The sequence below is a fragment of the Apium graveolens genome, chromosome 1 (genome assembly GCF_009905375.1).
Source record: "Apium graveolens cultivar Ventura chromosome 1, ASM990537v1, whole genome shotgun sequence".
Classification (NCBI taxonomy): Eukaryota; Viridiplantae; Streptophyta; class Magnoliopsida; order Apiales; family Apiaceae; genus Apium; species Apium graveolens.
This window is the reverse complement of record NC_133647.1, coordinates 164,327,932-164,440,621: the sequence shown is the minus strand read 5'-3', so window position 1 is coordinate 164,440,621 and position 112,690 is coordinate 164,327,932. Positions and strand designations below refer to the sequence as shown.

Below are 112,690 nucleotides of genomic sequence, written 5' to 3'. Positions count from 1 at the left end.
ATGATGATCTAACTCCTCCACAAAGTCTGACTCAACAAACTCCTGCATCGATACCGTCGACGGGAGAAAGCCACAGTTCAGGGGGAGCACCGAGAAAGATGTAGAGTCCGGATAATATCTATGAAGCAACAAGTCCGGTACAAATATCCTTTGATTATTCTCTATTTTGTTTAATTGATGAATGTGATCCAGTTACATTTGAAGAAGCTTCTGAGGAAAGGAAATGGAACAAAGCCATGGATGAAGAAATTGGCGCAATCAAGAAGAATGATACATAGTAGCTCACAGATCTTGCAGAAGGACATAAAGCAATTGGTGTCAAGTGGGTCTATAAAACTAAAGGCGAGGTTGGTAGCTAAAGGCTACAAGTAGAGATATGGCATTGACTATGACCAGATATTCGCTCCAGTTGCAAGAGTTGATACCATACAACTTCTAACAGCAATAGCATCTCAGAATGAGTGGAAGATATTTCACATGGATGTCATGAATATTTATCTTGAAGAAGAAGTCTCTATTGAGCAGCCTCCTGGATATATTTAGAAAGGCCGAGAAAAGAAAGTCTACCAGATGAAGAAAGCACTATACAGGGTGAAGCAAGCTCCGCGAGCATGGAACACAAGGGTTAATGAGTACTTTCAGAAAAATAGTTTCGTGAAGAGTTCCAACACTTAATCTAGAAAATATTAAACTATATAAGTTATCCACCTTATTTGATGAATGTGCACCGAAATAAGGTAAGTATGATTGTCAGAATTTACCTGCTTAGACAACTCATTTTGCGACTGATATTTGATGAATGTGCATCGAAATAAGGTAAGTCTGATTGTCAGAATTTACCTGCTTAGACAACTCTCCATTTAGGTGCCTATATGCGATGAATTCTAATTTACTAACATGCTTGCCTGCCTTGAGAAATCTTTGCACTTATTATTGGGGTCTATCAATATCATCTTTCTCTTTCAATTCTCCGGTTTAACCAGCCCCCCTCATCGGTACAAGTATAGATGGCTCAGTATAGCATGTAACTACTGGGCTTAAAAAATTTAACATCTGTTTAATGTAAGTCTTCGGAGTATATGAGAGGCTTATTCTCCGCACTTGTCAATTTAAATTATCTTTCAATTTATTTAACAATGTCGATCATTTTAATATCGTATTCACAAGTAAGGCACTTGAATATCAGAACCAGCCTCTCTCTGTTCATGGGAACATAAGAATATTGCAGGGTAATATTTTCGGAAGGTAGATTTTTTATTATCTATATCTGAAGTGATCTTGCTACCCCCGCAAAATCAGATACTTCATATATTAATATGGGAGAAATAGGCATGTTATTAATTTCTTTTTTTGCATTATGAAATGCACATCTAAATTAAATTTCATATGGCGGACTGATGTCTGGTGTGTTTTATGATTCTTGCATGTTTAGGGTGTAGGCGCTTTCTGCAATATCAAACTTTCTTATTTGGTTTGCTTATCGATTTACTAAATTGAATAGTGTGAAGCTTACTCAGGGATGCGAAGAATCAAGTAAATCTAGTGCCCTTTGGAACTACTTACTTGAACACTCTCCGAGAGCCACGCAGGGCACGGGCGGCCTTGAAGTTAATTGGGCCTTTGGAAAAATCATTTTTGGGGACTAAATTATACATACACAGAATATTTTATATTTATATAAAAAAGGACTATGAGAATTTAGGACCTTAATTGTTGGGAACCGAGGTGCAAGTCTTGTTCGTCATACTCAGGATTACCCTCAGAGCCACGATTCTCCAGAAATCATGTCAAGTAATTTTTTGAGTCCATTATTCTTTTCAAAAATTATTTTCCGTTTGGTAGATGTGAATGGAATGGGATGGATAAAATTAAAGGAAATTAACTGGAATTGAAGGAATGATTTAGAAAAAATGAGTTAGTGCAAAATTGACATGATAAGAATTCTAAAAAAATGGATGTAGTAAGGAATGCATCATACTTGAATAGAAACAAAGATCAGGCGAGAACTCGGAAATGCGAATTGACGTGATAATTAAGTTGTGTATCATACAATTTTTTAATGCGATACTTATTTGCTAAATGCGTATTTTGTCTATACAGTGATTTTTTGCCTCAATTAAAAATATGCAATTTTGTGAGATTATTATGAAATAGGGATAATACATAAAGGTTGGGAGTTGGGACATAGTTAGTAACTGCAAACTTGAGTGACCGCTTATTAAGGTTAGGGGAAATTTGAAACAGAGGCGGATTTGATTACTTAATGGGGTTCCCGGAGATGAAAAAAGTTGGGATTCTTGGAGGCGAACAAGACAGAATTAGCAGGTTACCACATAAACTAATTCACAAAATCATGTCACTTGTCGATGCGAAAGAAGTAGTTTAAACCGGCATTCTCTTGGAACGATGGAGGTATAGAGATAACTACATTTTCTCAGTTTTAATTGTTTTGGCAACGGCAATAATCATAAGTTCGTTCTCCATGTTTTGTCTAACCGAAACCATAAATCCGATATCTTGAAATTGAAGTTATATATATTGAGAAATAAACCTCCGCTACGGTTTTAATGCCCAGAAGTTATGTGATTTATGTTTAGCATGCTTACCTGTCTTGTAAACTCAGAGTATTTATGATTGGGATTTATTAATCTCTCCCTTCTCTTTTAGTTTTTCAAATTTAACAACTCTTCATTTATCTCGCTGTATTGCCCAAAATAAATTGGGATTTTCCAGCTCTATTATGTCTATATCTCCGTGATGTAATACTTCTCGATAATATGAGTGACATTACCCCACACTTCTCAATCTACAAAATCTCACATTAGAGTTTTTAAGATCATATCATTTCTTGTCCTCGGTTGGTGAACTTGAAAAGTTCAACCTACTGTTATATTCCCCGTAGTATTGTCGTTTTGGCACCAAAGCTTTACAATTTCAGTTATATTGGTATCTTTTCCATTACGTTTGGAGTTCCTGATAGAAAAATGTACACATAAAGTTACGTCATTATTTTGAAACCTTGTATAAATATAGGAAAAAAAGTTATCAGCAATTTACAAGTATGCTTCTAGGACTTGTTAATAGGACTTGTTAATGCCAAGGTACTTTATGTAATATGGCAAATATGGTACAACCTAGCATTCCAAAATTGACGTCCATAAATTACGAGAATTGGAGTATTCAAATGAAGGTGTTACTCGGTTCTTACGATAATTGGAAAATTGTCGAAAATGGGTTCAAAAACCCACTGATGCAGTCGCTGAAGCAGCACTTCCAAATGCCGAGAAGACGGTGTTAAAGGAGATCCGAAAAAAAGATAAAAAGTGTTGTACATAATTATTCAGGGCATTGATAAATCAACCTTTGAAAAAATATTTGAAGCAAAAATGACAAAGAAAGCGTGGGAGATTTCGCAAAAATCATTCCAGGGAGTTGAAAAAGTTAAAAAGGTGCGACTCCAGGTGCTACGCGGAGAGTTCGAAATTTTAAAATGAAGACTTATGAAAATATTGGTGAATTTGTTACGCGCTTGAAAGCCGTGACAAATGCGATGAAAAGAAATGGTGAAAGTCTCGACGATTATGTTGTTTCTTCTATCGAGGAGTCAAAGTACTTGTCCACAATTTTCATTGATGAGCTCGTAGGTTCACTTCAAGCTCACAAGCAGCGAATGAACCAGTATGATGATGCAAGCCATCTGGAGGAGACGTTGCAAAGTAAAGTATCCATTGGTGAGAAGTCTGGTAGTAGTAGTTCTGTACGTGGAAGAGGTGGCTTCAGAGCTGGCTACCGAGGTGGATGAGGCCGTGGAAGGCAATTTTTCAATAGAGACCGGAATTCTGAAGGTTATTAACCATCTGGTCGTGGTCAGAATTTTAGAGGCCGAGGAAGAGGCGGATTTCAACGAGGTGACAAATCTCAATTTCAATGTTATAACTGTAATAAAATTGGTCACTTCAGTTACGAGGGTAGAAAAACAAAAGTGGAAGAAAGATGTCATTTTGCATCAAAAAAAGAAGATAAAGACGTTGGCACTACTATGTTCCTCACTAATGAAGGAGACGAGGAGATCAAGAAGAATGTTTGGTATCTTGACACAGGAGCCAGCAATCATATGACTAGCCATAAAGATTTATTTACAGAGGTAGACGAGACTATCAGCGGAGAAGTTACTTTTGGTGACTCGTTAAAAATTCCGGTCAAAAGAAAATGTATAATTACGATTGTGTCAAAGAATGATGAGAAAAAGTATATAAATGATGTTTATTATTTACATGCTCTGAAAAATAATATCATCAGTTTTGGCCAACTTGTGGAGAAAGGGTATAATATTCAAATACAGGATAATTCTCTCATAATCAAAAATTAGGTTCGATAATTAATTGCAGATGTGGAGGTGTCAAAGAATCGCCTTTTCACACTTAATATATAGACGAAAGTGCAAAAGTGCTTGAAATAAGTCATTAAAAATGACTCGTGGTTATGACATTTAAGATTTGGTCATCTTGGATTTTGTGGCTTGAAATTATCATCAAAGACAAAGATGGTGGAAGGCTTTCCAGAGATCAATGAACCAGAAAATTTGTCTGAAGCATGTATCAAGGGGAAACAACATAGACAAAGTTTTCCCGTTGGAAAATTATGGAGAGCGAGGAGGCCGTTGGAGATTGTTCACACAAATATAGCTGGTTCATTTGATATCCCATCACTTGGACGTAATAGGTATTACCTAACATTTATTGATGATTTTAGCAGGAAAAGTTGAGTGTATATCATTAAAGAAATTTCGGAGGCTCTTAATAAATTCAAGGAGTTCAAAGCACTAGAAGAAAAATAAAGTGGCCTGCATTTGAAGACACTCAGATCAGACAGAGGAGGAGAGTATACTTTATACTTGCCAAGAACTTTTTGGGCTGAAGCCATTTTTGTGTGCAGTTTATTTGCTGAATCACTGTCCAACAAAAAGTGTCAGAAATAAAACTCCAAATGAAGCATGGAGTAAAAGCAAACCATTAGTTGGACATTTCAGAATTTTCGGGTGTATTGCTTATGCCCACGTTCCCGATAAGAAAAGGAAGAAACTGGATGATAAAGGTGAGAAATGCATCTTTACCGGATATGACAAAAGAAGCAAGGCATACAGACTCCATAATCCTCTAACGAAAAATTTAATCATTTCTCGAGATGTTGAGTTCGATGAATCAGATTACTGGAGATGGAGCCAGGAAGAAAGAAAATTTATGGGTTTATTCTTTAACGAAGATGATAATGACGGTGATGACTCCAATATTGAAGATGATGGAGATGATGATCTAACTCCTCCAAAAAGTCTGACTCAACAAACTCTTGCATCGATACCGTCGACGGGAGAAAGCCATAATTCAGGGGGAGCACCGAGAAAGATGTGGAGTCCGGATAATATCTATGAAGCAACAAGTCCGGTACAAATATCCTTTGATTATTCTCTATTTTGTTTAATTGATGAATGTGATCCAGTTACATTTGAAGAAGCTTCTGAGGAAAGGAAATGGAACAAAGCCATGGATGAAGAAATTGGCGCAATCAAGAAGAATGATACATAGGAGCTCACAGATCTTGCAGAAGGACATAAAGCAATTGGTGTCAAGTGGGTCTATAAAACTAAAGGCGAGGTTGGTAGCTAAAGGCTACAAGTAGAGATATGGCATTGACTATGACCAGATATTCGCTCCAGTTGCAAGAGTTGATACCATACGACTTCTAACAGCAATAGCATCTCAGAATGAGTGGAAGATATTTCACATAGATGTCATGAATATTTATATTGAAGAAGAAGTCTCTATTGAGCATCCTCCTGGATATATTTAGAAAGGCCGAGAAAACAAAGTCTACCAGATGAAGAAAGCACTATACAGGGTGAAGCAAGCTCCGCGAGCATGGAACACAAGGGTTAATGAGTACTTTCAGAAAAATAGTTTCGTGAAGAGTTCCAACACTTAATCTAGAAAATATTAAACTATATAAGTTATCCACCTTATTTGATGAATGTGCATCGAAATAAGGTAAGTATGATTGTCAGAATTTACCTGCTTAGACAACTCATTTTGCGACTGATATTTGATGAATGTGCATCGAAATAAGGTAAGTCTGATTGTCAGAATTTACCTGCTTAGACAACTCTCCATTTAGGTGCCTATATGCGATGAATTCTAATTTACTAACATGCTTGCCTGCCTTGAGAAATCTTTGCACTTATTATTGGGGTCTATCAATATCATCTTTCTCTTTCAATTCTCCGGTTTAACCAGCCCCCCTCATCGGTACAAGTATAGATGGCTCAGTATAGCATGTAACTACTGGGCTTAAAAAATTTAACATCTGTTTAATGTAAGTCTTCGGAGTATATGAGAGGCTTATTCTCCGCACTTGTCAATTTAAATTATCTTTCAATTTATTTAACAATGTCGATCATTTTAATATCGTATTCACAAGTAAGGCACTTGAATATCAGAACCAGCCTCTCTCTGTTCATGGGAACATAAGAACATTGCAGGGCAATATTTTCGGAAGGTAGATTTTTTATTATCTATATCTGAACTGATCTTGCTACCCCCGCAAAATCAGATACTTCATATATTAATATGGGAGAAATAGGCATGTTATTAATTTCTTTTTTTGCATTATGAAATGCACATCTAAATTAAATTTCATATGGCGGACTGATGTCTGGTGTGTTTTATGATTCTTGCATGTTTAGGGTGTAGGCGCTTTCTGCAATATCAAACTTTCTTATTTGGTTTGCTTATCGATTTACTAAATTGAATAGTGTGAAGCTTACTCAGGGATGCGAAGAATCAAGTAAATCTAGTGCCCTTTGGAACTACTTACTTGAACACTCTCCGAGAGCCACGCAGGGCACGGGCGGCCTTGAAGTTAATTGGGCCTTTGGAAAAATCATTTTTGGGGCCTAAATTATACATACACAGAATATTTTATATTTATATAAAAAAGGACTATGAGAATTTAGGACCTTAATTGTTGGGAACCGAGGTGCAAGTCTTGTTCGTCATACTCAGGATTACCCTCAGAGCCACGATTCTCCAGAAATCATGTCAAGTAATTTTTTGAGTCCATTATTCTTTTCAAAAATTATTTTCCGTTTGGTAGATGTGAATGGAATGGGATGGATAAAATTAAAGGAAATTAACTGGAATTGAAGGAATGATTTAGAAAAAATGAGTTAGTGCAAAATTGACATGATAAGAATTCTAAAAAAATGGATGTAGTAAGGAATGCATCATACTTGAATAGAAACAAAGATCAGGCGAGAACTTGGAAATGCGAATTGACGTGATAATTAAGTTGTGTATCATACAATTTTTTAATGCGATACTTAATTGCTAAATGCGTATTTTGTCTATACAGTGATTTTTTGCCTCAATTAAAAATATGCAATTTTGTGAGATTATTATGAAATAGGGATAATACATAAAGGTTGGGAGTTGGGACATAGTTAGTAACTGCAAACTTGAGTGACCGCTTATTAAGGTTAGGGGAAATTTGAAACAGAGGCGGATTTGATTACTTAATGGGGTTCCCGGAGATGAAAAAAGTTGGGATTCTTGGAGGCGAACAAGACAGAATTAGCAGGTTACCACATAAACTAATTCACAAAATCATGTCACTTGTCGATGCGAAAGAAGCAGTTTAAACCGGCATTCTCTTGGAACGATGGAGGTATAGAGATAACTACATTTTCTCAGTTTTAATTGTTTTGGCAACGGCAATAATCATAAGTTCGTTCTCCATGTTTTGTCTAACCGAAATCATAAATCCGATATCTTGAAATTGAAGTTATATATATTGAGAAATAAACCTCCGCTACGGTTTTAATGCCCAGAAGTTATGTGATTTATGTTTAGCATGCTTACCTGTCTTGTAAACTCAGAGTATTTATGATTGGGATTTATTAATCTCTCCCTTCTCTTTTAGTTTTTCAAATTTAACAACTCTTCATTTATCTCGCTGTATTGCCCAAAATAAATTGGGATTTTCCAGCTCTATTATGTCTATATCTCCGTGATGTAATACTTCTCGATAATATGAGTGACATTACCCCACACTTCTCAATCTACAAAATCTCACATTAGAGTTTTTAAGATCATATCATTTCTTGTCCTCGGTTGGTGAACTTGAAAAGTTCAACCTACTGTTATATTCCCCGTAGTATTGTCGTTTTGGCACCAAAGCTTTACAATTTCAGTTATATTGGTATCTTTTCCATTACGTTTGGAGTTCCTGATAGAAGAATGTACACATAAAGTTACGTCATTATTTTGAAACCTTTTATAAATATAGGAAAAAAAGTTATCAGCAATTTACAAGTATGCTTCTAGGACTTGTTAATAGGACTTGTTAATGCCAAGGTACTTTATGCAATATGAGTTCTTATTGGGGTTGCTTCTCCATTTACTAAATTTAATAGTGTGAACTACTTACTTGAACACTCTCCGAGAGGGCATCCTTGGCCCTGAAGTTTATTGGGCCTTTGGAAAAATGATTTTTTGGGGCCTTAAATTATGTATACACGGAATATTTTATATTCATATAAGAAAAAGAATATGAGAAGCCACGATTCTCAAGAAATCTTCCCATGTAATTTTTCAAGTACATTATTCTTTTCAAAAATTATTTTGTGTTTGCTAGATGTGAATGGAATGGAATGGGTGAAATTGGAGGAAATTAACAGCAATTGAAGGGAAGATTTAGAAAAAATGAGTTGGTGCAAACTTAATATGATAAGAATTGTGAAAAAATTGGATGTAGCAAGGAATGTAGCATTCCATCTCATACTTAAGTAGAAACAAAGATCAGGTGAGCACTTGGAAATGCGAATTGACGTGACACGGATAATTAAGTTGTGTATACAACTTTTTTTATGTGATACTTATTTGCTAAATGCGTATTTTGTTTAACTGGTCATTTTTTGCCTCAATTAAAATATGCAATTTTGGAAGATTATTATAAAATAGGGCTAATATATAATGGTTGCGAGTTGGGACATAGTCACAAAGAAAGTACTTGGGCCTTCAAAATAGGGGAAACTTGAGTGAGCGATAATTAGGGTTAGGGGAAATTGGAAACAGAGGTGGATTTGATTACTTAAGTGGGTTTCGGGCGATGAAAAATGTTAGGATTCTTGGAGGCGAACAAGACAAAATCAGCAGGTTACCAGATGAACTAATTCACGAAATCCTGTCACTTGTCGAAAGAAGCAGTTCAAACCGGCATCCTCTCGCAACGATGGAGGTATATAGATCACTCCCTTTTCTCAGTTTTAATTGGTTTGGCAACGGTAATAATCATAATTTTGTTCGCCATTTTTTTTCTAACCGAAACCATCAATCCCATATCTAGAAGTTGAAGTTATATATATTGAGAAATAAACCTCCTATGCGTTTATTTGAAAAGTTTCTTAAGTATGCTATCTCTCAGAATATTCAATGCTTACATTTATATCTCTTATGTGGTCATAATCCTTATAAGTTAACCACCTTCAGCGCTAAATTGTTCAAGAAATTAGTATTAGCAGTACAACTTGAATTATGTGCATGGAATCAGATATTTGGGTTTTACCTACCTAAAAAACTCTCCACTGAAAGTCCTACGGTTTTTAATGCCCAGAAGTTATCTGCTTTCTGTTTAGCATGCGTACCTGGATTGTAAACTCAGAGTATTTATGGTTGGGATTTATTAATCTCTCCATTTTCTTTTAGTTTTTCAAATTTATAACTCTTCATTTATATGACTGTAAACAGCCTAAAATAAATTGGGATTTCCCAGCTTGTAAAGTCTATATCTGCGTGACGTAATACTTCTCAATAATATGAGTGACATGGCCTCACACTTCACAATCTACAAAATCTCACATTAGAGTTTTTAAGATCATATCATTTCTTGTCCACGGTTGGTGAACTTGAAAATTTCAACCTACTGTTATATTCCCCATAGTATTGTGGTTTTGGCACCAAAGCTTTCCAATTTCAGTTATATTGGTATCTTTTCCATTACGCTTGGAGTTCCTGATAGAAGAATGTACGTATAAAGTTACTGCATTGTTTTGAAATCTTGTATAAAGATAGCAAAAAAATTGTTTTTTGTGGTTTTGGCACCAAAGCTTTCCAATTTCAGTTGTGTTGGTATCTTTTCCATTACATTTGGAGTTCCCGAGTAGAAGAATTTATGTATAGAGTTGCGGCATTGTGTTGAAATCTTATATAAAGATGGGAAAAAAAATTATCTGCAGTTTTCAAGTATGCTTCTTGGACTTGGTAATACCAAGATTCTTACATTCGACTCGGAGAGCATTCAGGTAATTTTTTTATCTAATTAGAATATGATAATAGTTTCAATTCCTTGGTTTGCTTCTATGACTGATGATAGTATTGACACTTGATTGTGTAACTTGTGGACTTGGTAAATTTAGTTACTAAGCAAGGGTTCTAAATCTTTATGCTAAACTAGTTATTCGCAGGTGTCAAGGATCAGACCCTTCAATACACGTTCAATCTCATCTGTCATAGTTCACTATTCCTTAAAATTGATATACAGAAGCCTCTTCAATCTTCAAAAGCAAAGACTTTTAAGTTACTGTTCCTGTTAATGAGCCTCTTGCATTTTCAAGCATCTGTTGCAGTTTTTACTGTTGGTGTTATGCTTTAGTATTCTAATTAAAGTCAACTACCAGAACTTGACTGACTTATGCTTCTCTATAACTCAATGCAAAATTTCCCTTGTTTTTGTAGGGGAGACTGTGCATATATCCACTATTTTTAATGGTGTATCTCCGCCAGATTATGGTTTTTTTGATGGGAATAGAGCATACAGTGTGGGAACTACTGAGTATTTATAATTAATTTCTTGAAAAGGATTTGTTGTTTAAGAGAATATTAGCAAGTAAGATGTAGTCTTGTAAATGATTACAGGACTTTCAACATCCAATTGCATGAGATGCATGTTTGAATTTAGTATAGGCAGAGGTGTATTAGAGAATCTTAAACAAAAGCATGTGCAACTGACACTTAATTTCGAAATTATGTTCTCAATAATTGGAGTTCTTACTGCTTTATACAATACCTTGCTCACTCTTGTTGGGTCCTCCCTCCACTAGGATATGAAGAATCAAGATACCTAAATTACCATTGTTGCTTTACACTGAACCCCCTCCCTCCAAGTTCTTGTAAGGTTCAAAAGAGGGTAATATGCGGCCTTTCTGAGCAATTGCTTCAGCAAGTGCAGAATCAATATTAGTATTTTCATAATTTACAACCGCATAAGTTGAGGGCATCAAGAGCCCTTTCTTGCACATCCCTCCCGTAAGCCTTGTGTAAAACTAAGCAACAATGTCACATCTTGGCTGAACCAATAATTATTCAAATGTGTCGGATCCCTTATAGCAAACCGTAAAAGAGAATATCAGAGTATTATTCCAACCAAATCATAATCTCATTTTGGCCCTGATTTTTAATTTTTGAATTCCTCCAGCTGATGAAAATATTCCTCTCTTCCATTGTTGTTTCAGCAAAAAGAGAACATACCCCTTGATATATATTGGTGGAAAGAGTAATTAACAGTTTACCTTAAATATATTCTTGAGGTCAACAAAACTAGGATCATTATCAATAGCTCGGCTATTCAATGCACATAAGATCAATAATTTCTCTGAGGTTGAAAGAAATCTAGACAAAGCATCAGGACGATATCAGTTCATGAAACATCTAGACATATCAAATGTAGAAGCATACTCAAATGCTATAATGTTACATTCATGTTTCACGAATTGATATCATCTGATGCTATGTCTAGTTTGCTTTCAACCCCGGAGAACTTATTGATCTTATGTGCATTGAACTGTCCAATTATTGATAATGATTCTAGTTTTATTGAGCTCAATAATATTAAAGATAAACTATTAATCAATATTTCCACCAATATATTTAAATTGTTATGTTCTCTTTTTGCTCAAACAACAATGGAAAAGATGCATGTTTTCACCATTTGGAGGTATTCAATAAATAAAGAGCAGGGCCTAATGAGATTATGATTTGGTTGAAATGGATCCTCTCAGATTCTCTTTTGCGTTTTCTGTAAGGGATCCTACATGTCTGAATAAATATTGGCGAATCCAAGGTGTGGCATTGTTTCTTAGTTTTACATATAGCTCACATGAGGATGTGCAAGAAAGGGCTGTTGATGCCTTACAACTTTTGCAGTTTTGAATTATGAAAATGCTAGCAGTTGCTTAGAAAGACGGCATATTACCCCATTTGAACCTTACAAAATCTTGGAGGCCGGAGGGGCTTCAATGAAAAGCAGCTGCGGTAATTTAGGTTGATCTAGACATTTCACCACAGGGATATGAAGAATCAAGTATATGTAGCGCTCTTACAAGCTACTTACTTGTAGTTTTCCTTGAACTTTGTTCAAGGTGCCATTTAGAACATCTACGGTGCTTGTTTCCCTGAGAGTTGCATGGGGAGGTGGTGATTGCTTGAAGGTCACCTAAGCATCGGACCATTTAAGTTTCTTAAGAAAAAAAAGCACGGTTGCGACTGTCAAGCAATGTTGCATGCTCCTCCTTGTTTATATTCTTTTATTGCCAAGTCATAGAAACCTAGGATCTTTTGTTGGTAAAACTGTCGACTTGAACGTTGAAGTACAGCATGTGTTGCATAATTCTCTAGTAGATGCAGATAGAGTTAGACCAATTGATTCTCCAGCTGAAGGGACAAACAATAACTGGTGAGCTCTTTTAAGGGGAAAAGATATCTCAGAGTTATTGCTGGTCTATGACTCTGAGGTTAACTGCCAAGTACCGGGAAACCTTTTAGCACTTCACCACAAAATAAAAAATAAAAAGTTGTGTGCAGTGAGGTGGCTGAGGTTGATTCTGAGAAAATTGTTCAATATGTATTTTCGTAGTTGCACAGTCTGGGATTTAACGAAAGTTGGGTGTTGAACCGCCTAAACTATATACAACATTTTGGTTTTCATAGCCCCTGTTACCGAGCTTCACGCAATTAACTGGCGCATCAATGCTGCCAAAAAGTAAAGTACAAATTCTGCAGGATCGTCTTGGTGATGCCCTAGATAAGCTACAAAATCTGCAGACACTTCGTGCAAAGAAGATTAAAGAAATTGAGAAAGCACTACACCATAAACAGCCTTCTACCACATAATTACGTGATGTTGCTGTAGAATATGTTGCAGTAGCTAAATGATAATGTACAATACTGCAATATATTTTAATTATGTTAGCATAAGTCTCGTAAAGTGTTGCCCATACATATATTAATAAAAATATTCAATATTTTATTAAAAAATAAATAAATAAATACTGATGTGGCAGAGGTGAGTCCCCACACTGCTGATGTGGCAGGTGAGTCACCCCTGTGGGTCCCACCTGCTGACGTGGCAGGTGGGTCCCCTATGTGGGCCCCACCCTGCTGACGTGGCAGCGGACCCTTGTTGACGTGGCAGTGGTGAAGTTTTAAATCAAAATTTTTCAAAAATTTTGCACTACCAGGATTTGAATCCAAGACCTCCTACTAAACAATGTTGAGTGCAAACCACTACACCAAGGAAGATAATGTGTTTTATTCCACATTATTTAAATATAACTTTATAGAAAAAATTCATATCTACTTAAAGTAAAGGTTCTTTTAACTCCTTTAATTTTTTTAAAATAAAATTTGGATGATCCGTCCGTACGGATGTTAAAAATAATCGATTTTAGGTGTGTACCATCATTATTATAAATTTTTTTATATTTATTTTGCAAAATTTTATATCCGTCAAAGTAGTCAAAATAGACCAAGCCTTGTTTACGCTAGCGTCCCGAATGTAGTATCGATTATTTTAAATTAAAATTTCGACGATCCATCCGTACGGATATGAGAAACTATCGATTTTAGGGGTGTACCATCATAATTAGCATTTTATTTATTTATTTTGAGGGATAATCTAGCAGTCAAAGCAGTCAAAATACACTATGCCTTGTAAGCGCTACTGTCCAGAATGAAGTATCGATTATTTTAAATTATAATTTCGACGATCCGTCGGTACGGATGTTAGAAACTATCGATTTTAGGGGTGTACCATCATTATTAGGATTTTAATTATTTATTTTGTGGGATAATATAGCAGTCAAAGCAGTCAGAATACATTATGCCCCGTATGTGTCCCGAATGAAGTATCGATTATTTTAAATTAAAATTTCGATGATCCGTCCATACGGATGTTAGAAACTATCGATTTTAGGGGTGTACCATCATTATTAGCATTTTATTTATTTATTTTGAGGGATAATATAGTAGTCAAAGCAGTCAAAATACACTATGCCCTCTGTGCGTCCCGAATGAAGTTTCGATTATTTTAAATTAAAATTTTGACGATCCGTCCGTACGGATGTTAGAAACTATCGATTTTAGGGGTGTACCATCATTATTAGGGTTTTATTTATTTATTTTGTCGGATAATATAGTAGTCATAGCAGTTAGAATACATTATGCCCTGTATGCGTCCTGAATGAAGTATCGATTATTTTAAATTAAAATTTCGACGATCTGTCCATACGGATGTTAGAAACTATCAATTTTAGGTGTGTACCATCATTATTAGGATTTTATTTATTTATTTTGTGGGATAATATAGCAGTCAAAGCAGTCATAATACACTATGCCCTGTATTGATTATTTAAAATTAAAAAATTACGAAGATCCGTCCGTACGGATGTTAGAAACTATCGAATTTAGGGGTGTACCATCATTATTAGGATTTTATTTATTTATTTTGAGGGATAATATAGCAGTCAAAGTAGTTAGAATAGACTATGCCCTATATGCGCTACTGTCCCGAATGAAATATCGATTATTTTAAATTAAAATTTTGTCAATCCGATCGTATGGATGTTAAATACAATCGATTTTAGGCGTGTGTCATCATTATTAGTTTTTGTTTATATTTATTTTGCGAGATTTTATATCAGTCAAAGCACTTATAATAGACCAAGGCCTGTTTGCGCTACTGTCCTGAATGAAGTATCGATGCTTTTAAAATAAAATTTAGACGATTTTTCCATACGGATATTAGAAATTATCGATATTTGGGGTGTACCGTCATTATTAGGATTTTATTTATTTATTTTATGGGATAATATAGCAGTCAAAGCAGTCATAATACACTATGCACTGTATGCGTCCCGAATGAAGTATCGATTATTTTAAAATAAAATTTCAAAGATCCGTCCGTACGGATGTTAGAAACTATTGATTTTAGGGGTTTACAATCATTATTAGGATTTTATTTATTTATTTTGTGAGATATAATTAATATATAATTTATTCTCTAAATATTTTAATTATATATAAGATTTCTTTATAGATATCGAATATATGGGGAAACTAAAAAAAAATATTTTTATAATTATCTAGATAATTGTTTAAGTGTTATAGTAATTTTTGTGGAATTTTTTAAAGATTTCTAGTTATTTTATATTGATTTTTAATTAGTACTTAATTCAGTAAATAAAAAATAGAAAATCATCCACTTGATTGCTATGTGGCAGAAAGGTATTGGCTGGAGAATGTATCACGCTGATCACCAGTTTCAATTTTAATCTTGACGGTTTAATCGATTTAAAGAAAAACAGTTTTAGTAAATCATGACAGTTGGTTTATATAAACTTACTTAGATTAGAGGGAAGGAGATGCATATCACTGTATTCAACAGAAAACTCTTCTGCTCAATTGTGTTTAACCCCAAGTACATACTTCTTCAATACAGTGACCTCTATATGTATGTACAGAAAAATGCATCTTTGTGCAGAATGAAATTTCAGAATATCTATAGTTATCTCCACTGCTGCCATCTTTATTGTAAGGTCTTTTGTAAAGTGAAAGCGGTTATTATTCAGCCACAATTTTGCTTGGAACCTCTTTGATAGCCACTGATGGATCTTTGGGTAATGGCAAGCTGGAACCATACTTTGAGGGCATGACAAAGGACATCTGCCACTTATCTCGGTCTTCCAGCTAATATTTTGCAATCAAAATATTTGAAGGTATACATAAATAAAAGCAGGGTCCAGGCATTTTCTTGGTTAGATTTAGTTGGTTTTATTTATTCAAAAATGGGAAGGCATAGTAATTATATAACCCTTTGCACATGATATTTTAAATTGTAATTATGTATATTCGCAGTCTCTCCGTTTTTTTATACATTTAGCATAATTCCCCTGTATATTTGATGTTAAGCCTCATAGTATATTCCCGCTAATTAAACGACAGAACATTGGTGTATTTTTTTTGGTTGATTAAAATGCTGCTGATTGTATATGATGTAGCGCAAAGAGTGGTGATGAAGGTGAAATTGAAGCTAGGGGAATGAGTACTATGCCTCAGAGGTTTCGTGATTTGAACCAGGAAGCTCCTGATCCTCCTGTTAGGTGGCCGTACTTTGTTGGTATATGTTTCTTGTTTACACCCAGGAACCAGGAATAACATGGAGGCTGTTGAAGGGAGGAATTAACGTGCGCTCGGTGATATCGGAAATCTTTTTACTGGCCATGGAATAATCTCATAAGACTAAGTATAGGATTTAGTGATTTGCTAGATATTTAAAAGACATGGACATTAGAAGCAATACTGAAAGAAAGTAATTAATTTTTATATTTTTCTTTCAGTTGTGGGTTATGTTAAGTAATTTTTTACTTGTGGGAACTGTTAGCCTAAACCCAGTGCCTGTATAATTATAGGTATAAGTGTATGCTTGTAAAACTGAAAGAAAAGATGTTCCTGAACGACTGACTTGTTATTAGCTGAAAGATTACAATATAAACTAAAGAAGAAACATATGCGTGCAAAGTGGTTGCTAAAAACCAGCATCTGCTTTCCTGAAACTACTCTATCTCTAATGTTTATTTCAACTTACTCTCCTACTTTCACCTACCTACGTGATAGACCAAATCAACTCAAATAATTACTGCTAAGATAATAAATAATAAATAACAATATGTTTAGATTAAAAAACCAACATTTCTCCCCTTTAATCTAAACTACTGTCTGCAAGTCTCTTACTCCAAGTAACAGCCTCATCTTCTCAAACCTGGCAGTAGGCAATGCTTCTATCAAAACATCAGCTCGCTGAAGATCCGTACTGACATGTTTAACAAGTATATCACCATTCTCAACACATTCACGTATAAAGTGATAACAGATGTCAATGTGTTTGCTTCGTCCGTGAAACACAGAATTTTTAGTCAGATCAATGGCGGACTTGTTGTCAAGATACAACACTACTGGCTCAACATGTTTACCAGTAACCTGACTCACCATTTTCCGCAGCCAAATGGCCTGACATGCAGCTGCAGTTGCCGCCATGAACTCAGCTTCGCAGGACGAAAGTGCTACACTTCTTTGTTTTTGTGATGCCCATGTTATCAGTCCGTCGTCCAAATAAAACACCATGCCCCCAGTGCTTCTTCGATCTTCAACATGTCCAGCGAGGTCACTGTCGGAATATCCTGTCAACAACTCACTTCCACTGCCTCTATTATAGACTAGACCATGGTTTAGCGTACCTCTAACATAGCGAAGAATCCATTTTGCTCCTAGCAGATGCATCTCAGTGGGTTTTTCCATATACCTGCTCACAATCCCGACTGAATAGGCTATATCCGGCCTTGTATGAACCAAATAGCGTAGGCCTCCAATCATACTTTTAAAATGTGTAGTATCAACGCATCGTCCTCCTTCATCTTTGCTGATATTCTCCTTAGGATCCATGGGAAGCTTAGTGGCATTGCAGTTCCACATCCCAACTTTTTCGAGAATTTTTCTCGCATAGGCCGTTTGTTTCAGCTGGATGTTATCTGCCCCTTGTTTAACCTCCAGACCCAAGTAATACGTCAGATTACCCAAGTTACTCATCTCGAACCTCCTGTTCATCTGGTCTGTAAACTCTCTTATACTCGATGGTTTTATTCCTGTAACCAGTAAGTCGTCGACATATACTCCGATGATCACAACATCTTCACCCTTTGCTTTCGTATACACTGCAGGCTCATAGGGACATCTCACAAAACCCAGTTCCTCAAGATATTTACTCAGCTTTTCATACCACGCACGGGGCGCTTGTCGTAAACCATAGAGTGCCTTGATCAGCTTATACACGAGATATTCTTGCCCCTTCTTAACAAACCCTTCAGGCTACGTAACATACACCTCCTCTTCGATCTCTCCGTTTAAAAATGCAGATTTGACATCTAAATGATGCACTTCCCAACTATGTTTGGCGGCCAGAGCTAGTAAAATTCTAACAGTTTCGAGGCATGTAACTGGTGCGAAGTTTTCCTCAAAATCTCTCCCCTGCTTTTGGATGTAACCCTTTGCCACAATCCTAGCCTTGTATTTGACAATTTTCCCGCTCGTATCTTTCTTCGTTTTAAATACCCATTTTAACCCAATAGCTTTTCGACCAGGAGGGAGCTCAGTCAGCTTCCAAGTATTATTTCTCTCCACTGCAGTAATTTCACATTCCATGGCCTCTCTCCAGTGGTGTTCAGATGCTGCTTTAGTAAAACTTCTGGGCTCATCCATACCAGTGAGCATTAGCTCCTCATCTTCCAACTCAATCTCTTGAGTTTCATCTTAAATTTTATTCAAAGATCTGTAGTGTTTTGGTGCACTATCAGTGTCAACATCTGAGCTTATCGAACCTGTCCCAAATGACGAAAGCGTACGAATAGACTCTGAGCTAGTTGTGCTTGATCTCTCAGACATTGGACTAACGGAATGCTCTTCTTCAATATTAGTGCTTCTATCAGATTCTGTGATCGAGCCAAAGATAGTGAAAGTTTCACGAGTTTCTCCGTCTGTCTCCTTGTTACTTTCCCATGGCCACGCTTTGCTTTCTTTAAACACCACGTCATGACTAACATGAATCACATTTCGTTCCGGATCATACAACCTATACGCTTTCGACCCAGGTTCCTTATCGAGATTGATTACCAACTTACTTCGATCAGACAGCTTTGTGGTATGAACAGATGGTAGTTTTATGTATGCTAGACAACCAAAAATTCTAATGTGCCCAATGTTTGGTTTAATACCTGACCATGCCTCGTGAGGTGTCATACCCGAAACAGATCGAGTTGGAAAATGATTTAGTACATAAATCGAATGTCGTATGGCCTCTCCCCAGAATGTTAGTGGTAACTTCTTCTCCTTTAGAAAACTCCGAGCCATTTCTATGACTGTCCGGTTTCTCCTCTCAACCACACCATTCTGCTGAGGCGAGTACGGCGCAGTGAATTGTCTGGTGATGCCTACTTCTTCACAATAGGAGGTGAATTATTTTGAAATGAATTCACCGCCTCTATCAGTTCTGAACGTTTGCACCTTTCGTTCCTCTCCATTTTCTACCTGTGCTCTAAATCTTTTAAAGGCTTCGAACGCTTCGTCTTTGTTTTTTAATAGATACCCCCACATCACCCGACTGTAGTCATCCACTAACAGAAATAAATACTTATTTCCTCCTGAAGTAGGAGGCGAGATTGGGCCACATAGATCACCATGAACAAGTTCTAGTACCTTCTTAGCGTTATAGGTTGCTTGGCCTGGGAAAGATCTTCTGGTTTGTTTCGACATCAAACACCCAGTGCACACTTCATTCTATATTTTAATCTCAGGAAAGCCATGCACCATTTTGGTAGTACACATCATATTCATGGCATTGAAATTGACATGTCTAAGTCGAGCATGCCAAAGCCAAGCCATTTCATCACTCCGTGACAGCAGACATTCTGAACTACTACTCTCGATTATAATCTTATACAAGCGATTTACAGACTTCTTTACCTTCATAATCAGTCTTCCTCCTTTGTCATAGATCCACAAATCAAACCCACTCAAAATAACCCTGTTTCCTTCCTCAGCTAATTGCCCTAAACTGATGATATTGTTGCACAACATAGGGATGTGATAAACATCCTTCAACAATCTCTCTTCTCCATTTTTACACTTTAACAGGATTATCCCCTTTCCTTTTATTGATACAGTAGAACCATCTCCTAACCTCACCTTGCCTTTCACATTCTCGTCTATTTCTCGAAATTTTGATAATTGTCCCCTCATACGATTGCTAGCTCCATTGTCTAAATACCATAAATTCGAGGCTGGTTGCATTGTCTTAACGTTGTGGTTTAGCTTGGGAACTACTTGCTCCTCATTGATCAGCATTACTTTCTCACCTTCTTCATTATTTTCTACCATCAGAAGTGCGGGCTCATCATCTTGTATTTGGGTCATTTTACCTCTTCCTTTTGTTCCTTATTCTCCCTTTCACGTCGTGATTTTTTACAATCTGCAGCATAATGGCCATATCCCTGGCAATTAAAGCATCTGACTTTAGTTTTGTCACGTCCTCCACGGCCAAAATCTCTTCGAAATTTCGACCCAGATGACCCATCTCCTTTACCTGAACGTTTCAGCCATTCTTCCCGTGTCAAAAGCAGCTTTGCATCATCTCTTTCCCTCTTCGACCACTCTTCCTCAGTCAATAACAGTTGACCACCACTCGGTTCCACCTGACCTCGTAAGCGTTCTTCATGAGCTTTTAAGGATCCAACCGTTTCTTCAACAGTCATAGTCTCTAAATCCCCGAACTGTTCAATTGTCGAAGCTATCTGCAGAAATTTCGTAGGAACTGCTCGTAACAATTTCTTCACAATTTTTTCCTCTTTGACCTCCTCACCAAGAGCTCTAATGGTTGTCACCAAACCATTTAATTTCATACAAAAGTCATCGAGAGATTCTGTATCTTTCATGCTCAATGTCTCGAACTCTGCCTTAAAAGTTTGAATTCTCGCTGTTTTTACACGATTAGCGCCCAAACACATGGTTTCGACGGCATCCCAAGCCTCCTTAGCCGTTTTCTTTTCGGCTACAGACAACAAAACATCCTCCGGAATCCCTTGATAGATAGCAGCAAGAGCGATTTTGTCTGTCCGATCTTCTATAGGCAACTTTGGGTCGTCACTCTCAATAGCAATCCACACCCCGTGTGCTTGCATATACACCTTCATCTTAAGCACCCATGCTGTATAGTTACCTCTGTTCAACATAAGATATGTCAATCCGATCGTTCCATCTTTTGCTTTGCTGTTTTCCATCGTACTGGACTTAGGCATATACTTTGGCATTCACCGGAATCACCGAGCTCTGATACCAGAATGTTAGCCTAAACCCAGTGCCTGTATAATTATAGGTATAAGTGTATGCTTGTAAAACTGAAAGAAAAGATGTTCCTGAACGACTGACTTGTTATTAGCTGAAAGATTACAATATAAACTAAAGAAGAAACACATGCGTGCAAAGTGGTTGCTAAAAACCAGCACCTGCTTTCCTGAAACTACTCTATCTCTAATGTTTATTTCACCTTACTCTCCTACTTTCACGTACCTACGTGATAGACCAAATCAACTCAAATAATTACTGCTAAGATAATAAATAATAAATAACAATATGTTTAGATTAAAAAACCAACAGGAACTGAGTGTTTATTGTTAAGATATATGTTTTCTAACATCAACTGCGTCTATATCCTCCAAAAATTGACCATAAGATATCTCTTGCTTATAGTATTATCAACTTAAGTCTTTCTCCTGATGAAATCATTCTATTTATGAACCAGTTCATTGGTGCTTCTCTTGTACCAGCCTTGATGATCATTACAGAGTTTATGGGAGGTGGTACACTTCAGAAGTACTTGGCAGACATCCATCCAAATTGTCTAGATCTGGAGTTTTCGATGCACTATGCATTGGAGATCTCTCGAGCAATGGCTTAATTGCACGCGCAAGGGATTATACACCATGACTTAAAGCCTAGTAATCATCGAATTTCCATGGCTAGCTTCGCTTATTATTTAGTGATTGTGGTGGTGGTCATATTACTTAATCAATAACAAAACTGCCCTATTTTCTTTTGCAATTATGATCTGGGGTTTTATGCGATGTGTATAGTTCCTTGTCTCTTCATGTACACATCTAAATGAACCTCTATGTGAATACTGTAGACAATATACTTCTGTCCGAAAACAAGAAAATAGTCAAGATAGCCGACTTTGGGTTATCTAGGGATGAGGAATAAGAAAAGATATGATCAAATGTTTATAGCTTTTTACTGGTTCTGTGGCTGTGGGAGTTGCTGACAAACACAACTCTGTTTAAAGGAAAGTGCGGCATGACTGCAGCATATGCTGCCGTAACTCAAGTAAGTTCTTATCATATTCTTATATGATGGCCAGATACAATGCCTTAATAGCACGTCCATATATTTAATAATATAAAATCAAATGGTTATACATACATGTGTGCCCTTTTTCAACCTTAGATCAAACAGTTAAACTTGGTAATTATACTAACCAAACTTTGTACTAGTTGACTGACCTTTAATTCATTCTGCTCCCCATTTCCCCAGAATGCGAGGCCTAGCACTGATAACATTCAAAAGGAGATAGTGTCCCTCCTGGTGTCCTGTTGGGCAGAGACCCTGCAGATCGGCCAGAATTTGTCAAAATCAAATGCTTCCTTCAGAACTTCATACACTACTTGTGGACACCAGATACTTCACCGCCGAGAATGATTAAGATCGGACATGCCAGTGAACTCTCTGCTGTTGGGGAGTGTGAATTTACTAGTCATGGGATGCACAACCCCAACGGAGTCAGTGCCATTACAGTGGTCAATAATGGCCATAACACCAGGCCAAGGACATGCCATTTTATCTACTGAAGTAGTTGTTGATTTTGTAAAGCAGAGTTATGTAGTAATTTCCAAGTCTGAACGTGTGTAGAAGCTATATTAATTCTGGTACTTTGGAATTGTCCAGTAATATCACATTTGCAAATGTAATCTTTTGGTAATTAGAAATTGTCTAAATGATGTAGTTCATCATACTGGTGATATTGTATTATCTTTCTAATGACTTTGATTGGGAAAATAGTTCTAATATAGAACTAGGCTTTAATGTATGCACAAAGTATATTTCAAAATTTGACCATTGTTATTGTGTTGCAATAAGTATTAAAATGTTGCAAATAGGTACTAAAAAGTGTTACAAAAATGCCAGGTGTCAAGCTGGACCCACCTGTCAGTGGGCTTCACTTGTCAGTGGGCCCCACCTATGTGTCACTCCTTGTGGAAGTCCACGTGTCACTTTGGCCCCATTTTTTGCCATGTCATTACTTTTTGCAACATAATTTTTGGTCTTGCCCTTGATAATAAAATGTTGCCTTTGATCCCTAAGGCAACGCCAAAAATACTAACATCACAAAAGTGTTGCCGTTGAAATTTTTTGGTCTGTTGCAATATTTATTTGGCCTGTTGCAACGTTTGTGGAATGATGCAGAAGGCCACTTTTGGTGTAGTGAAGATTTATGGAACTATGGATACTAACCTCAGTGTAGATGTTACTAGTTTGTTACTATTCCGTTACTAAACTTAGCTACGGACACTAAATCGGTCAGTAATGTACTAACCATAGTTTGTTACTATTCCGTTACTAAACTTAGCTACGGACACTAAATCGGTCAGTACGGTACTAACCAACACTGTTTCCTTCGACAGTCGAATTCAACGGGTATTCGGTTAGTAATCTCTTTTACCAAAGGATTTTCTTACCAATAGAATATGTCGTTGGCAATAATGAAATTTCTTGTACAGCCAAAGAGATTTCTTCCCAATGAGCTGCACTATTCATATGATCGAATCACTTCCTACATTATTTCTCCTCTCGATTTTCATTAAAAAGCTAAGTAAACATAAGGCCATAAAAAATATGGAAAATTTCGATATCAGTCCAAAAAATTTATATAATTACCCGATAAAAAGCGGATATTATCCGGATTCGAAAAAAAGAGAATATTATCCATATCCGAATACGGGATATTCGAATCCGAAATTAAATACATATATGATATTTTAATTATATAAATATATACTTATATATATTTTAAATTTAATAAATTAGCTTATAGTGTGTGTATATGCATTGAATAATACTCTCATACAAATTTTAAATAATTGTACAAATACTTTATACATATACAAAAATATCCGTAAAAAATATTCTAAAATCATTGTCAATACAGTAGGCCCATAAAAAAATTCAAAAAATTAGATATCTGTCCAAAATACCCCCATTCGTATTTGAGAAAACATGAATATTATATGTATCCAAAATAAAGCAAATATTATCTTTATCTGAATCCGACAATCACGGATAGAGATATGGATATGTCGAATACCAATACGGATATAATTCAATCTCTATTTAGTACTATCTGTTGACAACCCTAAGTTGACAGATGATTCAATGTCAACACATCTCAGTGTTCAGTATTCTTATATTTTGTTTTCTAGCAGTGGAAAATCGGGTGTTTGGAAGCTCATGGTATCCTGCCAATTAAAACTTGTTATGACTGATATATTATTGGCGCGTTAACTTTTAAGACTTCAAATTTTATTCACACCCACTTGAGAATGGTTTCTAAAGCCAAACACAATGGAACAAAACCATTTATTCTATGTATATTAAAGGATCGGGTTTGGATAAAACCAAAATGAGATATATTCAATTTTTAGATTTGGAAATTAAAAATGCGGCAATAAAGATGGTTGGATTTAATTTTGGTCATAAAACCGCATTTTAAAAAAAATAACAAAACAAATCTAGCTTAATTATTTGAAAAATACGTAAAAATTAGGAGGTGGGGGTGACAAAAGTGGTTCCTAGTTTCAGAGTAATAGAGTTGCTCCCCAGATGCAGACATTTTGTTTAACCTGAAACGTAAAAAGTAATAATTAACTTATTATAAGCGAAATAATTGATTATCTTGTTTAATTGATTAATATTAAAATAATAAAAAGGAAATATATAACCCTTTGAGAGATAATGACCTAAATATATGCGGTTGTAAAGGAGTCGAATCGAGCTGAACTCTTATGTATTAATTCGTTAAAAAAATGTCGAACCTGAAATCTAGCTGAAATTTTATTGAGTTAAGAATTTTGATTGTGTATCGACTCATTATCAAAATGTTTATTTGCGTAGATATTTACGAACAAATCATGGATTAACATTAAATGAACAACTAATGAACATTGTTCACAAACTTTTAATCATAAACAACTTAGTTTATAAACTCGCTTTTAACTGAGGAATTTGGTTAACAAATATTTGAGGTTCGCGGTCGGAATCAAGATCTGTTGCGGTGGTCGGTGATCGGAGAAATGACCGTAATGCGTTGACTCGTACATAAGAAACGGCTAAGATTTCTAGGTTTTATGTTTTCCTTCTCAGAGCTCTCAAATGTGTGCCCTCACAATGTGCCTACGTACCTCCTTTTATAAAGGATCAAGCCAGACGTAGTTCATGGGGAACAAGAAACCTAGATGGACTTGGTTTCTCATTCAGTGGCCCAATAGGAGTTGTCGAACTAACTTCCTATTATAACTCCAAGCATTGATTTGCTTTAGAAGTGCCTGACGATGCGTCCTAGTCACAAAGGCCCAAGGCTCGTCATGACTTTGGGACTTTACGGACAAGAAAACTCCCTGGCCGAAGAATATCTATATCCGCTACCGCTACTTCCGTTGATCGTAAATGCAGGTATAGCCCTGACTTACCGTAAATACCAAAGTGCATCCTTACCCCCCGATGAGGATAACCCACCAGACTACATGATAAGTGATCTCAAGCGTAAAAGTGTAAACTACGAGATAATCCCAGAGTCTCCTTTGGAGGACAACCCGCCGAATACGGAGATAGGGCCCTTAAAGCACACACTAGATGTTTACAACCGTTCGCATATGAGGAGAACCCACAAGAATACAGAACGGCGCCTTCGACATATTTCCCGGGATAAAGGGCTCCCGGAGGGCCCTTTCCTTTACGGGAGCCTTCCGGAGTTCTCCTCAAGGCCTAGGGCGCGCCCTAAGCATCGAGAGGCCCTTTAGGGACTCCTTTCCTTGTACTATTCTTATGCTTTGTTCACTTTCCAGTTTAGTTATGGGAGCAATCTCCTCGCTCATTCTTCCTTGTCATCTCACTAGTATTGCGGAACAGCCACCCGTGCGGCCATATAGTACGGGGCGCGCTTTATAAGGATCCGGGGACATTTCATTCAGGTCGTCCTTCAATTATTAATTGCTTCCCTCTTTGTCCCTTGTCTTTAGTTCATATTCTATAAGTTCCCTATCAATATTTGTTCTTTGTCTTCGTCTTCTACTATCAATATTCTACTGCAAGATGGGTTTTTCACCACTTCACTTTGGTCACCGACTCCTTTTTCAGCTTCATCCTTGTTTCATTGCGACGAGACTTTGGTAGACGGGATTCGACGAAGAGAGATTTCTATGGCTATTGAGCATGAGGCGTCTACTTCCACTTCGCCAAAGATGGCATATCGCAATGGTTTAATAATGCATGTTACAAATTATGTTACGTTAGATATGCCCATCTTAGCCTACCGCAACGTAGTATTTTTGTGTTTACTATAGCCTTTATAACATGTTGCTATAGTTTCAAAATGTTACATACGAGTAACATGTGGAAACTTATATTACAATAGGCTGTTAATGGATTAAAAAGTAACAATTTAAAAACAATAAATATATATAATTATTTGAATTGAAAATTAATCAATTTTGATGATATAATAAAGCTATAATATTAATATTATCTAATATTGAGAAAATATTTTTTTTTCATTTTGTAAACTGTACTAATTAATAACTGATAATTTTTTTAAATAAAAAATTTGAACTCTATTGAAACTTAAAATTTTATTAAAAAATAAAAAAGTGAAACTAGACAGCAGTTATTTAGGATGTCATTGGGCTCTCCATCAGGCGGGCTATAGCAGGCTCAAAATTTTTGGAGAAGCGGTAGTTTTTTGTCAAAAATTCACAGACTTCTGTAAACATCTCTCTCTCTCTCTCTCACAGTCGCTCTCTCTCACAGTCGCTCTCTCACACTCTAAATATCACTCTCTCGATCGCCACTCACACACTCTCTCTCAGCTTTTAACTGAACCGAATCATCCTAAACTACTATCACACAGGTTGATGATTAGATTAACTAGGGTTTTATATTAGTAAAATCTTACAGATTCGAGCTAGGGTTTTTAATTGGAATCGGGGGTGTTAATTGAAATTGGGGGTCGAAGGAGCATCATATTTTTTCACTCTTCACTCTCCTAGTAAGTAGTCTCTCTCTCTCTCCAATTCATTTCTTTATATCTATACTTATGTACAAACAAATAATTGAATTATCGCAATCCCGTGTTTAGTTTCGTTGTTTTGTGTTTCTATTATCACTTGATCTCATTTTAGGGCTTTGTATTTCTCATTTCTAGTATGTAATTATTTCTTTTATCACTTATATTTAATAATGTCATGTGTTATACTGTGATCTATCCTTGTAGTAGCAATACCAGTTATGATTTTTAATCCAAGTTTATTTCAATTTAGTGCAGTTTTGTTTGTTTGCTGAAATAATTAGTTTTTATTTTGTTTCTGTGTGTATATCTATGTTTACAATTACGCCATTTAATTGAAACCCAGTTGTTGTTTTACGCAGAGGAATTATGGCTTAATCTGAAGCTACGCCTGTTGTTCCGAGTAGCGAGGAGTTGGAATGGCCTAAAACGGATAAGCACAGGTTCTTAAATGTTGTGTCTCGTGTTGGTGACCTTGTTCGCACTATCAAGTATGTGGTTTATTATTTAATTGGAAGAAAGTATGTCAAATATGTGCTAGTTTTGATGAATTTATTGCTAAATGGTGTTTTATTTGATGTTTACAGGTTTTATACTGAAGGTTTTGGGATGAAGCTTTTGAGAAAGATGGATATTTGGGAAGAGAAGAACGCAAATGCCTTTCTTGGGTTTGGGTAACATCATAAGCATCAAAACCTCTACTAATAACCGTATCACTACCAATATACAAACTACTAGTAATTTGAAAATCAGAACCCTCAAACTAGTTTTCACAACTCTCGAATTTGTTTCAATCAATGGACAAGTTGAAATTTTTTATGAATATATTTCAACAAAGAAAGGAGGTCCATTCGAAACAATAATTCCAAGCATTATCTCAACATCATCATCAACCAGAATAATACCTAATTTCATATTATTGAAATTTTTCCATCGATATCACAACTTAAAATCATACAAACTCTTATCAATTTTCAATTTCAAAAATAATACATCACGCAAATTATTAAATTTCATACTAGAATCGAGTCTTACTTGTTAAAACTGGTTTTTCATATATTTAACCCTCTAATTGAGTTTTGTCATATATTACCATCCGTGAAAATCCACGCAATCACCGTAACTTATTGTGCAGCTGATCCCGAACCCGAAATCATTGCGAATCAATTAAAGCTTTATTAAATATTAATATAAAAATTTGCTTGATATTGGGTGTTTTAGGTATTTACCAATAGTGTATGTACTAGAGAAGCAGAAAACAGAAAGCAGAAGCTGGGCTGGACATCTGTACGCATGTAAGAAAAGTCTAAAACTATATTTGGTCTACCGTTTAGGTTAAAATGCCAAATAAATAGCCATTTGATCTATTTTTTATTTATATATAAGAAATAAATGGTAAATGAAGAAGCGTTAAACTTTAAGCGCTAATTTAAAATCCTCTTTGAAATAAATTAAAAATATTACACGAAATACCAGTTAAACAGAACATGAAACAGCGTTAAAGGCTTTGACGCTACATACTATTTCTTTTAGTTTTATATAAAAATAAAAACAAAATAAATACGGAACGAAGCTACGTCTAGGCCTTAAACGCTAGATGAAGTCTTGTTTTCTTTCAAAATATTGTTTTATATCACGTGTTTGTTTAATTTATTTTAATCCTCTAACTCTTGTTTTGCATAGTGAATCGTGTTAAACTGTAAATGTACAAAAACTATTTTTAAACAAGTAAATAGCTCAGGTAACTAACACAGCTCTCATCACTGAGTAGTACTTAAAACCTATAACAAAATATTACAAGAAAATGAGCACTGAAGTGTTTTAATTAAATCAAAGTCTACGTCATCAAAATCAAAGTCTACGTACAAATATTCTTACATAAAACTTCAAGTTCTTGATACAAGAAAGTCGTGAACAGTGGCTTGCTTAATACAAAACAAATAGTCTACTATACATTAAGATCTAGTTACGTCTACATCAAACTTTTTTTCCGCTGATAGCGTTTCTATATTCAATATTGAGGAATGCAAAATGCACTTGATTCTCTTGTTAAGTCCTTGGACCTTCCAAAAAGTGAAAATGTGCATTAATTTCAATTTCATCAACTCCGAATGTATAGTTCTTCAATGAAGATCACAAAGCTAATAGAAAAAAGACGCATATATGAAATGCACAACTGAGAGGTATAATAAGAACTACAATTACAATTCATCTAAACGATTAGGATACTTATTTTAGTTACACACATGTTAAAGTTGCTAAAAAATTATAGCAAACATTTCTTCGTGCATATCTATAACAATAAAATTACAAGCGACAATCAATTAGATAATCAATAACATCAATATATAAGCCACACACACTTAAACACTTAAAGTTACGCTTACCATCATTTATTCACGCACTTCTGCCTATCAGTTTCATAATTAGGAGGATTTTAAGTTCTTTTTGAACTTCGTTTACCCCGAGAAGTGTAGAAAGCTCCATACTTCCCAGGACGGTCCTCGAACTCGGGTCCTGGGAATTCTGGTCATGCGCACTCTGTAAAAACACAACATCCGTCACACCATCAGATGCGGTAGGAAGTGTAGAGGTAACTTTTAGTGTTTGTGCCCTGGAGACAACACTATTATATTTTGTTTATGATATTTGGATTTCTTATATTTATGTTTTATCGGTTATTATTTTTAATAATTCATTAAGTCTTAATTTATTGTGATATAAATTTTAGATTAATAAATGTCCTTCGAATATGATATGAGTTCTATATCTCTAAGTACGTGACATAGAAATGAGATTATGTGAAAATATCCCTAATCGGGTATTATTATTAAGGGACAAGAATAATGTATTAAGACTCGTGTATTTGTTGACTAATGATCATATCTCATTGATCATAGGTATAGTGATACCAAAGCCGAAAACACAGGCATATGTAAATATACATGGTGCTGGATAGACTCAGTGTGAGATTCTACATGTCTGTTTTATCATAAGTAATTCTCACAGTGATGATAATGTAATGGTCCTTCGACTTGAAATCATTATATTTTTATACGATGATTCATATACTTTGGTTACATCAAAAGTTGTCTTTGACCGGGTAATGATAAGAGTGGAATTCGAGTAGATTAGGAATCATGTGAGAAATATGAATGATCTAGAAAGGTTTTAACCCTTTTAATTTTTGAGGGATATTATTGGCCTCTTGGGTGAGCTAGACCATGAATACGTGGTGTCGCGCTCAAATGTTGATTTGAAATCAAAGTCTATTCATTGATCAATAAAACGTGGATTAAACCATGAAGAAGATGGCACATAACATGCCCGAGTTTAATCTATAATATTTGGTTGAAGTAATTATATTACATTATACATTATTCATTAAAGGTTTAATCGATCACCAATTTAATTATTATTACTTGGGTAACATTGACGTATTACTAGATGTCGCTCATTGTTTATATTTAAATGTGAGATATTTAAATTATTAATAATAAACTATAGGGTCGCACAAAAAAAGTTTGGAGGAATAATTAATTCAATTTTTGATTTGAATTTGAATCAAAAAGGAAATTCGAATTATTTATTGTTAACTAAGTAGGATAAATGAATTTCAAATTTGTATATTATTAAATTCAAAATTTAGTTGTTATTTGATAATTGTGTTAATCTTAATTATTAAATAAATAGAATTTCAAATTTAATAAACTATAACTTGGATTAGGGTTACATTTTTATTAGATAAAAGCATAAAACACTCGCAGCTAAAGGAGAGAGAGAAGGGGAAATAAGTCATTTCTTGGTGCTAGCACACGCTTCCTCTGTACCGGCTTTCACGTGGATACCTCTACGACATAGATCGTTAAGGAGGGATACGTGATAATCGTAAAACTCTTTAAGGTAAATACCTCATCCACGAACTTAATATTGCTTTTCACATGGATCATGTGGTGAGTTTCAGTTTTATTTATTATTTACGCTGTGTTTTTATACCCGGAAATCCAACAGTAACATACAGACTAAATGATGGAATAGAAATCTCCCTAGTTAGACGCTCAATAGGCGAGTAAGAACGATACATCGGAGGAGGCTTCTCAGTGAAATGCTGATCAATAAGACGCAACTCATTGGAAGGCTCCTCGGTAGGAGGGTGCTCAGTACGAGGCTCGGGAGTAGGAGTCAAGCTAAGATCAAAAAGGGGAACATTTGAAAACCTTTCCAGAATCTCACGATTGCGATGGACGTGACTACATGATCCCGACACATGAACATAAATGGTAACAGCGGGTCATCCAATAGAAGCACGTATAGACGGATCCCGATCATCTCCAAGGTCTGTAGCCACATGATCAGTACGAGCATGAGCAGATGAGTTGGGCACATCATGAGAATCAGTATATAATGGTAGATGATCATCTCCAAGGTCTATAGCAATTGAGTCTCCTACAAATGTATGATCCAACCGACGCCCCCATATAGTTGTACTAGCTGCATGTTTCTGAATCTATTTGATCTTGTCGTTGCCACTCAAATTTGTATATGCTCTGCATCAGAGTAGACAACATCAACATGAATAGTCTGCACAAGTCCAAACTGTCTAGCAACTCTATGAGGGCAATGAAGCTTCACAATTAAGGTACATATCAAAGGTCCATAGTATTGCCAAATATGCTCACCAGACAAGCAATAAGCTAGAAGATCAGCAATGATCCTAGGGTTTAGGGATGAAATTCTTCTAATCGCTTCTAAACCCCAATATAGGGATTAATGACCCTTAAAATATTAAAAAGTGCTAAATTAAAATCTTACACAAAATTAAATTCGGGTTCCTAGGGTTTAGGCTCTATGGTGTAGGGCCTAAACGCCCCAAACCACGAACCCTAAACCCTAACGTGTTCGGTATTATATGAAATTCTTTTAATCGCTTCTAAAAACCCAATTTGGATATTAATGAACCCTAAAATGATAACATTACCATCAACAAGAAGTCCTAAAAGAATATCTACATCATTCAGCGTAATAGTGAACTCACCTATACGCAAGTGAAATGTATGAGTCTCTCGTTGCCATCTCTTAACGAGAGCTAATATAAGACTCCAATCAAACTTTAAAATATGCCACCCTAACTAACTCCTAGAAATCAGTAGCTCCAAGAAAAGGAACCATCTGAACATCCAACGGTGGAAATCATCTTCATTATTCTGATTTTTATGCCGACACTTCAGCATATCACCACCCCCGACCTCCAAATATCAGAAGATCTATGTGAATCCTAAAGCGGAAGAAGGGTAGTGTTAACAGGTCCTTGGTGAACATCGTGCAAACATTTGCAATATTAGTAAATCTTGAAAAGTTCAAAAAAAATTGCACAATATAGACTAGAAACTAAACAAACCAACGAGAATGATAACATATCACTTCTGAAATAACCTATGATATAACATTTTAAAACCTAGTAACTCTAAATCGGAAAAAAATGTAATGTCTTTGATTAATATGACTCATAACATTCACATTGATACAACTTTATCTGTTTTAAATTTTTTCGATATTTGTAATGGCTTAATTCTTTATCTTCTTGTTAGGATCACAAAAATGACTTCTCTCAAATCAAAAAATAGCTGTAAATTTTCCTACAGATAGGGGCCTTAAATGCCTACAAATATACACAAAGATACAAAAATCACAACAGAACCAGTCCTTTCCGGGAATATTTAATTCTTTTTGTACATCACTGTTATATATAATTGTAACAGAAGATAACCATTATAGAAGTAAAAAATCACTCTTGGACATTAACAAGTTCAATTATATAAAACATATGCAATGACAAAATCAGGTAATCAAGTGTGAAAGTACATGTGACCGCTGGACTCGACTGTGCAGAACAGAGTTGAGTTCAGCAGAATTTCACTTTTTGCGACTACTTATAGCCATGACATGTTGCAATATCCGAATAAATTCACAGAAATAAGAATTAAAAAGAATGAGAACATAGAAGAAAATATATGAGACAAACAACTCTGTGAAGTATGTCATTACCAGCAATACTTCTGCGAGAAACAGTGCAACAAATTATACAAACAACTCAATTTGAAAGAGATAGTGTGGCTGCTATAAATGTTTTCTCGACTTCCTAACACAGTTCGAGACCTAAATTCCCCAACTAAAACTTCAGCTTCTTAAATTAGATAAACATCTGAGCAACGAAGCAGCACAAATAGGCCTATAAATATTTTCTCGACTCTATTAAAGTACGAGGGCTAGATTCCCCTTGTTCTATCGGTAAATGCTTAAATATCTATAGCAATTGATTAATCTGAATACCCAATTCAAGCCAGATACTGCAGAATGGAAAGGTGAAATTGAACGTTGCTAAACTTAATTCTAGGCAGGGATATTATTTACAAAATATATAAATTAACAAAACTGCAAGTAAAATTCAACAACTATCGTGTAAATTTCAAGAAATGTTAACAAAAATAGTATATTACACTAAATGTTATAATGCAACAAAATATGATGCCAAGCAAACATTACATACAGAAGCATAAATTAAAATCACTACTTCATAAATATATAATCATCTTTGTTCAACACATTAAGAACACATCTGCATCAATAATATAAACACAATATCTCTGAAAATAATAGAAAATATGCACATAATATCGACAAAATATAATCAACACAATACCAAGAGAAAGTGACATCTGAAAATTTATGGTTGCAGGAGGTGGCTCTATCTATATCCCATTTTCCATTATGATGATTATATTGTTGTTGTCTATATAAATCGTGCAATATTCAGTCATGGGTATCCCCAATTCTGTGTATGTAGGTCAGTGTGATTGTAGCTCACCTCTCAACACAGTCGAATAATAGACATATACTTGGGGGTGGTTATGTATTTGTGATTTTTTTTTGAAAAAAGCAGAAAATGCTAAACCGTGTAGTGTTATTGTAATGGGCAAAACGTTACGATATAGCGTCGTGAAGTGATATTTTGGGCCTTATTTTGCAATAGTAACATTTTGGGCCTTTTTACTCAAATGATTACATTCCCGGCCATCTTTCAGAAAAAAAGACGGGTTTATAACAAAAGATCCAAAATGAATTAATAAAAGGGGAAGAAAAGATGTACTACTAGAAATGAACCAGAGGCCGAAGATAGCAAAGGAAGATGAAGGGGACATGCTCAGCAGCTTACCTGATGATATACTTCATCAGATTCTCTTATTTCTTGGCACTCCACAAGCAGTGAAACTAGCATTCTCTCAAAACGATGGAGGCATGTATGGACAACTACCTCTTCCCCCACTTTTGAATGGTATGACCAACCTTTCCCATACACCCATTCTGGTTTCATCAAATTTATGGAACATGTTTTGTCCAATCGAAACCATGAAACTCCTGTTTCTTGTTTCAAGTTGTTTGCGGTTTATCCGTTTCCGCCAAGTTTCTTGAGAAGGTTGATTAGGTACCCAATTGACCATAATGTTGTGGAGGTTGATATTGATTTAGAGTTTCATCGTTACCAGCCGTTTAATCTGTCTACATTTAGTTCTATCACCACACAGAGACTAAAGTTAAGGGCGCCTCTTGATTTCGGTGATTCATCAGGAACAGATCGTGTATGGGTGTTACCCGTTTTGAAAACTTTGCATTTGATATGCCCTCCCCATATCTCAAACTACAAGATACCTGTTTCTTGTCTGATATGCTTGCCTGCTTTAACAACTCTGTGTCTTGATGGTGACAACTCTCATTTTGAAAAGGTGCAATTTGCCACAAGAAGTTTGGGCTTTTCTAGATTTATTAAATTTTGAACTGGATGATGTACCTTTACCTCAGAATATCACTCATTTCTTCTCTGCACTTGTTAGTGTGCGGGATGTCAAGTTATATTTCACAACAAGGTTCATACCCGATTTCACAATATCTTGTCCTCAATTAGCCTGCCTAATGATCGGTACCAGATTACTTGTACCCTCTCATTGTAATTTTCAGATTGTGGTCGTGGCACCAAAACTCCGCGAACTTTGTTGTATAGGTATCTTTCAGGTCAAATTAGATGTTGATGAGCTGGAAAATGTATCTATAAAACTATGGGATACAAACCAGTACAATAAGGCGACTTGGGAAAATAAGATTGTAGCTTATCGTCATTTAATAAATATGTTATCGAAATTGAGTAGTGCCAAGATCCTTACTCTCGACTCTGCTATGATTCAGGTAATCATTTATTTAACTTTTTTTCTTGTTTCCTCAGCAAAATGTAAACTTAAACTATTATCTGGTGAACAGTAGTTTAAGTTTATAAATTTGTAAGGCTTTCGGAAAAATCAAATATTACTGCAATAAAGAATGCCCATTGTACCTGTTATCTTAATCTATTGCATGCTGCTGAGATTTAGTTTTAAATTGCATATGGCTTTCAGATTGCTTTATTTTAAATATCTTAGCTAAAATATATTTTAGGAATTTTTTGTGGAAGCTGTCTTTTATCCTGAATACACGCCTTCTCCGTTCAAAAAGTTGAAGTATGTGAAGCTATCACCAGGATATAAAGAGCCTTTTATGATGCCTTTTAAGTTCGCAACGTACTTACTTGGTGGCAATCCAGGAGCAACTATTGTCAAAGCATTGCCTCAGGTATGCATAGAATATGCTCTCTTTGTAAATAAATTGATGCATTATGTGCTTACTCTTGTAGTGAGATACAAGAGTAATAAATTTTCATACATCAAGGAATGCATTATGTATTTTTGAAATGTTTTGTGGTTTCTGATATATGTAGATGTTGCTTTGTTTCAGACAGTAGCCACTAGCAGGTAGCAACAGTGCCAGAGTCTACACTTCGCTACTTATGGTATACTGAATTATCTTTTGTTAATTTGTTCCTTTTAGTTTCTTCTTAATGTCCTAGACTTTGTCTCTGCTAGTACTTGATCTGTAATTTTATTTTTTGTTCATAAAAATCTGCTGGTATGATCTGCTCGGCATGATAATTTTTGGTAAATGCAATGAACTTTCTTTCTTTTTGTTGCGAAGAAAATAAATTAAAACTCAAAGAATCAACATACAAAATCGCAATAAGACTAAGAAATACAGAAATCCAAATTTGAAGATTATAAGATCATGTTTGGACCGTCCTCTACAGCTTAAGGTTTTAGAGCTAAATGTTACTTACATGGTATCGGAGCTCGCTTTAGGGGAGGGACTCGGGTTCGAGTCCTACCACCTCCATATATTTGATTTAAATAATTATTATTTGGATTGGTATTAGTATTGGTTATATTTGTTGTTGTCAAATCGTAGAATTGAGGTGGACTATTGAAGAGTATAAGATAATGTTCTGGTCTTCACTATTAATCTGTTTATGAAAGGGCTTAAAGCTAAAAAATTTGTTCCTGATAGCCAGTTTTACTAGCTCGGGGGATGGAATGCACATAATTATGGGAGCGACCATGTTTTCTACGGTTTGGCTTTTTCCGGAGAAAATAAATCAAAGGAGAAAATAAATCAAAGTGGTAATGCAATGAATTTAGATACAATATGCTGCCGTAAACATAATGTGTCATACTAAATCAAGACTGGATCCAGAGTTATTATTGTCTCACTAAATCAAGTTATGAAGCTCTGGAGTTTCTTTTAATATATTAGAATGCATTTAATTATTTGTGGATAAATGTGTAAACAATTGCATCTGTTCATATTTGAATATTATTACTTTGGATTATAAATCTTCTGTTATCAGGTGCAAGTCCCATGGATACATTCACATTTCAAGGAGATATTTTTGATGATACAATGGGGAGTTGATATTTATTACAATTCTTACTTCAATTAACTGTAGTTTGTTACGTATTTAAGTATTTCTAAAAGTTTGTAAACTTCGTACAATTGACTTGTGTTTCATTTGTTTGATAATATGGTCAAGGGGTGCGCACCATCCTATCTATTGCATAGCTGCCATAATCCCATCATGTCCATCAGAGATGACACAAATCCCATATCTTCTAATTGCCGCAACCTCCTCAATCTAATCATGAACTATGGAAGAATATCACTAAAGTCATTCACTTCCAGAACACTCAATAGTAGATCGGGATAGGAACTGTAAAGCTGAGTATCATCTATATGTATGACAGGCATATAATGATCAAATCTATCAATGTATGGTCTGAAATCCCATAATAGTCTCTTGAATGTCACTTCCTGTTCCAAATATAGACGCAAAATACTCATTAACTACAAAACATTACAAAAATATGAAAAAGTATTTAAATAGAATACCTCTAAGCTTCCACGATCTTCCATCTTATCCTCCTTGAAAAGCCAATCAACCTTGGTTCCAACATTAAAACATTATAGCACTTCCATCAAAAAAGGGAGGTCTTCATATGATCCTCGCCAAGATCCATGTTCTTGTCCATTGCTACCTTTTTGGCATTTCTAATCTTCTCTCTTCCCGACTGGTAATCAAAAACACTTTTCACCATCTTCATTAACACTTTTTCCTTAACCGTGGGATCGACTACGATTTAATCCTTAACTAGTTCAAGAATATCACGAGATATCAAATTAGGATGGTCTTGGGTAATGGTGGTACACAAACATGTGTGTGGTCTTAAAGTTTCCATAATTTGGAATTTCCCAAGTGCTCTTCACAACCAATCATTTAAACTCCATTCACAAACACTATCCTCACTTGATCTAATCACCTTATTTTCTTGATGATTTCGGATATGAAAATGTTTAACCGTATGCATCAACACTTTTTTTAATCGAATATCATCCCCTCCCTCAGCTGCATCGGTTTCGATTTCCCTTCCCGTGTAATCGAAGCCGACTCAACAACATCATAAGTATCCAAACGTCTACTACTAACCGTATCACCACCACTATACATACTACTAGTAGTTTGACAATCAAAACCCCTACTACTGCTCCTCTTGGAAACTCTCAAACTAGTTTTCACAACTCTCGAACTTGTTTCAATCAATGGATAAGTTGAAATTTTTTATGAATACATTTCAACAAAGAAAGGAGGTCCATTCAAAACAATAATTCCAAACATCATCATCATCAACCTGAATAATACCAAATTTCATATCATTGAAATTTTTCCATCGATATCACAACTTAAAATCATACAAACTCCTATAAAATTTCAGATTTTTAATAAACTTTTACTTGGATTATGGTTAGAACTATTTTGGGTCTCTTTATATAAACATTCATAAGGCTAAAATTATGATTATGATTTTATTATGAAAAAACATAAAACCCTAGAAGCTAAAGATGAGAGAGAGAAGGGAGAAAATAAGTCTATTCTTGGTGCTAGTACACGCCTCTTCTGTACCAGCTTTCGTGTGGATACCTCTACGACGTAGATCATTAAGGTGGGATACGTGGTGTTCGGTTAAATCTAGGATCTCCTTTTGACAACCATATTCGTAAAGCTCTTTAAGGTAAACATCTCATCCATGAATTAAATATTGTTTTTTGCATGGATCTTGCGGTCGGTTTCAGTTTTATTTATTATTTCCACTGTGTTTTTATACCCTGAAACCCAACAGTAATATGCAGACTAAATGATGGAATAGAAAGCTCCCTAACTAGATCTCAATAGGCCGGTAAGAATGATGGAGAGGAGGAAGCTTCTCAGTGAAATGCTCATCGATAAGACACAGCTCAGTGGAAGGCTCCTCGGTAGGAGGCTGCTCAGTACGAGGCTTGAGAGTAGGAGTCAACCCAAGATCAAAAGGGGGAACATATGAATACCTATCTGAAATATCAGGATAGTGCTGGACGTGCCTATATGATCCCGACACATGAACATAAATGGTGTCAGCGGGTCGTCCAACAGAAGCACATATAGGAGGATCCTGATCATCCTCAAGACCTGTAGCCATATGATCAGTACGAGCATCAGTGGATGACTCGGGCATATCATAAAAATCAGTATGTAATGGTAGATGATCATCTCCAAGGTCTGTAGCAATAGGATCATCCTCAACTTGAACTCTAGCTCGTCTACCACCAGCAGCTCATGCACCGGCACGTGTACCTCGACGGGCCGATTGTTGCCTCTTCTCTAACTGCCTAGCTCGACGAACCTCCACAAGAATCTCATCAAAACCATGTAAGGTGTAGGCTCTAATAGAATCACAACACTGGTCAACAAAATGAGACACACAAAGGTAATCTTTACTAAAGGAGCAACAAGCACTAAAAATCAAAAATCAAGGCCGAAAGCTAACATGTAATCTACTTAAAGAGCTAACTTAGCTAACGAGTGGGTTGTTGCTTTATTAACAAAATTATGGTTATGAAAATATATTGTCTTAAAAATAGGCATAATATGAAATACATGTTGAAGCACCATCACAAATGACGAATGATCCAAATCGTTGTTGTATATGGCCTTGCTAACTCAAAGGCAAGGCCTTGCTAAACGGATGATGCAAAACGATTTAACTTAAATTTTATTGAAAAAAAGATAAAATGTGGCACGAAGCCATATTTTGGGTCTAAATGTTGTAGCAAGTTCCGTTTTATTCCTTGAATGTCAGAAGCTCATGTTCTTTTCCCAGCTACTGTAAGTTTTTTTTTTTTTGCTAAAATACATAAAAATACTACAAAATTTTTCTAATTTGAAATTAAAGCAAACAGTTAAAATAACAATAACAAACCACACGAATACACAAAAATGATCAATAAAAATATCCAAATTCAATACATTTTTAGCGAACATTAATACTAAACAAGTTTCACTAATTAATGTCTATGAATGCAACATTACATAAATTAAATAACTCATTTTTCCCCTTAGGTGCTTGAAAATCCATCGCATTCTGGTACCTTGTGGACTTTCCTTCTCCTTTTTTTTCTCAACATCTTTATCATGGATCATGTTTGAAAAGTTAATACCCGTCGGTCAACGTAAATCTCCTTTGCTCGGAATGGGTTCGAAAATATCAATGTAAACCATCGATACATTCTCTAATCTATAGATTTCATCAACCAACGGTTAATGACTCAACTTCAAATGCGCACAACAGGAAATCTCATGAGAACAAGGATTACGATAACTTTGCCATTTTCCACAAGAACACAAATACTCATGAATCCTAATGGTATGCCTATTACCCCCTTTTGATCAGCTTTCCTAGTGACTTCTTCAAATAATAAAGAATTTCGATCATAGAATTTTACACTATGACCCCTAGCACGCACAATTAACCGACTCAATATCTTTCTTGCATTGATTAGTAAAAACTCAACCTTTAGATAATCCGGTAGCAATTTCCGACCGCCTTTCAATGAAATACTCAATCGTCTTAAAAAATAGTGCTCTAACTAAGGAACTACTTGGGAGCTTCCTAGCTTCAAGGATCGTGTTGTTCTAACTTTCCGCATGATTATTGGTGATCGTGCCAAAAACTTTCCCTCCATAACGTGCCAAAGACAATTTACCTAAAGGATTATCCTTAAACCATTCCTCCGTCCTAGACTCCTCAATCAAAAATTGTACCCATATAAAATCAAATTTCTTCTCTTGCACCTAAGAAGCCAACTGAACTAACCTATTTTTCAATCCCTTTCTCCTATGTGCACTACCAAAATTTATAGCCAAGTGTTTAAAGCAGAATATATGATAGTTAAGGGGCTCGCACCATCTTGTCTATTGCATAGTTTTCATAATCCCAGCTTATCTATCAGAGATAAAAAAAATCACATATCTCCTAATTGCCACAAAACTCCTCAATATATCCATGAACTACCCCTAACTAGACACGTTCTCGGATTTAACAATAGCAAATGCCAATGGAAGAATATGACTGAAGCCATTCACTACCACAACACTCAATAGTAGACCGGGATATGGACCGTAAAGATGAGTCCCATCTATATGTATGACAGGCATAAATGCTCAAATCTATAAATGCATGGTCTGAAAGCCCAGAATAGTCTCTTGAATGTCACTTCCTGTTTCCAATATAGACACAAAATAATCATTAACTACAAAATATTGCAAAATATGAAAAAACATTTAAATTGAATACTTCTAAGCTTCCACGATCTTCCATCTTATCCTCCTTGAAAAGCTAATCAAACTTGGTTCCCACATTAAAACATTGCAACACTTCCATCAAAAAAGGGAAGTCTTCATTTGATCCTTCCCAAGATCCATGTTCTTGATCTATTGCTAGCTTTTTGGCATATCTAATCTTCTCTCTTCCCGGCTAGTAACCAAAAATACTTTTCACCGTCTTCATTAACACTTTTTCTTTAATCATGGGATCGACTAAGATTTGATCCTTAACTAGTTCAAGAATATCACGAGATATCAAATTAGGACGGTTTTGGATAACAGTGGTACACAAACATGTGTGTGGTCCCAAAGTTTCCATAATTTGGAATTTCCCAAGTGATTTTCACAACCTAGCATTTAAACTCCATTCTCAACCATTATCCTTATTCTAACAAACTATATTTCAATACACCTCACTTGATCTAATCACCTTAATCTCTTTATGATTTCAAATATGAAAATCTCTAACCGTATGCATCAACACTTTTTTAATCGAATATCATCACCTCCCTCAACTTCATCGGCTCTGATGTCCCTTCCCGTGTAATCAAATCTGACTCAACAACATCATAAGCATCCAAACCTCTACTAATAACCGTATCACAGCCAATATACATACTACTAGTAGTTTGAAAATCAAAACCCCTACTACCGTTCCTCTCGAAAACTCTCAAACTAGTTTTCACAACTCTCGAATTTGTTTCAATTAATGGACAAGTTGAAATTTTTTATGAATATATTTCAACAAAGAAAGGAGGTCCATTCGAAACAATAATTCCAAACATTATCTCAACATCATCATCAACCACCGGAATAATACCTAATTTCATATCATTGAAATTTTTCCATCGATATCACAACTTAAAGTCATACAAACTCTTATTAATTTTCAATTTCAAAAATAATACATAAAATTTTATACTAGAATCGAGTCTTACTTGCTTAAAACCGGTTTGTCATATATGTAACCCTCTAATTAAGTTTTGTCGTATATTACCATCCGTGTAAATCCACGCAATTACCGTAACTTATTGTGCACCTAATCCTGAACCCAAAATCATTATGAATCATTTAAAGCTTTATTAAATATTAATATAACAAATTTGCTTGATATTGGGGGTTTTAGGTATTTACCATTAGTGTATATACTAGAGAAACAGAAGTTGTAAGAGAAGCAGAAGCTGTAAGAGAAGAAGAAAGCAGAAAGCAGAAAGCAGAAGCTGGGCTGGACATGTGTACGCGTATAAGAAAAGCCTAAAACGCTATTTGGTCTACCGTTTAGGTTAAAATGACAAATAAATAGCCATTTGATATCTTTTTTTTATATATATAAGAAATAAATGGTAAATGAAGAAGAGTTAAACTTTAAACGCTGATTTAAAATCCGTTTTGAAATAAATTAAAAACATTACACGAAATAGCGTTAAAGGCTTAGACGCTACATACTATTTCTTTTAATTTTATATAAATTAAAAATAAAATAAAATGCAGAACGAAGTTACGTCTAGGCCTTAAACGCTAGATGAAGTCTTGTTTTCTTTCAAAATATTGTTTTATATCACGTGTTTGTTTAATTTATTTTAATCCTCTAACCCTTGTTTTGTACAGTGAAGCCTGTTAAACTGTAAATGTACAAAAACTATTTTCAAACAAGTAAATAGCTCAGGTATACAGCTCTCATCACTGAGTAGTACTTAAAACCAATAACTAAATATTACAAGAAAATGAGCACCGAAGTGTGTTACTTAAATCAAAGTCTACGACATCAAAATCAAAGTCTACGTACAAATATTATTACATAAAACTTCAAGTTCTTGATACAAGAAATTCATGAACAGTGGCTTGCTTAATACAAAACAAATAGTCTACTATGCATTAAGATCTAGTTAACGTCAATATCAAACTTCTTTTTCGCTGATAGCGTTTCTATATTCAATATTGAGGAATGTAAAATGCACTTGATTCTCCTGTTGAGTCCTTGGACCTTCCAAAAAGTGAAAATGTGCATTAATTTCAATTATAATACATCTAAACGATTAGGATACTTATTTTAGTTACACGCAGGTTAACTTTGCTAAAAAAATATAACAAACATTTCTTCATGCATATCTATAATAGTAAAATTACAAGCGACAATCAATTAGATAATCAATAACATCAATATACAAATCACACACACTTAAACACTTAAAGTTACGCTTACCATCATTTCTTCATGCATTTCTGCCTATCAGTTTCACAGTTAGGAGGATTTTAAGTTCTTTTTGTACTTCGTTTACCCCGAGAAGTGTAGAAAGCTCCATACTTCCTAAGACGGTCCTCGAACTCGGGTCCTGGGAACTCTGGTCATGCGCACTCTGTAAAGACGCTACATCCGTCACACCATCAGATGCAGTAGGAAGTGTAGAGGTAACTTTTAGTGTTTGTGCCCTGGAGACAACACTATTATGTTTTGTTTATGACATTTGGATTTTTTATGCTTATGTTTTATCGGTTATTATTTTTAATAATTTATTAAGTCTTAATTTACTGTGATATAAATTTTAGATTAATAAATGTCCTTCGAATATGAAATGAGTTCTATATCTCTAATACGTGACTTAGAAATGAGATTATGTAAAAATATTCCTAATCTAGTATTATTATTATGGGACAATAATAATGCATTAAGACTAGTGTATTTGTTGACTAACGATCATTTCTCATTGATCATAGGTATAGTGATACCAAAGCCGAAAACACAGGCATATGTAAATATACATAAAGCTGGACAGACTCAGTGTGAGATTCTACATGTGTGTTATGTCATAAGTAACTCTCACAGTGACGATAATGTAATGGTCCTTCAACTTGAAATCATTATATTTCTATATGATGATTCATATACTTTGTGTGATGATTGAGAATTTTGCGACGTAATTAAGTCAATAGTGTATGTTTTATATGATGTGATTATATTTATGTGACTAAGTGCTGATTAATTGTCTTCTCTGTATATTAGAATATAGGAGCGTAAATAAAAACGTTCCAATTTAAAGAGTAAGCTTAGGAATTCAGTTGTGGTGTCGAGCAGTCAGGTAGAACGGAACCCGTTTTAATAAGGATATAAAGAATATAAAATGTGAATTATGTGTGATTGAATGAAAGGAGTGTTTAAATATAGTATTTCGTCCTAAGTGACGTGTGAATTGGTAATGATAATGAGAAGCCACTACACCATAGATGGCCTATCGCAATGGTTTAATCATGCATGTTACAAAATTATGTTACCTTAGGTATGCTCATCTTAGCCTACCGCAACGTAGTATTTTTGATGTTACCATAGCCTTTAAAACATGTTACTATAGCTTCAAAGTGTTACATACGAGTAACATGTGACAATTTATGTTACAATAGGGTATTATTGGATAAAAAAGTAGTATATTTTACAAACAATTAAATATATATAATTATTTGACATGAAAATTAATCAATTTTTATAATATAATTAAGCAAAAATATTAATATTAGTTAAGATTGATAAAATATTTTTTGTTAAAAAATTTATAAACTGTATTAATTAATAATTGATAAATTTTTATCAATAAAAAATTTAAAGACAATTAAAACTTAATTTTTTTAAAAAAAGAGATGAAATTAGCTGGGCTTTTTCAGGCGGGCTCAAATTTTTTGGAGAAGCGCTAAAATTTCAGACAAATTAACTTCTCCCTCTAATTTCATTCTCCCTCATTCTCTCACTCTCTCTCTCATTCTCTCTCTCCCAGTAGCTATTCTCTTTCATTCCTCTCTCGAGCTAGGGTTTCTAATTGGGGGTAACATTTTGGCGAAGCTGGTCACATTTTGGAGAAGCGGGTCACAGATTGGAGCTAGGGTTTCTAATTGGGGTTTCAAATCAGCTTGCGGTTCAACATTAAGGTAGTACATCTCTCTCTCTCTCTCTCTCTCTCTCTCTCTTTCTCTCTCTCTCGCTCTCGCTCTCTCTGATTTTGTGTATCTCTCTCTCTCTATCTCTCTCTCTCTCTCTCTCGCCCCCTCTATTTCTGTTAGTTTCTTCTCTAATTTGTTACATGCGTGTTTTTGTGTATTTTATACATGTATATGTATGTTACATGCATGTTTTTGTGTAATTTTAATTGGAATTGGGGTTTTTTATTTTTGTAGATCTGTAAGTGTGATTTTTGTATTAAATTTGTTTCTCGATATTTGCTTTTTATCCGGTTGATTTTCATGTTAGGCTTTAGTTATAACTTACATGTAAGTCATCATAGTCAAGTGGATATAATTGATTGTGTAAGTAGATATCTGTTGTATCTATAATGCAATTGTTTATGAGTATTTACATTTATGTTAATTTGACCTTTATTCCTGAGAGTTTCAACCCTTTACGAGTATTTAAATTTTTGTTAACATCAACTGTCACAGTTCGGTAGGTAGGAGGAGTGGGATAATACGGAAATGGGTGTATGCACATGTATATTCATGGTCATATAACATGGATTCGATACGTATAATCTAATATGGATTTACGATTTCAGGGCTGCGTTGTTATGCTGTGTTGTTATTAATACATATAATCTATAATATTGGTTTAGGATTTCACTTCTGCGTTGTTATTAGTACGCATATCTAATATGGGTTTAGGGTTTCACGGTTGTGTCGTTATTAGTATGTACAACCAATGAAAATGAGAACATAAAATATTACCTCGGTCTGCTTAGGGCTTCACGGCTGCGTTGTGTTGTTAGAACGTATAACCAATATGGGTGTATGGTTTCACGACTACGTTGTTTTCTTTTAGAAATATAACATTATTGTCCTGTTTTCTGTAGTGATGGACGATGATCTAAGTCAATGGATAACCCTTCCAAAATACAGTACACCTTACATTAAGGGGATAAAGGATTTTTTAGAAAATGCATTTCCCAAATTTTCCGTAGGCGATGAAATGTTGTGCCCTTGCAAGAATTGTAGAAATGGCAAGTGGCATACTCAAGATCTTATTTATGATCATCTTATTTGTCATGGCCCTTGTCCATTGTATGCAAATTGGATTTGTGAGGTTTCGAGCAAAGATCATAGGATAGATATTGAACGGGCAGAAAATATGGGTTTTGAAGATTCCTTTACCTTCGGAGATAATTTGGATGAGATGTTCCATCATACTAATGATACTACTGGACCGAATGATGATGCCAAAAAATTTTATGGCCATCTTGAAGAAGGAAAGCAGCCCTTATATCCGGGCTGCAAAAAATTTTCCCGCTTAAGTTTTATCATTAGGCTGTACTCTTTAAAGTGCATTCATGGGATTTCGGAGTCGGGTTTCGGGGATTTATTAGAGCTGATAAAAGATGCTTTTCCAGAAGCACACATTCCTTTGTCTTTTAATGCGGCAAAGAATGTTATTAAAGATTTAGGGCTCGATTATCAAAGGATACACGCCTGCCCCAATAATTGTATGCTGTTTTGGGCTGAAAATGAAAAAGAAGAAAATTGTAAAACTTGCGGTGCTTCAAGGTGGGTCGTAGTGGAAAAAAAAGGCGCCGTGGACAATAATGGGAAGAAGTTAATTCACAAGGTCCCGACAAACGTGATGCGCTACTTTCCACTCAAAAAAAGGTTGCAACGCATGTTTATGAGCAAAGAGTTATCAGAACTGATGTTATGGCATGCAAAAGGTCGAAAAAAGGACGGCAAACTTCGACATCCCGCTGATGCAGAGGCTTGGAAGGCATTGGATGCTCGTTTCCTCAATTTTAATCTGAGAACAGAAACATCAGATTGGGCCTAGCCGCTGATGGTTTCAATCCTTTTCGTACTATGAACATAAGTCATAGTACTTGGCCAATTATTTTGGTTAACTACAACATTCCCCCCTGGCTGTGTATGAAGCAAGAGAATCTAATTCTCTCGACACTCATATCTGGTCCCGAGTCTCCGAAGAATAATATAGATGTCTTCATGCAACCTTTAATTGCTGAACTGAATGAGCTGTGGGAAGTAGGCATTGAGACTTATGATGCCCTTACTGACCATACTTTCAACTTGCGCGCTTCTTTACTTTGGACAATCAGTGATTTTCCCGGGCTAGCAATGCTATCTGGATGGAGCACAAAAGGAAGACTAGCTTGTCCAGTTTGCAATTATGAAACATCCTCTATGTACCTAAAACATAGTCGGAAAATGTGTTACATGGACCATAGGAGATTTCTCCATCCCGAACACCCATGGAGGCTTGATAAAAGAAAATTTAATGGTCAAATTGAATTGAGAGGTTGTCCAGAGGTTCTAACTGGAACAGACATTGAAGAATTATTGGCAGGATTTGTAAATCATTTTGGGGGGAAGAAACCAGAGAAGAAAAGAAAGCGCCAAAAAAATAAGATTAAGTCGAATTCGCCTTTCAAGAAAAAATCAATATTCTTTGATCTGCCTTACTGGAAGCACAATGTTTCTCGACATAACCTTGATGTTATGCACATCGAGAAGAATGTGTGTGATAAAGTACTTGGCACATTACTCAATATTGCTGGAAAAACAAAAGACCATATAGCAGCTCGCCTAGATTTGCAAGAACTTGGCATCAGAAAGGTCCTCCATCCTGTTCTATCAAGTGACGGGAAACACCTTGAAATAAGGGCTGCGATATTCGACATGACAAATGAAGAGAAAGATTTATTCTGCTCTGTCCTTAAAAATGCTAAATTCCCATATGGAAGTGCCTCTAATATCAGCCGGTATGTGCACATGAAGGAGAGAAAGGTATCTGGCTATAAGAGTCATGATGCTCACTTTTTCATGCACTACTTATTACAATTTGCAGTGAAGAAATCTTTGAAACCGGAGGTTGCAGTCCCTTTTATCAGATTAGGGGCCTTCTTAAGAGGTATTTGGAGTAAAGTCATCGACTTAAGTGATCTTAAGAGGCTGCAAACAGAAATAATTGAAATTATTTGTCAATTTGAGACTATATTCATTCAGGCTTTTTTTGATGTGATGGTCCACCTTTTGATTCACTTGTGCCAAGAAATTGTATTTGGTGGACCGGCCCATGTTCGAAGCATGTGGCCAATTGAGCGCTATTTAAATAAATTGAAATCTTATGTGCGGAATAGATTTAAACCAGAGGGATGTATCGCCGAGGGTTACCTGGCCGAAGAATGCTTGATATTTTGTTCAAGATTCTTGGGTGGCCATGGAGGATCAAAATTTACCAAGGCTGCAAAATTTGAAAGTTTTCCAGAAAAAGTAGAATTTCCTATTGGTTCACGCAGAAATAAAGATGGAAAGGCTGTGAATTTAGTTGAAGTTGAATGGATGGCTATTCATCGTTATATTCTATTCAACTGCGGGAATAAAGAAATTGATAGTTTAATCGAGTAAGATTCTAGCTACTAATTGTGTTTAACTGTTATAGAATTAGAACCTGTTTTGTCTTGATTTTTAACTAGGTAATTATTGTAGGGAGCATCGAATCTTAATAGAAGGACAAGCCAAGTCAAAAAGATACAATCGTGAGAGAGAACATTCTGAAGATTTTTGGAAATGGATGAAGGGGGAGGTCGGAAAAAAAGATAACATTTCAAAGGAATTGGAAGTGCTTGCAATGGGCCCTAATCAATCAGCGAAGAAGTATAGTGGTTATGTACTTAACGGATATCGATTCCATACAAAGTACCGAGATGCTAAATGTACAACCCAAAATAGTGGGGTATTTCTAACTGCTTTGACTACTAGCTTTGCTAGTTCAAAAGATCAAAATCCACTGGTCGGCGATGTCAATTACTACGGAGCAATTGAAGAGATTTTTGAAGTTGATTATTGGGGAGAATTTTCTGTAGTGGTGTTCAAGTGTTGTTGGTATAAGGAAGAGAAAGATCTATATGGTTTAACTCGAGTTAATTTTAACAGATTATGTCAGAAGTCTGATCCATATGTGCTAGCTTCACAGGTGCAGCAAGTCTTCTACGTAGAAGATCCTACTGAAAAGATGATGTATAATGTTATAAAGAAATTGCCAAGGGATTGGTGCGATGTCGAAGCTGAAAATGCAAATGAAGAAGCCGGGGATCCAGTTTTACATGATTTACACACTAGTGTTCCTCTAGAAACAGACACGGATATTAACTGGTGCAGAGATGATGTCCCAACACGACAAGTCCCCATCAAGGCTAGAACAAACGAAGAAACTACTTAAATTTGTAATTCGAAATATGTAACTATCAAGGGCCTAGTTTCTGATGTATCAACTGTTAATGAAGTGACTTCTTAATTGCCTAATTTATCATGTTTTAATGTATTTTCTTTTAATTAATTAACTTGTTCTTAATATAATGTTCTGTTAGTTTTAAATCTGCCCTGCTCTTTATGCGATCGCTTCTTAATTTAGAGCATTATTAAATTTATTGACTTGCATACTGCTCTTTTAATGTTTCTTTTAAGTGTTTGTTTTTAAGTGTTTTTTATTTAAGTGCCATGTCTCAGATTATTTTAATGATTTCATCTAATTATACTTTCTCAATTTTTTGTAGGATGGCATACATAAATCTCAGGTTGTACCACCAGGGTGAGTTTCAGCCTACACGGTATGTCGGTGGTAAAGAACTGATTATAAGGAATGTCGAAGTAGATAGGTTTTCGTACCCTGTATTGATGGATTATGTCAAGGATGACCTTGAATATTCAGAAATTGGAGGGATTTATATGAGAAAAGGTGATAAGCAGGGGGGGTGGCAGTTGGTGTCCAATGATGTGGACTTGTGTTCATTAACTGCAGGAGCTGCAGACGGTGAAAATGTTGATTTTGATCTTGACAATGTCGTTGATAGCACTATCAAACCAATGGATCAGATGCAGCCATTTGTAATAATACGGCCAAGAAAGGATATCTTAGCAGGTAATATATTAATTTCATTTCAGAAATATACCTTAATTGTAGGGGCATCAGAAATATATGGGTGTTACTATATTTAGATTTTATTCAAACTCATAATTATTGTTTTTATGTCTTTATAGCTAAAAAGCAAGTCAAGCGGCAGTTTGTAACCACTCATCAACTACAGCAACAGAAGATGAATAAGAAGGCAAACCAAGTTGATAAGGCTGGGAAGAGGAACTCAAAGAACTTTCCCCTAGAGGGTACTCGGAAGTCACCACGGCTTTCTAGAGTACAGGAAATCACTGATGGTGATGATTGTGAAACTCCTCCAAGTGTTAGGAGGAAGTTGAGTTTACATGATACTCATGAAGATGAGCGTATGAGAGAAAATGAACTGGAGGTTAGCATATAATTCAGTAATACCTATAATTTTCTTGTTAGATTATTGTTGTTTAAGTACATGTAAGTACATGTATGTAACCCCTTTATTAATCCAGTAATTCCGTCATACCTATATTAACATGAATTTATGTGAAATTGCAGAAACTACCCCCTCCACCTCCTCTAACGGAGTATGAAAAACTGAGAGTTGTCACAGTAAAGAGGAACAATGAAGTATTTTTTGCCCTCAATCTTCCTACACTCTCTTCTGAAGTGAGAAACTCAATCTTAAAAGATAAATCCAAAAAAAAGAAGCATGTGCAAGAGGGGAGCGATGAGGAATATGATCCAGCTGTGGATCTTGAGGATGGTGGATCGGGAACTCAAAGGAAGGCTGCTAGTAAGGATGGTGGATCAGGAACTGAAAAGGTATGTCATAAATGTCATAAAGCTATCATTTTCACATTTTCTAAATTCTTCCCCAAATGTTTCATCGGGGTTGATAGTTGTAATTCATATATACACAAACATTGAGTTTTACATGATTTATGTTTCAGAGAGGGAAAACTGAGAAAAGCAAGGTGCTTATTGGACGTGGACCAACAACACGGTCACGATCCAATACTGTTATATCACAGAAGGAAGGAACCGAGGATGCTACTGAGAAGGAAAATCAGTCATTATCACATATGGAACCTGCAGAACCTCTGATTCAGCTACCGTCAATTGAAGCAAATGGTTCAATGGAGGCTTTTTGGGCTATGCGAAAGCGCCAAAAGGAAGCAGCTGCAGCGAAATCGAAAATTTCTCCAAGTACAACTGCAACTACAAAGACTGCTACAGAAAATGTTGTTGAAGAAAATGTTTTTCCGGATATTGAAGAAGAGGAGGAAGCAGGTATCTTCTTTCCTTTATTTATGATTACATAAACTGATTATTTATAAAGGAATTATTCCTTTAAGGCCCCTTAAAGAATACTCACTTTGAGGCTACCCACATTCATATATTTTCCATAATTGATTAATTTGCATCAGTTTAGTAAATTACTTATAATTGAGGTTAATTGGCATAAGGTTATTTATGTCATTTAAGTTAATGAAATTGTGAAGTTGACCATGGTTAATTATGTGATAGATGTAAAACTTCTTGCACAAATTTAATTAGCATATATAATCTATAATGCTGTTAATTGTTATTTGTGTTTTTATATAATTATTAAAACACAACCCCCATGAGAATTAATGTATTCTTTATGACAGTAGGTCCTTTAGAGTGTCCAGAATCCAAGGTATGCGTTATCTATATTTATCATTTTAAAAATAAGGGCTGCTTATTATAAAGACACCCATTAAAAAAATAAAAACTAAAAATAAGACATCTTTATAGACCAATCTTTGAAATACGACATATTAGAAAAACACCCATAAATATAATCAAATTTATTATAATATTCCTACTTTGTTTGATTTTCCTGCAAGTAATTTTTGCTCATATGTAGTTGAAGTTCCTATAAGGCTGAGAGGACCGACGAGGATGGATAGGGTTCCTACCAGAAATATGGACCATCGAGTTGTCCTTCAGATGAATGAAAGGTTCCAGCCCGTTTCAGATGAGGACAAAGTAATTTCTGAACTTAGTAACTTCTTGGGGACACTCGCAAAGCGATGCGTGTCATTTACCTATGTTTCTTGGCGTGATGTTCCGAAAACTTTGAAAAATACACTGTGGAATTATGTCAAGGTATCACATACATTGTTTAATTATCGTGATTTATTTTTCTGCAACATTACCTTTGATTAACTGTACTTGTGTTCTTTATTTTGTTGACTTTTTCCAGCAAAGATACATTATACCTGATGAATGTGAAACATGGTTGTTGAAAACCATTCAGTCATCTTGGAAGACACGTAAGAGCCGAATTAAGAAGGCGCATTATAAAGCATTTGAAACTGATGAAGAACGGATGGAAAATAGGCCAACTGATATTCCCCTTGAGAGTTTCAAGATGTTGCTGGAGTACTGGAATGATGAAAGCATTAAGGTTTTCTAATTCCCCTTGCACTTTCATATTTAATTATGTATTTATATTTGATCTAAGTGACATAAAGTTATTTCACATTTTTGTAGAAAAGAGCAGCGACAAATGCAAGAAGTCGATGTCAGTATACAGACACACACACTACTGGTCCAAAGACTTTCGCACAAATTCGAAACAATATGGTATGGCCAGAATCTCAATTACGCATATTAACCTCAATAAGCTAGTTGTTACGCAAATATATGAATGTGGGCAGCCTTCTGGTTACATATATTACTATATATCTAGAAATTAATTTCTATATTTCTTTTGGCTAACTTGTTCATTTTTTTCAGAAAAAAAAGGCAAAGAATCAGCGTCCACCACCTGAAGCAGAGGTTTTTGTTGAGACTCGTGAGCGTACTGATGGTCGTGAGTATAAGACCAACACTGAAGAAATAAAAAACAAGATTGTAAGTGTTTTTTATTAATCTTAGTGCTTCTGAATATCCATTAATGTCGCAAGATGGTTAATTAGTTGTGTTTTATGATTTATTTGGTGTTTAGAAGTTTTATTTATGTACCTGCATGCATTTTTATTTAATGATTACTAATTGTGAATTTAATTGGATTAAATTATTCGGTTATTTTGAAATTAGTTAGTGAAGCATTTAAATTATTGTGTGACCAAGTGTTCGTTTGTTTTTCTGGTATGTAGAAAAAGATTAAGGAAAAAATCAGTACGAGCGAAGATCCCAACGAGGAACTACTTTCTGATGGAAAAAAACATGGGCCATCTTGGCTCCATGGAAGATGTCCTGATGCTGCAAAAGGTTACTCCAGTACTGCTGGTTCGACAAATACTTATGTACAGGAGTTGGCAGGAAAGATAAAGCAGACTCTGGTGAGTGAAGTCGAGGCATCGATGACAAAGAAGGTACAAGAAGAAGTGGATATGCAAGTCAACAAGAAGGTGCAGGAGAATATGGCCTGGTTACTTAAGAAAATAGCCGACGCAAATCCAGGCATCACAATCAACCATCAAGATTTCAGCACAACCAGCGATAATGACAATTACCTCACACCAGTTACCGGAGGCTCTGGACTTTAGATTTCAGATGTGCACCTTTTTACATATCTTATTTTGCGTACTAGTAACAAGTGTTATCGTACTAGCTTTTGGATGTTTATTTATCGTCCTAGACTAAGTAATTGTTCTTTGGAGTATGTGGAGTATGTGGAGTTGGTGAATTGTGTGAAACCACAGTATTTGGTGGGGGTTTGTGAAAACTGATATGGAGTTTGGTTGAAATTGTTTATTTGGTTGACTTGGATGAAAAACAGATTTTATGGCATGTTGAATTTACAAACCATTCCTGTCAATTTTTTTTTTGAAAAATATGTTACATTAGGTACTAAAAATGTTACAAAGAAATTGGTATAATACAAAACATTACTGTTACAATATGCATCAAAGGTAACATTAAATTATGTCTATAGTATCACATTATGTATGTTACCTTTGCAAACAAATAGGGCCCCAAAATGGGGCCCACCAGTGGGCCCTACATGTGGGCCCCATTTTTTTTTGAAATTCTGAGTCCAAAGGTAACATACATATTGTGATACTATAGACATAGATTAATGTTACCTTTGACAGCTATTGTAACATAAAAGTGAATGTTACAGCAGGGCAAAAGTAATGTTACCTTAGGGGCCAAAGGTAACTCGAAAAAAGCAACTTAATTTTTATGTTACCTTAGGCCTTTTTCTGGCTGTGGTAACACTTTTTTGGGCCTGTTGTAACATTTTCTTGGTGTTGCTGTAGGCCATTTATGGTATAGTGAGCGTAATCGAAACGCTGAGCGTCGGGCCGTCAGGCCGGACGTGACCCGGTACGCGTAGAAAAGGATAAAGATTAAAGGAGGACAAATTCTATGATCAGACCAGAGTCATTTTTTGATCATATATGTGTGATTGCCTATCTGTGTGCATGACTATGTGCTCTGTGACATTTTTATGAATTTAAAGGAATTATTTGATTTAGATAAACATTTATTTAAACTTCGCGCATTTTTATAAAATTATCTGACTAATATAAAAGAATGAGATTTGTTCTGTTATCTTCGTAATAATCCAGTAGACTTTCTAAAAATGATGGATGGATTTATTTGGTGATCGTTGTATTTTAAATTGATTTTTATGTGATAAAGTGTTCACTACACCATAGATGGCCTATCGCAATGGTTTAATCATGCATGTTACAAAATTATGTTACCTTAGGTATGCCCATCTTAGTCTACCGCAACGTAGTATTTTTTATGTTACCATAGCCTTTATAACATGTTACTATAGATTCAAAGTGTTACATATGAGTAACAAGTAGGAATTTATGTTACAATAGGGTGTTAATGGATGAAAAAGTAGTACATTTTACAAACAATTAAATATATATAATTATTTGACATGAAAATTAATCAATTTTTATAATATAATTAAGCAAAAATATTAATATTAGTTAAAATTGATAAAATATATTTTTTTAAAATTTTATAAAACTGTATTAATTAATAATTGATAATTTTTTATCAATAAAAAATTTAAACACTATTAAAACTTAAAATTTATTAAAAAAAGAAATGAAATTAGCTGGGCTTTTAATCAGGCGGGCTCAAAATTTTTGGAGAAGCGGTAAAAATTCATACATATTCTTATCTCCCTCTCATTCTCTCTCATTCTCCCTCATTTTCTCTCTCTCCGAGTCGCTAATTGGACTCAAGCTAGGGTTTCTATCAGTCTAAACATATCTCTCTCTCCGTATCTCTCAGTTTTCAATTGAACTGAATTATAGATTAGCTAGGATTTGGGGTTTCACTGCAGAAGGATTCAACCGGATCTTCTTGTTTCTCAACACAATTGCTTTGGGGCTTCACTAATATCGGGTCTTCTTATTTTATAATCGGTTCTTCTTCTGTAATCGGGTTTCTCAATTAGGGTATTTTTCCAAATTGGGTCTTACAATTAGGGTTTTTGTGTGTTATTGTTTTTATATGTTTATTTGTTTGTAGATGTTTGCGGAGATTGGTGGTCTGTTTCAATGGTATAAGCGACAGGGTTCCACATCTTCTCCATCGTCTCGGTTCGCCACCGCTTCGCCAATCTCACTGTCTCAACATGGGAATGGTACGTACAATTGTACAACTCATAGCTCTAATTACAAATTACATCTTAATTTTATCTCAATTTCAATTTAATTGTTTAAATGTATACATAATAATATGCGTCCGATAGAAAATTAGCAAATCCAATGACAGAGATCAAGGTTCAGAAGCTCGTTCTCAATATCTCCGTTGCCGAGTGGTGATATATACATACATTATTTAGATGATTCATATCCAAAGGATCATGTGCTTTACCTCACTGATGTTGTTATCTTACTTTGATTTTTTTTTGGATTTTGTGTTAATTTAGCGAAAAATATAATGATTTATGAAGGCAAAACTGTAATGAATTTCAGTTTGACTGTCCCAAGATGACTTTATTGTTTTAGTTTTGGTTTTGATTATATGATCTGCTTAAATATAAATGTACAGGTGATCTGCTTAGATATAAATGTAAAGCTGTTTGTTTAGGTTATATTTTATGTAGTCTGTGCATTGGTCTGTTACTTGCTATAAGCCTGCGCATTGCAGACACGATATTTATCCATTATTTTGTTGCAAATATAAAGATTTCAGTAACAAATCTATTCTGCAAAGAATTAAAATATATCTTATGTTATATTACCTAGCTTTTGGGCGCTTGGAATTTATTTAAAAAAACTACTATTGCTTAAAATCTCTTTCTTCCTTTTGTATGTGATTAAGCAGATCTGTTCTGTTTTGAAGGGCTCTTAATATGTCCAGAAACATTTTCGTTGCTACTCCATAAATTTTGCATTTATCACATTAGTCCTCCTGGGCATAAGGTCAGTACTTCAACAACTTAATTGTTCAATTTATTATTCTTGCAAAATCTGTGCTTGTCCTTAAATACCTTTTAGCACCACCAATCACATTGTTTCTTATTTAGTACTATATTCAAGTGTTATTGCAGTTGAGAGCTGTTATTATAAGCACTAATGACCCTGTGTTAGCTGTGATGACTTGGCAAATCACGTTGCTGAGATTCTTGATTTTTTTGGGTAAACAAATATTTTTTGGAACACTTCAATGCAAAATACTCCTGTGTATTTTATTTGTAATCTAATCTAATAAATATGTGTATGTAATGTTAATGTGCTTAAAAAAAAAGTTTTCTTTGTATCCTGGATTTTTCTTTCAGTCTTATATATCTAGTCTTTAATTTATTCTGGTGCACTCTTTTACTTAGGATTTACATTCACTGATTTGTTTCCCGCAGTGGCTAAACAGGATGCTACTTTATCCTCTGAATCAGAAAATAATGATGTGCAGAAACAGATCAGAATAGCTCGTGCCTTGCTAAATTATTGTCAAACTGATTGTCAAATTTTAATTGATATCGTCCTAGATTATAGACTATGTACCTGTTTTTTGGATTATGTGGAGTTGATGGTAATTATGTGAAAACTGAAGTAGTATTTGGAGGGGGTTTGTACCGATTTGAAGTTTGGTGGTTTGAATTGTTTATTTTATTGACTTGTATGAAAAACAGGTTTATGGCATGTTCAATTTACAAAAAAAATCATGTCAATTTTTTTTTTGAAAAATATGTTAGATTGGGTACTTCAATATTACAAACAAATTAGTATAATATAATACAAATTATTAAAAAGCTGTTATAGTAGGGAAAAAATTGTTATAATGATTTGGTGACCCACATGTGGGGCCCACAGTGGCCTTACATGTGGGGCCCATTTTTTTTTGCAAATTTTAACTGCAAAGGTAACATGTATAGTTTGATACTATAGACATACATTGATGTTACCTTTGAAGCCTATTGTAACATAAAATTCAAGGTTGCAGTAGGGCAAATGGAATGTTACCTTAGGGGTCAAAGGTAACTCGAAAAAAAGCAACTTAATTTTTATGTTACCTTAGGGCTTTTTTTGGCTGTGGTAACATTTTTTTGGGTCTGTTGTAACATTTTCTTGTTGTTGCTATAGGCTATCTATGGTGTAGTGGTTATTACTAGCACAAACTTGTAAAAATCATATAAAATCAACCGTACGCTCAAAATCTTATTATGAGTAATGGTTGGAAAGCTAATTTAGAGATCTACATGTTAAAGATTTTTATTCAAAACAAATTCATCTTTCCGAGAGAAGTATTTGCAGATCAACTCTATTTTCTTTTAAGGATAAAAAGAAAATCACCACCTAGAATAACCTAATTACTATATTACACCCTTGGTGATATAAAACCACCCCACATCCTTCTCCTTTCTTTTTTTTCTCGAGCCCCTCTCTCCTTTCTCTCTTTTCTCTCGTTTCTTCCCCTCTCTCTCTCGGATTTTCTCTCTCTCGATACACTCTCTCTCTTTACTCTCTATCACTTGTTCTTCATTCATTTTTGGGTATGGAACCTTGGTTGTGTCAGAAATAGAGATATCTACCTGTATACATACATGCATGTAGCTATTTTCAAGTTCCTGAGAAAAATCAAAGTTGGGTTTGGTGGTTTTTGAGTTCGGTTTTCATGAAAACAAAAGGGTTTGTGTTTTGAGTGAGGATATGTGTTTGCATGCGTATATTACTTGTGAAAATGGATGGTTGATGGTTGGAAAACCCCGAATGGGGGCACCACCGAGATGCCACCGCCACCTGGCGGTGAACTCCGATGAACCGGTGGTGAGCAATGATGTTAAAAAACTGAGCTCTAGAATCTTTAAATCAAATATTTGTGTTTGCATGTGGTATTTTGATAAAAAGGCCGAATGGTTTTGTCGATTACAAGTTGATAAATTGATTCTTGTTGGTTGTAATGTTAATTTAGTTTGATGTTAAGAGATTAATAGGATTAAAGATGCAAAAGCTTAAAAGTTGAGTTGCATGTGTGTTTTCTTGGGGAAAGGCCGAATGGCCCTTACTATTTTTAGGAAATCATGTTGATTGTGTTAAAATGAATGAGTTTTTGATTTGATGTTTAATTATGGGTTGATTTGTGATATAAGGATTAAGGAAATCATTTGCATGTGTTGTTTTTGAAAAACCCAAATGAGATCTTGGTTTTAAAAGAGCAAAAATGATTTTTAGTAATGATCATGACTTGTTAATGTTCATTCTTGGAAATTAGTAATGATTGGATGATACAATTTCTTAATGTTTGCATGTACCAAAAATGGCTATATTCTTTTGTGATTTAAGTATGTTAAATAAGATTCTATGATAATTGGACTTGTACATTTGTTTGGATGCAAAATTTGGGAATGCATGGTGAAGGTCTAGGTTCGACCTTGTGTTAACAAAAAATAAGAATTGATTCTTGTGACTTAATTTTGGTATAATTAAGGTTTAACTAGAAAGTAATAAGATTGCATGTTGATTCAAAAGAGGAATTGTTAATGCATGTCTTGGTTTGATTGTGATTGTGGTTAAGGTCAAATAGGCCAAAGAAATTCAAAGTCAAAAATCTAATTTATGGTAAATGATAGAATGATTGAGTGTTTAGGTATGAAACCTTTGAATTTTTGCTTGTTGGATTGTGTGTTTGGTTCGAATTATGGATAAAACAAAAAGGGAATTGAGTTAATTGAGGTTAAAAGCTATAAGTAATAGCCATGCATGTCATTGTGTGTTTGGACGAGTTATAAGTATTTGATTTGGGAAAATAGTCAAGGTTTAGCGAGTATATGTAAAGTGATATAAGGCTATGAGTAAAGAATGTGCTATGTGTTGTGTGTATATAAGCTATACTCGTATAGTTCGAGTCAAAAGTATAGTTGAGCTATCGTAATTGAGTGATCGTTCCGGGAACGAGAGTTGAGAAACATATTAAGGTTTTGGTTTTATTGTAGATTTGGAGCGTTAGGGCATTCAGGCTAGGAAAGGAAAGGGTATACTAGGTGGTAGTAGTTCAACCTTCAGGAAAGCAAATTCAGGCAAGTAACTCTAATTACTTGTCTAAATGGTTATAAAGATAATGTTGTTCATACCATGTAGAGTATTGAACTGTTTAATTATGAAACCCTGATATTGATTTAAGATACCCTGCCTTTGATCTTGTTAAACTACTATTGATAAGCTTAATGATTCAACTCTTTGATAACCTTTCCTTTTTGTTCAAGTTATTTATTAAGCCATGAATTGTATTGAATCCCTATAATTATCTTTGCGAACCCTATTTAATGATACCTTATTTCCTGATCACCCTATTGATCCCTAAATAGATGTTGATCCTTCTAACTTAAGTACCTTGTTATCCTTTATACAGAATCCTTAAGAATTATTTCTTGCTCATCTTTGAATCACTCCCTAAACTTTGTTTTTCTTAAAATCTGATTTAAGAATGAGTTTCGACTCGAAAGAGTCTGAATGATTTCATGTTCTCGGTAACGATAAAATAAATTTTAGAAAACCTATTTGTTTATTTCCAACTAAAGGTTTTCCAAATGAATTCCTGATGGATTGGATTGGGACGTAAGAGGCTAGTGGGACTAGTCTAGTCATGGTAAGAGGCTAGCAACTTAAGGCTGAAATTATGCCGATTGGTATCTTATAGACCGGATGGAGGTCGGTACGGGCTGATCACCCGTATTATAATGAAATGGAAAGATAAAGTGATCCAATCAACGGTTCTAATTGATTATTTAAAAGGGAACTGGAACTTTCTGTTCAGTAAATTGATTCTTGAAAATGAAAATGGTTTATATTGTTTTACAAAAGAGTTGATTGTGTTAACATGGAGCTTAAAGCTCGAGAACCCTGATTTTAATATGTTGATCATATGATTGATTCCATATATTGAAATTCTGTTGCTTTCCTCTTTCTGGAAGATTTATTCTGATCCTTTAATAATTTGTGATGAATGTTGGCTTTCATCCTACATTGAGCCTTGTTCCTTAAAAGCTCCATATTATTCCTTCATAACCTTTCCTTAACCCAAAAGCTGGAAATCTTCCACCTAGAGCAAATAAAGTAGAATGCCCTGAGTTTGGTAAAGTATATTGTGATTTGATATCGTAGAACTGCTTTATAGTTACTTGCTGAGTTTTATACTCTTATATTTTGTTTTAATCTAACCATGGCAGTTAAGCAAGAAGATGGTCAGGCTTAGGTGCACTGCTCGTAAGAGCGTACCTGGTGGTCCCTACCGTATTGTGGGCTTCCGGTTGCCAGAGCAGGTAGTGGTATTTTTGAGTGAGCACGCGCCTAGAAGGATATCTGTAAAGATACAAAGGGTTATCTGTCAGTTCCCAGCCGGAATCGATATTGTTTATTTAATAATATTTTGGGATTAAGATATATTTTATGATTTGTAGTGGTAATCTTGTCTCATACTTTATCCTGTTGATCCTATTAGTAGTTAATCGTGGTTTATACTTATTTAATTATTAGTTTAAAGGTGTGTGAGTCCTCATTTCCTAACCCCGAGATTGAGGGCATCACACTTTGGTTACATCAAAAGTTGTCTTTGATCGAGTAATGATAAAAGTGGAATACGAGTATATTAGGAATCATGTGAGAAATATGAAGGATCTAGAAAGGATTTAACCCTTTTAATTTTGGAGGGATATTATTGGCCACTTGGGTGAGCTAGACCATGAATATGTGCTTCCGCGCTCAAATGTTGATTTGAAATGATAGTCTACTCATTGATCAAGAAAACGTGGATTAAACCATGAAGAAGATGGAACATAACATGCCCCGATTTTAATCTATAATATTTGGTTGAAGTAATTATATTACATTATACATTATTCATGAAAGGTTTAACTGATCACCAATTTAGTTATTATTACTTGAGTAACATTGTCGTATTACTAGATGTCGCTCATTGTTTATATTTAAATGTGTGATATTTAAATTATTAATAATAACCTATAGGGTCGCACAGAAAAAGCTTGGAGGAATAATTAATTCAATTTTTTTTATTTGAATTTGAATTAAAAAGGAAATTCGAATTATTTATTATTAATTAAGTGGGATAAATGAATTTCAAATTTGTATATTATTAAATTCAAAATTTAGTTGTTATTTGATAATTGAGTTAAACTTAATTATTAAATAAATTGAATTTCAGATTTAATAAACTATAACTTGGATTAGGGTTACATTTTTATTAGATAAAAACATAAAACCCTCGCTACTAAAGGTGAGAGAGAGAAGGGGAAAACAAGTCCTTTCTTGGTGCTAGCACACGCCTCCTCTGTACCGGTTTTCGCGTGGATACCTCTACGACGTAGATCGTTAAGGAGGGATACGTAATAATTGTAAAACTCTTTAAAGTAAATACCTCATCGACGAACTTAATATTGTTTTTCGCATGGATCATTGGTGAGTTTCAGTTTTATTTATTGTTTTCTCTGTGTTTTTATACCCCGAAATCCAACAGTAACATGAAGACTAAATGATGGAATAGAAATCTCCCTAGTTAGACGCTCAATAGGCCGGTAAGAACGATGCATAGGAGGAGGCTTCTCAGTGAAATGCTTATCAATAAGACACAGCTCATTGGAAGGCTCCTCGGGAGGAGGGTTCTCAGTACGAGGCTCGGGAGTAGGAGTCTAGCCAAGATAAAAAAGGGGAACATTTGAAAACCTTTCCAGAATCTCACGATTGTGATGGACGTGACTACATGATCCCGATATATGAACATAAATGGTATCAGCGGGTCATCCAATAGAAGTGCGTATAGGAGGATCCCGATCATCTTCAAGGTCTGTAGCCTTATGATCAGTACGAGCATGAGCAGATGAGTTTTGGACATCATGAGAATTAGTATATAATGGTAGATGATCATCTCCAAGGTTTGTAGCAATATGATCATGCTCAGCCTGAACTCTAGCTTGTCTACCATCAGTAGCTCGTGCACCGGCACGTCTACCACGACGGGGCGGTTGTTGCCTCTCCTTTAACTGCCTAGCTCGTCGAACTTCCACCGGCATCTCATCAAAATCATGTAAGGTGTAGTCTCTAATAAAATCACAACATTGGTCAATAAAATGAGACACATCAGGAAAAACATCCTATGTCCAACAAAAGAAGGAACACACATGTTACAAGATTCATGTATGAAATAAAGAAAATAATAAAACATTTAAACTGAAACTATGCAAGTAGGACAACCTATACAATTCGATAATTAAATGCACCAAGACGAGATATGAATCTATGAGTCCTCTCTAAATACCAAGGATTGTACTCGGGCACTACACTCTCAGGAATAATTGAGTCTCCTACAAATGTATGATCCAACCGACGCCCCCATATAGCTGTACTAGCTGCATGTTTCTGCATCCATTTGATCTTGTCATTTCCAGTCAAATTTGTATTATGCTCTGCATCGGATTAGACAACATCAACATAAATAGTTTGCACGAGTCCAAACTATTTAGAAACTCTATCAGGGAATTGAAGCTTCACAATGAAGGTACATATCAAAGTCCCACAGTATTGCCAAATATGGTCACCAGACAAGCAATAAGATGGATGATTAGCAATGACATCAAGAGGGTAAGGCTCCCATATGAACTGCGATGGTTCCAGCCCATCCAAGAGTATCCGAGTAACAGGGAGGATACGATCACTCGTAGTAGTGTAGGAATGAGCATAAAGCCACCTAGAATCACATTACAATAAACATTCAGTTCAAGATTTAAATTAAATTTCGGTTCCTAGGGGTTAGGGATGAAATTCTTCTAATCGTTTCTAAAACCCAATATAGGGATTAATGACCCTTAAAATATTAAAAAGTCGTAAATTAAAATCTTACACGAAATTAAATTCTGGTTCCTAGGGTTTAGGCTCCTTGATGTAGGGGCTAAACGCCCCAAACCATAAACCATAAACCCTAACATGTTCGGTATTATTTGAAATTCTTTTAATCGCTTCTAAAAACCCAATTTGGATATTAATGAACCCTAACATGACAACATTACCATCAACAGGAAGCCCTAAAATAATATCTACATCATTCAGAGTAATAGTGAACTCACCCATAGGCAAGTGAAATGTATGAGTCTCTGGCTGCCATCTCTCAACGAAAGCTAATATAAGACTCCAATCAAACTATAAAATATGTCACCCTAACTACCTCATAGAAATCAGTAGCCTCAAGAAAAGGAACCATCTGAACATCCAGCGGTGGAAATCATCTTGATTATTCGGATTTTTATGCCGACACTTCAGCATATCACCACCCCCCGACCTCCAAATATCAAAAGATCTATGTGAATCCTAAAGATGATGAAGGGTAGTATTAACAGGTCCCTGGTGAACATCGTGCACACATTTGTAATATTAGTAAATCTTGAAAAGTTCAAAAAAATTTGCACAATATAGACTAGAAACTAAATAAACCAACGAGAATGATAAAATAGAAGACGACATATCACTTCTTAAATAGCCTAACATATAACATTTTAAAACCTAGTAACTCTAAATCAGAAAAAATATAGTGTCCTTGATTAATATGACTCATAACATTCATATTGATGCAAATTTATCTGTTTTAATTTTTTTTCGATATTTGTAATGGTTCAATTCCTTATTTGCTTGTTAGGATCAGAAATACGACTTCTCTCAAATAAAAAAATACATGTAAATTTTCCTACAGATAGTGGCGTTAAATGCCTACAAATATACCCAAAGATACAATAAGCACAACAGAACCTGTCCTTTCTGGGAATGTTTAATTCTTTTTTGTGCATCACTGTTATATATAATTGTAACAGAAGATAGCCATTATAGAAGTAAAAAATCTCTTTTGGACATTAACAAGTTCAATTATATAAAACATATGTAGTGACAAAATCAGGTAATCAAGTGCGAAAGTACATGTGACCGCTGGACTCGACTGTGTAGAACAGAGTTGAGTTCAGCAGAATTTCACTTTTTGCAACTACTTATACCCATGACATGTTGCCATATCCGAATAAATTCACAAAAATAAGAAATAAAAAGAATGAGAACATAGAAGACAATGTATAAGACAAATAACTCTGGGAAGTATGTCATTACCAACAATACTTCTGCGAGAAACAGTGCAAGAAATTATACAAATAACTCAATTTGAAAGAGATAGTATGGCTGTTATAAATGTTTTCTCTACTTCCTAACACAACCCGAGACCTAAATTCCCCAACTAAAACTTCAGCTTCTTAAATTTGATAAACAGCTGAGCAATGAAGCAGCGCAGATAGGCCTATAAATATTTTCTCGACTCTATTAAAGTACGAGGGCTAGATTCCCCTTGTTCTATCGGTAAATGCTTAAATATCTATAGCAATTGATTAATCTGAATAACCAATTCAAGCCACATACTGCAGACTGGAAAGTTAAAATTGAACGTTGCTCAACTTTATTTTAAGCAGAGATATTATTTACAAAGTATATAAATTAACCAAACTGCAAGTAAAATTCAACAACTATCGTGTAAATTTCAAGAAATGTTAACAAAAGTAGTATATTACACTACATGTTATAATGCAACAAAATATGATGTCAAGCAAACATTACATAGATAAGCATAAATTAAAATCACGACTTCATAAATATATAATCATCTTTGTTAAACACATTAAGAACACATCTGCATCAATAATATAAATACAGTATCTCTGAAAATAATAAAAAATATGCACATAATATCGACAAAACATAATTAACACAATATAAAGAGAAAGTGACATCTGAAATTTATGGTGGCAGGAGGTGGCTCTATCTATATCCCCTTTTCGATTATAATGATTATATTGTAGTTGTCTATATAGATGTGCAAAATTCAGTCATGGGTATCCCCAATTTTGTGTATGTATGTCAGTGTGACTGTAGCTCACCTCTCAGCACAGTCGAATAACAGACATAAATTTGGGGTGGTTATGTATTTGTGATTTTTTTTTAAAAAAGCAGAAAATGCTAAACCGTGTAGCGTTATTGTAATGGGCAAAACGTTACGATATAGCGTCGTGAAGTGATATTTTGGGCCTTATTTTTCAATAGTAACATTTTGGGCCTTTTTACTCAAATGATTACATTCTCGGCCATCTTTCAGAAAAAAGACGGGTTTATAACAAAAGATCCAAAATCAATTAATAAAGGGGGAAGAAAAGATGTACTACTAGAATTTTTTTTTTAATATAAAAAGTGAATTATGAGAACGCGGAAAGATGAGATAATCTGCAATCGAAATTTTTTATGATGAAATTATATGTAAATTATCAAAAAAGAGAAAGTTGAAGAAGAGTAGATCCGCTAATTTCCTTTGTATTTGGCGAGCTCAACCACACACGAAAAAAATTGCAAAAATATTCTCTTATAACTAGTTGGGTTATTTAATTCGTAAGACACGATTTAATACTAATAAACTTCTTAAAATTTTAATTAAGTGTCATGTTTTAAAAAAAAATTCCAATATTAATTGAATAATTTCGGATTTCAAATTATTCAAAATCTAAATATAATATCCTGGATTATAAAAATCTAAAAAAATCATTATAAAGTCGATTGAATCAACCCCGAGAACATCGTCTCCTCCCATGGTTTATGCCGCTCTTGACACCCTGAACTCGTGAAGCATAAACTATCCCCAGACGATAATCTTAATCCAACACAAAAATCAACGGATTGGGTCAATAGAAATGAACCAGAGGCCGAAGATAGCAAAGCAAGATGAAGGGGACAGGCTCAGCAGCTTACCTGACGATATACTTCATCAGATTCTCTCATTTCTTGGCACTCGACAAGCAGTTCAAACTAGCGTTCTCTCGAAACGATGGAGGCATGTATGGACAACTACCTCTTCCCTCACTTTTGATTGGTATGACCAACTTTTCCCATACACCCATTCTGGTATCATCAAATTTATGGAACATGTTTTGTCCAATCGAAACCATGAAACTCCTGTTTCTTGTTTCAAGTTGTTTGCCGTTTATCCATTTCCGCCAAGTTTCTTGAGAAGGTTGATTAGGTACCCAATTGACCATAATATTGTGGAGGTTGATATTGATTTAGAGTTTCATCGTTACCAGCCGTTTAATTTGTCTACATTTAGTTCTAACACCACACAGAGACTAAAGTTAAGGGCGCCTCTTGATTTCGGTGATTCATCAGGATCAGATCGTGTATGGGTGTTACCCGTTCTGAAAACTTTGCATTTGATATGCCCTCCCCATATCTCCAACTACAAGATACCTGTTTCTTGTCTGATATGCTTGCCTGCTTTAACAACTCTGTGTCTTGATGGTGTCGAGTTGCCAGAGTCGTTGTCATCTATGAGCTTGCCTGCGCTGACAACTCTCAATTTGAAAAGGTGCAATTTGCCACAAGAAGTTTGGGCTTTTCCAGATTTATTAAATTTAGAACTGGATGATGTACCTTTACCTCAGAATATCACTCATTTCTTCTCTGCACTTGTTAGTGTGCGGGATGTCAAGTTATATTTCACAACAAGGTTCATACCCGATTTCACTATATCTTGTCCTCAATTAGCCTGCCTAGTGATCGGTACCAGATTACTTGTACCCTCTCATTGTAATTTTCAGATTGTGGTCGTGGCACCAAAACTCCGCGAACTTTGTTGTATTGGTATCTTTCAGGTCAAATTAGATGTTGATGAGCTGGAAAATGTATCTATAAAACTATGGGATACAAACCAGTACAATAAGGCGACTTGGGAAAATAAGATTGTAGCTTATCGTCATTTCATAAATATGTTATCGAAATTGAGTAGTGCCAAGATCCTTACTCTCGACTCTGCTATGATTCAGGTAATCATTTATTTAACTTTTTTCTTGTTTCCTCAGCAAAATGTAAACTTAAACTATTATCTGGTGAACAGTAGTTTAAGTTTATAAATTTGTAAGGCTTCCTGAAAAATCAAATATTCCTGCAATAAAGAATGCCCAATGTACCTGTTATCTTAATCTATTGCATGCTGCTGAGATTTAGTTTTAAATTGCATATGGCTTTCAGATTGCTTTATTTTAAATATCTTAGCTAAAATATATTTTAGGAATTTTTTGTGGAAGCTGTCTTTTATCCTGAATACACGCCTTCTCCGTTCAAAAATTTGAAGTATGTGAAGCTATCACCAGGATATAAAGAACCTTTTATAATGCCTTTTAAGTTCGCAACGTATTTACTTGGTGGCAATTCAGGAGCAACTATTGTCAAAGCATTGCCTCAGGTATGCATAGAATATGCTCTCTTTGTAAATAAATTGATGCATTATGTGCTTACTCTTGTAGTGAGATACAAGAGTAATAAATTTCATACAACAAGGAATGCAAGCATCAAATAGCTAGTGGATCTTGGGGCACTGATTAATTTATTTCGGCGGGAGGCATATATAGCATGATTGTTTTTTTGTCAAGTATATAGTAACTGCATAACTTAGGGCACAATTAGATTAGAGATTGAATTATTCGCGCACACATAGCTTTGAAAAATGTTTTGCAGACTTATGCTCATCGATAACCATATATACTAATAAAGTGTAGATAAATGACTGCTTGAAAGGTGGAATCCAACCTAGATAAATGAAGATAAAAAATTACTCCATTTTACATTTCAAATCATGAAGTCCGAATCTTAAGAAGTGTCCATTTTAATTATGAAGCAAGCACATTCACCCGATGAGTATTTTAAACTTACGAGTTACAACTACGTTCATCAACGACCAGAAGAATCATGTGACATTAATGTAGCTTCCACTAGACTCCTTTAGAATGTCAAAATTTTAACTTCTTTGGATTCTTCTTCAGACATACATTTATTATTTCTTTCAATTTTCTAATTTGGTTAATTTCTACTGTCTTGTCCGGGAAATTTAGAAGGTAGTACCAGAAACATTGACAGCAGTCACAGTGGGTGGTTTATATTTTTCTTGTGAATATATGCATTTCCGTTTTTTTCAGCGAAGTAATAGCTGCACTCTAATTTGTGTAACTTGGAATTCCAGCATTTCTTTGAGAGAAACATTCTTTAGTCTTGTCACTCCCCAAGGAATGGCCTAGTTAAAAACATTTATTTCCGTTTTGCAACTGGTGAGTTAGAAATAGAAGAAATATGTGAAGATAAATATCTTGAATTTGGCCCTTAATAAGGGCGATAGTAAAAGGTTATCTGCACTTGATGTTCCTAATTTATGCATTTTTGAAATGTTTTGTGGCTGCTGATATATGTAGATGTTGCTTGTTTCAGACAGTAGCCGCTAGCAGGTAGCAACAGTGCCAGAGTCTACACTTCGCTACTTATGGTATACTGAATTATCTTTTGTTAATTTGTTCCCTTTAGTTTCTCCTTAATGTTCTAGACTGTGTCTCTGCTAGTACTTGATCTGTGATTTTATTTTTCGTTCATAAAAATATGCTGGTATGATCTGCTCGGCATGATCATTTTTGGTAAATGCAATGAACATTCTTTCTTTTTGTTGCTAAGCAAAATATACTAAAACTCAAAGAAAAAGCATACGAAAGAGCAATAAGAGTAAGAAATCCAGAAATCTAAAGAGTATAAGATCCTGTTTGAACCTTTCCCTAACAGCTTAAGGTTTTAGAGCGACTTGTTACTTATATGGTATCGGAGCTCGGTTTAGGGGGAGGGATTCGGGTTCGATTCTATGTACCACCCCCATTTATTAGATTTAAATCATTGTTATTTGTATTGGTATTAGTATTGGGTATATTTGTTGTTGTCAAATCGTAGCATTGAAGGAAACTATTGAAGAGTATCAGGGCCTTCACTATTAATCTATCTATGAAAGGGCTGAAAACTAAAAAATTTGTTCCTGATAGCCAGTTTTACTAGCACGGGGATGGAGTGTACATAATTATGGGAACGACCATGTTTTCTACCGTTAGGCTCTTTCCAGAGAAATAAAATCAAAGTTGTAATGCAATGAACTTAGATGCAATTTGCTTCAGTAAACATAATGTGTCATACTAAATCAAGACTGGATCCAGGGTTATTATTGTCTCACTACATCAAGTGGTGACGCTCTGGAGTTTCTTTTAATATCGTAGAATGCATTTAATTATTTATGGATAAATGTGCAAACAATTGCATCTGTTCATATTTGAATAATATTAATTTGGAACATAAATCTTCTTTTATCAGGTGCAAGTCCGGTGGATACATTTATTAGATAACACCTGAAATAAACTTATATGTATGTTGACTGTATACTGAAAACAAGAAAATATTTCACTGCATAAACTGCTTCACTTAGCTTAACAAAGAAACGATTACAAGTACTTAAATAGAACTCCACATGCAGGTGGTAAGCATTGTTTTATTGATACATCTACTCTCCTAGAAACTCGCCAACAAACTAATAGATAACTCAGAGCAAACTAAACTAACGACTAAAACTCCTAACAAACGACTGAGTCTTATTCAGACGTTAAATACTAAGTTTAGATTAACTAAATTCCAACACATTCTCCCCTTAATCTAAACTTATTTCGCCAGATTCTTCATTCCAAGCAGGCTCCTCATTTCTTCGAACTTCGCTGTTGCCATAGCTTTGGTAAGTATGTCTGCACATTGCTTGTCAGAGCTGATATGATTGATCACAATCTCTCCACGTTCCACACATTCACGAATGAAATGGTAACGCACATCTATGTGCTTGCTGCGTCCATGAAAAACAGGATTTTTCGCCAAGTCTATAGCTGACTTGTTATCAATATAAAGATTCACTGGACCAGGGGTAGTATCAGTAATATGACTCAACAATTTTTGCAACCAGATACCTTGACACGCTGCTGCAGTTGCAGCCATAAACTCTGCTTCGCAGGTGGACAATGCTACGCACCTCTGCTTCTGTGATATCCAGGTTATCAGATTCTCACTGAGATAAAAAGCCATTCCACCTGTACTCCGTCTATCTCCACAGCTGCTCGCATAATCACTGTCCGAAAAACCAGTTAGCATATGATTCCCAAAACCCCTTGCATATCTCAGACCATACTCCAGCGTCCCTCTGACATAACGCAGCACCCTTTTCACTGCGTTCAAGTGTAATTGTGTAGGTTTCTCCATAAAACGACTTATTGATCCCACAACAAATGAGATGTCCGGTCTGGTATATACCAGGTATCGCAGACCACCTATCAAACTTCTAAACATGGTCGGATCAACAGCTTTTCCAGTTTCATCCTTATGCAGCGTGATTTTCGGATCCATGGGATATTTTGTCTCGTTACAGTCTTGCATCCCTGCCTTTTCCAACAATTTCTTCGCATAGGCTGTTTGCTTCAACTCGATGCACCCCTTTCTTTGCTCAACCTCTATACCAAGATAATATGCTAACTTTCCTAAGTCACTCATATCAAATTCACTACGCATCTGTTCTTTAAACTCAATTATATTAGCAACATTTGTTCCCGTTACTAACAAGTCATCAACATACACACCAACAATCAAAGACTCATTACCTTCTCGTTTCGTGTAAACAGCATGTTCATAGGGGCACTTAACAAACCCCAATTCTTCAAGAAATTTCTTCAGACGGGCATACCAAACTCTTGGAGCTTGTCGTAAACCATACAATGCCTTCAACAATTTATAAACCTTGTATTCCTCATTTTTCTTCTCATACCCTTGTGGCTGCTTCACATACACTTCTTCTTGAATATCTCCATTCAAAAAAGCAGACTTAACATCCAAATGATGAACTACCCATCCATTTCTTGCAGCCAATGCCAATAAAAGACGCACGGTTTCTAGCCTCGTGACCGGAGCAAATGCCTCTTCGAAGTCTCTGCCTTGTTTTTGAACGTAACCTTTGGCGACAAGCCTCGCCTTATATTTTGTAATCACCCTGTTTGCATCTCTTTTAACTTTGTACACCCATTTTAGACCAATAGCTCGGTGTCCTGGTGGCAACTCAGTCAATACCCAGGTTTTGTTTTTTTCGATCGATTCCAGTTCACTTTCCATGGCCTTCTTCCATTCGATTTCCTGAGATGCTTCTTCAAAATTACTGGGTTCCTCAACACTCAACAGTAGTAAGTCATCTGCGATTTCAAGTTGCTCAGTATCATCATATATGTCACTAAGCAGCCTGAAGTTTCGTGGTGTACTACTAGTCGTGGTTGAGCCTGCAGTTGAGCCTGCACTTTCTACACTTGCAGTTGAATCAGAAGTCTGTGCTATGCTGGATTGTGTTGGTGTTGCAGGCTCATATTCATCGGATGACTCTTGCACATCTTCTTGGTGGGTAGTCTGAACAACAACATTTCCTGCAGAGGGGTCAACTATCTCTGGGAACTTCACGTCCCTACCTTCTGTCTCTTCCCAACTCCAAAACTTTCTTTCTTGAAACACTATGTCTCTACTTACATGCAGCGTTCTGTGGTTTGGATCATATAATCGACTTGCTTTTGTCCCTGGTTCCTTTCCCAAGTACACCACCATTTTGCTTCGATCATCTAGTTTGCTGGTGTGCACTGACGGTGTTTTCATGTATGCAACACATCCAAACATCTTAATATGACTCAGGTCTGGTTTACGGCCACTCCAAGCTTCATGTGGGGTCCTTCCCTTTAGCACTTTGGTTGGTAGGCGATTCAGAAGATATACTGAGTGGCGGACTGCCTCGCCCCACATATAGGATGGCATATTTGAACTTTTGAGTATGCTTCTTGTCATTGCTGCTACTGTACGGTTCCTTCGCTCCACAACTCCATTTTGTTGTGGAGTGTATGGAGCCGTATAGTGTCTCTGAATACCCACTTCATCACAAAACGAGCGAAATTCAAGACTACAGAACTCGCCTCCTCTATAAGTTCTCAGAATTTTAATTTTACTCTCCGTTCCTCTTTCAACTAGTGCTTTGAATTTTTTGAATGTCTCAAATGCTTCATCTTTTGTTTTCAACATATAAACCCACATTTTACGAGTACAATCATCGACAAAGAGGAGAAAGTATTTATTACCTGCCAAAGTTGAAGGAGATATGGGTCCACATAAATCTGCATAAATCAACTCCAATGGCTTCTTTGCAATGAATAATGCCTTACATGGGAATGGTTTTCGTGCCTGCTTCGACATTAGACAACCTTCACAGTTTTTCTTTGGCTGCATAAACTTAGGAATTCCCAGTGCCAATTCTTCCCTTGACATTAACTCCATGGCTTTAAAATTTACATGACCAAGGCGGTTATGCCACAGCCATGTTTCTTCCTCCACTTTGGACAACCCGCACACTGGTTTACTTTCTTCAAGGCTGATCCTGTACAACCTGTTCGCAGACCTCTGCACTCTCATGAGCAATGCACCTCCTTGATTATAAACCCTCACCTGATCTTCTTCAAGGATCACTTTACTACCCTCCTCCGACAGTTGACCCAGACTGAGTATATTATTACACAACGTTGGTATATAATATACATCCCGTACACTCCATTCCTCACCGTTCTTGCACATGAATGAAATCACTCCTTTTCCTCGAATAGTAACTGTTGATCCGTCCCCGAATTTGACTTGTCCCGTGATTCTCTCGTCCAATTCTTTGAATTTTCCGCGATCTCCTGTCATGTGTTGACTAGCACCGTTGTCAAGGTACCACATCTGCGACATTTTCCTCTCCTCGCTTCTTTTACTGAGTACAGGATCTACTTTCTCTTCATTCAGCAGGACCATTCCACCTTTTTTACCATCGCACTCCATAAGTAACAAGGCTTGCTCATCCTCTTCAGCTTGATTCATGTTCACTTCTGGTTTGTATTCCTTTTCCTTACGTGGCTTACGACACTCATAAGCAAAGTGACCATACACCCCGCAGTTGTAGCATTTTACAGTACTTTTATCACGGGTTCCGCGTCCACCATTTCTTCCTCGTGGATCAGCCCATCGAGTCTTTTGTGTTCCTGATCCTTCACCTCCATTCTTATTTGTTTTACTCATCCACTCTTCTCTAGTCAACAATAATTTTCCACCCGTATTTTCTCTTTTCGACCATTCCTCCTCAGTAAGCATTAGTTGTCCTCCTCCACCATCATTCTGGCCTCTGATCCGTTCCTCGTGTGCTTTCAGCGATCCAACGGCCTCTTCGACGGTCATCTTTTCAAAGTCTCCGAACTGCTCAATTGTAGACACAATTTGCAGATACTTGCCCGGCATTGCACGAAGCAGTCTCTTCACAACATAGCTTTCAGAAATTCCCTCACCCAGAGCTCGGATATTTGTCACCAATCCATTTAATTTCATGCAGAAATCATCCAGTTGATCTGACTCCTTCATCCGCAGAGTTTCAAACTCGCTCTTCAAGGTCTGAACCTTGGCTTTCTTCACACGATCCGCACCTTGACACATAGTCCTTATCGCTTCCCACGCCTCTTTTGCAGTCTTCTTCTCAGCCACGGATAATAAGATATCCTCAGGTATACTTTGATATATCACAGCGAGAGCGATCTGGTCGTGCTTCTCATCAACAGCAGTTTCATCTCCTTTGCTGATCTCCACAGCGTCCCACACGCCATGCGCCTTCATGAAGGTCTTCATTTTCAGGGACCATGCAGTATAATTACTCCTGGCCAACATATGATAGTTCAAACCCAGTGCTCCCTCTTTCAGCTTTGTCTTTTCCGTAGTCATCTTTGGCATATATTTGGGCATACAACGAGACAACCTGGCTCTGATACCAGATATTAGATAACACCTGAAATAAACTTATATGTATGTTGACTGTATACTGAAAACAAGAAAATATTTCACTGCATAAACTGCTTCACTTAGCTTAACAAAGAAACGATTACAAGTACTTAAATAGAACTCCACATGCAGGTGGTAACTACTACTAACAGAATTGCCTAACTAACTCCTACCTGATAAGCATTGTTTTATTGATACATCTACTCTCCTAGAAACTCGCCAACAAACTAATAGATAACTCAGAGCAAACTAAACTAACGACTAAAACTCCTAACAAACGACTGAGTCTTATTCAGACATTAAATACTAAGTTTAGATTAACTAAATTCCAACAACATTCGCATTTCAAGGAGACTTATTGGAAGATACAATGGGGAGTTGGAATTTATTGCAATTTTTACTTCAATGATTAACTGTAGTTTGTTCTGTATTCAAGTATTTTTAAAAGTTTGTAAACTTCGTACTAGTGTCTTTTGTATGGTATATGGGACTTTACATCTGTGACCTCTCAAATTAAAGTCTGCTAGTTTATTTTTTATTCCTTTATTCTAAATATCTGATTGTGTCAGATTATTTCGGGTAATTTTGTGTGACAGGAGCCACTTGAGTCCCAGTCAAATAGGTCCATCTTTTATAATGCTGATACCCACCAGATTGGGTTTGGGTTCAAATTTCCTAATTTATTTCAAGTCGGGGTTTGGTTCGGGTAAGACCAAAGAGAAGTTCGGGCAGAGTCAACCCGACACAAATCCCACATTGAACATTGCTACCCATACAAGGCAATATGGAGGGAATCCAATATTCAATATTCTTGACTTATATTTCTAAAAGTTTTGTTAGGGATGTAATATTTTTTGAAAGATAAAGGTAATATTTACTTAAGGAGAAACAAGCACAAAAAAATCAAAAATCAAGCGTGCAGGCTAACAGGTAATCTAGTGAAAGAGCTAACTAGCTAACGAGTGGGTTGTTGCTTTATTAACACAATTATTTTGATGAAAAGATATTGCCTTAAACATAGGCATAAGATGAAATACATCTTGAAGAACCACCACAAATGATGAATGATCCAACTCTTTATTGTTTATGATCTCCGTAACCCGAAGGCAATCCATCATTACTTGTACGAATGAAAACATATATTAATTTTTATAACCCATCAAGATTATGTATTAATTTACAATTTTCAATAAAATAAAAAGTCGTATGAATATTAAAAAGAGACATCACATAGTTCCAAACTAGTAAAATAATCAATGCGAAGAAAATACTAAAAAATCATATGTTGATTAATTAATTTTAAATTTTGAAATTTTATTATCATGACATTCAACATATTCATTTTATCAAAAATCACTACAACAAATCTGGTCATTTACGACGGATTTTTTGAACTGAAATTGTCGTAATTGAGCCATTTACGACGAAAAAAATCATCGTTTTTGTTCGAGTAGTAAGTTCGTTTTTTCGTCACAAGATAAAATTGCGTCGCAAGTTAGGAAGAAGGGGCCCACACACTCAATAAAATAATAAATCTACTTACGACGGAAAATATCGTCGGATATTTTCTTGTGGGTCCCACCTTGATAAAATATAACATAAATATACGACGCAAATTTACGTCGTAAATTAAAACTTCCGACAGAAAAAACTGTCGTATGTTAGGAACGGGGGCCAACTTACGACAGAATATGTGATGAACGACCGTCGTAAGTTTGTATTTCCAGAATAGCCAAATTCTGATTTTTCAATTTCCAGCCATTTTCAGCTTCCAATTTAAATTCTAAACCTTTCAAAGTCTAATGCAATCACAAACTCTAAACCAAAGACATTTTTCCTAAGCATAATTCCAACAACGTATACATTTATGATTTTATTACATCAAACCCAATAGCAAATACAAGTTCAAAGTGGTAAGAGAAACACTCCTGAATGATAAAACAAGGATCTTTAGTGATCCATGTTACATGATACCCAAGTATCTAAAGTTACATAATTATTTCAATTTTCAAAATCCAAATGCAGGAGCACCCCTATACTCTTCTCCTCCTGACTCTTTCTGCATTTTTCAAAACAATCAAAATGTTACTTCTTGTCACTAAAAATAGCAAATACACTACCACACGTCTACACATATGTTAAATTCATACGGATAATGAGTACCAAAAATAATTTAAAAGAAACCTTGATTTTCAACTGTTTGTTGACATCTCCAAGATGACGTTCCTGCCAATACAAAACAGTAAAACAAAATTTGGCTCTTTATTTATTACAATATGTGAATGATTGAAATGATAGAAGATTAGAACTGATCATACAATTAATAATTCATATAGCTCCCAGTACTTTCACACTTAATAAAATCCCTGCAAGCTAAGCCTAACTAATCAGACCAGCACTTGAAGGGTCTTTAAATATATTTAATGTTTGGTCAGCTTTTCACCTTTTGTATACATCTATAAAAACTAATCTCAATAGTGTTATTCTTTTAGTACAAGATTTAAAGAGTTGTAAGATGGAGTACATATTGGATGTTTGGTCAGGTTTTTGTTTACATTCATTAATTTTTAATAGGACTTTTTATACTACACTACTCTATAGAATGCCCAAATGGAGCGAGAAAGCGTGATTTGGCTTGTTTCAAGTGTGGTAAAGTGGGCCATATGGCCACGAATTATAAAGAGCCTGTTCAGAAGGCTAATGTTCTCAGGATTGCTGGACCGCCGTCTCTCCTAGCACCATCAGCTCAACCCAGAGCTAGAACCTTTAACATGACAATGAAAGATGCGGTGCAAGATGTGGACGTGGTAGCAGGTATGCTTGTTATTAACTCAGTAGAAGTAAAAGTTTTGATGGATTCTGGAGTAACTAGATCTTTTATCTCTGAAAGTATTCTTGATAAGTTAAATTATGTTGCGTACCCTCTGGAACCTAATTTGATTATAGAGGTAGCCAATCAAGAGAAAGTTAGTGTTAATAAGATTTGTCCCGACTGTGATGTGACTATAGAAGGTCGGCACTTTTCTGCTGACTTAATTTCCTTTAAGTTAGGAGAATTTGAGGTTATACTAGGAATGGATTTATAAAAGTAAAAATGTGAAGTTAAGAACCAAGGATGGTGAAGAGGTAATATTCAAAGGAAAGAGGCAAGAGAAGAAATTCTTAACGGCTATTGAGGCGAGAAGATTAATACGACAAGGATGCGAAGTTTATTTGGCTCATGTCATGGATGTAGAGAAGGAATCCGTAAGGATTGAGGATATTCCGATAGTAAGAGATTTCCCGGATGTATTTCCTGATGAATTGCCTGAACTACCTCCAGACAGAGAGATCGAGTTTACGATTGATCAGGTGAAAGGAGCTTCGTGTTTCTCCAAGATTGATTTAAGATCTGGGTATCATCAGTTAAAGATCAAAGCGGAAGATATACCCAAGACAGCGTTCCGAATGAGATATGGACACTATGAGTTTTTGGTAATGGCATTTGGCTTGACGAATGCGCCAGCCGCATTAATGGATCTTATGAACCGAGTGTTCAAGCAATATTTGGATAAGTTCGTTATTGTGTTTATCGACGATATACTAATTTACTCCAAGATGGAAGAAGATCATGAGGAGCATTTGAGGATTTCTTTGGAAATTATGAGAAAAGAGAAGTTGTACGCTAAGTTTTCAAAGTGTGAATTTTGGCGAAAGGAAGTGCAATTTCTTGGTCATGTAGTTAATAAAGAAGGAATCAATGTGCACCCAGCCAAGATAGAAGCTGTAATGAATTGGGAAAGACCCAGGACTCCTACGGAAGTCAGAAGTTTTCTGGGATTAGCCGGATATTACAGGAGATTTGTGCAAGATTTCTCTAAGATTGTCATTCCATTAACGAAGTTGACAAGAAAGAATGAGAAGTTTGTATGGACATAAAAATGCGAGGATAGTTTTCAAGAGTTAAAGAAGAGGTTGGTAACCGCCTCAGTGTTGGTATTACCAGATGAAAAAGGAGAATTTGTGATATTCAGTGATGTTTCATATAAAGGACTTGGATGTGTGTTAATGCAACACGAAAATGTAATAGCATATGTGTCAAGGCAACTCAAGCCGCACGAGCAGAAATATCCAACGCATGATTTGGAATTGGTAGCAATCGTGTTTGCCCTTAAGATTTGGAGGCATTATTTGTACGGGAAAAAGTGAGAGATTTATAGGGATCATAAGAGTTTAAAGTATATCTTTACTCAGAAAGAATTGAATATACGACAAAGAAGGTGGTTGGAACTGATCAAAGAATATGATTGTGCGATAAACTATCATCCTGGAAAGGCAAATGTGGTGGCCGACACTCTAAGTCACAAGGAAAGATTGAATATGTTAACGACATCAGAAGAATTGGTCAAAGATTTTGAAAAGATGGAAATAGAGGTGCAGACTCCCGAATTTGGAGGTAAAGCTATATATGCAATGTCATTTCAACCTGAAATTTTGGAAAAGATTCGATGTTGTCAAGAGCAAGTAACGAATCGTGAAAAGGATAAGTTGACGGGAGAAGAAATAAAGCTTAAAAAGATGGGAAAGGAATATACCATGTTAACTCACGTATTTGGATACCTAGTGTCGTGGAACTAAAGCACGAGATTTTGCAAGAAGCGCATAACTCGAGATTTTCAATTCACCCTGGAAGTACAAAAATGTACCAGGATTTAAAAGAAAGTTATTGGTGGCCAAATATGAAGAAGGAAATTGTAGAATGGATAAGTAAATGTTATGTGTGCCAAAGAGTCAAAGCGGAACATCAGAGGCCGAGCGGATTGCTTCAGCCACTGGATATACCCGAATGGAAATGGGAGCATATAGCGATGGATTTCGTGCTAGGATTACCTAAAACCAAGTCAAATCATGATGCGATTTGGGTGGTAATCGATCGGTTGACGAAGTTAGCGCATTTCTTGCGGATAAATGAAAGGTTTTCGTTGGAAAAGTTGGTCAAATTGTACTTGGAAGAGATTGTGATGCGTCATGGAGTTCCTGTATCTATCATGTCTGATAGAGATCCAAGGTTTAACTCGAGATTTTGGCAACAATTCCATGATCATTTTGGAACTAAGTTGAAAATGAGTACGATATATCATCCGCAGACAGACGGACAAAGTGAAAGGACAATTCAGACAATTGAAGATATGTTGCGAACCTGCGCAATAGATTTTAAAGGAAATTGGGACGATCATTTGTCGTTAATTGAGTTTTCCTACAACAACAGTTATCACGCGAGTATTGGCATGCCGCCGTATGAAGCCTTGTATGGAAGAAAATGTAGATCCCCTACATATTGGGACGAAGTTGGTGAGCGCAAATTAATTGGCCCAGAGCTAGTTCAACAACCGAAGGAAAAGGTAGAGATGATTCGAAAGAGATTAATTGCAGCTCAAGATCGACAAGCAAAGTACGCAAATCAAGAACAAAAAGATGTGCAATTCGAATCTTGAGATAAAGTCTTATTAAAGATATCTCCTTGGAAAGGTTTAACCCGATTCGGAAAGAAAGGAAAGTTGAGTCCTAGGTATATTGGACCATTTGAAGTATTGCAATGAGTTGCGAAGGTGGCATATGAATTGGCGCTACCTCCACAAATGTAACATCTGCACAATATATTTCATGTATCTCTTCTAAAGAAGTATCATGCTGATGCGAGCCATGTGATCGAGTTGGAGCCAGTGGAAATCCAACCAGATTTGTCTTATGTGGAAAAGCCAGTTCGAATCTTGGACCGAAAAGAGAGGACACTCAGGAATAAAGTTGTACATCTAGTTAGAGTATTATGGAGAAATCCGGTAGTTGAAGAATCGACTTGGGAATTGGAAAGCGAAATGAAAGAAAAGTATCCCCATCTATTTGCTTAAATTAGATTCTGGGGACAGAATCCTTTAAGGAGGGTAGATTGTGACGACTGAGAATTTTGCGACGTAATTAAGTCAATAGTGTATGTTTCATATGATGTGATTATATTTATGTGACTAAGTCCTAATTAATTGTCTTCTATGTATATTAGAATATAGGAGCGTAAATAAAAATGTTCCAATTTAAAGAGTAAGCTTAGGAATTAAGCTGTGGTGTCGTGCCGTCAGGTAAAACGGAACCCGTCATAATAAAAATATAAAGAATATAAAATGTGAATTATGTCTGATTAAATGAAAGAAGTGTTTAAATAAAGTATTTCGTCCTAAGTGACGTGTCAATTAATGAGAAGCGTAATCGAAACGTTGAGCGTCGGGCTATCAGGCTGAACGTGACCCGGTACGCGTAGAAAAGGATAAAGATTAAAGGAGGACAAATTCTATGATCAGACCAGAGTCGTTATGTGATCATATATGTGTGATTGCCTATCTGTGTGCATGACTATGTGCTCTGTGATATTTTTATAAATAAAAAGGAATTATTTGATTTAGATAATGGTTTATTTAACCTTCGCGCATTTTTATAAAAATCATATAAAATCAACCGTACGCTCAAAATCTTATTATGAGTAATGGTTGGAAAGCTCATTTAGAGATCTACGTGTTAAAGATTTTTATTCAAAACAAAGTCATCTTTTCGAGAGAAGTATTTGCAGATCAACTCTATTTTCTTTTAAGGATAAAAAGAATATCACCACCTAGAATAACCTAATTACTATATTACCCCCCCCTTGGTGATATAAAACCACCCCACCTCCTTCTCCTTTCTTTTTTTTGCCGAGCTCCTCTCTCCTTTCTCTCTTTTCTCTCGTTTCTTCCCCTCTCTCTCTCTCGGATTTTCTCTCTCTCGATACACTCTCTCTCTTCACTCTCTATCACTTGTTCTTCATTCATTTTCGGGTATGGAACCTTGATTGTGTCAGAAATAGAGATATCTACCTGTATACATACATGCATATAGCTATTTTCAAGTTCCTGAGAAAAATCAAAGTTGGGTTTGGTGGTTTTTGAGTTCAGTTTTAATGAAAACAAAAGGGTTTGTGTTTTGAGTGAGGATATGTGTTTGTATGCGTGTATTACTTGTTAAAATGGATGGTTGATGGTTGGAAAACCCCGAATGGGGGCACCACCGAGATGCCACCGCCACCGGTGATGAACTCCGATGAACCGGTGGTGAGCAATGATGTTAAAAAACTGAGCTCTAGAATCTTTAAATCAAATATTTGTGTTTGCATGTGGTATTTTGATAAAAAGGCCGAATGGTTTTGTCGATTACAAGTTGATAAATTGATTCTTGTTGGTTGTAATGTTAATTTAGTTTGATGTTAAGAGATTAATAGGATTAAAGATGCAAAAGCTTAAAAGTTGAGTTGCATGTGTGTTTTCTTGGGGAAAGGCCGAATGGCCCTTACTATTTTTAGGAAATCATGTTGATTGTGTTAAAATGAATGAGTTTTTGATTTGATGTTTAATTATGGGTTAATTTGTGATATAAGGATTAAGGAAATCATTTGCATGTGTTGTTTTTGAAAAACCCAAATGAGATCTTGGTTTTAAAAGAGCAAAAATGATTTTTAGTAATGATCATGACTTGTTAATGTTCATTCTTGGAAATTAGTAATGATTGGATGATAAAATTTCTTAATGTTTGCATGTACCAAAAAGGGCTATATTCTTTTGTGATTTAAGTATGTTAAATAAGATTCTATGATAATTGGACTTGTACATTTGTTTGGATGCAAAATTTGGGAATGCATGGTGAAGGTCTAGGTTCGACCTTGTGTTAACAAAAAACAAGAATTGATTCTTGTGACTTAATTTTGGTATAATTAAGGTTTAACTAGAAAGTAATAAGATTGCATGTTGATTCAAAAGAGGAATTGTTAATGCATGTCTTGGTTTGATTGTGATTGTGGTTAAGGTCAAATAGGCCAAAGAAATTCAAAGTCAAAAATCTAATTTATGGTAAATGATAGAATGATTGAGTGTTTAGGTATGAAACCTTTGAATTTTTGCTTGTTGGATTGTGTGTTTGGTTCGAATTATGGATAAAAGAAAAAGGGAATTGAGTTAATTGAGGTTAAAAGCTATAAGTAATAGCCATGCATGTCATTGTGTGTTTGGACGAGTTATAAGTATTTGATTTGGGAAAATAGTCAAGGTTTAGCGAGTATATGTAAAGTGATATAAGGCTATGAGTAAAGAATGTGCTATGTGTTGTGTGTATATAAGCTATAGTCGTATAGTTCGAGTCAAAAGTATAGTTGAGCTATCGTAATTGAGTGATCGTTCCGGGAACGAGAGTTGAGAAACATATTAAGGTTTTGGTTTTATTGTAGATTTGGAGCGTTAGGGCATTCAGGCTAGGAAAGGAAAGGGTATACTAGGTGGTAGTAGTTCAACCTTCAGGAAAGCAAATTCAGGCAAGTAACTCTAATTACTTGTCTAAATGGTTATAAAGATAATGTTGTTCATACCATGTAGAGTATTGAACTGTTTAATTATGAAACCCTGATATTGATTTAAGATACCCTGCCTTTGATCTTGTTAAACTACTATTGATAAGCTTAATGATTCAACTCTTTGATAACCTTTCCTTTTTGTTCAAGTTATTTATTAAGCCATGAATTGTATTGAATCCCTATAATTATCTTTGCGAACCCTATTTAATGATACCTTATTTCCTGATCACCCTATTGATCCCTAAATGGATGTTGATCCTTCTAACTTAAGTACCTTGTTATCCTTTATACAGAATCCTTAAGAATTGTTTCTTGCTCATCTTTGAATCACTCCCTAAACTTTGTTTTTCTTAAAATCTGATTTAAGAATGAGTTTCGACTCGAAAGAGTCTGAATGATTTCATGTTCTCGGTAACGATAAAATAAATTTTAGAAAACCTATTTGTTTATTTCCAACTAAAGGTTTTCCAAATGAATTCCTGATGGATTGGATTGGGACGTAAGAGGCTAGTGGGACTAGTCCAGTCATGGTAAGAGGCTAGCAACTTAAGGCTGAAATTATGCCGATTGGTATCTTATAGACCGGATGGAGGTCGGTACGGGCTGATCACCCGTATTATAATGAAATGGAAAGATAAAGTGATCCAATCAACGGTTCTAATTGATTATTTAAAAGGGAACTGGAACTTTCTGTTCAGTAAATTGATTCTTGAAAATGAAAATGGTTTATATTGTTTTACAAAAGAGTTGATTGTGTTAACATGGAGCTTAAAGCTCGAGAACCCTGATTTTAATATGTTGATCATATGATTGATTCCATATATTGAAATTCTGTTGCTTTCCTCTTTCTGGAAGATTTATTCTGATCCTTTAATGATTTGTGATGAATGTTGGCTTTCATCCTACATTGAGCCTTGTTCCTTAAAAGCTCCATATTATTCCTTCATAACCTTTCCTTAACCCAAAAGCTGGAAATCTTCCACCTAGAGCAAATAAAGTAGAATGCCCTGAGTTTGGTAAAGTATATTGTGATTTGATATCGTAGAACTGCTTTATAGTTACTTGCTGAGTTTTATACTCTTATATTTTGTTTTAATCTAACCATGGCAGTTAAGCAAGAAGATGGCCAGGCTTAGGTGCACTGCTCGTAAGAGCGTACCTGGTGGTCCCTACCGTATTGTGGGCTTCCGGTTGCCAGAGCAGGTAGTGGTATTTTTGAGTGAGCACGCGCCTAGAAGGATATCTGTAAAGATACAAAGGGTTATCTGTCAGTTCCCAGCCGGAATCGATATTATTTATTTAATAATATTTTGGGATTAAGATATATTTTATGATTTGTAGTGGTAATCTTGTCTCATACTTTATCCTGTTGATCCTATTAGTAGTTAATCGTGGTTTATACTTATTTAATTATTAGTTTAAAGGTGTGTGAGTCCTCATTTCCTAACCCCGAGATTGAGGGCATCACATTTTGTTTACATCAAAAGTTGTCTTTGACCGAGTAATGATAAAAGTGGAATACGAGTATATTAGGAATCATGTGAGAAATATGAAGGATCTAGAAAGGATTTAACCCTTTTAATTTTGGAGGGATATTATTGGCCACTTGGGTGAGCTAGACCATGAATATGTGCTTCCGCGCTCAAATGTTGATTTGAAATGATAGTCTACTCATTGATCAAGAAAATGTGGATTAAACCATGAAGAAGATGGAACATAACATGCCCCGATTTTAATCTATAATATTTGGTTGAAGTAATTATATTACATTATACATTATTAATGAAAGGTTTAACTGATCACCAATTTAGTTAATATTACTTGAGTAACATTGTCGTATTACTAGATGTCGCTCATTGTTTATATTTAAATGTGTGATATTTAAATTATTAATAATAACCTATAGGGTCGCACAGAAAAAGCTTGGAGGAATAATTAATTTAATTTTTTTTATTTGAATTTGAATTAAAAAGGAAATTCGAATTATTTATTATTAATTAAGTGGGATAAATGAATTTCAAATTTATATATTATTAAATTCAAAATTTAGTTGTTATTTGATAATTGAGTTAAACTTAATTATTAAATAAATAGAATTTCAGATTTAATAAACTATAACTTGGATTAGGGTTACATTTTTATTAGATAAAAACATAAAACCCTCGCTACTAAAGGTGAGAGAGAAGGGGAAAACAAGTCCTTTCTTGGTGCTAGCACACGCCTCCTCTGTACCGGCTTTCGCGTGGATACCTCTACGACGTAGATCGTTAAGGAGGGATACGTAATAATCGTAAAACTCTTTAAAGTAAATACCTCATCGACGAACTTAATATTGTTTTTCGCATGGATCATTGGTGAGTTTCAGTTTTATTTATTGTTTCCTCTGTGTTTTTATACCCCGAAATCCAACAGTAACATGAAGACTAAATGATGGAATAGAAATCTCCCTAGTTAGACGCTCAATAGGCCGGTAAGAACGATGCATAGGAGGAGGCTTCTCAGTGAAATGCTTATCAATAAGACACAGCTCATTGGAAGGCTCCTCGGGAGGAGGGTTCTCAGTACGAGGCTCGGGAGTAGGAGTCTAGCCAAGATAAAAAAGGGGAACATTTGAAAACCTTTCCAGAATCTCACGATTGTGATGGACGTGACTACATGATCCCGACATATGAACATAAATGGTATCAGCGGGTCATCCAATAGAAGTGCGTATAGGAGGATCCCGATCATCTTCAAGGTCTGTAGCCTTATGATCAGTACGAGCATGAGCGGATGAGTTTTGGACATCATGAGAATTAGTATATAATGGTAGATGATCATCTCCAAGGTCTGTAGCAATATGATCATGCTCAGCCTGAACTCTAGCTCGTCTACCATCAGTAGCTCGTGCACCGGCACGTCTACCACGACGGGGCGGTTGTTGCCTCTCCTTTAACTGCCTAGCTCGTCGAACTTCCACCGGCATCTCATCAAAATCATGTAAGGTGTAGTCTCTAATAAAATCACAACATTGGTCAATAAAATGAGACACATCAGGAAAAACATCCTATGTCCGCTGAGATATCTCCCTAAATATAAGTCCCTGAAGTCCAACAAAAGAAGGAACACACATGTTACAAGATTCATGTATGAAATAAAGAAAATAATAAAACATTTAAACTGAAACTATGCAAGTAGGACAACCTATACAATAAACTGATTTAATAAGAAGAAAAATTACAATTCGATAATTAAATGCACCAAGACGAGATATGAATCTATGAGTCCTCTCTAAATACCAAGGATTGTAATCGGGCACTGCACTCTCAGGAATAATTGAGTCTCCTATAAATGTATGATCCAACCGACGCCCCCATATAGCTGTACTAGCTGCATGTTTCTGCATCCATTTGATCTTGTCATTTCCAGTCAAATTTGTATTATGCTCTGCATCGGATTAGACAACATCAACATAAATAGTCTGCACGAGTCCAAACTATTTAGAAACTCTATCAGGGAATTGAAGCTTCACAATGAAGGTACATATCAAAGGCCCACAGTATTGCCAAATATGGTCACCAGACAAGCAATAAGATGGATGATTAGCAATGACATCAAGAGGGTAAGGCTCCCATATGAACTGCGATGGTTCCAGCCCATCCACGAGTATCCGAGTAACAGGGAGGATACGATCACTCGTAGTAGTGTAGGAATGACCATAAAGCCACCTAGAATCACATTACAATAAACATTCAGTTCAAGATTTAAATTAAATTTCGATTCCTAGGGGTTAGGGATGAAATTCTTCTAATCGTTTCTAAAACCCAATATAGGGATTAATGACCCTTAAAATATTAAAAAGTCGTAAATTAAAATCTTACACGAAATTAAATTCTGGTTCCTAGGGTTTAGGCTCCTTGATGTAGGGCCTAAACGCCCCAAACCATGAACCATAAACCCTAACATGTTCGGTATTATTTGAAATTCTTTTAATCGCTTCTAAAAACCCAATTTGGATATTAATGAACCCTAACATGACAACATTACCATCAACAGGAAGCCCTAAAATAATATCTACATCATTCAGAGTAATAGTGAACTCACCCATAGGCAAGTGAAATGTATGAGTCTCTGGCTGCCATCTCTCAACGAAAGCTAATATAAGACTCCAATCAAACTATAAAATATGTCACCCTAACTACCTCATAGAAATCAGTAGCCTCAAGAAAAGGAACCATCTGAACATCCAGCGGTGGAAATCATCTTGATTATTCGGATTTTTATGCCGACACTTCAGCATATCACCACCCCCCGACCTCCAAATATCAAAAGATCTATGTGAATCCTAAAGATGATGAAGGGTAGTATTAACAGGTCCCTGGTGAACATCGTGCACACATTTGCAATATTAGTAAATCTTGAAAAGTTCAAAAAAATTTGCACAATATAGACTAGAAACTAAATAAACCAACGAGAATGATAAAATAGAAGACGACATATCACTTCTTAAATAGCCTAACATATAACTTTTTAAAACCTAGTAACTCTAAATCAGAAAAAATATAGTGTCCTTGATTAATATGACTCGTAACATTCATATTGATGCAAATTTATCTATTTTATTTTTTTTCGATATTTGTAATGGTTCAATTCCTTATTTGCTTGTTAGGATCAGAAATACGACTTCTCTCAAATAAAAAAATACATGTAAATTTTCCTACAGATAGTGGCGTTAAATGCCTACAAATATACCCAAAGATACAATAATCACAACAGAACCTGTCCTTTCTGGGAATGTTTAATTCTTTTTTGTGCATCACTGTTATATATAATTGTAACAGAAGATAGCCATTATAGAAGTAAAAAATCTCTTTTGGACATTAACAAGTTCAATTATATAAAACATATGCAATGACAAAATCAGGTAATCAAGTGCGAAAGTACATGTGACCGCTGGACTCGACTGTGCAGAACAGAGTTGAGTTCAGCAGAATTTCACTTTTTGCAACTACTTATACCCATGACATGTTGCCATATCCGAATAAATTCACAAAAATAAGAAATAAAAAGAATGAGAACATAGAAGACAATGTATAAGACAAACAACTCTGGGAAGTATGTCATTACCAACAATACTTCTGCGAGAAACAGTGCAAGAAATTATACAAATAACTCAATTTGAAAGAGATAGTATGGCTGTTATAAATGTTTTCTCTACTTCCTAACACAACCCGAGACCTAAATTCCCCAACTAAAACTTCAGCTTCTTAAATTAGATAAACAGCTGAGCAATGAAGCAGCGCAGATAGGCCTATAAATATTTTCTCGACTCTATTAAAGTACGAGGGCTAGATTCCCCTTGTTCTATCGGTAAATGCTTAAATATCTATAGCAATTGATTAATCTGAATAACCAATTCAAGCCAGATACTGCAGACTGGAAAGTTAAAATTGAACGTTGCTCAACTTTATTTTAAGCAGAGATATTATTTACAAAGTATATAAATTAACAAAACTGCAAGTAAAATTCAACAACTATCGTGTAAATTTCAAGAAATGTTAACAAAAGTAGTATATTACACTACATGTTATAATGCAACAAAATATGATGTCAAGCAAACATTACATAGATAAGCATAAATTAAAATCACGACTTCATAAATATATAATCATCTTTGTTCAACACATTAAGAACACATCTGCATCAATAATATAAACACAGTATCTCTGAAAATAATAAAAAATATGCACATAATATCGACAAAACATAATCAACACAATATAAAGAGAAAGTGACATCTGAAATTTATGGTGGCAGGAGGTGGCTCTATCTATATCCCCTTTTCGATTATAATGATTATATTGTAGTTGTCTATATAAATGTGCAAAATTCAGTCATGGGTATCCCCAATTTTGTGTATGTATGTCAGTGTGACTATAGCTCACCTCTCAGCATAGTCGAATAACAGACATATATTTGGGGTGGTTATGTATTTGTGATTTTTTTTTAAAAAAGCAGAAAATGCTAAACCGTGTAGCGTTATTGTAATGGGCAAAACGTTACGATATAGCGTCGTGAAGTGATATTTTGGGCCTTATTTTTCAATAGTAACATTTTGGGCCTTTTTACTCAAATTATTACATTCTCGGCCATCTTTCAGAAAAAAGACGGGTTTATAACAAAAGATCCAAAATCAATTAATAAAGGGGGAAGAAAAGATGTACTACTAGAATTTTTTTTTAATATAAAAAGTGAATTATGAGAACGCGGAAAGATGAGATAATCTGCAATCGAAATTTTTTATGATGAAATTATATGTAAATTATCAAAAAAGAGAAAGTTGAAGAAGAGTAGATCCGCTAATTTCCTTCGTATTTGGCCAGCTCAACCACACACGAAAAAAATTGCAAAAATATTCTCTTATAACAAGTTGGGTTATTTAATTCGTAAGACACGATTTAATACTAATAAACTTCTTAAAATTTTAATTAAGTGTCATGTTTTAAAAACAAATTCCAATATTAATTGAATAATTTCGGATTTCAAATTATTCAAAATCTAAATATAATATCCTGGATTATAAAAATCTAAAAAAATCATTATAAAGTCGATTGAATCAACCCGAGAACATCGTCTCCTCCCATGGTTTATGCCGCTCTTGACACCCTGAACTCGTGAAGCATAAACTATCCCCAGACGATAATCTTAATCCAACACAAAAATCAACGGATTGGGTCAATAGAAATGAACCAGAGGCCGAAGATAGCAAAGCAAGATGAAGGGGACAGGCTCAGCAGCTTACCTGACGATATACTTCATCAGATTCTCTCATTTCTTGGCACTCGACAAGCAGTTCAAACTAGCGTTCTCTCGAAACGATGGAGGCATGTATGGACAACTACCTCTTCCCTCACTTTTGATTGGTATGACCAACTTTTCCCATACACCCATTCTGGTATCATCAAATTTATGGAACATGTTTTGTCCAATCGAAACCATGAAACTCCTGTTTCTTGTTTCAAGTTGTTTGCCGTTTATCCATTTCCGCCAAGTTTCTTGAGAAGGTTGATTAGGTACCCAATTGACCATAATGTTGTGGAGGTTGATATTGATTTAGAGTTTCATCGTTACCAGCCGTTTAATTTGTCTACATTTAGTTCTAACACCACACAGAGACTAAAGTTAAGGGCGCCTCTTGATTTCGGTGATTCATCAGGATCAGATCGTGTATGGGTGTTACCCGTTCTGAAAACTTTGCATTTGATATGCCCTCCCCATATCTCCAACTACAAGATACCTGTTTCTTGTCTGATATGCTTGCCTGCTTTAACAACTCTGTGTCTTGATGGTGTCGAGTTGCCAGAGTCGTTGTCATCTATGAGCTTGCCTGCGCTGACAACTCTCAATTTGAAAAGGTGCAATTTGCCACAAGAAGTTTGGGCTTTTCCAGATTTATTAAATTTAGAACTGGATGATGTACCTTTACCTCAGAATATCACTCATTTCTTCTCTGCACTTGTTAGTGTGCGGGATGTCAAGTTATATTTCACAACAAGGTTCATACCCGATTTCACTATATCTTGTCCTCAATTAGCCTGCCTAGTGATCGGTACCAGATTACTTGTACCCTCTCATTGTAATTTTCAGATTGTGGTCGTGGCACCAAAACTCCGCGAACTTTGTTGTATTGGTATCTTTCAGGTCAAATTAGATGTTGATGAGCTGGAAAATGTATCTATAAAACTATGGGATACAAACCAGTACAATAAGGCGACTTGGGAAAATAAGATTGTAGCTTATCGTCATTTCATAAATATGTTATCGAAATTGAGTAGTGCCAAGATCCTTACTCTCGACTCTGCTATGATTCAGGTAATCATTTATTTAACTTTTTTCTTGTTTCCTCAGCAAAATGTAAACTTAAACTATTATCTGGTGAACAGTAGTTTAAGTTTATAAATTTGTAAGGCTTCCTGAAAAATCAAATATTCCTGCAATAAAGAATGCCCAATGTACCTGTTATCTTAATCTATTGCATGCTGCTGAGATTTAGTTTTAAATTGCATATGGCTTTCAGATTGCTTTATTTTAAATATCTTAGCTAAAATATATTTTAGGAATTTTTTGTGGAAGCTGTCTTTTATCCTGAATACACGCCTTCTCCGTTCAAAAATTTGAAGTATGTGAAGCTATCACCAGGATATAAAGAACCTTTTATAATGCCTTTTAAGTTCGCAACGTATTTACTTGGTGGCAATTCAGGAGCAACTATTGTCAAAGCATTGCCTCAGGTATGCATAGAATATGCTCTCTTTGTAAATAAATTGATGCATTATGTGCTTACTCTTGTAGTGAGATACAAGAGTAATAAATTTCATACAACAAGGAATGCAAGCATCAAATAGCTAGTGGATCTTGGGGCACTGATTAATTTATTTCGGCGGGAGGCATATATAGCATGATTGTTTTTTTGTCAAGTATATAGTAACTGCATAACTTAGGGCACAATTAGATTAGAGATTGAATTATTCGCGCACACATAGCTTTGAAAAATGTTTTGCAGACTTATGCTCATCGATAACCATATATACTAATAAAGTGTAGATAAATGACTGCTTGAAAGGTGGAATCCAACCTAGATAAATGAAGATAAAAAATTACTCCATTTTACATTTCAAATCATGAAGTCCGAATCTTAAGAAGTGTCCATTTTAATTATGAAGCAAGCACATTCACCCGATGAGTATTTTAAACTTACGAGTTACAACTACGTTCATCAACGACCAGAAGAATCATGTGACATTAATGTAGCTTCCACTAGACTCCTTTAGAATGTCAAAATTTTAACTTCTTTGGATTCTTTTTCAGACATACATTTATTATTTCTTTCAATTTTCTAATTTGGTTAATTTCTACTGTCTTGTCCGGGAAATTTAGAAGGTAGTACCAGAAACATTGACAGCAGTCACAGTGGGTGGTTTATATTTTTCTTGTGAATATATGCATTTCCGTTTTTTTCAGCGAAGTAATAGCTGCACTCTAATTTGTGTAACTTGGAATTCCAGCATTTCTTTGAGAGAAACATTCTTTAGTCTTGTCACTCCCCAAGGAATGGCCTAGTTAAAAACATTTATTTCCGTTTTGCAACTGGTGAGTTAGAAATAGAAGAAATATGTGAAGATAAATATCTTGAATTTGGCCCTTAATAAGGGCGATAGTAAAAGGTTATCTGCACTTGATGTTCCTAATTTATGCATTTTTGAAATGTTTTGTGGCTGCTGATATATGTAGATGTTGCTTGTTTCAGACAGTAGCCGCTAGCAGGTAGCAACAGTGCCAGAGTCTACACTTCGCTACTTATGGTATACTGAATTATCTTTTGTTAATTTGTTCCCTTTAGTTTCTCCTTAATGTTCTAGACTGTGTCTCTGCTAGTACTTGATCTGTGATTTTATTTTTCGTTCATAAAAATATGCTGGTATGATCTGCTCGGCATGATCATTTTTGGTAAATGCAATGAACATTATTTCTTTTTGTTGCTAAGCAAAATATACTAAAACTCAAAGAAAAAGCATACGAAAGAGCAATAAGAGTAAGAAATCCAGAAATCTAAAGAGTATAAGATCCTGTTTGAACCTTTCCCTAAGAGCTTAAGGTTTTAGAGCGACTTGTTACTTATATGGTATCGGAGCTCGGTTTAGGGGGAGGGATTCGGGTTCGATTCTATGTACCACCCCCATTTATTAGATTTAAATCATTGTTATTTGTATTGGTATTAGTATTGGGTATATTTGTTGTTGTCAAATCGTAGCATTGAAGGAAACTATTGAAGAGTATCAGGGCCTTCACTATTAATCTATCTATGAAAGGGCTGAAAACTAAAAAATTTGTTCCTGATAGCCAGTTTTACTAGCACGGGGATGGAGTGTACATAATTATGGGAACGACCATGTTTTCTACCGTTAGGCTCTTTCCAGAGAAATAAAATCAAAGTTGTAATGCAATGAACTTAGATGCAATTTGCTTCAGTAAACATAATGTGTCATACTAAATCAAGACTGGATCCAGGGTTATTATTGTCTCACTACATCAAGTGGTGACGCTCTGGAGTTTCTTTTAATATCGTAGAATGCATTTAATTATTTATGGAAATGTGCAAACAATTGCATCTGTTCATATTTGAATAATATTAATTTGGAACATAAATCTTCTTTTATCAGGTGCAAGTCCGGTGGATACATTCGCATTTCAAGGAGACTTATTGGAAGATACAATGGGGAGTTGGAATTTATTGCAATTTTTACTTCAATGATTAACTGTAGTTTGTTCTGTATTCAAGTATTTTTAAAAGTTTGTAAACTTCGTACTAGTGTCTTTTGTATGGTATATGGGACTTTACATCTGTGACCTCTCAAATTAAAGTCTGCTAGTTTATTTTTTATTCCTTTATTCTAAATATCTGATTGTGTCAGATTATTTCGGGTAATTTTGTGTGACAGGAGCCACTTGAGTTCCAGTCAAATAGGTCCATCTTTTATAATGCTGATACCCACCAGATTGGGTTTGGGTTCAAATTCCCTAATTTATTTCAAGTCGGGGTTTGGTTCGGGTAAGACCAAAGAGAAGTTCGGGCAGAGTCAACCCGACACAAATCCCACATTGAACATTGCTACCCATACAAGGCAATATGGAGGGAATCCAATATTAAATATTCTTGACTCATATTTCTAAAAGTTTTGTTAGGGATGTAATATTTTTTGAAAGATAAAGGTAATATTTACTTAAGGAGAAACAAGCACAAAAAAATCAAAAATCAAGCGTGCAGGCTAACAGGTAATCTAGTGAAAGAGCTAACTAGCTAACGAGTGGGTTGTTGCTTTATTAACACAATTATTTTGATGAAAAGATATTGCCTTAAACATCGGCATAAGATGAAATACATCTTGAAGAACCACCACAAATGATGAATGATCCAACTCTTTATTGTTTATGATCTCCGTAACCCGAAGGCAATCCATCATTACTTGTACGAATGAAAACATATATTAATTTTTATAACCCATCAAGATTATGTATTAATTTACAATTTTCAATAAAATAAAAAGTCGTATGAATATTAAAAAGAGACATCACATAGTTCCAAACTAGTAAAATAATCAATGCGAAGAAAATACTAAAAAATCATATGTTGATTAATTAATTTTAAATTTTGAAATTTTATTATCATGACATTCAACATATTCATTTTATCAAAAATCACTACAACAAATCTGGTCATTTACGACGGATTTTTTGAACTGAAATTGTCGTAATTGAGCCATTTACGACAAAAAAATCATCGTTTTTGGTCGAGTAGTAAGTTCGTTTTTTTGTCACAAGATAAAATTGCGTCGCAAGTTAGGAAGAAGGGGCCCACACACTCAATAAAATAATAAATCTACTTACGACGGAAAATATCGTCGGATATTTTCTTGTGGGTCCCACCTTGATAAAATATAACATAAATATACGACGCAAATTTACGTCTTAAATTAGAAACTTCCGACAGAAAAAACTGTCGTATGTTAGGAACGGGGGCCAACTTACGACAGAATATGTGATGAACGACCGTCGTAAGTTTGTATTTCCAGAATAGCCAAATTCTGATTTTTCAATTTCCAGCCATTTTCAGCTTCCAATTTAAATTCTAAACCTTTCAAAGTCTAATGCAATCACAAACTCTAAACCAAAGACATTTTTCCTAAGCATAATTCCAATAACGTATACATTTATGATTTTATTACATCAAACCCAATAGCAAATACAAGTTCAAAGTGGTAAGAGAAACACTCCTGAATGATAAAACAAGGATCTTTAGTGATCCATGTTACATGATACCCAAGTATCTAACGTTACATAATTATTTCAATTTTCAAAATCCAAATGCAGGAGCACCCCTATACTCTTCTCCTCCTGACTCTTTCTGCATTTTTCAAAACAATCAAAATGTTACTTCTTGTCACTAAAAATAGCAAATACACTACCACACGTCTACACATATGTTAAATTCATACGGATAATGAGTACCAAAAATAATTTAAAAGAAACCTTGATTTTCAACTGTTTGTTGACATCTCCAAGATGACGTTCCTGCCAATACAAAACAGTAAAACAGAATTTGGCTCTTTATTTATTACAATATGTGAATGATTGAAATGATAGAAGATTAGAACTGATCATACAATTAATAATTCATATAGCTCCCAGTACTTTCACACTTAATAAAATCCCTGCAAGCTAAGCCTAACTAATCAGACCAGCACTTGAAGGGTCTTTAAATATATTTAATGTTTGGTCAGCTTTTCACCTTTTGTATACATCTATAAAAACTAATCTCAATAGTGTTATTCTTTTAGTACAAGATTTAAAGAGTTGTAAGATGGAGTACATATTGGATGTTTGGTCAGGTTTTTGTTTACATTCATTAATTTTTAATAGTACTTTTTATACTACACTACTCTATAGAATGCCCAAATGGAGCGAGAAAGCGTGATTTGGCTTGTTTCAAGTGTGGTAAAGTGGGCCATATGGCCACGAATTATAAAGAGCCTGTTCAGAAGGCTAATGTTCTCAGGATTGCTGGACCGCCGTCTCTCCTAGCACCATCAGCTCAACCCAGAGCTAGAACCTTTAACATGACAATGAAAGATGCGGTGCAAGATGTGGACGTGGTAGCAGGTATGCTTGTTATTAACTCAGTAGAAGTAAAAGTTTTGATGGATTCTGGAGTAACTAGATCTTTTATCTCTGAAAGTATTCTTGATAAGTTAAATTATGTTGCGTACCCTCTGGAACCTAATTTGATTATAGAGGTAGTCAATCAAGAGAAAGTTAGTGTTAATAAGATTTGTCCCGACTGTGATGTGACTATAGAAGGTCGGCACTTTTCTGCTGACTTAATTTCCTTTAAGTTAGGAGAATTTGAGGTTATACTAGGAATGGATTTATAAAAGTAAAAATGTGAAGTTAAGAACCAAGGATGGTGAAGAGGTAATATTCAAAGGAAAGAGGCAAGAGAAGAAATTCTTAACGGCTATTGAGGCGAGAAGATTAATACGACAAGGATACGAAGTTTATTTGGCTCATGTCATGGATGTAGAGAAGGAATCCGTAAGGATCGAGGATATTCCGATAGTAAGAGATTTCCCGGATGTATTTCCTGATGAATTGCCTGAACTACCTCCAGACAGAGAGATCGAGTTTACGATTGATTTGGCTCCTGGAACGAAACCAGTGTCGAAATCTCCATATCGCATGGCGCCAGTTAAAATGAAGGAATTGGCAACACAGTTGCAAGAATTGTTGGATAAAGGAGTAATCCGACCGAGTGTATCCCCGTGGGGCGCACCAATGTTGTTTCTAAAGAAAAATGATGGAAGTATGAGGTTATGCATTGATTACCGCGAACTGATTCAATTGACGATTAAGAATAAGTAACCTCTATCGCGGATCAATGACTTGTTTGATCAGGTGAAAGGAGCTTCGTGTTTCTCCAAGATTGATTTAAGATCTGGGTATCATCAGTTAAAGATCAAAGCGGAAGATATACCCAAGACAGCGTTCCGAATGAGATATGGACACTATGAGTTTTTGGTAATGGCATTTGGCTTGACGAATGCGCCAGCCGCATTAATGGATCTTATGAACCGAGTGTTCAAGCAATATTTGGATAAGTTCGTTATTGTGTTTATCGACGATATACTAATTTACTCCAAGATGGAAGAAGATCATGAGGAGCATTTGAGGATTTCTTTGGAAATTCTGAGAAAAGAGAAGTTGTACGCTAAGTTTTCAAAGTGTGAATTTTGGCGAAAGGAAGTGCAATTTCTTGGTCATGTAGTTAATAAAGAAGGAATCAATGTGCACCCAGCCAAGATAGAAGCTGTAATGAATTGGGAAAGACCCAAGACTCCTACGGAAGTCAGAAGTTTTCTGGGATTAGCCGGATATTACAGGAGATTTGTGCAAGATTTCTCTAAGATTGTCGTTCCATTAACGAAGTTGACAAGAAAGAATGAGAAGTTTGTATGGACATAAAAATGCGAGGATAGTTTTCAAGAGTTAAAGAAGAGGTTGGTAACCGCCTCAGTGTTGGTATTACCAGATGAAAAAGGAGAATTTGTGATATTCAGTGATGTTTCATATAAAGGACTTGGATGTGTGTTAATGCAACACGGAAAGGTAATAGCATATGTGTCAAGGCAACTCAAGCCGCACGAGCAGAAATATCCAACGCATGATTTGGAATTGGTAGCAATCGTGTTTGCCCTTAAGATTTGGAGGCATTATTTGTACGGGAAAAAGTGAGAGATTTATAGGGATCATAAGAGTTTAAAGTATATTTTTACTCAGAAAGAATTGAATATACGACAAAGAAGGTGGTTGGAACTGATCAAAGAATATGATTGTGCGATAAACTATCATCCTGGAAAGGCAAATGTGGTGGCCGACGCTCTAAGTCGCAAGGAAAGATTGAATATGTTAACGATATCAGAAGAATTGGTCAAAGATTTTGAAAAGATGGAAATAGAGGTGCAGACTCCCGAATTTGGAGGTAAAGCTATATATGCAATGTCATTTCAACCTGAAATTTTGGAAAAGATTCGATGTTGTCAAGAGCAAGTAATGAATCGTGAAAATGATAAGTTGACGGGAGAAGAAATAAAGCTTAAAAAGATGGGAAAGGAATATACCGTGTTAACTCACGTATTTGGATACCTAGTGTCGTGGAACTAAAGCACGAGATTTTGCAAGAAGCGCATAACTCGAGATTTTCAATTCACCCTGGAAGTACAAAAATGTACCAGGATTTAAAAGAAAGTTATTGGTGGCCAAATATGAAGAAGGAAATTGCAGAATGGATAAGTAAATGTTATGCGTGCCAAAGAGTCAAAGCGGAACATCAGAGGCCGAGCGGATTGCTTCAGCCACTGGATATACCCGAATGGAAATGGGAGCATATAGCGATGGATTTTGTGCTAGGATTACCTAAAACCAAGTCAAATCATAATGCGATTTGGGTGGTAATCGATCGGTTGACGAAGTCAGCGCATTTCTTGCGGATAAATGAAAGGTTTTCGTTGGAAAAGTTGGTCAAATTGTACTTGGAAGAGATTGTGATGCGTCATGGAGTTCCTGTATCTATCATGTCTGATAGAGATCCAAGGTTTAACTCGAGATTTTGGTGACAATTCCATGATCATTTGGGAACTAACTTGAAAATGAGTACGATATATCATCCGCAGACAGACGGACAAAGTGAAAGGACAATTCAGACAATTGAAGATATGTTGCGAACCTGCGCAATAGATTTTAAAGGAAATTGGGAAGATCATTTGTCGTTAATTGAGTTTTCCTACAACAACAGTTATCACGCGAGTATTGGCATGCCGCCGTATGAAGCCTTGTATGGAAGAAAATGTAGATCCCCTATATATTGGGACGAAGTTGGTGAGCGCAAATTAATTGGCCCAGAGCTAGTTCAACAACCGAAGGAAAAGGTAGAGATGATTCGAAAGAGATTAATTGCAGCTCAAGATCGACAAGCAGAGTACGCAAATCAAGAACAAAAAGATGTGCAATTCGAATCTTGAGATAAAGTCTTATTAAAGATATCTCCTTGGAAAGGTTTAACCCGATTCGGAAAGAAAGGAAAGTTGAGTCCTAGGTATATTGGACCATTTGAAGTATTGCAACGAGTTGCGAAGGTGGCATATGAATTGGCGCTACCTCCGCAAATGTAACATCTGCACAATATATTTCATGTATCTCTTCTAAAGAAGTATTATGCTGATGCGAGCCATGTGATCGAGTTGGAGCCAGTGGAAATCCAACCAGATTTGTCTTATGTGGAAAAGCCAGTTCGAATCTTGGACCGAAAAGAGAGGACACTCAGGAATAAAGTTGTACATCTAGTTAGAGTATTATGGAGAAATCCGGTAGTTGAAGAATCGACTTGGGAATTGGAAAGCGAAATGAAAGAAAAGTATCCCCATCTATTTGCTTAAATTAGATTCTGGGGACATAATCCTTTAAGGAGGGTAGATTGTGACGACTGAGAATTTTGCGACGTAATTAAGTCAATAGTGTATGTTTCATATGATGTGATTATATTTATGTGACTAAGTCCTAATTAATTGTCTTCTATGTATATTAGAATATAGGAGCGTAAATAAAAATATTCCAATTTAAAGAGTAAGCTTAGGAATTAAGCTGTGGTGTCGTGCCGTCAGGTAAAACGGAACCCGTCATAATAAAAATATAAAGAATATAAAATGTGAATTATGTCTGATTAAATGAAAGAAGTGTTTAAATAAAGTATTTCGTCCTAAGTGACGTGTCAATTAATGAGAAGCGTAATCGAAACGTTGAGCGTCGGGCTATCAGGCTGAACGTGACCCGGTACGCGTAGAAAAGGATAAAGATTAAAGGAGGACAAATTCTATGATCAGACCGGAGTCGTTATGTGATCATATATGTGTGATTGCCTATCTGTGTGCATGACTATGTGCTCTGTGATATTTTTATAAATTAAAAGGAATTATTTGATTTAGATAATGGTTTATTTAACCTTCGCGCATTTTTATAAAAATATCTGACTAAGATAAAAGCATGAGATTTGTTCTGTTATGTTCGTAATAATCATGTAGACTTTCTAAAAATGATGGATGGATTTATTTGGTGATCGTTGTATTTTAAATTGATTTTTATGTGATAAAGTGTTATTACTAGCACAAACTTGTAAAAATCATATAATATCAACCGTACGCTCAAAATCTTATTATGAGTAATGGTTGGAAAGCTCATTTAGAGATCTACGTGTTAAAGATTTTTATTCAAAACAAATTCATCTTTTCGAGAGAAGTATTTGCAGATCAACTCTATTTTCTTTTAAGGATAAAAAGAATATCACCACCTAGAATAACCTAATTACTATATTACCCCCCCTTGGTGATATAAAACCACCCCACCTCCTTCTCCTTTCTTTTTTTTGCCGAGCCCCTCTCTCCTTTCTCTCTTTTCTCTCGTTTCTTCCCCTCTCTCTCTCTCGGATTTTCTCTCTCTCGATACACTCTCTCTCTTCACTCTCTATCACTTGTTCTTCATTCATTTTCGGGTATGGAACCTTGATTGTGTCAGAAATAGAGATATCTACCTGTATACATACATGCATATAGCTATTTTCAAGTTCCTGAGAAAAATCAAAGTTGGGTTTGGTGGTTTTTGAGTTCAGTTTTAATGAAAACAAAAGGGTTTGTGTTTTGAGTGAGGATATGTGCTTGTATGCGTGTATTACTTGTTAAAATGGATGGTTGATGCTTGGAAAACCCCGAATGGGGGCACCACCGAGATGCCACCGCCACCGGTGATGAACTCCGATGAACCGGTGGTGAGCAATGATGTTAAAAAACTGAGCTCTAGAATCTTTAAATCAAATATTTGTGTTTGCATATGGTATTTTGATAAAAAGGCCGAATGGTTTTGTCGATTACAAGTTGATAAATTGATTCTTGTTGGTTGTAATGTTAATTTAGTTTGATGTTAAGAGATTAATAGGATTAAAGATGCAAAAGCTTAAAAGTTGAGTTGCATGTGTGTTTTCTTGGGGAAAGGCCGAATGACCCTTACTATTTTTAGGAAATCATGTTGATTGTGTTAAAATGAATGAGTTTTTGATTTGATGTTTAATTATGGGTTAATTTGTGATATAAGGATTAAGGAAATCATTTGCATGTGTTGTTTTTGAAAAACCCAAATGAGATCTTGGTTTTAAAAGAGCAAAAATGATTTTTAGTAATGATCATGACTTGTTAATGTTCATTCTTGGAAATTAGTAATGATTGGATGATAAAATTTCTTAATGTTTGCATGTACCAAAAAGGGCTATATTCTTTTGTGATTTAAGTATGTTAAATAAGATTCTATGATAATTGGACTTGTACATTTGTTTGGATGCAAAATTTGGGAATGCATGGTGAAGGTCTAGGTTCGACCTTGTGTTAACAAAAAACAAGAATTGATTCTTGTGACTTAATTTTGGTATAATTAAGGTTTAACTAGAAAGTAATAAGATTGCATGTTGATTCAAAAGAGGAATTGTTAATGCATGTCTTGGTTTGATTGTGATTGTGGTTAAGGTCAAATAGGCCAAAGAAATTCAAAGTCAAAAATCTAATTTATGGTAAATGATAGAATGATTGAGTGTTTAGGTATGAAACCTTTGAATTTTTGCTTGTTGGATTGTGTGTTTGGTTCGAATTATGGATAAAAGAAAAAGGGAATTGAGTTAATTGAGGTTAAAAGCTATAAGTAATAGCCATGCATGTCATTATGTGTTTGAACGAGTTATAAGTATTTGATTTGGGAAAATAGTCAAGGTTTAGCGAGTATATGTAAAATGATATAAGGCTATGAGTAAAGAATGTGCTATGTGTTGTGTGTATATAAGCTATAGTCGTATAGTTCAAGTCAAAAGTATAGTTGAGCTATCGTAATTGAGTGATCGTTCCGGGAACGAGAGTTGAGAAACATATTAAGGTTTTGGTTTTATTGTAGATTTGGAGCGTTAGGGCATTCAGGCTAGGAAAGGAAAGGGTATACTAGGTGGTAGTAGTTCAACCTTCAGGAAAGCAAATTCAGGCAAGTAACTCTAATTACTTGTCTAAATGGTTATAAAGATAATGTTGTTCATACCATGTAGAGTATTGAACTGTTTAATTATGAAACCCTGATATTGATTTAAGATACCCTGCCTTTGATCTTGTTAAACTACTATTGATAAGCTTAATGATTCAACTCTTTGATAACCTTTCCTTTTTGTTCAAGTTATTTATTAAGCCATGAATTGTATTGAATCCCTATAATTATCTTTGCGAACCCTATTTAATGATACCTTATTTCCTGATCACCCTATTGATCCCTAAATAGATGTTGATCCTTCTAACTTAAGTACCTTGTTATCTTTTATACAGAATCCTTAAGAATTGTTTCTTGCTCATCTTTGAATCACTCCCTAAACTTTGTTTTTCTTAAAATCTGATTTAAGAATGAGTTTCGACTCGAAAGAGTCTGAATGATTTCATGTTCTCGGTAACGATAAAATAAATTTTAGAAAACCTATTTGTTTATTTCCAACTAAAGGTTTTCCAAATGAATTCCTGATGGATTGGATTGGGACGTAAGAGGCTAGTGGGACTAGTCCAGTCATGGTAAGAGGCTAGCAACTTAAGGCTGATCACCCGTATTATAATGAAATGGAAAGATAAAGTGATCCAATCAACGGTTCTAATTGATTATTTAAAAGGGAACTGGAACTTTCTGTTCAGTAAATTGATTCTTGAAAATGAAAATGGTTTATATTGTTTTACAAAAGAGTTGATTGTGTTAACATGGAGCTTAAAGCTCGAGAACCCTGATTTTAATATGTTGATCATATGATTGATTCCATATATTGAAATTCTGTTGCTTTCCTCTTTCTGGAAGATTTATTCTGATCCTTTAATGATTTGTGATGAATGTTGGCTTTCATCCTACATTGAGCCTTGTTCCTTAAAAGCTCCATATTATTCCTTCATAACCTTTCCTTAACCCAAAAGCTGGAAATCTTCCACCTAGAGCAAATAAAGTAGAATGCCCTGAGTTTGGTAAAGTATATTGTGATTTGATATCGTAGAACTGCTTTATAGTTACTTGCTGAGTTTTATACTCTTATATTTTGTTTTAATCTAACCATGGCAGTTAAGCAAGAAGATGGCCAGGCTTAGGTGCACTGCTCGTAAGAGCGTACCTGGTGGTCCCTACCGTATTATGGGCTTCCGGTTGCCAGAGCAGGTAGTGGTATTTTTGAGTGAGCACGCGCCTAGAAGGATATCTGTAAAGATACAAAGGGTTATCTGTCAGTTCCCAGCCGGAATCGATATTGTTTATTTAATAATATTTTGGGATTAAGATATATTTTATGATTTGTAGTGGTAATCTTGTCTCATACTTTATCCTGTTGATCCTATTAGTAGTTAATCGTGGTTTATACTTATTTAATTATTAGTTTAAAGGTGTGTGAGTCCTCATTTCCTAACCCCGAGATTGAGGGCATCACACTTTGGTTACATCAAAAGTTGTCTTTGACCGAGTAATGATAAAAGTGGAATACGAGTATATTAGGAATCATGTGAGAAATATGAAGGATCTAGAAAGGATTTAACCCTTTTAATTTTGGAGGGATATTATTGGCCACTTGGGTGAGCTAGACCATGAATATGTGCTTCCGCGCTCAAATGTTGATTTGAAATGATAGTCTACTCATTGATCAAGAAAACGTGGATTAAACCATGAAGAAGATGGAACATAACATGCCCCGATTTTAATCTATAATATTTGGTTGAAATAATTATATTACATTATACATTATTCATGAAAGGTTTAACTGATCACCAATTTAGTTATTATTACTTGAGTAACATTGTCGTATTACTAGATGTCGCTCATTGTTTATATTTAAATGTGTGATATTTAAATTATTAATAATAACCTATAGGGTCGCACAGAAAAAGCTTGGAGGAATAATTAATTTAATTTTTTTATTTGAATTTGAATTAAAAAGGAAATTCGAATTATTTATTATTAATTAAGTGGGATAAATGAATTTCAAATTTGTATATTATTAAATTCAAAATTTAGTTGTTATTTGATAATTGAGTTAAACTTAATTATTAAATAAATAGAATTTCAGATTTAATAAACTATAACTTGGATTAGGGTTACATTTTTATTAGATAAAAACATAAAACCCTCGCTACTAAAGGTGAGAGAGAAGGGGAAAACAAGTCCTTTCTTGGTGCTAGCACACGCCTCCTCTGTACCGGCTTTCGCGTGGATACCTCTACGACGTAGATCGTTAAGGAGGGATACGTAATAATCGTAAAACTCTTTAAAGTAAATACCTCATCGACGAACTTAATATTGTTTTTCGCATGGATCATTGGTGAGTTTCAGTTTTATTTATTGTTTCCTCTATGTTTTTATACCCCGAAATCCAACAGTAACATGAAGACTAAATGATGGAATAGAAATCTCCCTAGTTAGACGCTCAATAGGCCGGTAAGAACGATGCATAGGAGGAGGCTTCTCAGTGAAATGCTTATCAATAAGACACAGCTCATTGGAAGGCTCCTCGGGAGGAGGGTTCTCAGTACGAGGCTCGGGAGTAGGAGTCTAGCCAAGATAAAAAAGGGGAACATTTGAAAACCTTTCCAGAATCTCACGATTGTGATGGACGTGACTACATGATCCCGACATATGAACATAAATGGTATCAGCGGGTCATCCAATAGAAGTGCGTATAGGAGGATCCCGATCATCTTCAAGGTCTGTAGCCTTATGATCAGTACGAGCATGAGCAGATGAGTTTTGGACATCATGAGAATTAGTATATAATGGTAGATGATCATCTCCAAGGTCTGTAGCAATATGATCATGCTCAGCCTGAACTCTAGCTCGTCTACCATCAGTAGCTCGTGCACCGGCACGTCTACCACGACGGGGCGGTTGTTGCCTCTCCTTTAACTGCCTAGCTCGTCGAACTTCCACCGGCATCTCATCAAAATCATGTAAGGTGTAGTCTCTAATAAAATCACAACATTGGTCAATAAAATGAGACACATCAGGAAAAACATCCTATGTCCGCTGAGATATCTCCCTAAATATAAGTCCCTGAAGTCCAACAAAAGAAGGAACACACATGTTACAAGATTCATGTATGAAATAAAGAAAATAATAAAACATTTAAACTGAAACTATGCAAGTAGGACAACCTATACAATAAACTGATTTAATAAGAAGAAAAATTACAATTCGATAATTAAATGCACCAAGACGAGATATGAATCTATGAATCCTCTCTAAATACCAAGGATTGTACTCGGGCACTGCACTCTCAGGAATAATTGAGTCTCCTACAAATGTATGATCCAACCGATGCCCCCATATAGCTGTACTAGCTGCATGTTTCTGCATCCATTTGATCTTGTCATTTCCAGTCAAATTTGTATTATGCTCTGCATCGGATTAGACAACATCAACATAAATAGTCTGCACGAGTCCAAACTATTTAGAAACTCTATCAGGGAATTGAAGCTTCACAATGAAGGTACATATCAAAGGCCCACAGTATTGCCAAATATGGTCACCAGACAAGCAATAAGATGGATGATTAGCAATGACATCAAGAGGGTAAGGCTCCCATATGAACTGCGATGGTTCCAGCCCATCCAAGAGTATCCGAGTAACAGGGAGGATACGATCACTCGTAGTAGTGTAGGAATGACCATAAAGCCACCTAGAATCACATTACAATAAACATTCAGTTCAAGATTTAAATTAAATTTCGATTCCTAGGGGTTAGGGATGAAATTCTTCTAATCGTTTCTAAAACCCAATATAGGGATTAATGACCCTTAAAATATTAAAAAGTCGTAAATTAAAATCTTACACGAAATTAAATTCTGGTTCCTAGGGTTTAGGCTCCTTGATGTAGGGCCTAAACGCCCCAAACCATGAACCATAAACCCTAACATGTTCGGTATTATTTGAAATTCTTTTAATCGCTTCTAAAAACCCAATTTGGATATTAATGAACCCTAACATGACAACATTACCATCAACAGGAAGCCCTAAAATAATATCTACATCATTCAGAGTAATAGTGAACTCACCCATAGGCAAGTGAAATGTATGAGTCTCTGGCTGCCATCTCTCAACGAAAGCTAATATAAGACTCCAATCAAACTATAAAATATGTCACCCTAACTACCTCATAGAAATCAGTAGCCTCAAGAAAAGGAACCATCTGAACATCCAGCGGTGGAAATCATCTTGATTATTCGGATTTTTATGCCGACACTTCAGCATATCACCACCCCCCGACCTCCAAATATCAAAAGATCTATGTGAATCCTAAAGATGATGAAGGGTAGTATTAACAGGTCCCTGGTGAACATCGTGCACACATTTGCAATATTAGTAAATCTTGAAAAGTTCAAAAAAATTTGCACAATATAGACTAGAAACTAAATAAACCAACGAGAATGATAAAATAGAAGACGACATATCACTTCTTAAATAGCCTAACATATAACTTTTTAAAACCTAGTAACTCTAAATCAGAAAAAATATAGTGTCCTTGATTAATATGACTCGTAACATTCATATTGACGCAAATTTATCTGTTTTAATTTTTTTTCGATATTTGTAATGGTTCAATTCCTTATTTGCTTGTTAGGATCAGAAATACGACTTCTCTCAAATAAAAAAATACATGTAAATTTTCCTACAGATAGTGGCGTTAAATGCCTACAAATATACCCAAAGATACAATAATCACAACAGAACCTGTCCTTTCTGGGAATGTTTAATTCTTTTTTGTGCATCACTGTTATATATAATTGTAACAGAAGATAGCCATTATAGAAGTAAAAAATCTCTTTTGGACATTAACAAGTTCAATTATATAAAACATATGCAATGACAAAATCAGGTAATCAAGTGCGAAAGTACATGTGACCGCTGGACTCGACTGTGCAGAACAGAGTTGAGTTCAGCAGAATTTCACTTTTTGCAACTACTTATACCCATGACATGTTGCCATATCCGAATAAATTCACAAAAATAAGAAATAAAAAGAATGAGAACATAGAAGACAATGTATAAGACAAACAACTCTGGGAAGTATGTCATTACCAACAATACTTCTGCGAGAAACAGTGCAAGAAATTATACAAATAACTCAATTTGAAAGAGATAGTATGGCTGTTATAAATGTTTTCTCTACTTCCTAACACAACCCGAGACCTAAATTCCCCAACTAAAACTTCAGCTTCTTAAATTAGATAAACAGCTGAGCAATGAAGCAGCGCAGATAGGCCTATAAATATTTTCTCGACTCTATTAAAGTACGAGGGCTAGATTCCCCTTGTTCTATCGGTAAATGCTTAAATATCTATAGCAATTGATTAATCTGAATAACCAATTCAAGCCAGATACTGCAGACTGGAAAGTTAAAATTGAACGTTGCTCAACTTTATTTTAAGCAGAGATATTATTTACAAAGTATATAAATTAACAAAACTGCAAGTAAAATTCAACAACTATCGTGTAAATTTCAAGAAATGTTAACAAAAGTAGTATATTACACTACATGTTATAATGCAACAAAATATGATGTCAAGCAAATATTACATAGATAAGCATAAATTAAAATCACGACTTCATAAATATATAATCATCTTTGTTCAACACATTAAGAACACATCTGCATCAATAATATAAACACAGTATCTCTGAAAATAATAAAAAATATGCACATAATATCGACAAAACATAATCAACACAATATAAAGAGAAAGTGACATCTGAAATTTATGGTGGCAGGAGGTGGCTCTATCTATATCCCCTTTTCGATTATAATGATTATATTGTAGTTGTCTATATAAATGTGCAAAATTCAGTCATGGGTATCCCCAATTTTGTGTATGTATGTCAGTGTGACTATAGCTCACCTCTCAGCACAGTCGAATAACAGACATATATTTGGGGTGGTTATGTATTTGTGATTTTTTTTAAAAAAAGCAGAAAATGCTAAACCGTGTAGCGTTATTGTAATGGGCAAAACGTTACGATATAGCGTCGTGAAGTGATATTTTGGGCCTTATTTTTCAATAGTAACATTTTGGGCCTTTTTACTCAAATGATTACATTCTCGGCCATCTTTCAGAAAAAAGACGGGTTTATAACAAAAGATCCAAAATCAATTAATAAAGGGGGAAGAAAAGATGTACTACTAGAATTTTTTTTTAATATAAAAAGTGAATTATGAGAACGCGGAAAGATGAGATAATCTGCAATCGAAATTTTTTATGATGAAATTATATGTAAATTATCAAAAAAGAGAAAGTTGAAGAAGAGTAGATCCGCTAATTTCCTTTGTATTTGGCCAGCTCAACCACACACGAAAAAAATTGCAAAAATATTCTCTTATAACAAGTTGGGTTATTTAATTCGTAAGACACGATTTAATACTAATAAACTTCTTAAAATTTTAATTAAGTGTCATGTTTTAAAAACAAATTCCAATATTAATTGAATAATTTCGGATTTCAAATTATTCAAAATCTAAATATAATATCCTGGATTATAAAAATCTAAAAAAATCATTATAAAGTCGATTGAATCAACCCGAGAACATCGTCTCCTCCCATGGTTTATGCCGCTCTTGACACCCTGAACTCGTGAAGCATAAACTATCCCCAGACGATAATCTTAATCCAACACAAAAATCGACGGATTGGGTCAATAGAAATGAACCAGAGGCCGAAGATAGCAAAGCAAGATGAAGGGGACAGGCTCAGCAGCTTACCTGACGATATACTTCATCAGATTCTCTCATTTCTTGGCACTCGACAAGCAGTTCAAACTAGCGTTCTCTCGAAACGATGGAGGCATGTATGGACAACTACCTCTTCCCTCACTTTTGATTGGTATGACCAACTTTTCCCATACACCCATTCTGGTATCATCAAATTTATGGAACATGTTTTGTCCAATCGAAACCATGAAACTCCTGTTTCTTGTTTCAAGTTGTTTGCCGTTTATCCATTTCCGCCAAGTTTCTTGAGAAGGTTGATTAGGTACCCAATTGACCATAATGTTGTGGAGGTTGATATTGATTTAGAGTTTCATCGTTACCAGCCGTTTAATTTGTCTACATTTAGTTCTAACACCACACAGAGACTAAAGTTAAGGGCGCCTCTTGATTTCGGTGATTCATCAGGATCAGATCGTGTATGGGTGTTACCCGTTCTGAAAACTTTGCATTTGATATGCCCTCCCCATATCTCCAACTACAAGATACCTGTTTCTTGTCTGATATGCTTGCCTGCTTTAACAACTCTGTGTCTTGATGGTGTCGAGTTGCCAGAGTCGTTGTCATCTATGAGCTTGCCTGCGCTGACAACTCTCAATTTGAAAAGGTGCAATTTGCCACAAGAAGTTTGGGCTTTTCCAGATTTATTAAATTTAGAACTGGATGATGTACCTTTACCTCAGAATATCACTCATTTCTTCTCTGCACTTGTTAGTGTGCGGGATGTCAAGTTATATTTCACAACAAGGTTCATACCCGATTTCACTATATCTTGTCCTCAATTAGCCTGCCTAGTGATCGGTACCAGATTACTTGTACCCTCTCATTGTAATTTTCAGATTGTGGTCGTGGCACCAAAACTCCGCGAACTTTGTTGTATTGGTATCTTTCAGGTCAAATTAGATGTTGATGAGCTGGAAAATGTATCTATAAAACTATGGGATACAAACCAGTACAATAAGGCGACTTGGGAAAATAAGATTGTAGCTTATCGTCATTTCATAAATATGTTATCGAAATTGAGTAGTGCCAAGATCCTTACTCTCGACTCTGCTATGATTCAGGTAATCATTTATTTAACTTTTTTCTTGTTTCCTCAGCAAAATGTAAACTTAAACTATTATCTGGTGAACAGTAGTTTAAGTTTATAAATTTGTAAGGCTTCCTGAAAAATCAAATATTCCTGCAATAAAGAATGCCCAATGTACCTGTTATCTTAATCTATTGCATGCTGCTGAGATTTAGTTTTAAATTGCATATGGCTTTCAGATTGCTTTATTTTAAATATCTTAGCTAAAATATATTTTAGGAATTTTTTGTGGAAGCTGTCTTTTATCCTGAATACACGCCTTCTCCGTTCAAAAATTTGAAGTATGTGAAGCTATCACCAGGATATAAAGAACCTTTTATAATGCCTTTTAAGTTCGCAACGTATTTACTTGGTGGCAATTCAGGAGCAACTATTGTCAAAGCATTGCCTCAGGTATGCATATAATATGCTCTCTTTGTAAATAAATTGATGCATTATGTGCTTACTCTTGTAGTGAGATACAAGAGTAATAAATTTCATACAACAAGGAATGCAAGCATCAAATAGCTAGTGGATCTTGGGGCACTGATTAATTTATTTCGGCGGGAGGCATATATAGCATGATTGTTTTTTTGTCAAGTATATAGTAACTGCATAACTTAGGGCACAATTAGATTAGAGATTGAATTATTCGCGCACACATAGCTTTGAAAAATGTTTTGCAGACTTATGCTCATCGATAACCATATATACTAATAAAGTGTAGATAAATGACTGCTTGAAAGGTGGAATCCAACCTAGATAAATGAAGATAAAAAATTACTCCATTTTACATTTCAAATCATGAAGTCCGAATCTTAAGAAGTGTCCATTTTAATTATGAAGCAAGCACATTCTCCCGATGAGTATTTTAAACTTACGAGTTACAACTACGTTCATCAACGACCAGAAGAATCATGTGACATTAATGTAGCTTCCACTAGACTCCTTTAAAATGTCAAAATTTTAACTTCTTTGGATTCTTCTTCAGACATACATTTATTATTTCTTTCAATTTTCTAATTTGGTTAATTTCTACTGTCTTGTCCGGGAAATTTAGAAGGTAGTACCAGAAACATTGACAGCAGTCACAGTGGGTGGTTTATATTTTTCTTGTGAATATATGCATTTCCGTTTTTTTCAGCGAAGTAATAGCTGCACTCTAATTTGTGTAACTTGGAATTCCAGCATTTCTTTGAGAGAAACATTCTTTAGTCTTGTCACTCCCCAAGGAATGGCCTAGTTAAAAACATTTATTTCCGTTTTGCAACTGGTGAGTTAGAAATAGAAGAAATATGTGAAGATAAATATCTTGAATTTGGCCCTTAATAAGGGCGATAGTAAAAGGTTATCTGCACTTGATGTTCCTAATTTATGCATTTTTGAAATGTTTTGTGGCTGCTGATATATGTAGATGTTGCTTGTTTCAGACAGTAGCCGCTAGCAGGTAGCAACAGTGCCAGAGTCTACACTTCGCTACTTATGGTATACTGAATTATCTTTTGTTAATTTGTTCCCTTTAGTTTCTCCTTAATGTTCTAGACTGTGTCTCTGCTAGTACTTGATCTGTGATTTTATTTTTCGTTCATAAAAATATGCTGGTATGATCTGCTCGGCATGATCATTTTTGGTAAATGCAATGAACATTATTTCTTTTTGTTGCTAAGCAAAATATACTAAAACTCAAAGAAAAAGCATACGAAAGAGCAATAAGAGTAAGAAATCCAGAAATCTAAAGAGTATAAGATCCTGTTTGAACCTTTCCCTAACAGCTTAAGGTTTTAGAGCGACTTGTTACTTATATGGTATCGGAGCTCGGTTTAGGGGGAGGGATTCGGGTTCGATTCTATGTACCACCCCCATTTATTAGATTTAAATCATTGTTATTTGTATTGGTATTAGTATTGGGTATATTTGTTGTTGTCAAATCGTAGCATTGAAGGAAACTATTGAAGAGTATCAGGGCCTTCACTATTAATCTATCTATGAAAGGGCTGAAAACTAAAAAATTTGTTCCTGATAGCCAGTTTTACTAGCACGGGGATGGAGTGTACATAATTATGGGAACGACCATGTTTTCTACCGTTAGGCTCTTTCCAGAGAAATAAAATCAAAGTTGTAATGCAATGAACTTAGATGCAATTTGCTTCAGTAAACATAATGTGTCATACTAAATCAAGACTGGATCCAGGGTTATTATTGTCTCACTACATCAAGTGGTGACGCTCTGGAGTTTCTTTTAATATCGTAGAATGCATTTAATTATTTATGGAAATGTGCAAACAATTGCATCTGTTCATATTTGAATAATATTAATTTGGAACATAAATCTTCTTTTATCAGGTGCAAGTCCGGTGGATACATTCGCATTTCAAGGAGACTTATTGGAAGATACAATGGGGAGTTGGAATTTATTGCAATTTTTACTTCAATGATTAACTGTAGTTTGTTCTGTATTCAAGTATTTTAAAAGTTTGTAAACTTCGTACTAGTGTCTTTTGTATGGTATATGGGACTTTACATCTGTGACCTCTCAAATTAAAGTCTGCTAGTTTATTTTTTATTCCTTTATTCTAAATATCTGATTGTGTCAGATTATTTCGGGTAATTTTGCGTGACTGGAGCCACTTGAGTTCCAGTCAAATAGGTCCATCTTTTATAATGCTGATACCCACCAGATTGGGTTTGGGTTCAAATTCCCTAATTTATTTCAAGTCGGGGTTTGGTTCGGGTAAGACCAAAGAGAAGTTCGGGCAGAGTCAACCCGACACAAATCCCACATTGAACATTGCTACCCATACAATGCAATATGGAGGGAATCCAATATTCAATATTCTTGACTCATATTTCTAAAAGTTTTGTTAGGGATGTAATATTTTTTGAAAGATAAAGGTAATATTTACTTAAGGAGAAACAAGCACAAAAAAATCAAAAATCAAGCGTGCAGGCTAACAGGTAATCTAGTGAAAGAGCTAACTAGCTAACGAGTGGGTTGTTGCTTTATTAACACAATTATTTTGATGAAAAGATATTGCCTTAAACATAGGCATAAGATGAAATACATCTTGAAGAACCACCACAAATGATGAATGATCCAACTCTTTATTGTTTATGATCTCCGTAACCCGAAGGCAATCCATCATTACTTGTACGAATGAAAACATATATTAATTTTTATAACCCATCAAGATTATGTATTAATTTACAATTTTCAATAAAATAAAAAGTCGTATGAATATTAAAAAGAGACATCACATAGTTCCAAACTAGTAAAATAATCAATGCGAAGAAAATACTAAAAAATCA

At 35.3% G+C, this 112,690-nt stretch overlaps 5 protein-coding genes across 5 annotated transcripts; all 5 read left to right on the top strand.

The window, feature by feature from the left end:
• The first annotated feature begins 3,490 nt into the window (after positions 1 to 3,490).
• Positions 3,491 to 4,765, top strand: LOC141710222 (uncharacterized). The gene is made up of 3 exons (XM_074513041.1): positions 3,491 to 3,738; positions 3,961 to 4,248; positions 4,495 to 4,765. Exons 1-3 carry the CDS (start codon positions 3,491 to 3,493, stop codon positions 4,763 to 4,765), a joined length of 807 nt encoding a protein of 268 aa, XP_074369142.1.
• Positions 4,766 to 45,880: 41,115 nt separating this feature from the next.
• On the top strand, positions 45,881 to 47,216 carry LOC141710176 (uncharacterized). The gene is made up of 3 exons (XM_074513040.1): positions 45,881 to 45,886; positions 46,018 to 46,090; positions 46,255 to 47,216. Exons 1-3 carry the CDS (start codon positions 45,881 to 45,883, stop codon positions 47,214 to 47,216), a joined length of 1,041 nt encoding a protein of 346 aa, XP_074369141.1.
• A 29-nt stretch (positions 47,217 to 47,245) lies between these two features.
• LOC141710160 (uncharacterized) lies at positions 47,246 to 49,622 on the top strand. Its single transcript, XM_074513038.1, has 2 exons — positions 47,246 to 48,804; positions 48,890 to 49,622. Exons 1-2 carry the CDS (start codon positions 47,246 to 47,248, stop codon positions 49,620 to 49,622), a joined length of 2,292 nt encoding a protein of 763 aa, XP_074369139.1.
• Positions 49,623 to 66,459: 16,837 nt separating this feature from the next.
• On the top strand, positions 66,460 to 68,835 carry LOC141710144 (putative F-box/LRR-repeat protein At3g58880). The gene is made up of 3 exons (XM_074513037.1): positions 66,460 to 67,587; positions 67,833 to 68,006; positions 68,737 to 68,835. The coding sequence occupies exons 1-3, from the start codon at positions 66,460 to 66,462 to the stop codon at positions 68,833 to 68,835; spliced, it is 1,401 nt and encodes a 466-aa protein (XP_074369138.1).
• Positions 68,836 to 89,606: 20,771 nt separating this feature from the next.
• LOC141710111 (putative F-box/LRR-repeat protein At3g58880) lies at positions 89,607 to 91,982 on the top strand. Its single transcript, XM_074513036.1, has 3 exons — positions 89,607 to 90,734; positions 90,980 to 91,153; positions 91,884 to 91,982. The coding sequence occupies exons 1-3, from the start codon at positions 89,607 to 89,609 to the stop codon at positions 91,980 to 91,982; spliced, it is 1,401 nt and encodes a 466-aa protein (XP_074369137.1).
• Positions 91,983 to 112,690: the final 20,708 nt, after the last annotated feature.

Coding starts and splice junctions, on each gene's coding strand:
- LOC141710160 (XM_074513038.1), top strand. CDS start 47,246: ATGAACATAAGTCATAGTACTTGGCCAATTATTTTGGTTAACTACAAC. Junction 48,805..48,889: donor GAAATTGATAGTTTAATCGA/GTAAGATTCTAG, acceptor TAATTATTGTAG/GGAGCATCGAATCTTAATAG.
- LOC141710144 (XM_074513037.1), top strand. CDS start 66,460: ATGAACCAGAGGCCGAAGATAGCAAAGCAAGATGAAGGGGACAGGCTC. Junction 67,588..67,832: donor TCGACTCTGCTATGATTCAG/GTAATCATTTAT, acceptor AATATATTTTAG/GAATTTTTTGTGGAAGCTGT. Junction 68,007..68,736: donor TTGTCAAAGCATTGCCTCAG/GTATGCATAGAA, acceptor CGTTTTTTTCAG/CGAAGTAATAGCTGCACTCT.
- LOC141710111 (XM_074513036.1), top strand. CDS start 89,607: ATGAACCAGAGGCCGAAGATAGCAAAGCAAGATGAAGGGGACAGGCTC. Junction 90,735..90,979: donor TCGACTCTGCTATGATTCAG/GTAATCATTTAT, acceptor AATATATTTTAG/GAATTTTTTGTGGAAGCTGT. Junction 91,154..91,883: donor TTGTCAAAGCATTGCCTCAG/GTATGCATAGAA, acceptor CGTTTTTTTCAG/CGAAGTAATAGCTGCACTCT.
- LOC141710222 (XM_074513041.1), top strand. CDS start 3,491: ATGAAGACTTATGAAAATATTGGTGAATTTGTTACGCGCTTGAAAGCC. Junction 3,739..3,960: donor AAAGTATCCATTGGTGAGAA/GTCTGGTAGTAG, acceptor TGGTCACTTCAG/TTACGAGGGTAGAAAAACAA. Junction 4,249..4,494: donor TCAAAGAATGATGAGAAAAA/GTATATAAATGA, acceptor ATGACATTTAAG/ATTTGGTCATCTTGGATTTT.
- LOC141710176 (XM_074513040.1), top strand. Junction 46,091..46,254: donor TCACGGTTGTGTCGTTATTA/GTATGTACAACC, acceptor TGTTTTCTGTAG/TGATGGACGATGATCTAAGT.